We start from the raw sequence: 120,331 nt of genomic DNA on the forward strand, positions 1-120,331 counted from the left end.
TTCGAAGTGTCAACCCTACTTCGCTCAGTTTTTTTCTCAAGAACATACTCCTACTTCTTTTCCAATCCCTTTGACTCCGTCTTTCCTCTTCTTTTCTAGGAAATGGTGGGACGTCCTTTAGCAGGCTGGTCGGTGGAAAACCTGCTCAGGATAGTACTGAAGTTTGTACTAAAACACACTATTATCTCTGTCAATCTGATCGTTCTGAAGATGATTGGACCAAAGATGCAAACCGCAGTGGCAATTTTTTCCAACGGAAGTGAGCGGTTGGGACGACGGAGATGATTGAAAAGGCATCGTGAATGCTATAACTTTGTATTCGAATTTCAATTAAGTTATCCGAAGCAAAAGTGCCTGTAGCCAGTGGTTACAAGAGTCTTGGTAGCATCTGAGGTTCAGAGTTCGATTTTTCTTGGGAGCGAATATTCTGGAATTTAATGTCGTTGTGTATTCAGTAGTAGGCGACGTTCCCATCGACAGCGAGGCGTTTATGATGACTTCGTCAATCTCGAGAATTTGCCGAATGTCTGAGTTATACTGTGTAATCTCAAAAATAATTAAGTTATCCAAAATCCTCCGCTTCAATCTTCTTGACGAACAGGTCAACATGGTGAAGTCAAATTTTACATTCGCCGGCCGCTTCTTCTTCCTCCAATACTATGATTCGCAGCAAAACAAATGGTTTTACAAGCAATAGTGGGCAGTGGAATTTGTTTTTTATATCTATAAAAAGTTCTATCTATAAAAAGTTGAAGCAATTGAAATACTTTTTCACCAAAATTTGGCCCACTCAGAGACCCTACTTATCAGGCTAAAAGGTTTGACGAAAAGAAGAGAAAGATTGGTTTCATCAATATTTTCCACCAAAATTCTAATACTTTTTACATAATTTTCTATACCAATTTTTGTACCCGCGTATTATTTTTCTTTAATACACACTTTAATTTTCTTTGCACATGTATTCAGCCATAATTCGTGTCATTATTTATTTTAGAATAATAATAATTGATATTATTGTTTATGGAAGGAAAAGAAAGATATGTATTGTTTTTGGAAGAAAAATAAACGATACAGTTGCTTGATTGAAGAAAAAATAAATATATGCCATTAATCTTAGTATTGAACTGTAATTGTAAGCTAATTCCCCGGCAATTTAAATTTAAATTTTATCCGAATCGTTCACGTGTGATTAACAACAATCAACGGTCAGCATAAACAAAGCACCAGCCTTACCGATGAAGCTTCCCCGCGTGTGGCATTTAATGAAGCCCAGGTCTTCTCCGCTCCTCCCCGTTTCCGTTCCCCACCCACATGCCCCCTCGCTCTCCAAAGCCCCGACGAAACCCCACCGCCGGCGCCGACCACCGCAATGGCCGCCGGCGAGCACCCCCTGGTCGAGGAATCCACGGTCCCCATGGTCTCCGTCGACGAGCCCTCCCGCCCCTGCGTCCGACCGGCCCTCTTCCTGCGGCCCCGCGCCGGGGACGGCGCCCCTCTCCCGGCCCCGCCCGGCGACCCCGGCTCCGTCCCCGCCCGCGTCCGCGGGATCCAGGCGGAATTCAGGGGCTGGGCGTGCGTGCCCCGGCGGTGGCAGGAGTGGGTGGGCAAGCTCCGCCCGCGGCACGAGGCGCTGTGGCGGGAGCTCGGGATCTTGGGCGGCGTCCTCGCCAGCACGTGCCGGGTGCGGCGGCGCAAGCACGAGCGCGCGCTGCTCCAGCTCGCCGCCTTCTGGTCCGGCGCCACCGGCACCTTTGTCTTCCCCTGGGGCGAGGCTACGGTCACCCTCGAGGACGTCGCCGCGCTCGCGGGCCTGCCCCTGCTCGGCGGTCCCCTGCGCGCGCCCGTCGCGGGCCGGCTGGAGAAGGACGTGGGCGCCATAGAGGTCGTCCTGGCCGTGCTCAACCGGAGCAAGAAGAAGAAAGCAAGTTACGGCGGGTGGGTGAAGCACTTCCTCGAACGCGCGCCCGAGAAGGAGAAGGCGGCGTCCGCGGACGCGGGCGTCGGCGGCGCTGGTGAGGCGCGCGAGCTGGTCGAGCACGGCGCGTTCCTGGCCATGTGGCTCTCCGTCTTCGTGTTCCCGGGGCCGCCGTTCAACGTGGTTCGTCGAGAGGTGTTCCCCATTGCGGCCCGCCTCGCGCGAGGCCAGAGGGTCGCGCTCGCGCCTGCCGCGCTCGCCAGCACCTACCATGATCTCTCCGCGCTCCAACACCACATAAGCTTGGGCAAGGAAAAGGAGCTGTTTGTGGTTTCGGCACCCATGCACATCGTCCAGCTTTGGGTCTGGGAGCGTTTCCCCCAGCTTCGCCCTGAGCCGGTGAGCTCCCCTGCTCCCGGCAACCATGACACGCCAAGGGCTGCCCGGTGGCACGATGTTGCCAAAAGGTTTAGCTCCAAGCACGCACACGCAGTGTTCATGTCACCAAAGGAGTTTGAGTGGAGGCCCTATGGAAGTTGCAGTTTTTTTGCTCTGCAGCCAGAAACCGGTGGCTCTTGGGTCCGCAGCCAGGATATTGCAACAAGTGAAGCGCTCTTGTCCTTTGCACGGTGTTTGCATGCTTGTGAGCTTGTCGGCATGAACTGCATTGAGCTGTACAATCCTCATCGTGTTGCAAGGCAGCTTGGCTTCGATCAGGACATTCCCAGGATGGTTCCCTGCGCAAGCTCAGATCCGGAGAAAGCATGGGATACATACAACATAGAGGTCAAAAATCCTGCGTTTATCGTTCCAAATCATGAACCTGGTGTGACGGTTCAGTATGAACGGTGGTGGAAGCCTTACTCATCAGCATGTGGCATTGCCATTTCTAATGCAGCAAAGATGAAAGAACGCCTTGATTTTGTTGCAGCAAAGATGGAAAAACGCCGTGATTTTGTTACTCCAGTGAAAAGAAAAATGGAAGGGGTTCCTGCAGCTAATTCAGGCAAAAAGCTGCATGTGGACCCTGCCACCCGGGGCCGGCCGCCCCACATACTGACTGGTTCTAACGTCTACCCATCCCACTCCTCAGCCAGCCAGGCAGAAAGAAGGCGAGCTGCGGCAATGCCAGGGTTTGTTCTCCGTGCTTGTCCGCCCCACCTAAGACTTAGAGCAATGCCCGCCACTGGGATGCCTCAGCCAGCACCAGATGCATCCAACGATCCGCTTGATCATATTCCTTTTTCTGAAAGGCTCAATAGCATTACTAAGATGCCTAAGCAGCACGTCACAGAATGTTTGGTGAAGGGTGGTGACCTGGAGCAAAATATTGGAAGCATGCAACCAAGATCTGTAAGTGTTGGATCAAAGAAGGAAGTTTTACACAAAGATGTTGGGCAAGCTTTGGCCAATGCAGTGGCAAACACAGCTATTGTAGTTGATGGATCGTCTGATGGGCCAGTTACTAAAAAGGCACAGGGCATATGCTTCCAACAAAGTAGAGAGGAGAATCTTAATATCTCCAGTGAGGAGAATAATAATGGAATAGATTATTGTGATGTACTGCTCCCTGATATCGTCCCTGATGCAGTTAGTGCTGGAAGCAGTGAAGTTATTGGAACTGGGACTGAAGTTGATATGCTGCCAACACATGAAGACCTCTTGGTGATCAGTGATGATGAAGAGTGTGATAAATCAAATGGCAAGCAATGTCAGGTGAATGCAATGCTTGTGAAATCTGTGGGAAACAGAAACACCCAGCTTGTTGATGCAAGAAACGACATGCAGGACGGCCAAGTTTTGGAGAAAATGGCCGCACAAAGAAATCATGTTAGCATTGTGGAAATCAGTGATGATGATCTTGATGAAGAAGTGGGCAAGGAAGATATGGTATTTTATGGAGCAACGAGCAAGGAAGATGGATTGGATACCATGCATATGCATCTGAAGTCCCCCAAGATAGAAGCAACATGGTCCATCTTACAAGAACCTAATGAAGAAAATCAGCTGGTTGGTGAAACAAATGATGAGCATGACAACCTAGTAGTGAAGGAGGTTACAGTGCAAAATAGTCGTGATTGTGAACTTGCAAGTGTTCCAAATAACATAACTGTCATACAAGAGCAAGATTTGTTAACTCATGCTGCTACTATTCAAATCAATGATGGTCTCTTAGAAGGACCTACTGAAGAATTGCATACATGCACTGTCACAGGAGATATTGACAATACAGGCAAGGTGTCCAAGGAAAAAATTGGTTCTCTGGATTGCAACGAGAAAGGAAATGAAGGTAACTTAGTGTCAAATAGAGATTTAGAATCTCCTATGGAAGATTTCACAGGAGCCAACAGAAACGGATCAGGTATAAGAATTTCTGAAACAGCAGACCTACCTTCCAAATTATCTGAAATGGAAATCAAATACCACAATAAGCCCTTTCTCTCTGCCTCCTTTTCTTTTGCAGGAGACAGTGAGAGGTCCTCTAGCAGGATGTTAGATGGAAATACTGAACTTATTAGCAGTGAAGTTTTAGTTTGCACTCAAACGCTCTACTATCTTAGTCGGTTTGATCGGGTGAGAGATGCTTGGGACAAAGATGCAAATAGTACAGGCACAGATCAAGATGTTTACTTGCCAAGGAGAGCAGTTGGTACAATGGAAATGATAAAAAAGGCATCTGCTATTCGACATGCCGAAATTGCTGAGTTGAAGAAAAAGATTCATAATCTGAAGGAAGAGATTCTGGTGCTAGAGGGAGCTGAGCAAGGGAGCCCCCGAATGGTAAAACAGTGACTTGAAATATACTAGCATATTGATCTTTACAAGACACTAAACGTCTCCTGATGATTAAGTTTAGTAGTAGAATAGGCTAGCCTTGCTGGTGAAATTAGTCTCTTTTGTGGACTGTGGCTGTCAATTGTCGACTTTGTCCAAGGATCCGAGTACTGAAATAACAGCAGCGCTTCAATCCAGTTAGGCTCCTATTACTAGTTCGTAGGATGGATGAACCAGTAATCAATGACATAATCGCCATTATATATGGAATGGAAGTACTACAGTTCTTGATTTGATCTTCTCGGAAACTCTTTTGACTTTTAGAATATGCCTTTGTCATGATCCGCTGGTCTCCTGGGCAGCAAGTCTTACAATAGCTACTAACCTAATGTTAATGTTTGCCTGGAATCTGATAGATAATTACCCATGCTCATGCTTGCTTTTTCCATGCCTAGTAGTAGTAGTAGCACTAGCTTGTACTCAGTCAAGCTTGCCATTTACTCTTGGGCGGCAAAGGACTGTTGTGCATAGTAGCCGCTGCAAGTTGCAGCATGGTAGTAGTAGATGACTGTACATGTAATAGTCATGGCTGTATTGTACTGTAGAGCCATGTCTTGTAAATTCTCACTTTGACCGGTGTGTCTATAAAGAGGAGAGCAGCTGCAACTCAGAGTCTTGCAGCTCCACTTCGTGTGCTCTTCCTGAGTCCTTCCTCTCATCTTCTTCCTCCACTTGCAAGTAAGAGGGTGTTGTGTGTGTGAGGGAGTACCAACAGAATCAACACCAAATAGTATTTGATATAAGGTAGTGTTTTTGTTGCTTACTTTGGTGAAGAGCCATTAATGTGCCATTTAACTTCTGACTTACTCTCTGGTACTCGACAGTGAATAACCTTTTTGTGTAACAAAGTCAATTGGAAGGAAATGGTAGAAGGCACATGAATGGCCTCTGCTGCATAATCACCTTATACTAAGTTGATGAGAATAAAATAGCAGAAGAAACTGCCTTTGCATAAAAAGTGGCACACTTTGTTTACACAGGTGAAGATGTTTCAACAATGTTTTCCCTCAGTACTAGAGGTTCTTCTCAATGTTTTATTTTGGACTGGGACTTTAGTTCATAGCTCTGTTTCTGAACCTTGAGTCTAGGGTGGTTTGTAACTATTAAACACTTAGCATTTGATACAGGCAACTGCCAAATATCTCCCAGAAAATATGGAATTGCAGAATTTCTTTAATCACCTGAATGACTTCATGTAATCATCCATTATCTGAAATTTTAAGTTTGTTCATATTCAAGTATCAAATCTGAAATTTTAGGTTTGTCCATATTCAAGTATCGAACCCCTTTCACATTTTTGGTAACTGCCATAAGTCAGAATGCATCAGGCTGCAGCTTTTCAGTGTGGATCAGTAATCTAAGCTTAATTGTTGAGCTTTACTGGTATGTGTGCCATGGAGATTGCAATAAGCTGTTCAACTAATCTCATGCAACCTGAATCTGAGCTTGAGTTCGTAGCATAGACCCAGTGCAGGACGGTGATATCATATGGTTTCTGCCCTACAATGCAACCTGGTGACTCTTCGAGATAAAAAGTAAAAAGAAAATGCAAGTACAATGTCAAGGTATCTTTATAGTTGAGCCCTTTTACAGTGCACAATACTACTATTTGGTAGTATGTAGTATAGAGAGATCCCACCGTCCATTAGTAGAGGTAAGATAGTAATTATTAGATTAATATTAATTGAGGTTTTTTTCTTTTCCTTTCGATCTGCCCCAGCCCGTCTCCGTCACGCCCTCCAGATCTCATCTCGGCGCCGCTCGCCTCCTCCCTAGGCAGGCGCTGCCTCGTGCGCCATTCGTGGCGACGCGCCGCCGCCCTCTGACCGGCGGCCGCCTCCTCCCCATGCCCGCCTGCGTTGATCGTCCTAGGCGCTTCTCCTTGTGCCGGGCAGATGGCGGCGGTGGCGGAGGCACCGAGCGAGCGTAACTGGTGACGCGGCTATCTAGGGCGTCGAGCCCTCCCTGCCCAGTACGGCAGTACGCCAAGAACAAGGCTAGCAAATATATTCTTTTCCATCCGCCGCCCCATCCCGTTGAATTTGTCACCCTGTTCATCTCATGGGGTGCCTACCTCCTCCATCTGATTAATTTGACTTTGAAATGTACACGATGCACCTCTCAGGCATTCTCTCTAGTACTTGCAAGTTGGCTTTATTATTGGTGGCTTTGCTGATGCTTCCACAAAGGTTAAATTTACAACTTACTAGTTGATTGTTCCACAGAACATTATTTGATACTTTTGCATGACATAGCATGTTTTTCTGCTTCAGTTCAGCTGCCATGTACTAGCTAATTAGGTAGCAAGCAGTGTAAAACAAAACATATTCTGATGAAATATGTCCCATGTTTAGCGCATCAGTTTTAAGCAAGCAAGCAAATCAAATTCATTTTGGAAATGAGGTCGCATAACCCAATGTAGGCATCTAGATTTCCTTTCGTTAGTTAATAACGTTATATTTTTCAATGGTACGGTAATAGGATCACTGACTGCATCATTTAGATCATATCTTGTTGTTTAGTCCTAAGCATGTGTAAAATAAATGTAGCAGCCTCCTAATTGCACTGCTCAACTACTCATTCAGTGTAGAATTCTTTGATCCTAGCAGCTAGCACAGAGCGCTGCCAGAGGAAAACATGATCTGCTCTCCGTTGTTTTGCTGGGCCATAAGCTGCCTCAAATGTACAACTTGCAATAGAGGGCGGCTCCGATTGGAACCCTGTTGCAGCACTTGATGTGGAAGAAGCGTCAGAATCTGAGACTGCTTGCTTCGTTACTTGAAGGATGATACAAGCACACTGAGAATTCGCAAGTTAGCAAAGAAGGCAACTACTAAAGTTAGGCAGCCTGCTTGTTGTTACTCATATAGTACGGAGGAAATATCTTCCTAAATAGAATTTTCCTGATCAGAATACGTCTTACATTTCTAAACGAAGAGAGTATGGACCAAATCTCAAAGACTGGAAATAATAATGATTAATAAACGAGTGGTTTGTTGCCTTCGCCGCCTCCACCTGGTGAGGATGAAGATGGTGGCTACATCCTACATATCTTTGTGAATTTTTGGACGTTGAAATCGTGTGAATCAGGTGGCCAGTAAGATTATATAGGTCCAATGTGACTGCAATATTCCATATTTGTTTGCTTGCAAAGGCAGAATGGTTCCGTGACACAATGTGTCAATGTCCAACCCTGCGCAAGGATCTCAGTGGTAGATGACCAGTAGTTTTCACCCAAGCAAGCACTGGATGCTAACGTCGCCAGTTTTGCATCAACCTGCATGCGTGTACTTCAAAGCAGTAACATGTTTGGCCATGAATCCCAGAACTTAGTAGCAGTCTGCACCCTACTATACAAAAAATTAACATTTTATTAAACTAACTTGAACGAACCCATTTGTTATCTGTCTCATCCAGCACTTGGTGCTGTCAGCCACAACGAACATTGTAAGCTCTTTGACTGCAAAATGCAAATGAGTACACTTCGTAAGAATTATCTTTTCAAAAAATACTTCATAAGAATTTAGAATTCAGAAGGGTCTTTTCGTTGGTACTCGATCGGTAGTACTTATTTTTCAGGTATATATTTACATATCTCGCAGAGCTGCGTTTAATCAGTCGACACGGTACTACAGGGATAGCGATAGCCAGGCATTCCTTCAACAATGCCTTTGCTTGTTCATTTTTTTCAGACTTGCACAGCTCAGCAAGTTCATCCTCAAAGGCTCAAACATGGTCTCTGTTCTGTCTGTCAATGGAAAAGGAAAATCTCTATACAATTTGCTCAAATCAAGAAGGCGGGCACTCGGAAGCAGCAGTATGGACCTGCAAAGACGATCTTTGCATGTTCATCCTCGGGCACTCGGAAGCTGCTCGAGCGGGCCGCACGCGCCGTCGTTCCCGTCCGCGGCTGCTGCTCACCACAATCAGCGGGCCAACGTCCGCTCGCGGTGCCGCTTCTCGCGAGGGGCCGCGCACCACCGAGCCACGGCCCGCGCCCCGCCGCCGTCGCCGCCTGCCGATAGGTCGTGCGCCACCGTAGCCTCCCTCTCCTCCTCAACCTCCCCTTCGCCCCCGCCGTCGGTGCCGCCGAAGTTGAGCACGGAGTCGACGCAAATCTGAGGCGGCTAAGGGCGGCGAGCATCACATGCGACGACTGGGGCATGCGCCGGCGCTAATCCGCAGCCACGGAAGACTAACTGCATCTCGGGCTTTAAAAGCTTATTATAGTATTCTTCGAGGACGCTCATGGAGTTTTTCTTTCCCACATTGTAAAATTTGGTACAAAATTTGTTGATGCATTCATTGGTGCTCCGCTCACACAGATCATCCCATATCATCATCACCACAAGCAAACTATCCAAAACGCATCCTTAAATGTTTCCTTTGTAAAAGTTTGCATGATCGCACGATACTTCTGAATGGGCACTTCCAAATCACTTAAGAGTGAAGGTATGAGAATTAGACATTGAAAATATTGTTGGGCTTTAACCTACAATGCTAGAAGCTTAAATCAGATTTTGGTGTCTATTGAACAGTTATCAGATAAATGGTGATTTGATTCCCTTCAATGTTAGTTACGATAATGCTATTGCTTTTGCCTCCTGTTTTGTTGTAAGATTAGTCATTTTCCTTTCAATTAATTTGGAGTTCCTCTCCACCATAAAAGCTTAGAAAGGGGGATCCACGCACTGTTATTGACAAAACTGGAGTACCCCTTGGAGAGGAAGGCCCTGCTATCGTGGGGCAGATTAGTTCTTGTGAGGTATTGGTAGCATTTGGGTTTATCTTTTATCTGTGATTAATTTTCCAACATGGACTACTGAGCAAATTGTTTCCCATATGGCCCGCTGTTTTACCATTAGGTGCGTTGGACATATGATGAACATCAACTAGGTGATTCGCCGCGTGTTGTTGCGGGATTTGAGGAGGCTTTCCAATAAACTATGAACAAAAGATGTAATAATTTTCAGATAAATACTATGGAGAGCATGTAGTATTACAAAAAAAGTACTTCAATCAAGTTTATTGAAAAACTTGAAATGGTAGATTTTTCGAATAAAGAAAACATGTCACGGAGCTAATGAAGACACAGAGAAAATTAATACAAATAGAAATGGTATTCACATAAAATAGATAAAAATATTTACATAAAAAAGATAAATATTGCTTAGGACACATAGTGGTAGTTTTGGCTTACAAATGTAATCATAATGCTAGCTGACACACATGCATCAACATTCATATTATGGAATAAACCATTTGATAGTTAACTCAAATAAAAAAAACCAAAGTGGTTGTTTAGTTGCTCGTATAAACGATGCACTTGTAGAGATTATGTTGAAAGTCATGTGAGCGATCTCTTGGATGAAAAATAATAGAATTCTTAGTCACTCTTTGGTTAATTAATGAATGAAGATGGAAGAAACCAAAAACACCCATCTAATGGATAGAAGATGTGCACGAAGTTAATCGGATGGTTAGGATAATCAAGGTGGCGCGGCTGATTGAGAGAAGAGAGAAATAGAAATAAATACTTCTTATAGGATATATAGATAGATTCAAAAGATGTGCGCCTAGCTTTGAAATAGAAATGGAACCATCTTAGTAAATGCAATTTGGTCAGCGATTGAAACAATGAAACAACATGGTGCAAATCAAAGATTTTTAGACTTCATCATTCATCAATATCAAGATATGCAGACTCGCTCTCTAGGAGGTGCTCACAGCTAAGGATAAGTGTGCGTGCATTCACTCGAAGTTTTTACTCAAGGGCCATTTATGGACCGAAATTGTCACTTGGAACAATTCACATATACTAAGGACCCAAATACTCACTTGGAGAGTTCATGAATGAATCTAAACGAGAATCCAAAATAAGTTTGAGGACACTGGGTGCACTTTATTCTTTATTAGACATCTCCTGATCTTTAGTCAATAAATAATAGGATGGGTTAGGACTGCTTGGGAAAAGGGGTCAGTTTCTTTATGAATTGTTTGTGCCACAGGTTATCTACATAACCTATATAGATGGCACCTACTAACTATTTCTCTCTTCATACAAGGTGTTCATATCATTCCCCACTAAGTGTGCCACTAACTTGCAATCTTTTGTGCAATTTATTCATGTTTTCCTATTAATTACAAAATATCCATGTCATCTCTACTATATGCAATACTTTTAATATTTACTCTATTAATATAAGTCATAATAAAAAGATAAATGAAAGTAAAAGTAAACTAAAAGAATAAGTAGTGAGTAGGGATTATTATATGCAAAACACACCTAAACAAAATTTAAGCTGTTACCTAGACAACACTCGCTACCGGAATCGCCTTATTTGTTGTGTGTCGTTGCCCAGACTCACGGAGAATAGAAAAAGTTGCCGTTGTTGGCCGTCCCTGGGCCTGACGGCGGACGCACGTGCCGCGCATGCACGTGCAGAAGCTTCGCAGTGTGCGTGGGCCAAGGCTCACGGCGAAGTGTTTGGTTTGGTGTGTGCGCCCTCTTGGCACATGGAAAAGTCACGTTAATTTTTACCATGTGCATTGTATTTGCCGTGTTTTTTTGGGAACGTACGACAAAGCTCTTCTTTGCTGTGTGCCTGATATAATGCACATGACAAAGATTCGAGCACACAGCAAACTACGTGTTTTCGGTATTGACTGTGTGAAAGATGAATGCACACCACTGCTGCAGCTAGCAACCGAAAATGAATACAGTATTTTCACAAGTGAAGTCCTCAAGCCGGATGGAACCTGTGTAACCTGTCATGATCAGATGATCCCACTGATTTCTTTGACAATCCTCTCCACTTAGGTTATTATGCAGTTCATGAACCCAATCAAATACTTAGGTATAACAAAAATGCGCAAGAAAAAGATGTAGAAAGAAAGGGGTGAGTTTGTGAGCGATCAAGACCGTAACATGAAACAATGAGCCACCTTACACACGTCGAATGTGCATACAAGAATAAAACAATTTTGCATAGGTACTTTGTTTAAATAAATACAAGTCACACACTTTTAGACTTCTGCCGTGTCTTGCATCAGATCCCTTGAAGAGAAATCCCGTGTAATCCTGAATTTAACTAGTTCCATTTTCAATTTCTATATTGATATTGTAATTATTGCCCTCCAACTATTTGAACAATATCCTCTCTGCCAACCACACTACCTCCAAAATGTTATGAATAAATTAGTATTAGTGATCAATTTCTATAATAGTTAATTAGTTTAGTCATTAGACGGTTACCTTTCTCGAAAGGGCCAACTCACGAAGGGGCCATCCCGAAGGGGCCATTCATGAAGGGACATGTTTCTTCGAGAATAGGCACCCTTTCCCTCTTGTACATATATAAGAAGTGGTCTAAACCATCAATCAATACAATCAATCATTCCATTATACTCTAATTCTGAACACGTTATCATGCACTTTGTTCTACACTGAGCGACGGCGCTCACTGGAATCAACGAGAACTCGACGAGAACAACAGAGAGGCCTGGGCCCTCGGCGCCCGTACAGCAGCCATCAACGGCGGCGGCAGCGGAGGCACCCGCAGTGTCCTCGGTGCCCGTCCCTCCTCCACAGGGGCGGTGCAGTGCCAAGAACGGCAACACACGCCAGTGGCCGGCCCTTGGGCGGCGCACGGGGGCATGGTGCGCACGCCGCAGAGGTAGGCGGATGGCACTCTGCCACGACGGCCCTCCGCAACGGCGAACGGCGTTCGCGCGCGGACCTGGAGACGACGACGCTTGGGGCCAGCGGCGGTGACGCCCGCCGGCGATGGCCGCAGTCGATGCAGAACCACAACGGCAGCACATGCCGCCGCCGGCCGGCACCCAAAGGCAGCGCGCAGGCTGCGGCGGCATCGAACAGGGAGCGGAGGCGCTAGGCGCGGCGTGGTGGATCCCTCCCGCGCGCAGGAGGCGGCAGCCCAGAGGCAGGAGGCGGCGCCCCCAGGGGCACGCGGCGGCGGTCAAGGCAAGAGGCAGGCGGCGCAAAGGCCAAGCGGCGGCGGCGCAAGGGGCTGGAGCGGCGGCTCCTAACCGCCCTCTGCCCTTTTGTACGGGCCTTGGTTGGGCTGGTTTGGGCCACCAGTAGGCCGACCCGAGATAGGCCGCTGGAGGCCGGCCGTTGGAGGCCAACAGGCAGTCTCGGGCCACAAGCCGATCCCCTTCCTCCTCTCTTCAGATTTCTTCTATGATTTATTACATGGTAACAATCCAAATAATCAGATTACTAAGACCATGCATTTAAATGACTTATGATGCAAATTATTTATCTAGAGTAAATATATAGTTTTTGAGACCTATGAGTTTTTTTGAAATTGCAACTTAATAAATTATATTGCGGAGATTTTCACTGTTTATATATGTTTTTTGTGCCTATGTTTTTCTGTTTTAGTCATGGACTCTAACAGAATTTGTATGGTAGAATCTTTACTCCTATACATCGTTTGCTTTTGAGACCAGAAAATTGTATATCTAAACATAAATAGTTTATCGATTTTGTTGATTGGCAATTATTTTTAATTGCAACAAAATCAAAGCCTCTTAATTAATTGATAGTTAATTAAGGTTCGATAAATTTAGGCTCATGTGAGCCTAAATCCGAAAAGGTAAAAATGGCAATCGAACCATTTTTGCTAGGAGGGCTAACACAGGAAGTGGTTTTTGCTTTGATCCTGCGTGATTTTGCATAATTATGCCACTACCCAACTATAGCACTTCGTGCTTTGTTGTTGCTTGGATATTGTCATTGTAATATATTTTGTGATTTGATTGTATTATATTACAATGTCATCTTGATTCTATTATATTTTTGGAATATGTGGTGCACCCAATTCCCCTTTGCACCACATACATATTACATTTGTGACTTCAATAACTATTTTTGGTTATGTTGGCACACCCAAACCCCCTATTTTGCACCAACATATATGTTACATTTGTAGTTTTATAATAGAATCGGAGTATTTTGGTGCACCTAAAACACATTTTTGCACCATACACAAGTTAAACTGCTAGTAACTTAGTTGCAATTTAACTAAGACATAAATATCATTAAAGATTATTCATCTTTAATGGATTAAAAATTTGCAATATACATATCTTGATTATTTTGATTAATTAACACAAGGTAATGGAGAATATGGCATAGGCTGCGTTTAATTTCTTGTGAATTATTATGTCTTGAGACCGTGCCATAGCAGTGATCTAATCACCTGTTACTGAGAGGTCTACATCTTGTTTCTCTGAAACTTGATGATTACCTACAATGTGTTTTTAATCAAAATAAAGGTTTTGGATTGTTCTTTGTCATCATATTGTTTTATTTTACACAAGGTAGTAGAGTCCTAAGCAAAGGCTGCGTTTAATTCCTTGTGAATTATTCTGCCTAGAGACCATGCTTAGGCAGCAATTTACATTGCCTACTATAAAGATCTACTCTATGTTTCTGACATAGAGATTATTTGTCTTGTGTATCAATAAAATTTATGATGATTCGTTGTATGGTATACACATTTATATGGTTACCTACAATGATCCAAAACTATGATAAGATATACAATTATAAAATATTGCATTTGATATTACAACATCATCATAGTGATTTGAGTTTACCTTAGGTGTAAATTCATTAGATCAATATTTTGTCACATATTTTGGATATTGACTTCAGAGGAGTCTATTGAACTCGCTCTCGATGGCATCAATATCTCACATGGACAATGGACGTTAACTAGTTTTATCCCATAGACTAATAAAACAATTTAATGACACTTAATTAGGAGTCATTTATTATAGATCAAAGAAAATAATACCTTACTGTTGTTAAGAAGTAATATCCATAAAGATCATCGAAAAGAATATCTTATGGAAGGAAAACTGATCTATATCAAACAACAATAAGGGATAAAACAGGAGCTACGACATAAGATTTGAAGGGTTTTCAATCATGCATTTGAAGCCCTCTAGGAAATCGATCCTATTTTTCTCATAAGAGAATCTAAAATTTATGGACAACAAAATCATCGATTATAATTCGAATGACTTGATATGAGACTTGGAATAATCTCATGGTCCTTTGATATTATTTAATATTGTCCATCGAAATATGTTGTAACACTTGTTGTCAATGCATAACTATTGTGAATATCATATTGGTGAATTTGATACTCAACAATATTTATAGATTTCTATATATTTGACAAGAATTTCATTAATTTCTTGTCATATATAGATAATCCCGGATCATTCCAATGTGGAATGATATATGCCTAGTGGATATTTGTACCACACTCTATAATAACGGAAGTAAAATATTCCTGGTTCTTATAATAAGAAGAGGGAATAATTTTGTTCATCGTTGATGCAATGTATAAATTGATAGTTTGGTCAATTATTTGCCACTATGATTGTTTCTATGAATACTGAGTTAACAATTGAGGTTATTTAATTATATCTTAATTAAACTCGTATCTAAACAAGTCATAGAGATACATATATCCAAATGTGTTTCCATATGGAAACACAAGAAGACAACATTGGATATTGCATATAAGAAATGAGATAGGACTCATCTTTGTTGTATTATGCATACAATCATTCCCATACAACATGTTGCGTATAAGAATTTTTCACATTGTTGATCCATTCAAGATTTGGAATGATCAACTGGACATCCATAGGGATGCGTGAAAAATTATTGGCAATTCTTTTGGTCCTGATATCCCCAAAGTGTGGATACTGTAAGTACCACAGGGATATGGATTATAAGATCCTCTTATCTTAAAATCAGGTTGACTCTATTAGATTCTTGATCATATTCAAAAGAATATGTATGGGTCCGATACAAAGATTGTATGGACAGTTCAGGCATTTCATGGTTGTATAGATACATCTATGAGATGATCTAGAGTGTCTAAAGTTTACACACTCAGCCATGCATTTGGTAGATAATGCCTTTTGTTATGAGCATTATCCTGAACACTACTAAACCTTTGTACCTTCAATGACGATTGCTTGGTATAACATAAGTTTAGTTACATATCCAAAAAGATAAATTGGAATCTAGATGTATGACATTAAGTCATAGCAGGACCATTATTAGTAAAATGCTATTACCAACTTCGTGTTGCAGTCAGGTAGATTTACACACTCCTGACTTATAATTAACTGCATATCCCCTATATGCATTTAGTACGTGGAGATCCATGAAGATTTCCTATTTGCGTAAGATTGGTTACGTTGTATACGTACCACTCTCACCACCGCAGCATACATTGATGGGTTCACATAGGAAATTGGGGATCAAACTGAGATTTCAAATCTCTGTCGATTGTTCAGTACAGATCTCTTAGAGAGGATCTATTTACAACTTGTATGCTGGCTTATAGTATAAATGAGCTTTTTCAGGCATTAGGGGGAGATTAGAAGTACCATATATAATGCCCGGAAAACAATTGAATGCATAAAGCATTTCAAGCTCAGGATCACATACTAAATGAATTGAACTTTGAGTTCAAAGAATTATTGATTTGTATAGTATTGCAAATAAACTGCCACATGCATGAATTATTGATTTGTATAGTATTGCAAATAAACTGCCACATGCATTTACTAATCATTAATCTGATGCAAGTATGTGCCAGAAAGAGTAGTGGTACTAAGTAAAACCACTCAACTCCCATTTGTAAATAAGAGGGGGAGAAGTATGGCCATAAAGCAGGATTATTCATGCTAGCAATAGAAGACTTTTCTTCTAACGTAGTAAATGCAACTCAACCTTTGGTTGAAAGAAACCTAGAGGACATTTTATGTCCTGTGGATATTTATAATCCACAACCCAGCTTAGAGGTGCACCAAAATACTGATGCTGGGATATCGGAAAGCCCTGACACTCGTTTAAGGAAGTCACGATGAGTCATTCAGGGTTCATTTTTAAGTTTTCATAACCGGAGAATTATTTCATATAAAGACTACATGTATCGATACAAATTTCTCTGAATAAATTGTATATATTATCCCAAGTTACCCAGTTAATAAGACCATGACAGAGTGCTTTGTCACTCTTACTGGAACTTGTTGAGTAAAGTTATACATACAGAGATAGTCTTGCTCACCAGAAGAGAGGTGTTTTTTGGTAGTAAAGCCAACACCTAGATGTACCTTTACTATGGGTACAAAAGTGTTTTCATCCTAGAATGGATTGAGAACAATGAGGCGGTGAGATTAAAGCAAGACTAGTAGCACAAGGGGTTTACGCAAAGCCCGGAGCATTGATTTTCAATGCAGGTTATTCTCCATAGTAAGTTATAAATTTCCGATACTATCTTTTGACTGGCAGTACAAAAACATCTATCTTTACAGTTGATAATTGATAGATGTAGTGATCACATATGATCACTAGATATGATATATTGTGAAACTTCCAGGAAGGAGTTTACATATCCAATACTTACTTATATATAAAATCGCAACATATACCGTGTATTGCTTAAGTCAATATATGGCTTAAAGCAGTTAAGTTGATTTTGGTACAATCAACTTTGTATGTATTCCTTATATTGAAGGATACAAGATTGATTACACGTGGTGTTCATTTCAGAATCCTTAATTGGATTTTCTAGTATTATATGATGGTCAATAATCTTGACATCATTGGTAATGAACACTTGTCAAGAACACGTTGTAATCTAAAGACGGAGTTTAGAGATGGAAGATAACGGTCTAAACCAAAATTTTATTTTGTGTTTAGAATCCAAGTATCTTCTCCCAGGTTTTTATAGTAAAGCTATCTATATCCACATCATATTGAATCATTTAATATGAAAGGGAATCCTATGGTGGTTCTACCTCATGATAGAGAAACATATGAGGGGAGATTGTTTTATGCCATAGTGATTGAATTAAGATAATAGGACATGTGGTCCATTATCCCTGTGCTATTTATGCGCTAATATATATTGCAAAAGTTCCCGGCCGGATATTGTCTTTGCAATAATTTGCTATCTAATAGATGTGCTATTCTACCTAAGATTGGTATATTGAAGTTAAGAATATCTTTGATATCTTAAAATAGCACATATGGATTTGGTATAATGCGTGATCCGATTATGTGGATATCATGATTCTGGTTATCTATAAGATCCCCAATATTCCAGATCATTAAAATAAGGTTTACATGAATATGAAAAGACCAATATATAATAGTCTTTAAGTACGTAGACATTTAATGGTCAATTTCATTAATCATTCTGATATTGTATTGTATAAGGCTACACATGAATGTGTATAGCTTGACAGAATGATATGTCACATACTGAAGTTATGTGGTATTGATTCTATTGAATCAAAGGTCATTATCTATAAAGGTAATGAAGCTTGTGTTGTTTAGATGGAGACAAGTTATATTTAATACAATATTTTGCATTAAGATGGTTCTGTTTCATAGGTCATATGGACATATGAATATTTGCAAACTAAGTATTGTGATAATCTTGTTGAGATTTTCACAAAGTATACCATATTGCACATTTCATATGTGTTGAGTCATTGGTATGAAAAGTTTGCAAGTTTCAGAGGGAGAGTCTCTCGTTTCTCTAATTAGTAACTTGTTGAAAACATCATATTACACTCTTTACTTTGTATGAGTTTTTTCCCTTTGGGTTTCTCATATAAAGTTTTTAATGAGGTAATATCAACACAAGATTATGTCCTATCATCCATTTTTCCCATAGAAATTTTTGGTGGATGATATTAGAACATACGATACATTGTACTCTTTTCTTTATGTGAGTTTTTATTATTGAGGTTTCTCATATAAAGTTTTTGATGAGGCAATGTCAACATAAAGTTATATGCTATATCATCAAGTTTTCCCCACCGGGGTTTTTAGAAGATGATATTTGAAGCATATTGACCATAGGGTCAAGGTGTTATTAGACTAAGACTTTAGGTTATCTCAAGGGTTTACTAACATTAGTCATTGTATATTATGGTGTTTCTCCTTATTTTCCCACTGGGTTTGAAGGAGTTTTGCCTAGTATACTCGAATTATTTTGGTTTTTCCCACAGGGTTTTCCAAAGATTCTCCTCACATTTTTCCTGAAAGGGTTTTTGGGGGAGTTATATATATCACATCTCCTGATTTTTCCCATAGGGTTTTCAAGGAGTTATTTGATTGACTACAAGACCACAAGAAGATCAAATTGATTACAAAGAAGAAGAAAATTGATCAAGGGGGAGTGTTATGAAGGAATTAGTATTAGTGATCAATTTCTATAATAGTTAATTAGTTTAGTCATTAGGCGGTTACCTTTCTCGAAAGAGCCAACTCACGAAGGGGCCATCCCGAAGGGGCCATTCACGAAGGGGCATGTCCCTTCGAGAATAAGCACCCTTTCCCTCTCGTACATATATAAGAAGTGATCTAAATCATCAATCAATACAATCAATCATTCCATTCTACTCTAATTCTGAACACAAAGATTTGGCTATATGTAGAGGCGATTATCATCAATGTATTTAAACATACTCCCTCCGTTCCACAAAAATTGTTCGTTTAGAAAATTTCAGGCATATTACTAGTAGTGGAAGATGACCATGTTACCCCTAATTAACCATAGTAGTTGTGATTGAAAACCGCGCTATTTATTTGATTCCCTAGGTCCTCAATAAATGCAAATGCATTGGAAGTAGAAAAATAAATATTTGATTGACTTCTTGCTCTTCTCTATGCAATTATTTTTCTTGGTATTTGATATTGATTCAATTAGATGAACTTTACTACAATCTGTATGAACAATATTTGTGGGACAAAATTTGAAGATTAAACTAACAGTCTTTGTGGAACTACCTTGTTATGGAACCAGATACCATACAATGCGTTTTCACTTTTTTTTTATGTGTGTGAAATCGCATCTCAGGTCCTACAACGGTAAGGAAAAAAAAATTAAGAAAGAACAGCTCGGCCAGCTGGCAGCCTCCTGTCCAAAACACGCTCTCCGGCTGTCACTTGCCAGTGCCCTACTTAACACGAGGGCACCAAAGCTTAAAATTTCCCCATCCCCCAGAACCCCAACTCGCCTTCGCACCCGGTCTCGCTTCTCCAAGCCGCAGCCCGCAGCGCAAGGCCATGGCCGACGGCAAGGCGACTCTGGCGCGGGGATCTACCGCTGCCCCGGTCGGCCGGTCGTCGCCCCGCTTCCTGCTTCCTCGCGCGAGTGGCAGCCGTCTTCCCGACTTGCCGTCCCAGCCCAGCAGCCCCGATCTCGTTCTCGGCGGCGGGATCCGGGCGAATTTCGACGGCTGGCCGGCGGAGGAGTCCCTGGATCGCTGGGGGCAGTGGGTGGCGAAGCTCCGCGCGCTGCACGAGCCCCTGTGGCGCGAGCTCGGTATCCTGGAGGGCATCCTCGCGACCATGTACCGCGTGCAGCGCGGGGGCGAGGGCGCGCTGCTCCAGCTCGTGCCCTTCTGGTCCTCCGAGACCAACACCTTCGTCTTCCCTTGGGGCGAGGCCACGGTCACGCTGGAGGACGTGGCCGTCCTCGGGGGCCTTCCCCTCGTCGGCGAATCCGTGCGCCAGCCCCTGTCCGACCAGCTCCAGATGGACGACGAGCGCGCGCTCGGGGCCGTCCGCGATCTCCTGATGAACCGGAGCAAGGGCACCGGGTGGATCAAGTACTTCCGCATCCGCCAGCAGCGCCGGCGGCCAGAGGACCAGCTTCTCGAACACGGCGCGTTCCTCTCCATGTGGCTCTCCCGCTTCGTGCTCCCGTCGCCGCCGTTCGACGTCGCCGTTCCGGGGGAGGAGGTGATCCCCATCGCCGTCCGCCTGGCGCGCGGCCAGAGCGTGGCGCTCGCCCCCGCCGCGCTCGCCAGCATCTACAGCGACCTCTCCGCGCTCCGGTGCCACTTCGTGTGGGCAGAGCGAACGGAGGCGCCCTCGGTCTCGGCGCCGATGCACATCCTCCAGCTCTGGGTGTGGGAGCGCTTCCCCGAGCTCCGCCCATCGGCGCCGGCGTGCATCCCGGACTCCGCCGGTGGCGACGTGCCGGTGCCGAGGGCTGCCCGCTGGCACGATCTTGCTGGCAGGGCTCTGGACCCGGGCTACCTGCGCGCCGTGTTCGCGGCACCGAAGGTGTTCGAATGGCGCCCCTACGGAAGTAGGGCAATGCTGTCCTTCGCGCGGTGCTTGCACCCGTGCGAGCTCGTGGGCATGGACTCCGTCGAGCAGCACCGGCCTCACCGTGTGGCGAGGCAGCTTGGGTTCGACCAGGACGTGCCCGGGATCGTGACCCGGCTGAACTCAGATTCTTGGGAGAAAGCATGGGAAACATACGATATCGGCGCAGCAGGGGATTATGCATCTGCTGTTCCCAGTGACAAGCCAGGTGTGACGGATGAGTATGCTCAGTGGTGGAAGCAATACTCACTGTCATGTGCTGCTACCGCCGCTGCTGAGAGGGCTGTTACAGGTAAGGGTAAGACACGCAAGAAGAAGGTAACATTTTTGGATGGCCAGGGTAAAAATGGGAGAGGAAATGGAGATATCTTGGCATCAAATAAAGGGTTTGGTCCTTGCTTGAAAGGCTCTGCACAAGCCAGCAAGAAGGGATCAGCAGGTATGATAATTGTTGAAGTGGCAATTTTATGTGTACATCGAATTAGCTGAATGCATGACAATAATTGACAAATGAAACTTGACAGTATATATGGCCTTATTACTCTCTGTCGTCTCTCTTTTGTTTTCTTTTGCAGGAAACCGTGAGAGGTCGTCTAGCAGGCTGGGACAAGGAAACATTGAACTGGGTAGCAGTGAAGTTTGTACAAAAACACTCTACTATCTTAGGCTATCTGATCGGTCGAAAGAAGCTTGGGATAAAGATGCAAATAGCACAAGTGCAGATAATGGTTTTTACCACCCAAAACGAGCAGTTGGGACGGAGGAAATGATTCAAAAGGCATCTGAGATACGACAGGCTGAGATAGCTGCACTGATAAAAAATATTGCTAAACTGGCGACAGAGATTCGGGAGGAAGAGGCAGCTGAGGCACTCAAGAAGTAGAGCATCAATTCAGGTATGGTAGTAATAATTTTTTGTTTTCACAAGACATTACATATCCCAGGCCCTGATTATATCAGTTAAATAAAGAACGTACGGGTTAGCTAGGGTCGTAGCTTGAGGAAACTGGTCGGTTCCGTCATGAATTGTTGGTGTCGCTAGTCAAATGTTTTGAATACTAAATCAAGTTGTGATGAACAACTGCAGTAGCTCTATTCTATAGGCTCAAGCATCAAGTTGCAACTTTGCAACGTCGTCCATAACTCTTTAGAGTGAATCACATGCGAATGGATTGGAACACCTTGTTTTCAGTGATAAAATGGTGAAAGAAAACGTTTTTGTTTCATTCATGGATTTTGATGGATACTCTTTTGACTACTTCGAAGCAAATGAAATTAGTTCCTTCTGTCGTGTGACTACATACATCATTTTTTTTTTCTTAGGGAACCTGATCAAGTGAATATACATACAGTATTACAGGGCCAATAATAATCAGGAGCAAACAGGGTTGAACTACTACGTTAACCAATAAGCACCCTACACAATCACAAAATATATATAATAATAATATAAACCAACTGTTGTTGTTGGCAAAGGATGGTCGCATTTTTGTTTGATTCAACATTATAGCTCTTTAATTTTTCGTAAGTGTACTTCCTGATTCCATGTCAAATGTAATTTAATTACCTTTTGAGGTTTTGCTTCATATTAGGCAAAAATGAACCATTATATTGATGGCTATCTGCTCTATATGATAAGCTATATGGCTAACCATTATATATGTTTTATATGTAGACAATATTCAGCGGTGCCTACTGGTTCATGCATGTGGTCGCCATGAAGTTTTTCACCAAGAATTGAAGTGACAACTGAAGTGCCTCCCTGGTTGATATATGCCAAACCCACATGATCTACTTATTTATTCGATCCGATCTCAACCATGATCGAGCTGATGTAATAGTTTACTATGCTGCATGAACACTGTTGCAGATTGAACTTGTTTCCGTTTTACTAAAAACAAAGATGGATGAAGTTGTAACTTCGGCTTGGGCATTCATATAATATAAGGTGATGCTGAAGTGATATACGAGAATTTTGAATCACAACATCTTTTCCCTTAAAACTGAAGGCTCAAAATTCTCTTTACTATCCATTGTAGTCATGTTTCCTCACCTTTGGTGCAAGGGAACTTTATTTATTATAAATTTTCAAGCATATATACAACTTGATGCCAAACTCTTTTCTGGGAAGATAGCTGGATAATGGGAAAGCCAATTTGTATTGAACATCTTGTGCTCTATGACTTATGCGAAAATAAACTAATAACAGTACAGGAAATGTTGACTAGAAATGGCCGTTTGAACTTTAGCAGATGGCTCCCTCCCTCTTCGTTTGAGGATTGGATGAGGATTGTCGAAATGACATTTTCTTTTAACTTTGAGACACGAGATGACTTTGTTTCATGGAGTTGGAGCAGTAAAAAGATTTTCACTATGAAATCTGTATATAATCATTTGTCTAGTGCTAGTGAAAATAATAATTTCAATCACATCTGGAAGTCAAAACTACCTTACAAAATAAAGATATTTACTTGGTTGCTGGAGAAAGGCGATATACTTACAAAGGATAACATGATTAGGAGGAAGTGGATAGGGTATCCCTCCTGCAGGTTCTGTGATCAGTTAGAATCAATTGATCATCTCTTTTTTCAGTGTCCAGTAGCCAAATGTGTGTGAGCTATGATTGGACAATGCCTTGGTGCAAACAACGTTCTGAGAGATTGTCAGCAGTATAAACTGTGGATTAAGAAGTGGCTGCCCGATGGGTAAAATGTTTATCACTTCGGGTTTGCAGCTGTGTGCTGGGCCATATGGAAGTGTCGCAATGAAGCAGCTTTTTATGCCAAACTCATTCGGCATCCGGCCGAGATTTTGCTACACTCATGTCCTTTCATGAATTATTGGGCATGGCTTTACACCTCGGACTTCCAAGGGAGGCTGCTGGAAGGGGTTAAGACTCTGCTGACTTATGCCCACAAGGTGCTAGCACAACAAGCTGGGAGGCCACCTGTGAGGATGATGCTTCCGCTGCTTGACAAGATGAGCAGGAAGGCTGATGTTGCGAAAGTAAAAAGAGGGAAAGTTGTTGATAGGTCCTGTGGGTGCTGTGGTTACCTTTGGGGCTGTGTCCTTTTGGTGTTTTTTCCTCTTTTTCAAGTACTGTTTTCTGTCACTGGCTGGCCCTCATCTAGGAACTCTGGGTTTTATGGGTCTGTCTTGGCTCTCTTCTAGCTTGAAAGTCAAGGCTAGAAAACGGTTTAGGCTTTGCTCCCCCATCTTGATTCCTTCCCCCACCTGTTTCTGAACATGCATAACTTTGTAATTCAGTTTTTGGTAATGGAATTGGGATGAATCTTGTTTCGAAAAAATATATATACAACTTGATACATAGGGGAATACAAAATTATACACCCATGCATTGTGCTTATCCACTTGTTCGTGTTTACTCTTCAACAATACTTTATCCAAGAATTTGATCCTAGTTCAACGTATAATCATCTGAAATAATCTTCATGCCAACTCTTTAATAATATCATTTTCATGTTATGAACCATGCCAGTTTTATGTGTAAAATAATTCTTAAATGATATATATATATGGTTGACAATAGAGGGAGGAGCATCTTGATCTGTTCATTTTATACTAACGCAGGAAATGTGATCAATATAACTTCTTTGTTCTATGAATCCTATCAAATTGTTGAGCGGAAGCGTCATAAGTTAATTACATCTTTTGAATTACGAAAACATGAAGCCTCTTGTTACCAGGTAAAGATCCCTGTAGCAATTATATTTATGTTCATGCATATTTTCAAGTTATTAAGTAACTTATTTCGACTGCCTATTTGCTCCAGAACAAGATCTCAACTGAAGCTAGTTCAAATTAACATAGATACTTGCTACTGTATAAGACACATCTTTTATTTATAATGCATTTTTATTTCTATTTCCTGTTGTTCATCTAATTGCAAACTAATGTTCCATACAAAATATTGTTTACAGACAATATTTCTTGTCAATTGCCGATTCAATGAAGATATGAGCATCTAATTGTTTTTAAGCAGTACTATGTTTCAACTTTTTATATTTTTAGGCATTCATATTTATATGCATTACTTCAAAAAAGAAAACTTAACCGTAACCTTTTCAAAACCCCTTGGAGGCGGGTACAATTTTGAACCACCCCGGTCAATGCTTCGGACTAACTGAGGGGGTCATTTTTTTTTAACCGAGGCGGTTATAATAAACTGTCTCTTAAAATATATTAACCGAGCCGGACAATGTAATATAACCACCTCAGTTAATATCTATTAACCGAGACGGTCATCATAACAATGCACAATTAACCGAGGCTATTATATTAGCCTCCTAAAATTAGGCCCAACCCACTACTATTTCTCGGCCCAAAGGAAGTCCAATAGCCGGAGTGATATAAAAAACAGTTAGCATTTCTCAGCCTCCCTCCATTCCCGTCTTGCTCCCCCTCTCACACAGCACCTCCCTCCCTTCGCTCTCCCACACCCTCCACCCTCTCTCACGGGCCTGCTTAGGCGGCAGCCCAAGCGCGGTGGCGGCCGGGGCGGGTGGGGGCGCGGTTGAGGCAGCCAGATCCGGCGTCGGCAGATTCTGAAGGCAGCTTGGGCACGAGTGAGGCGACGGCGGATCCCTCGGCGATGGTGGATCCCTTCCCCTTTCTTCCCCACTGACGGCGGATCCGGTGGTGGGCACGGGCGAGGCCAAGGCTTGCGGCGGTGGCGGGCTTGGTGAGCCCGTGGATGGGCTTTGTGGGATCATTGGGTTTTTATTTTTTATTTTTTTTGTTTGATTAAGCATCTCAAAGAGAGTAACTATTTTTTGCTCTCTATTTGACTCTCAATTGTACTCTTCAAAAAAATTTATGTCCATAATGCATTAGTGACTCCAACAAACTCTCTATTTCTCACTCTCCAAATCACAACAGCTCTTCATCTTTCCCCTCCACACACACCCTGGCGTGTGGGTTCCATGTGTCATCTCCTACCTTTCCCCTTCATTGTCCTTTCCCGGCCTCTATTTGGAATGGGGAACGGAGCGAGGTGGCGGCTGCGACCATGGGCAACTGTGGCGGCGGGGCGGGGCGAAGCGGGGGTGGAGGTGCGAGGTGTGGCACCGGGCGAGGTGCATCGGCGGGATGGCGGGCCATGGAACCTGCATGGGAGGCTGGAAGAGGAGATGGTGAGCCGGACTGGCTCTCCTTTTTTTAACCTAGCGAGCCGGACGAAATACCATTCTAAAAGGACTTCTCCCTACTTTATATTTATTTCTATAAACTTGCACTCTGAAAAATAAATTTATGTTCCGAATTGGGAACGAAAAGTAACTAGTTATTTTGCAGTAAATTCAAAAGATATATGAATATTTATCAAAAGTTCATGATAGTGGCCGAACTGAACCGAAAGTAAGTAGTTTCTCTAGAGTAACTGCAGAAGGACACGTCCCCGTTGCTGATCAGGCCCACGCGTTAGTGGGCCTTGTTTGGTTAGGCGCGCTAGTCTCCGCATAAAAGACCAAATGACGTCTATTTGCAAAAAAATTTGAAAGATGGGTGTAATTTTTCGCGACGAATCTAATGATGATAATTAATCGATGATTTGCTATAGTAACCATTCTCTAATCGTGTAGTCAAAGACCTCATTAGATTCTTCAGGTCACTAGCGCGGAGATTTTAAAGTTAGTTTTGTAAACTGATTTTATTTGATACTGTAATTAGCGGTGAAACTGACAGTATTCACTAGCACCTGCGAACTAAACGGGCCAATAGCTGGCTCACGCTCTTCACGCAGCTCCCCGTCGTTCTCAAACAAAACCCCAACTCCCCAACCAGTACCGAACGAACCCCCACCCCACCGACCACCGCAATGGCGGACGGCGAGGAGCCCCTGGTCCAAGAATCCGCCGCGCCCGTCGTCTCCGACGCCGACCCCTCCCGCCGCTGCGTCCGATTGGCCCACACGCTCCTCCCCGGCGCGGAGCCCGGCGCCCGTCTCCCGGCCCCGCCCCGCGACCCCGGCCCCGTTCCTAGCCGCGGCGGGGCCCTGGCGGAATTCCGGGGCTGGCCGGGCTGCCCCAAGCTGTGGATGCGGTGGGTGGACAAGCTCCGGCCGCGGCACGAGCCCCTGTGGCGGGACCTCGGGATCCTGGACGCCATCCTCGCCGCCACGTACCGGGTGCGCCGCGACGAGGGCGCCCTGCTCCAGCTCGCCGCCTTCTGGTCCGCCGCCACCAGCACCTTCGTCTTCCCCTGGGGCGAGGCCACCGTCACGCTCCAGGACGTCGCCGCGCTCGCGGGCCTGCCCCTCGTCGGCGGCCCCGTGCGCGCGCCGGTGCCGGGGGACCTCGAGAAGGAGGTCGGCGCGCTCGAGGCCGTCCGGGTTGTGCTCAACCAGAGCAAGAACAGGAAGCCGTCCTACGGGGTGTGGGTGAAGTACTTTCTTGAGCGCGCGCCGCCGGACACGGGGGCATCCGCCGCCGGTGGCCGCGGCGACCTCGTCGAGCACGGCGCCTTCTTGTCCTTGTGGCTCTCTCGCTTCGTGCTCCCGTCGCCGCCGTTGGACGTCGTCCACCCGGATACATCCCCCGTCGCCGTCCGTCTGGCGCACGGCCAGAGCGTGGCTCTCGCGCCCGCCTCACTCGCCAGCATCTACAGCGATCTCTCGGCGATCAAGCGCCGCTTGGGCTTGCGCAACAACAGGGAGCCGCCGCCTTTCGGGGTTTCCGCGCCGATGCGCATCCTCCAGCTTTGGGTCTGGGAGCGCTTCCCCGAGCTGCGCTCGAAGATGGAAAAATCCCCTGCTCCTGATGTCAATGGCGTGCCAAGGGTTGCCCGGTGGCATGACGCCCGCAGTGTGCTCGACACGAGGTACGTTTTCGGAGTGCTCATGTCGCCCAAGGAGTTTGAGTGGCGACCCTATGGAAGTAGCAGTGTTGCTCTGCAGCCCGAAACCTGTGGCTGCTGGGTGCGTGGCCAGGATATCACAAGAAGCAAAGCACTGTTGTCATTTGCGCGATGTTTGCGAGCTTGTGAGCTTGTAGGCATGAAGTGCATTGAGAAGTATCGTCCTCATCGTGTTGCGAGGCAGCTGGGCTTTGATCAGGATGTGCCAGGAGTTGTGGTCCGTGCAAACTCAAGATGGGAGGAAGCATGGGATACATACAACATTGAAGCCAAAAATCTTGCATTCATCGTTCCGGATCACAAGCCGGGCATGACGGTTAAGTATGCTCAATGGTGGGAGCCTTACTCATTGGCATGTGCTACTGCAGTTGCTAATTCTGTGAAGACTAAAGGACTATGTGTTTTGGTTAGTCCAGTAAAAAGAAAAATGGAAGGGCTTCCTGCTGCTAATTCTGGCAAAAAGATGTGTGTTGACACATCCATCAGGATCCATCGGACAGCACCAGATGCAGCTGAGGAGCTGGAAGATGAAATTCCTCTTGTGGAGAGGCTCAATAGCATTATCAAGATGACGCGTAAGCAGCATACCACGGAATTTGCGGTGAAAGGTGCTGAACAGGAGCTAATTGCTGAAAGTCCATACAGTTTTAGATCAATATCTGCAAGTGTTGGAGCTAAGAAGGCAACTCTACACAAAGATTTTGAGCAAGCCGTAGCTGATGAATTCACCGGCTCTTTAAGTATGGTTGATGGATTATCTTGTGGTTCTCTTACAAAAATGACACTAAACAAATGTCTCCAACAAACTGAAGAGGAAGACCTTGTTATCTCTAATGAGGAAAAGAATAGCATACCAGAATATGGTGATTTATTCCCCAACGTCATCCAGAGTGCAGCGAGTAGTGAAAGCGATGAAGCCGTTGTTGGAGCTGCATCTGAAGTTGATATGTTCCCTTCATCTGAAGACATCTTGAAGATCAGGGATTCCGAGGTTGAATCTTCTCTGAGTGACAGAACTCTCAGACAAGAACCAGATGTATTAGCTCATACTGCACCTATCCAAACTTATGTTGGTCACTCAGAAGGTTCAACTAAAGAAATGCAGAAATGCATTGTCGCAGGAGACAAGGTGCACAAGGACAAAGATGTCTTAGTATCAAATGAAGAGTTAGAATCTGTGATTGAAAACCTCGCTGAAGCCTATAGAAAGAAATCAGGTATCATAATTGAAGTGACTGCCCTATCCTTCAAACTGAAATGCAAATCAAACTTCAAAGTAAACCTTTTCCTTGTCTCCTTTTCTTTTGCAGGAAACAGTGAGAGGCCCGCGTCGAGGAGGCAGGTTGATGGAATCACCAAACAGGTTGGCAGGGAAGTGTGTACAAAAACTATCTACTACCTTAGTCGATTTGATCGGACGAAAGATGCCTGGGACAAAGATGCAAATACCATGGGCGGAAATCAAGATGTTAAAATGCCAAGACGCGCAGTTGGAACGATGGAAATGATTAAAATGGCATCTGCACTTCGAAAGGCCGAAATTATTGCTGGGTTGAAGAAAAATATAGACAGACTGAAGGAAGAGATCCTTGCGCTAGAGGCAGCAGATAACCTCAAAAAGTAAAGTATAAATATAACCTAAGATATGAGATACAAGTAGTATTTATTTCTTCACATGACATTAGACATCTCCTAACTTCCTAAGGTTTATGATATGCAGACTAGCTAATGAAACTTGTTGTATTGTTAATTTTCGTGTTTGTGTTAATGTCTTGAAGGAACCTAGTAGACAATATATAGTGAAGAAACTGTGATACAGAGACACACAAAATATAGTTTTACCTCCCGTGGCCCTCTGTTCTAAGCTCGGCAGCTTCTCACCTGGCAGCCCCTCTCGGATGTGCAAACTTTTCATGCATTTGATAAAATAATAGGAGGTGCATATCAAATCGCCCAAATTTCAATCAGTAAAGATAAAATTTACTGGAACAACTGAACAAAAATAGAAAAGTATCCATTACAAAATTTCAGAGGGCTTTTCTCACGTTCATCTCTCCATCTCTCACCCAAAGAGTAAAAGGGAAATTAATCAGCGAGTTAGGCCGACGCCGGAGCACAAGCCTCAGCTTGGGCCGGCGCAGCAGATCGAGCCGGGCTGGCTACACGCAGCGCAGGGAACTTGGACACATGTCCTCGACGTTCAGGACCGGCGAAGAATCGCGGTGCTCCCGGTAGTACCTGTCATTGGCTGCGCGCCTCTGTTGCTGCCCGCCATGCCGCAGGTAGTAGCCATCATTGCCAGGGCGCTCCCGTTGGAATCTACCAACATTGTCGCCCTGCTGCTGTCGTTGCCGGTACTCACCATTGCCATGATACCGGCCGTTGCCCCTGCCGTAGCCGTATCCGCCATTGCCCCTGCTGTACCCATCGCGGCGGCCAGGGCCATTGTAGCCGACCCTAGGAGCGTCGTTGCCTCCGCCATTGTAGCCACCCGTTGGTGCACCACCATTGCCGTTTTGGACGGCAGCTTTCTGATAATAAGAGACACGCCTTGGCGGCCTAAACCCAAGGTTTTTGATGGGGGACGCGGTAACCTGAAAACAGTTGTAAAGATTAGATTCCATAACGCACATCAAGTTAGCATCGAACTACATTATTTTAAGGAAATCCTTAATTCCTTATACCTTCTTATTAGGTTTGGTATCCTTTGCAGCAGCCTCCTTTCCTTCTGCCTCAACTGTTTCTTCGTTTTCTTACTAGCCTCGGGCTTGTCGTGGGCGGCCAGCTCGGCGGGGTCGGTGGCATCAGCGAGCTTGGCGGCGGCGGCAGCCTCGACTTCCTGTTGCCGACGACGGCGGAGACCGCGGCCTCCCCGCACTAGCCGTCCGCGAGCTCCAGCAGTTCGAAGTTGTAGGTGGCGATGGGCCCATGGCGCGGCGAGCCCGGCCGGCCTAGCCGACTCGGGAAGGCGGCGCTGCTTCTGCCTGCTGGATCGATCGGGTGGGAGCTGGCTTGTTCGTTCGCCGACGATGGTGGAGAGACGGCGTGTGGCGCTGCTGCGTTTTGTAGGTTCAACAGACATTCCTGGCATACTAGAATGAGATTGGCCCTGTTTGGTTATCTTTCTTTCCTAGCGTGCACGTTTTTCAAGAAGAAAATCTTGCATGCATGTTGGCTTAAATGAAATCTATTTGTAAAACTTTTCAGAGATGGGTGTAATTTTTCGCGACAAATTTAATGACGGTAATTAATCGATGATTTGCTATAGTAACTGTCCTCTAATCGCGCGGTCAAAAGTCTCATTAGATTCTTCAGGGTTCCTAGCGCGGGGGTTCTGAAGTTGCTTTTGTAAGATAACTTTGTTTGGCACCATAATTAGCGGTCAAAGTACATGCTAGCCCATTCTAGAAAAGAACCAAACAAGGCTATTACAGAGGATGCGAAAAGAGGGAGACTTTAGAGGTTAACAATAAGAGAAAAAATAGTCGTGCCAAGCCAGAATTTGATGAGGTGTTCGTCTGTACCGGAAGCACCAGACATCCAAGTCTTGCGCGGCTCTGCGAATTACTTCTCGAGGTGGTAAGACTAACTGCTCAAAGATCTTCGCGTTCCTTGCCTTCCAAAGATGCCAAAGGAGGATGGGAGTGGCATCGGTTCGGGTCTGATGGCAGCCGATTAGCCAAGGGGTTTTGTGTGCACCAGGCGTTGTTATTACCCCAGCCTAGAGAAGACTTCGTGCGCACGGCTGCAATGGATGAAGATGTGTTCGTCGGTTTCAAGAACACTCTGGCAGAACTCACAGTTTGCTTCGTCACGCAGACGGATGTGTTTATGGAAGTGGTTTGCCCTGGTGTTGAGACGCCCATGGTAGAGTAACCAACCGAAAACTTCACCGCAACAGCCTGGAAACGGAATCGAATACTCTAGAAAGGTGGACGGAACCCAACACAGCAGCAACAATGCAATAAATTTCTATTGAATGTCTCGTTAATAGTGGTTACACAGGTTATTTATAGGTGCTGATTAATACGAATAATTTTTACCTATGAAAATTCATGACAACTATATTTTTCTTTTTGTCCATTCAGGAGGTACCTACAGAGTATAAATGGACTTGAAACAAAAAGTGCTGACAAATATAGGTATGAACTACATTTTCATCAGATAACATTTGGAAATTTACATAAATGGCTTTGAATTTTCTTTTTGGCTTTCTCAGTATTGATGATTGGGTTTTTTGACAGTCAATATGCACCAAACGACGACCAAATTGTGGTGTCTGTCCATTTACTACAGAGTGCAAGTACTGAGTCAAGTTTCAATGTCAGCTTCGATATAAAGTCTAATAACTACAGTTGTGGTGATATATTGTTGCATTTATCTTTTTTTAATAGCTTGAGAAGTTAAACAAATGAAGGTTTCAACTATAGAAATTAAAATTATAGTTCTCTAGCCGTGCTTCTTAGTATAATTTTAATTATATTTTCTTAAATGTCCATGAACTACATTTTATTCTGATAAATAAATTATGCAATGTCATGTTTCTTAATAGAGCCACGCGTGCACTCCCAGAATATAGTCAGCAGCATGAAAGAGAGCGAACAAATATGGGCGAAAGCAGAAGATATACCAAATTGAAATGGAAAAAAATACAGAAATGCATTGCAAGGAGCCTATTATCGAGATACCACCAACTCCACCATATGAAGACCCAGCACCACAAAGTGACGAAGAATTTGAACAGGAGTTTCATGACGATAATATAGAAGATATTGGTTATGATGCAGTCATAACGCCAGCGCATGAAAAGGAGATTATTCCAATCCAACCGCGAGCCACCCCAACTCCAATGATTAAGAGATACCATCTATGAACAAAATATACTGCATATGACAGAATTTCTACCTTATGCAAAATAAAAAAAATTATGTAAATGTGGCATGTCTATATTCTGACATTCATGTTTTGCATTGTTATATTGCAGGTACGAGATCCCAGATGGGCATGAAATTTTGGACAAAGTTAGTAGTTGATGATTTCATTCTTCATGAATTGATTTTACAAACTGTAACTATGTTCGCCTAACTATCAAGGAATCCCAACTCCTTGGATCCGTTTAATGGAACTGCAACTACTCAAAGCCTCAGTTTTACATTCTTCCTGCAACATTTTGCAAGGCCTCACATGTCAGCCACACAAGTTATGTGTAGACAGATGGGTTCACATATAATGTTGTAGGTTTTAACTAATGGCAGGATTAGTTAGTTTGAACTGATGGCAGAATTAGTTAAGTTATGTGAAACTTAACCTAGAAGTTAGTTGTATCTTTTTGTTAGTCAAATGCAAATAGTTGTACTTCTGTAATATTAACTCTTACATTGTTAATTTGGTTCTAAACTATCCATTACTTTTTTATTTGAGTAACCAACCCTGAATGATGAATTATTTCTTGACATACTAGTTTGACCCGAGGGTTCCTTGTGATTGTAATGTATACCTCTTAATAATTCGTTGTCGTTTGGATGAACATACTGTGACCGCTACAATTCTGGTGAGTAAATTAAATTATGCTTCAGTTTCCTTTGTCACTCATAATCATAGATTTAAAAATATTATAAGAATGACCCCAATTTCTCTTGAGAAGTTCCAAGATTAAAAGAATAATTCTGAAGTAATTTATTTCGTAATAATAGATACCTTGCCGGACGGCAAATAGAGGAGTACTAGAAGGCGGTTTGACACGTTTCCATGTTTAGAGATGGCGGGAACCAACCTCAAGCACTATAAAAGGGACCTCCCACCACTCCACTCAACACACATCACTTAGAAGTCTCTTTCACATTATCATTGTGACTTGTACTCCTTAGGGTAGAGGAGCTAGGCTAGTACTTCATTTTCTTAGCGAATCCAGTCGTCTCGGGGTCGGTGAGTAATTCTCGACCTCTGGTATGGCTTTGTATTCCGACTATCGTTATGCTATTCATTCAGAGTTCGTTCATGGTTATCTTGATATGTTCTTAGCTTGCTTCGTTATGATCAGTTCTTCATCAAGTTGTGCTAGTTGCTTGCATAGACCAGATAATCTGGGTAAGGATATCGGTTCATTGTGCTTTCGGGCATGAATTAGCATCTTACCTATCCATCCGAATGGTAGGGCACCCGGGTGCGCTGCGGTAGTGACCTCATATGCGGGCATGGTGCCCGGGTATGCAGGATCCCTTCGGATATGATGGTGCTCCACGGTTTGACTGGGGTAGACCGCGGGTGGTGACAGCCCCGTCGGTCCATCGGGAAGTTGCTTCTCGGTTAGTGTACTCCCCGACGTTCGGGTATCGTGTAGAAGTTCATGCGAATATGAAACGGGACTGGATGTTCTCCAGCGCGGGTCATTCTCCCTGATGTCTCTAATTTTCCGGCACCTGCAGCTCTAAGCCTGTGACTAACATAACTCTTTGTTTACATGAATAGTATACTAGATCTTTGTTTGCCTATGCTCCCACTGACCTTAGGTGTATTTGTTTATTCTTTATTTATGAGAGTTGGTTGATATGTGTTGATGCTCCTTAGCGCCCCAATTTATGTACCGCAAGCGCACGGATCGTGGTAGCTTTTCCCTTAGAGTACTCCCCCAAGGTTTATCAATCCGTGGATCGACAAAAAACTACCTAAGGTTTTTCATCTAATCTAACGGATCTATCCTAACATGAAGCATGAATTGCACATATAGAGTAAACCTTTTATAGATATGAGTGTTGTGTAAAGGTTGATCTCATCCATGAACATAGGCATAACCATAGCAAAACCAAAGACATGACTAGGCCTATCGTCATCTAGTTGTAGTTCAAGCTAACGAGCAAATAAATCATGCATCTCAATCAATAGCATCCTTAAATCAAAACCTCCAATCCAACCCCTCGGGAACCCCTCTACTCAGGCCATGCCCTGTCACGACGCTCCCTTTGGACAAAAGTACCCCAAAGCACGCTAGACGTGTCGAACCCCCTTGGGTAGATCCGGTATGAACTCCTAGCTACCATAACTACAAGAACACCCCATGTAATCTATCTCGAGAATAGATCTAGGAATAAGCGCACCTAAGGCAAGAACGAAATAAAAAAGGAGACATGATCGCTAATAGATTCGGAAGACATGATTATCATTACTCACATAATAGATGTGTTTGGATCATCACCACCGTGTGCACACCATCGATGAATCCAACTAGCTCATGAACTCCGCCATGGCACAACCACGCACGGAGGCCATGGCGGCTAGGGGCGGCCTAAGCCATCTCCTAGACAACTTCGAAGACTTGTGGCGGCCGTCGTCTCCCTCCGGTCTTGGCCCTAGGTTTTCGTCGAGTTCTGGGTGGATGGATGCCCCGAGTTGAATAAGGTGCGAGCTATTTATGAGCTGAGGAAGCCACCGGTCGAAGGGGAGGCAGAACCGCCTCGGAAACGGGCTAGGCCGGCCAGCCTACCCTCTTTCGGGACCGCCTCGGTCTCATCTTTCGCGTGTAGACTCCTCGCGTCTTCTAGAGTTTATGTCCTTCACGATTGCACCCCTTTGGACGTCGTTATCTTGGAGATATCTTCGAGGAAAGGATAGGATAGGGAATCCTTCCTTAAATCTTCATTTGCTTTGCTTAATCCCGAAGTATCTTGATCTCATCTTCGTGGGCTTGGTCCTTTGGCTCTCTTGGAGGATGGATGTGCATGAATGGGCTTCGAATCAACATGGGCTTTGGTCCTTCCTTTGGGCTTTGGCCTTCGTCTTTCTCCGTGTTAGCGCTCGATTACGGGCCTCGTCATTTCATGCTCCAAAATAGGCCAAAAACCAGCAAAAACGAAGTTCCTCCAAAATATATGTGCAAATGTGAAAATGACCAATAATTAGGCTGGGGTTAGGACGGTTAGTGATTTTGATATTAAATTCATGCCATTATCAAGGATAAACAAGGGATAAAATGGGTACTTAAGGAGCACCAACAATATGTATGTGTCACATTACCCTCGATTATCTTTTATTATCACTTACTCCTGTATAATCAGCAGTCTGCACCTTATCTCATACTATTATGATTATGTATCTAGTAAACATCTTTACACACCACGCCATCCCTTGGGAAAATATAAATAACGATACCTTGAATACTTCCAGGTGAAATGCTACAACAGTATATCCGTGCGCTTGCGGATCCTTCTATAATCGTTAAGACATACCGCACGATATTTCATGGCGTCAATGCTATGGACCTAACCCATTCATAGTGATTATGCTATGGAATACCCACCAGTATTTCTGGCGCTGTTGCTGGGAACTAACCCCTCCTAGTAGCGATGTTAAGAAATGTCAACAAGCATTTCTGGCGACATTGGCGGGGATGACACTGGTGTAAAGGTTTTACTAATGCATAAACATGGCAATGTGAATAAGAGGTAGCTACTGATTATACAGGCTAATGTTTCTTTTTATTTTCTCCTAATTGCATGAAAACAGGGTAGTGTATGTCTGGTTTCTACTTGCCGACCAACTTCGTTGAAAATCCCGAGAAGCTCGTGAGAAGGGTCCGACCTCGCATTGTCCCTCCTTAGGTCTCGTTGTCGACAAGCGAACCAGCTCTTCAAACACCATCAACAACAACCGAACCCATGGTTGAGAAGACTCTCAACTTCTCCGTCCCCCTCCCACCGCCAATGTGGCGACTGGACCCAACGTTGATGTTGGAGACGTGAACATCGAGCTGAAGTCCAACCTGATCAACATGGTGTAGGCTAGCCCATTTTGTGGCAAGCCAAACGAGGATGCTAACGCCCACCTTCAGAACTTTCCGGAGCTCTGCAAGACCGTAACCATACAGGGGCGTTACGGCTGACGCTATTAGTTTCCGTCTGTTTCCTTTCTCCCTACTAGGGAAGGCGAACAGTGGTTTTATCAGAACAAGGGAGCCATTAGTATGTGGGACAAGTGTTTCATGGCGTTTCTCGCCAAGTTCTTCCCGCTGGACAAAACAAATGCCCTGCACAGAAGAATTTCAAGCTTCCAGCAGGCAGAGATGGAATCCATCCCAGAAGGTTGGGAGAGACTCCAAGAGTACATACTCACCTATCCTCATCATGGGATGGACGAGTGGCTCGTGCTCCAAAGCTTCTACAACGGGCTAACAACAACATCTAGAGCCCACTTGGACACTGCTTCTGGAGGAGTCTATCTAGACCTTGCGATTGCCAAGGCTACGGTCTTAATCGAAAAGATGGTCTCCAACCAGGGCTGGAACAAGGAGCGTTCCCAGCCAGAACCAAGGGCGGAATGCATACTGTCAAGGAGACGGATATGCTCGCCGCTAAGTTGGACCTCCTATTGAAGAAACTCAACGAAGGGAACAAACAGCAAACCAATATGCGAAGTTTGCAGTGACGGTGGACACTCGAGGAATGACTGCCTCGAGACTCGTGAAGAAGTGGCGTACATGAACAACAGCAACAACAACGGGTTTCGTCCACAAGGAAGCCAAGGGTGGGGTCAAGCACGTCCGCCATTCCGAGGAGGTAATGATTTCAACTCAAATTTCAATTCGAACCAACCCTCCTTGAGAGATCTTGTCTTTGGGCAAGCTAAAATTAATGAATCTTTAAATAAAAAGCTTGCTGCCAATGATAAAATTTTGGAAAATATGAATGCAAAAGTTGAAACTCTTTCTTCTGCTCTTAAAAATCAATTGAATTTCAACAAAATGATCGAAACACAATTGGATCAAATCACTGTTGCGATTCCTGCATCTGAGTCATGAAAGATTCTGAGGCAACCCGAATCTCCCGTCGAAACTGCAAACATGGTGTCTACCGGATGGGGTAGTTCCTTCCGGCGTGCACCACATACTAATCATGCAGGAAGAACCACGCACCCAAGGATGAATGCGTGGGGAGGACTGACAGCGAAGCTACATGGAGATCCAGGGGTGCCCATGATCAGCTGCTCCATCTTAGATCAATTCTACAAACGGGCCCTCTGCGACCTTGGGTCAAGCATAAACATCATGCCCAAGGTGATCTTTGAACAATTACAATATCCTGCTCTCTCCTAGACCAGTATGCTCGTATAACTTACAGATTCCGCAGTTCGACATCCCGAGGGGGTAGTCGAAAACATATATGTATGAATCAAGAACTGCTTCGTCCTCGTCAATTTCGTGTCCTCGACATGGAGGGGGACCTGGGCATAGATCTCATTCTTGGACGACCCTTTCTAAACGACTTCAGGGCAAGGATCGATGTTGGAGCTGGAGAAATCTAGTTCCGCATCGGGGTTGACAATATATTCTTCAAAATTCTTTTCAGGAAGGAGCAACGATTTGTGATCCAGCAGGCTCACGATGGGAGCCCGCTCCGGGGTTCACCCGAACCCAAGTCTGAAGAACCTACGACCACACGATCTAAAAGAAGGAGATCAAAGGAAGTGTGGCGTAAAGTTGAGAGTTCGTCTTCATCTACTTCTCCAAGACGAAACAAACAATGGTAAGTGAAGCAGGAGAAAGGTCCCACTCGTCAGACTCAAAATGCCGAGCCCTGGCCGAAGGTAAATAGGTACTTATCTCATATTTAAATTTCCGCCATTTTGCTTTTCTCAGTTTTTGATTTTTCCCACTGCATGTTTAAATTTTCAAAACACCTTTGCATGCTAGAATTTCTCTAGCACTTTTTTTTGTTTTTATGAAAACCCAAAAATATTTTTTGAACATCAAAATCCTTTATAAATAATTTTTGAAAATCTTTCGAAGCAAAGTTGGTTAGGCACTTGAGTACAAATAGCATATGACTGTTATGAGGGCAGTGGAGCCCGGCTGTCAGCAGGGGGGACCACCCAGGGTTCGGCAGAACCCAAGGGTCGGCTGACCCCCTGCCAACGGCTAGTGGGCTCACCTTCCTCCAATGGTCACTAGCCGTTGAGGCTTGTCTCCTCCAACGGTACCCGGCCATTTTTTCTATAAATAGAGGCCGAGGGGTGAGTGTTGAGCTCTCACACTCAACTCTCATTCACTCACTCCCTCTCAAACTCTCTCAAATTTTGCTCTTGGGTTTTTATTGGATTTTTGCTCAAATTTGATTTCAGGAAACCTCTCTTTCTCAATTTTTTGCTGCAAGAAAAGTTCACATTCAAAGACTACAACTCACGGGTAAGAATTTTCATTCCGCTTTTACTAACGTAACTCGTTTCGAATTGTACGTGTTTTTGTCCAATCATGAAGGGCATAGGGTGGAAGTCTCCCGCGCATTCAAGAAGATGACGGCTGGAAGCCCATCCCGTTCTCGGGGTGGCTCAAGCTCGCACACCCCCGAATCTACGCCAACCCAGAGCATGATGGACTATGAAGAAGAAGAACAAAACAAAGAAGTGCAAGCCGATCCGCAAGCCGAGGCCATGGAAATTGATGAAGATGGTGCTCCTTACCTCGACTTGCGCGACGCTCGTGAACGACAAGTCTACGCCATCCTCAAGAACCGAAGCTTCGTCCACACCCGAGCCTTCGATCCGGAACTCCTCATCAAAACAGGTATGTACAAAGACTTCGCTAATTTTGGCATGCAATTTGATGGGACAACTTCGTTCCTATTGAGGGGTACGGTTCCAGCCACACAGCCCATGATGGATGGTGTTCAGATTATTGTATGTTTAAGGTGATCCTTACGAACCAAAATGACCTCCGATTTTATTTGGGCCCTTGAACTGATCAGGCCTCTTCGTCACTTGAATTTCGCAGGTTGGCCTTTTTCCTCCGCAGGCTGCTGGCCCATTTTGACCCTGGGTGCATTTCGCAGACGGATCGATCAACAAAATGTTCCAGCCTTCCAGGTACCAAAACGGGCCTGGCTAATTTGCGGGCGACCGTTCTGAGAGCCTCCGTGCGGTCGATTTGAGACAAGCAGCAACCATGTGGTTCCTAGTGTTCTGATTTCTTTTGCTGCTACAGAGGCGCAGCCCAGCAATATATATAAGATTTTATTTGCAAATTTATATAATAAATTATATAAACAAATTTTTTAATTATAGATAAAAAATTTATATACAGAATTATTATATAAAGAACATGGATAAATTTTTACATACAAAATTTTTAATCAAACAAATTTTGCAAAACAAAATATTCCAAACAGTGTGGAAAAATTTGGAGACCAAAATTTAAAGAAATACAATTTTGGAAAAAAATGTTATGAACACAAAATTTTGAAAACAAATTTTAAAGAGAAAAATCAACAACAACAAAATTATTAGAATCCAAAATATATAAAAAAATAGACACACGTTGAGGCTCCGCCGAGGAGCACCGAGCCTGCCTGCCGATGCTATCTCCGCTGCGCTGCCAGGCCTCGGTGTGCGGCCCTAGATAAGTAGATAAGGATGGGTCGACCGGAAGATGCATATTGAGCGGTCACCCATAAAATTAGTTTTGCGTACCAAAACATTTCTCACATCGAAAAGAAATAGTTCCATGGATCACCTAATTGTATTCACGAATTAGTGACCAGTGGATTAGCTGGTAGTTCAAGTTACTCGATCAAATCTTCCTTCCCTTTCATCATTGCTTTAATTATTAGGAGTAAAAGTTTATGTGGAACGGAGCAGAGCGTTGGTGTTGAAAAATAATTTGTAGTCTTGGACTCTTGGAGACATATGGTCAGCACGCATGGCTGGGAAAGGCAGGGCGAGGCAATCACAATTCACATACCACTCACGATTTACGAGCATTGTTAAGATGAAGAAAGTATAACTTCTGGTATGTTGTATATATGCATTTATGCATTTTGCTCATACAGAACGAAATAGATGGCCACCATGATTTACGCGCTCACTTCTGAGTTGCCTTGTGATCCAAATGGATTTCTAGTTACTTTGACCAAATTCATAAAAAAATAACAATATTTACATATCAAATTTGTTTTGTTGAATCCATCATAATCAAGTATAATTTTATGTGTTGCTCGATTTCATTATGTTATCACCGAGTACCACTGGCAATTCACGATGGAAATAACAATGCATGGTATATCAGAAAGTTTGGTCAGATAACTTTGAATTATATGTTTACAGAGCATTGCATCTTGTTGTCTTTATCTCCTAAGAAAAATAATATATATCATTTCACAGTACTAACAGGATCCCATACATTGCGAGGTAACAGCATCTTATACCAGTATAGCTGACATGCACATATATGCAAGGAATCTTTTAAAAATATAATGGCAAGGAACATTTCAGATGGGAATTAGAATTCATAATCACCGAATGAACAGCTTCAGTGTTGTAGCCCATAACGAACATAAACTGAGCGAGGTTATTGTGATGCTCTCAGTCTCGGCCAAGTCTAGATGCCCTGCATAAGCATGTGCGTGTGCGTGTCTATATTATTATTATTACTATTACTCTAAGAATGTAAAGACAGCAAGAGAAGAGGCAATAGTCTACAACCATACCATTTCACAGTACCAGGATGACTGAGTGATAAAGTATGTATGTACAGATACCTGAAGGAACATGGAACATTTTAGTTATGCTTCCAGGTAAGCATGTTAAAGAGTAACAAAAAGTAACAATGTAACTTTTTTGGACAAAATTAACTTCCATAGCATTTCATTGTGCATTAAGAAACATCTTTTGCTCTTCTAACATACTTACCGTCAACGAGCCATAGAACTCCAACTCTTACATCCCATAATAAGAGGTCCAATAGGTACTTTCTGTCCAGGCAGGAAAAATTTGCACAATAAGCTGAAATGATGCAAATGCGGATAGCGATCCTAAACTCAGAAAATGGTTACAAAAATAAACTTTTGTGGACATCATTTGCAGAACAGATATAAAAGAAGACAAATACCAGAATCTTATGGTAGTGGTATCAATAGTCACGAATAATATGGTAGTATCAAATTAAAGTTGTTATATGTCCGGCAGCTTCCTTTTTTATTGGTGCCACTTTATTTGTGATTATCAGATGGCACAACAAATAGGTTAATGTGCTTGGAGTTTGTGATCACAGGTCCTATATTAAAGAAAGTGTCAGTGCCCCAAGCTTGTGCCTGTACATTCTTATTGTCCCAAAAAAATCACAATATGAATGCATAGGCTTTGAATTGGTAAGCTTTCAGTCCTGTAAACTAATCTTAACGCTAACTTTGGTGCCACAGAATAGGACTACGGGAGTATTAGGATTGTGAAGCTCTCTGTGCTTGGACATGCGCATTTTGTCGAATACCTTGCAGACAGTGGAGTCAATGGCTGAGCTGCACATGTAAAGGCCATGGCTGGAGTTGCTACTCGCGTTGGCATTGCGTCGACCTGCAGTCATGCGAGCTGCTCTCTAGGTCACCTCTGTTGCTGCACTCCAGGAGCTTCGGCAGTCTGCAATGGGCGGGCCCAGCAGAGGGAGGCCTAGAGGAGCTCTTAATCGCACCGCCGTCGCGTCGTTTAGCCGCTCACGCGAGCTGCAGATGGACGACAGCTCCGTGCCAATGGTGATGGAGGGGCAGAAAAGCTCTTGGAGGGGGAGTGGTGTACCTGGCGCTGCCCACGTCGAAATAGAGGGGGTGGGACTGAGAGTGGAGAAGAGAGGAGGTAGGTGGCTGGAGACGATGGCGGTGGGTGATGACGCGGCAGCTGTGGCAAGGCCGCAAGGGGAAGAGCCTCGGGAATGGAAAGACGATGTCGGTGCGTTGCTTTGGCAGGCGGACATCGGACGATGTGGGTGCGTTGTTTTGGCAGGCGGACATCGGCGGGTAGTGCTGCAAGTGGAGGATGGAGGTGGAGGCAACGCGGTAGGCGAAGGGCGGCCGGCTGTGGGGCAGACGGAGCGGTGGACGGAGGCGGCTGAGTGGGTTCGCGACTATTCGTGAGAAGTGTGGATAGTTGGCTTAACGGGTGTGAGACCCGCACAGGTCCATATCGAACGGTTAGAATCGACAGCTGGTTGGATTGTACGGCTGGACGACTAACGGGTGACGTGGCTTTATCGGGCGCCCGTGGTTTGGCCCAGGATTCGTATATAGAGATTCCCATTGGATGTACATACTATCAACATAATGAGGTAAACATCCATGTTTTCTTGTTAAAACATGCTATGTAGGAGTATATGTCTACATACATGAAACTAAATTGCATGATGCTGACTAACTAAATATACCATTCACTTTTGCAGGTATTTGCAGACCATTCGTCTAGCCGCTCACCTATAGAAATAAGAACAACGAGTATTTAGGCTTTTAAGCAGTGTACCGTGTATTTTGGTACCTCAATAAATTTCGTCACCAAAGGTATCTTATGATCATCTTTAGATAAGAATGTGACGAACTGTCCAAATAAAAAGCACTACTCGCATTGCATCATTTGTTCAGGTCAAACGCTACAAGCAATTCAACATTTCTATTATGAAGGTAACATGGTTATGCTCTGTTTATTTTATCTCTAAGTAAAATCAATCAAAAGGAAAAAAAATACAAAGTCAACACTCCTATATAGGAAGCGATGAACATAACACACTACGTGCTCGCTATAACTATAGCTCAATCCAGTTAGATGTTGCCAGTGTGATGAATGTGCCATTGGAGAACTGAGCAAGTAGGAATATTAGTTTAATTTTATTTTTAATTTAGGACTTGTAATCCAAGATGGCATGGCTGCAATTGCAAGCGCTCCAATGGAATTGCATCTTTTCCTAGCTAGTAGTAGGAGCTGTAAAATCTTCAAAAAAAAAACTGAAATGGAATTATGCACACACAACTCCATACACACTCCCATCCTTGTCATGAGCTACACCCTATCCCCTTGCCCACTTCTCTTACTCCCTGCTCGCCAGCAGTGGCGAACTGGCGAGCCTCCAGCTCCCCTGCAACTACACCCGCTCTTCTCCTCAGCTCCGCCCAACAATCCCGTCGCTGTGTTCTCCTCAGCGGCGCGGCGCGGCGCGGCGAGGCTTTCGCGTCGCCTGGGCACCGCCGGGCCTCCGGCTTCACCGTCCCTCGCCGCCGCTCGAGGCGCGCGCCAGATGCTCGCCGTATTGCCACAATGACCTACGCGTCGTACCTATCCTCCTGCTCCCGCTCCTCGCCAGCGCCGGCAGCGGCGGCGGCGGCGGCGTGCCCGTGCCATGCGCAACCGCGGCCACGGCGGCGTCGGGCCCGTCCGGCGCAACTCCGGGCGTACGCTGCCTCCGACCACCAGGAGCGGCTCCTCACCGCCCTGCGCGAGCAGGCGGACCCCGAGGCGGCGCTCCGGATGCTGAACTCGGCGCTCGCGCGGGAGGACTTCGCCCCGAGCGGCGCCGTCTACGAGGAGATCATCCGGAAGCTCGGGTCCGCCGGCGCGTTCGACCTGATGAAGGGGCTTGTCCGGGAGATGCGGCGGGAAGGGCACGAGGTCAAGGTTGGCGTCGTGCACTCGTTCGTGGAGGGCTACGCGCGGCTGCGGCGGTTCGACGACGCCGTCGACCTGGTTCTGAACCAGCTCGATCTCTTCGGCGTCCAGGCGGACACCGTGGTGTACAACCACCTCCTCAATGTTCTCGTGGAGGGGAGCAAGATGAAGCTCCTGGAGTCGGTCTACAACGAGATGGCCGGTCGGGGCATCCAACCTGACGTTGTGACATTCAATACCCTGATCAAGGGGCTGTGCCGGGCACATCAGGTCAGGACTGCGGTCTTGATGGTGGAGGAGATGCCGAGCCATGGTGTGGCGCCTGATGAGACCACATTCACCACCTTGATGCAAGGCTTTGTTGAGGAGGGAAGCATTGAGGCGGCTTTGAGGGTGAAGACAAAGATGTTGGAGACGGGATGCTCTCCAACAACGGTAACAGTTAATGTTCTGATTAATGGGTACTGCAAGCTGGGGAGAGTGGAAGATGCTCTTGGATACATACAGCAAGAGATTGCCGATGGGTTTGAACCTGATCAGGTCACATACAATACTTTTGTTCATGGGCTGTGCCAAAACGGACATGTCAGTCATGCCTTGAAAATCATCGACCTTATGATTAAGGAGGGCCATGATCCTGATGTTTTCACCTACAATACTGTTATTAATTGCCTCTGTAAAAATGGAGAGCTTGATGGGGCTAAAGGAATTGTAAATGAGATGGTGGACAGGGGCTGCTTGCCTGACACTGCCACATTCAACACTCTCATTGTTGCTCTATGCTCACAAAATCGACTTGAGGAAGCATTGGACCTTGCTCGTGAGCTAACTGTGAAGGGACTTTCTCCGGATGTTTATACTTTCAATATTCTGATCAATGCCCTTTGCAAGGTAGGAGATCCTCAGCTTGGTATGCGACTGTTCGAGGAGATGAAGAGCAGTGGATGCACCCCTGATGAATTTACATACAACATATTGATTGATCATCTTTGCTCACTGGGGAAGCTTGGAAATGCTTTGGATTTGTTGAAGGAGATGGAATCCAGTGGTTGCCCTCGGAGTGCAGTGACATATAACACAATAATTGATGGGTTATGCAAGAAAATGAGAATAGAGGAAGCTGAGGAGGTTTTTGATCAAATGGATCTGCAGGGTATTTCAAGGAATGCCGTCACATTTAATACGCTTATTGATGGCTTGTGCAAGGCCAAAAGGATTGATGATGCAACGGAACTTATTGAACAAATGGTAAAGGAAGGATTGCAACCTGATAATATCACTTATAATTCTATTCTAACACATTATTGCAAGCAAGGGAACATCAAGAAAGCAGCTGATGTTTTAGAAACTATGACAGCAAATGGATCTGAAGTTGATGTTGTCACGTACGGAACACTCATTAATGGTCTATGCAAGGCTGGTAGGACTCAGGTTGCTTTGAAGCTTTTAAGGGGCATGCGATTTAAAGGGATGAGGCCTACTCCAAAAGCTTACAACCCTGTGATACAGTCTTTGTTTAAACGGAATAATTTAAGAGATGCCCTTAATCTTTTCAGGGAGATGACTGAAGTGGCTGAGCCTCCTGATGCCCTCACATATAAGATTGTATTCCGTGGTCTCTGTCGTGGTGGAGGTCCTATCAAAGAAGCTTTTGATTTCTTAGTGGAGATGGTGAATAAGGGTTTCATGCCTGAATTTTCATCCTTCCGTATGCTAGCTGAAGGTCTATTAAATCTGGGCATGGATGATTATCTAATTAGTGCAATTGAACTAGTTATAGAAAAGGCAGACTTTAGAGAGTCTGATGTTTCTGCAATAAGGGGGTATCTCAAGATCCGCAAATATTATGATGCACTGGCAACTTTTGGCCGTCTCCTAGAGATCAACAACCCTCAATGGGCTTACCGATGATGCAGCATGCCTGAGAAACTGTACCATACTGAGTAGATTACAAATTTGCCAGTTGCTAGATTGGTCTGAACTTTTTAAGCAGTGGTGTAATAGATGTCTATGCCAGCGAATATTGGATGCTATCTTGCTTCTGGAACTCATGGAGAGCTGCTTACCTTCTTTTCCATCATGATCCCTTCTTTTGAGGCTCCTGTATTTTTTTGGGAAGCTAATGATCACATGAGGGCTGTGATCACATGTTTTTGCTGCTCTGTCAAATGACACTTAAGTATTTAAGGGTTTTTTTTGTCACGTCTTGAAATTTTATGGAAACATTATAATTTAGCATTTGTGAGTAACTTCGTTTTAAGCATTTGCAGTTCAGGCATGTTGCAACTTGCAAGGGGTCATTCTGCTTCCATGAGCTGAGAATCCAACATGCACTGAATACATGATGCCGGCGGCTAGTTTCGATGGTAGTAGCCCGTGCATGTTGACCTTCTTCATTTGATCTGACAATTGCCATTTAACTAGTGTACAATGCTGCATAGTCAGCACGGGAGGCAAATGCATTTTTTTTAAGTCTTAAAGCCTTGGGCCCTTGGCCCATCGAGCATCCACAAATGGCTGGCGGTTTTTTTATTTCTATATTTTTTATTTCCATTTTTTACAAAAATATATTTTCGATTTGGAAATTTACAGAAATATACCCCGGCCGCCCGGCGGCCGGGACCTGGCCGTCCGGCAGCCAGGCGGCAGGGGCTTATCCTCAAAAAAAAAAAGAAAAAAATTCCAGATAGGTCCCTGGGGCCGGTTGCCCGGCTGCGGGGCGGCCGGCCCCCACCCCTATATAAGGTGTTGGCTGCCCCTCACCCCCATTTGGCTCACTAAAAATCCAGAAAAAAAGAAAAGAGAGGGAGGGAGGGAGAGGAGGGGTGAGGGTTAGGCAAAGCGGCGAAGCTCTGTCAGATTTTTAAGCCGGCGACTTTAGGTAAATAAAATTTTCTACATTTTATAAATAGATTATGTTGTAATTATTTTTTTGAAATAGTAGATTAGCAATCAGTTCAATTATTGTTAGGAGTGATTAGTGCTACATTTAGGTGCAGTTACTTGTAGTGATTAGCGTTGATATAGTACATTTAGTGTTAGATTTAGTATTAGAAAATACTAGAAAATTGTTAGAGAAGTATTAGAAAATCAAAAAAAATGCAAGATAATATTAGAAAGTTATAGAAAATGTTAGAAAATTGTAGAAAATGTTAGAAATTTTTTTAGAAAATGTTAGAAAATAGTTTAACAATTAGTTTAATTATTATTAGGAGTGATTAGTGGTACATTTATGTGTAGTTACTGATAATGATTAGCGTTGATATAGTATATTAGCAATCTGATTGCTCACTTGTGATTGCCAGGGCTCAACACCATGGCATCCTCAGGATCCACCTACATTCCATGGAATAAGGTGACGGAAATAGTCCCCCAAGGAGTCCAGGTGCCTATGTGTTTTTGCGGATCCTTATGCAAACTAATGAAATCAAGGGTTTTGGGGAACGACTTTGGCAAGAGATTCTTCATGTGCGAGAATTACGAGTACGACCCGCCCAAGCATTACGGCAAGGACCGAGCAAAGGTACTACAAATCACTATCAGAATTTGTCACTTTCAAATCTAGTAATGACTTCTAACATGATTTGGGGAAAGACTCCACCGCCTCTATGTGATTTCGTGCAGTGGTTAGACACCGAGCAATCTCAGCAGGATAAGGACCACGTGGAGCGTCAAGCAAGGTGGGCTGCACAAAGGTGGCAACGAATGCTGCATGAAGAACAGATGGAGGAGAAGCGCAAGAAAAACCAGGAAGAGATTCAGAAGAGGATTGCAGAAGTAGAACGTCAGAAGGCAGAGGAACGTGAAGCTGATAGGGAGAGGAAGCGAGAGAGTGCTCGCCGTGCTAAGGAAGCAGGGTCTGAAGCTATTAGGAAGGGAAAATATCCCCGGTGCACTCCGTAAAGCACCACCATGTAATCCCGGCATTTTACATTTCCTAAGGCATGTTAGGTTTACTCACAACACGAGGTTATCGTGTTGCACATGCCATGGTTTTCATTGTTCAAGTATCTAGTAGTACGAACGCCTTAGGCCTCTGCTTTGTAATCGTAGCATTGTTTACAAAACTGTATTGCAAACCGTGTAGCGAAAATGGCCTCTCGTGCCATATTTCAATATAATGTTTTGGCGATTGATGACACACACAACACTTGGACTAATATGATTGTTAAAGATGACCATTCTCAGGCTTTTAGGTTCAAGTGATGACAAAGAGAAGATAGGCGTAGCTAGGCCCAAAGGGCCGCCCCTACGGGGGTTCCGGTGGTAGTCGGAAGAACCGACGCCATAATACCTTGGTGCAGAAGGGAATCGAAGCCAAGTCAGCCTATAGGCACCGGTTGAACCGACGGTCCAAAATAGGGCATCGGTGCATTGGGCGTCCTATGTACCAGAGACGATGTCAAGCACCCAGGAGAAGTTTCTTCAGCACCGGTTCAACCGACGGTGCATCGGAGCATACCGTCGGTGCATTGACCGTCCTTTGTACCAGAGACGATGTCAAGTGCCCAGGAGAAGTGTCTTCAGCACCGGTTCAACCGATGGGGCATCGGTGCATACCACCGGTGTAATGACGTCAGCGTCCAGGAGAAGATTCTTTCAGCACCGGTTGAACCGGTGAGGCATCGGTGCATTGCATCGGTTCAACCGGTGGTCTCTGCGTCTGCTGTCAGGACTTCAACGGCTACTTCATGTTGTGAGTGACCGGATGAACCGACGCTACCCCACCAAGAGGCATCGGTTCTTCCGGTGATACGCAGTTTTTCAGCTGACCGTTGGAGCAACGGCTACAAGACTTGGTGGCCTATATATACGCCTCACCCCGTCCATTTGAAGTGTGCTGGAGTTGCTGAACATCCCAAACACACCCAAGAACATCTCCAACCACCATAGAGCTTCATTGTACATCATATAGGCTTAAGCACACTTGTGAGAGTGCTTAGTGCTTGTAATAGGGATTAGTTCTTGCGAGAGCTCCCTTGAGAGAAGTCTTGCTGCGGCAAGCAACTTGTGATCCGTCGTGTGACCCTCCGTCTTGGTGTGGAGTGGCAACGACACTTTGTGCGGGGGAAGAGGAGGCCCCCTCCTTGGTGGAGAAGCTCCGTAGTGGATTTCGGCCGGGTGACCGAGAGAGACGGTGGCGGTGCACGAGACTCGGTGTCTTGTGGGCACTTGCCTTTGCTTGCCGGCATCGCCATTGGTGGCGTAGTGCAAGACGGTGATCGGAAGAGCCTCGGTGTCCCGTGGACGTAGGCGTTTATGCCGAACCACGTTACATGACCGTGTCTACTCGGGAGTTTGCATTCCTCTTGCACTTACCTCTTTACTTATCGCATTACGTTTCCGCACTTACTCTACCTTGCATACCTTTACTTTCCTAGTTAGTTTGATTAGGATTAGCTAGGTTGCAAGTCTTTTTAGGGGTTAGTAGAGAGTAGCATAGATAAACCTTAGTCATAACTAGCATGCGTAGGACGTGTTAGGTTTATCTTATGCAAGTAGTTTGAGCCCTAGGTTAAAAAGCGATTAGCGACCCTATTCACCCCCTCCCCCTCTAGGGTCGGACACCCCGGTGATCCTTACAAACCAAAAATTTATGATTCGTAACTACCCATCTATTTTCTGTACACTTTCCAGTTTTTCCAGTGAGATATGAATTTTGAGTTACCACTCTCTTCTGTGTTCTTGGATTGTCCTTCCAGCCATCATATATATAATCAGGGAGCGTACAGTGGAAACTCTATTAAATGCATGCACACTTCTCATCTTGTACGAGCGGAGTCTTTGATTTTTCTTTTCATAATTCTTCAAGGAGGATTGAAAAGTACAGAACAACTCTAAGTAATATTAATTACAGAAACTTTTCCTTTTGCTACCGAAGGAACTTGCCTCCAGATGATGATGCCTTTCTCCTTTACGGATGCTATTATCTTGATTTTCTTTTCTGCAATCCCATCTGGTCAACCAGTAACAGACCATCAAGCAAAACACAGAACAATTCAAATAAAGCTTTGAAAATATTGATAGACATATAGATAGGCCCGGTGGCTGGCCCAAGCGAGCAATATAATTGAACCAACCTACACATTTAGAACTACAACCAAGAAATGTTACTACACAAATACATTTGTAATATTACATGCTACAATCTGGTGCAAATACATATCCATACATACCGAAATGTAATTATCACATACAGGTCGGAATACATATACATACATCTGGTTCAAATACATATGCACACATAACGAAATCTAGACGCGACGGGCTCCAAAATCCGGAGGCAATCCATCGGTGGGATTTCCAGAAGGTCCAACCTCAGCACCAGCATTATCTTCTTGCATTTTAGGGCACTTCTTGTAAGTGTGACCATCTGCTCCACACAGGTTGCATCTTTTTTTCTTCTTTCCTGCCTCAGACTTATCCATTCCGTTACGGATACGAAGTGTCTGCCGTCGACCTACCCCTCTCCTAGCATCTGGATTGTGAATGTACATTGGAGAGATATTTAGTGTAGTGAATGATCCCAGACTGCCTATGCCATATATCTCATGGCCCCAAGTGTGCACAGCGGTTTCTTTTCTGTAATATTGTGAAACAAAAACCCCAGGATCCAACCCAGATTCTGAACATGCCGCAATGACATGGGAGCATGGTAAGTGAAGAAGTTGTGGCTTCTTGCATCTGCAAAAAACCTTGCCTTCCAGCGTTTATCAAGCAATCCTGAACGACTCTTTGCTGCGGACACCCTGCCCTGTCCTGTCCTTGCATGAAACCTCAAACCTTTGATCATTTGTGCCCATGGAGACCACTCTATGATATTGATTCTTTTCAATCTTTTCTTTCATGTAGTTAGTGACCCTATTATAAAAAATTACACCTGGATCATTAAGTAAGATAGTAGCTGCCTGGTACCGCTATCTGAAGTACCTTGTGCATCCGTATATGATGAATTCAACTGTGCCAACAAGAGGAAATCCACGAACATGACGCATTACCATATTGTAACACTCTGCGTGGTTGGTTGTCTCGATCCCATATCGACGACCACCAGTGTCGTATAGAATTGACCACTTCTCCTTAGGTGCATCCTTAATCCACTGTGTGAAAGTTTCGCCGCCGGAACGTCTCCGGCTGGAGGTTGAGGCCTGTTCATTTAGCAGCTCGGCGCACGTGTTATCTAGCACCTGCCACAATACATCAAACTTCCGCTGCTGATTCTGAGTGCACAATCTCTTGAACAAATTCATAAGTTCCTTATTCTTGAAGCGCTCATAAAAGTTTGCACCCATATGCCTTATGCACCACCTACTCACAACATCTGGCCATAGAGGAGGCTGTCCTCGACTTCCTTCATGTAGTTGGCTTATTGCTGCTAGAAGACCAGCATGTCTGTCACTGATGAGGCAAACATCAGGTCTTCCAGCAACAACGTGAATCTTCACACGTTCAAGGAACCAGTACCAGCTCTCTGTGTTCTCATTCTCAACAAAAGCAAAGGCGATGGGAATCACCTACTTGTTGCAATCAACTCCAATCGTTGTCAGTATTGTCCCCTTATATCTTCCTGTCAAGAATGTGCCATCAATACATAGAACAGTAAGACAATACATAAATGTCCTCACACATGCACCAAGGCAGAAGAAAGCACGAAGTAGAAACCCAGGTCCCCCATCTAAACTCGGTACAATGTAGGTATCAGCCGCGCTTCCAGGATTTCTCTGCACAATTGCTGACAGCATGTGAGGCAAGTTATCATATGATGCCTCATATGTGCCAAATCTCATCTCAAACACCTTTTGTTTTGCCCGCCAAGCCTTTGCATAGCTGATTTTGTATTGAAAACGGTCGTCGATGTCCCTAATTATCAATTTTGGCTCATAATCAATTTTGTCCAGAATCACCCCATACATCTTCTTGGCAATGAAAGTGGATGTGATGTTAGGTGAGTTTGAGCAACAGCAGTTAATCTACATATATGTGGTGTAACAATTGAACACTCCCAGAGTGTCTTGTATTTGCCCTTGTAGGCATGTACTCGCCATGTACAATCGCCATTGACACACTTCACCTCATATTCTTTGCTGCTAGACTTCACAACTCTGAATTCCTTCCTCAACGATATAGCCCAAAGCTTCACAACATCTTTCACAGCTTCAATGCTAGGATACTTTGCCCCCCTGCACAATCTCATTCTCTCTGTATTCGTACTCATTACTCATAATATCCTGTATCACTGGATTTCCAAAACCCTTGCCTCTCCATTCACCTAGCAACGGGTAGTCCTCATCGTCTGATGAGTCCCCACATTCTTCCATCATTCGAGCCTCTTGGTCTTCATTCTGTACAGCTTCCACAATTCCAGGTATCCGCTCACCCTCATCAGCTAAACCTTGCGGCTCAGGTTGAATGACATGCACGTTCTGATCTTCTTTTTCTCCTACCTGATCAGATATACCTTGCGGCTCAGGTTCTATGACATGCATGTTCTGATCTTCATTTTCTTGTTCCACTGCTTGGTTCATATGAGATGATGTACTTGTTGATCCTTCACCGAAATGGGCTGCCTTCTGGTGAATCTGAATTAGCATTGCAAGAGGCCACCCGCGGTCAAGAGCTGCTTGCATGTAAGTCCGCCATTCTTCGGTGTTTGCTATAAGCATCAACTCCCAGAAATCCCCTTCAGTTCTCCAATTTGTCACAGTCTGAACGGTTAGGAAATGAGTCTTTGGATTCATATTGAATATCTCGTGAAGCCATTTGCGTATGGAACCAAAATTCCTCTCTAAGGGTTTATCTATTCCGCACTCTCTTCGTTCAAAAACTGATAGATCTACTCCATACGCATCATGAGAAATATATCCGTCACCGTAATGAACTTGAAAACGAAGCTTGCTCGACATATCTGGACACAGAATCATGATATTAAATTGATTGCTAATCTACTGTTTCAACAAAAATAATTGCTCGTCATATCTGGACACACAATCATGTTATTTGTAAAGCGTAGAAGAATTTTGGTTACCTGCAGTCGCCGGCTCGAAAATCCGGCAGGGCTTCGCCTCTCTCCCTCCCTCCCTATCTTTTCTTTTTTCTGGAATTGTAGTGATGCAAATGAGGGGTGGGGGGACCAGCTAACTCTTATATAGGGTGGGAGAGCTGGCCGCCCAGCAGCCGGGCGGCCAGTGGGGGCCGGCCGCCCCGCAGCCGGGCGACCGGCCCCAGGGACCTATCTGTAATTTTTTTTCTTCTTTTTTTTGCGGATAAAACCAGCCGGGCGGCCGGGGTATATTTCTGTAAATTTCCAAATCGAAAATATATTTTTTTGTAAAAAACGGAAATAAAAAAATATAGAAATAAAAAAACCGCCAAATGGCTGAACTCATGGGCCTATGACTGTCAGTTTTCCTTTGGGCCTCGCCTTACGTTCTCATCCCCCAGATGGCCAGGCCCATTACACCTCATCTTCTCCCCCTCAGAAGTCGGTCTTCCCCGTGGGGTCAGTCTCCTCTCCTCTCCCAGATCTGTCTATCCTGCCGTCCCCGGCGGAGGATCCACCATGGCGCCTCCACCGCACGGCCGCCTGCTCCTCCGCCCTCTCCTGCTCCTCGCCGCGGCGGCCGCCGCCTCCACGGCCCGTGCCGACGACCTAGTCGCGGAGCTCCAGTCCCTCCGCGCGCGGTCCCCGTCGGGCGTGATCCACCTCACCGACACCTCCGTCACCCGCTTCCTCTCCGGCACCGCCGCGCGCCGCCCCTACTCCGTGCTCGTCTTCTTTGACGCCGCCTCGCTCCACTCCAAGCCCGACCTCCACCTGCCCCAGCTCCGCACCGAGTTCGCGCTCCTCTCCGCCTCCTTCCTCGCCCACAACCCCGGCTCCGGCGACCTCTTCTTCGCCGACATCGAGTTCGCCGAGTCGCAGCACTCCTTCCACCAGTTCGGCGTCAACTCGCTGCCCCACGTCCGCCTCGTCCGCCCCGAGCACGCCACCCTCGGCGGATCCGAGCAGATGGACCAGTCCCACTTCTCCCGCCTCGCCGACTCCATGGCCGAGTTCGTCGAGTCCCGCACGGGCCTCGAGGTCGGCCCCATCGTCCGCCCGCCGCTCCTCTCCCGCAACCAGATCATCCTGCTCGGCATCCTCTTCCTCATCTCCATCCCATTCATGATCAAGAGGATCATCGAGGGGGAGACCCTGCTCCACGACCGCCGGGTCTGGATGGCCGGGGCGCTCTTCGTCTACTTCTTCAGCGTGTCTGGGGGCATGTACGGGGTCATCAGACACACGCCCATGTTCCTCACCGACCGCTCCGATCCCAACAAGCTCGTGTTCTTCTACCAGGGGTCGGGGATGCAGCTGGGGGCTGAGGGGTTTGCCGTAGGGTTCTTGTACACGCTCGTGGGTCTCATGATTGCTGTGGTGACACACTTGTTGGTGAGGGTGGAGAGCCTGCAGACGCAGCGCTTTGTGATGCTGGCTGTCATGGTCATTGGATGGTGGGCTGTTCGGAAGGTGATCTACCTGGATAACTGGAAGACTGGTTATAGCATTCATACCTTCTGGCCGAGCAGCTGGAGGTAAAATCCTGGCCTGGAGGCGATAAATGCCTCCTTCCTTTGGTTTCAGAGGTATGGAATAATATCCCTCCTTTTCCAATTCTGTAATCGGCATATTGGTCAGGATAGTTGGATTAACATTGGGGCATCCCTGAATATAAATGTTGTTGTCTTGGTCTCTTGGATGCATAATTCAGCTGTTCGCAAATGTGTTTTTAAGCAGAAGATGCCTGACTTGAAATTTCCAAAAATGACATTCATGAATCTTGATGATAATGCAGCATTGAAATAACATATTGGCATGACACATCTTGTCATCTTCATAAGAAACTGCTTGCTTTATCTCCCAATTACTGTGCTGCTGGAATGCATTTATTAAGTAATCTCAGTATTCTGAAAAACAAATTGTGTTAGTAGTCACTATGAGCATTGTTATATTTAACAATCAATAATCTGGTAGCGTAACAAAAAAAATCCTTGGGCATAACTTATTCTCTAATGTTTCATTGGGCTACTGTTCCTGTTAGCACTCAAGCGAACTTGACACTGGGCAAATAAGTGGTTTTAGATTGGAATTTCATAGTCTCTGTTTCATAACCTTGGTTTGCCCTTTCCATTTCTTCCTACTCTCTCCTAACCATGTCGATAATTTCTCTTCGAACCCATGTATTTGTATACTTTATACTTTACTGGTCCTCTAGTTTGATATTCACATCCACTGAATATCTGCTTCTGCAATTTACATGTCCATTTGTGTGTACTATGCTTTTCTGTGTTTTATTTTTGAGAATTCTGTTTGTTTGTAGCATTGCTCTTGTGCTGGTAGTTTGATCCTTGTTGAGCCATGTGCACGCGCACACAAGTGAGTAATTGTATCATCTTTCTTGTGCTGGTAGTTGTATTGTATATTTCTAAAGTTGTAGTTCTGTTTGTTTAAGGTTATTACTGCATCATGTAGAAGATTGTTGTGTGTCACATGCACTCCATGGCTCTATGCATTGGTTCCACTTGTATGGCGTACAATACTTGTCATGCATGAACAAGTAGTGTTACAAGCTACAATGTATCTTTAGGATTTGTTATGCATGATTCTTCTGTAAACATCTGAAGATTAGATGTGCTATATTTTGGTCAGATGGCTTCCTTTTGACACAAAAGTTATGAATAACAAATAACTTAACCTGTCTTGACATACAGTGCCATTTTCTGCAGCATGATAGCATTTATTGTCAAAATTTTATGTTTTCATAACTAAAACCGCTGTTTATATTCAAGAAAAATAACATATTTCAATTAAGTTAATCATGTTTGACATATTTCAATTAAGTTAATCATATTTGAATCCTAGTTCTGCATAGTTTTAACTATCTGCTGGCCAATGATCAGAGGTTCCAAATTGAAGCTCGCATTCTCCCATCCAATTGTGAGGTTCCAATGGACATTTCCTTATGTTGGTCTTATAAACAAACTTAGCAAATTAATTTTCTGGGAGTTCTTTCATATTACTCTAGTTTTGTTATGTTTACCACAATATAAATTTCTGGAAGTACAACAACATGGGGACTTGATGATATACTCTTACTGGATATATGGTGTTTGCACAAGTGCAATTATTTATTCGATCACTTATAAGTTGGAGACTTTTGTGTAATCTGTGGTTCATGCGGAGTCTGTTTGATGAAGTGTCTTGTATATTTCCTCATATCACTTCTGGTCTCAAATTTTGAAGTTGTACCTGTGGTTCAGCACTCTAGGTGGAACATGTCTACAGAGTCCATACTCTTTCAAGATATGATCTTTCTTGAGGCAGTGAGATGCCACTTTGACAACTGAATTTCATATTATATATTCAGGAAAATGTTGTAAAGTATAGTTTATAAGAAACTCATACCATTTTGATATGTGATGTTTTCTAGAAAATTTATTTGCAATATTAATCTAGTTTCACTGTAAGCATTCTTAGCATAACTCTAATTTTGTTTGGAGGGAAGGTTTTAACTTGTTATTTTCACCCCTTGTGTGAGGTGAAGGTAAAGTAAGCTACAAAGCTATCATGTATGGAGGATTTTACCCCCTGAAAGTATTTAACTAATGGGAATGTATTAGGTGCAAACTAACCTCTCCGTGCAAATCGTGAAACTCCAATCTGGGCCACCGGATCAACATCCAAGGGGCATGGGGGGATTGGGTAATTTTACAATTAACTGCCTGGCCTTAGATTGGGTAATCACACTTTTGCAGACTCACCCTCTGCGGCCCCTCTGGACGTTGATATGGTGGCCCATATTAGAGTTTGCACGGTTTGCACAGAGAGGTCGGTTTGCACCTGATATGTTCCCCTAACTAATATATAACATGGTCTAAAAGTAAATAGAATGCTACCACATAGAAACTGATTATCTGGGGTTTGAAGTAACAAGCAGTGAAATAGTTAGTGTGTGCAGTATATCCGACTTGTCCTCTTTTAATTATGTTACAGCAGACAAATATTTTATGGTTTGCTTGTTTCAATTTCAGGTCATGGACTCATCCAAATTGACATTGCTGAAATAGAGCATCGCTTGGATTGTGATGACATGCCACAAGTTTGAGGTTGCAGTTAGGCTGCTGTAGTATGAAATAGAGAAAGAACCCAAGTCATTTTAGCTGAATTTGCGTCTCTGTCACGCAAACAGAGAGGGCCTGATTTTGAACTCCGATATAATATATGGTACTTTTATATGGTTTAGCAAGACAATGGTAAATCTTAGTTGATGATGCCCTCCTTACATCTTTTGGATGATTTCTTGATAAAAGTCATCTGCATTGACGGTTTTGGTTTAGAATTTCTGTGGTGAAATTCTGTTGTTTTTGATGTTCGTCAGTTTCATTTCAATGTCAATTTGAATGGTTAGGCTTTGTAGCAAAGTTGAATTGGCGTGGTTTATAGAAATGTAGGTTCTGCTGCTCTTTTATGTGATGTGCATAAGTGATAAGTCTCGTTTAGATGTCAATGTGAGTTGTGAGGCGTAGCCGCGTAGCCACTAGCCAGAGAGTTAAATTTGCTCCCTTACTGGAATTTGGGGAAATTATCTGCTATTATTCTTGCATCCGTCTTATTTAAGTGTAATGGATGCCAAACGGGCACGTTAACAATCATATTGTGTCGTGAGGCCCAATCGTTTGCATAATGCTAGTCTGCCCTGGCATTCGCCGTGGATCATGGTGACTTGGATGAGCGGTATGGAAAAGTATTGTTTGCTATTGCATTTGCAAAAGCTATAGTACGTGTCCTGGTTATATGGGTCTCACCATTGCAAGCGCGAACTGTACATCATCTTACCAGGCCCGTTATGTGATCCCTTTAGCAGCTGCTGTTTAGTGACACGACGACGTGAAAAGTTCAGAGGACAAGTTGCCAAGTTGTGAACTTGTGATATAAATAAAAATATAATGATGCAACATGTGAACGAAAATGGTGTATATTTGTGTACAAAAGTATTCAACCAGCATTTATTATTTGCACGAGCTTAGATGGTGCATGGGAAGACCAGAACGATGAAAAGGTCTACTTTTGTGTGCAGGGAATGTTGCAGTTGCATAACCCGAGAAGCTTGGGACGTGCTAGATGAAAATTGCGACTCGTCCTATATGACCCCCTAAGATTACAAGTTGGCTACTTTCAAAAAAATTGTCCAACGGGAAAATAATGCATGGAGTACATGTAATGGAAATTGCAGGAACTCACCATCAACATTGGAATTTGGCTAGAATGAAATCCCATGTAAATTGTTCTTTTTTCTATCCGCGAATCTTTTTTTTTTGTACTTGAAGTAAGGCCTCGAGGAGATACATATAACACACACCATCTTACGAGTGGCCCAAACGAAACACCTTACAAAACAATGATTTCTCTCTAGCAAGTTAAATGTAGCATTTCTTGGTCAGCGTCGCGAAGAAGGGCCATCAGTACAGCACAACTCGTGCGATGATGCATTTAGTCGCCGGCCGGCACATATGAACAGAACAGCCATCAGCAGCAGTACTGGACTGCCTCGGATCAGGTGTGCCGACCAAACATTCCTCGGTCAGGTGATCAGACGGAGTAGATGGCTTTGTAATAAACTACTCTTAGCGATAACCTAAATCTGCTTCCAACCTCTATCGTCGGATTAATAATTACTTGATGAAACAGTGAAAACGGCAGCGTATTGAGGATGGCAAACATTTGTTTTTAATTTTGCGTGTTCTTCCGGTTGAATCTAGAAGTATGAAAATAATACTGCCAAACTGCATTCATGCGCTTGTTCTTCCTAACTGCAAGTAGCAACCACCAAGCGTTGCCTGCTCCTTCACTAATACTACGCATTTCCAATATCATCTCGTGCAATACACATTCCAGTATCAAGCGCGGCGGCCGCGTGTCCTGTCCTCTTTGCTGCACGGAAAAATCATCGTCAACAACCTGCCCACGCCGTGCGTACGTAGCATCTGGTAACGCTGACCTGTGCCGCGCGCCTTTTCTTTATCATCCGAGGATCAGGTATCATCCGAGTGATGAAAAGAAGAAGAAGAAAAAAAAGCATCATCCGAGACATTAGTGGATGGAACATGGATCACGGCCGGCGGTCCATGCCCCCAGTTGCAACCTTCTCCGATCCCCGGGGCCACCGGCGGCAGCCAGCAGGTGAGGCGTCACCGTGCCTTGACCTCCGCCGCTGCGGCGGGGCAAAGTGCCAAGTGCCAACGTGGCTCCGATGAGCCAAATTTCCGTTGCCGTGTGAGCAAGATTACTAGTACAACCGGCTACTAGCTGTAAGATCTTTGTAGTCTGTTTTTTTATAAAAAAATCATTTACTAGTTACCTTTTCATTATTAATATATGATCCACTTATTATTTTTATAATTTTTTTATATCAAAACGAGATGTAAGCATACATCCATTTCTTCTCTCTCCATCTCAACATTCATGGGAAGAGATCGAGAGATCCAAAGTTGGGTCGATCATATGAGCCGAGTTGGCAAAATTGAGTGTATAGAGCTAGTCGTAGCTATAGTTTTTTATTTTATTTTGCAGAACGGCTACAATGAAATCCTCGTTCGCTTAAATTTCTCTATCTTTTTATTTATCAACGACGTACCTAATTTATTAAGAAGAGAAAAGAGAATTTACATGACCAAATAAATGCCCACCTACAGAGCTAGCTGTAGCTTTTGGTTGGGATTTGTTTTGGAGTACATACATCAGGACACTTGGTTGGGATGACTGATTCCTTCGATGGCCATACCATACCCCCGGTTTTGGCATGAAAGCAGCAAGTGAGGCGTCACCGCGTTTGACCTCGGCGGCCCCTGCCTGGTTATCCGGTGAAGTTTCCGAAACAAGCGTAAACAAATGTCCAAGTTGAGTGCGCCACGGCAACATTTTCTTTATTTATTTATTTATTGGAACAGAACAGAGGTTGGTACCAACATACTTTACTTGCTGACAAAGCGTAGTATTATTGTATTCCCTTGCATGTCAGGATTTGCCTGTGTTCTTGCACACCTGTGTTTAGATCTTTTTGCCGTAAATTTTTAAAAGAGAATCTTACTATTTCGGAGCACTAAATAAGATCTGATCTATTTATACAACTTTTTGCATGGATGGATTATAAATCGCGAGACGAACCTAATGACCCTAATTAATCTATAGTTACTGTAGCATCACTGTTGTAAATCATGAATTAAGTAGGCTCATTAGATTCATCTCGCGATTTACAACTCATCCGTGCAAAAAGTTTTGCAAATAGATTTTATTTAGTACTCCATGCATGTGTCCAAACATTCGATGTGATGTTTTCTGGTGTAAAATTTTGGGATCTAAACAAGAATATTTCGCAAGAAAAGAACTCCCATTCAAGAAATTTTCTAGATTTTACTTTCTTTTCTAGCATCTCCCTGTTTGCATTGTTTTTGTTCTTGGGGGCAACAATAAGCAAGGAAGCCTCACTCATTTGAAACAATCACAGTTATTATCTATTACATCAAAAGAACTCATTTGAAATAAAAGAATACTCCACAGGTTGATTTATACCCCCGATGAATTAAAGGCCTAACAGATCAAGAAAAAAAAGAATATCACGATTATCATCCCGTATTTCCATTTTGTCCATATTAAAAACAGATGATTAGACTCATTATTGCAGCTATTAATCTATAATATCCTGAAAATCTTGCTCATAAAAGGGAAATGAATACATTGATTGATCTACATTGTGAAGATCGCACTTACATAAATAATAAGGACCATAAAAACAATATCCATCAACTGACAGTGTCCCTGAATTTTACCGCTAAGAAAATCGCCAGTGCCTCGTCCTCACACCAACTGCTTCTCGGACAGTTACTGTTTGTGTCGCTCCAGGAACCACGTGCTAAAAAAATATATTCCCTACTGTCACCAGTCATAAAAAAAAATCCCAGAAAGGCAACGTGACGGTAACAGATGCTCGTGTCGCACACCCACGGAGTCACAGGTCAGCGTTGGTTGCCTTTGCCTGCCACCCTCCCCCCCGGCGCGACCGTGTCCAGCCCGAGCCAGCCAGCAACCCGCGAGCTCATCGGCCGCGGCGAGCACGACCTCGTCCAGGAGGCACCGGGCCCTGTTCCTCCTCCGTCTCCGGTCCAACCCCAACAACTCCTCGACACGACCGTCCCGTTCCTCTCTTTATAAGAGGCGGCCACCGTCACTCGGATGCTCTACGACCCTCGGCTCCCAGCTCCGCATCCTGGACCTGAATCCATCGTTTTCAGTTCCAGCCGCCACCGCAGCGCAGCGCCATGGCTCCTCAAGCCGCATTCCTCCTCGTGCTTCTTGCAGCTTCTTCGGCCGCCGGATCCTCCCCCACCTCCTCCTCGGCGACGGACGCGCCCGCCGCGTCGTGCTCCGGCGCGGGCAGCTTCGCCGCCGACGGCGCGTTCGCGGCGAACCTCCGCCGCCTCATGTCCCTCCTCGAGACCAAGGCCCCCGCCGTCGGGTTCGACATCGCCACGGTCGGCGGCGGCGGCGGCGGCGAGCGCGTGCACGGCCTCGCGCTCTGCCGCGGCGACGTGGCGCGGGCGGCGTGCGCCGAGTGCGTCCGCGCCGCGGCGGCGCACGCGCGGCGCCTGTGCGCGTCCAAGACGGACGCCGTCGTGTGGCTCGACGCCTGCACGCTCCGCTACGCCGCGGGCCGCCCCTTCTTCGGCGAGGTGGACCGCGACCACCGCGCCTTCGCGCCCGCCGTCGCGCTCCGGACCACGCCGTCGTCGAGGTCGGCGTCGGCCGAGCTCGACCGGGAGGTCGCCGGCATGCTGCGGCGGCTGACGAGGACGGCGTACCTCTCCCCGCTGCTGTTCGCCGCCGGGGAGGCCCGGACGACGGCGGCCGGCGCCGGCGGGCACCAGAGGCTGCGCGCGATGGCGCAGTGCACCAAGGACCTCTCCGGCGGGGACTGCAAGGCGTGCCTGGAGGCCGCCATTGGGCAGCTGGTGGCGAGGGGGTGCGCGCCGGAGGGCGGCCGGGTGCTCGGCGGAAGCTGCAGCCTCAGATACGAGCTGTCCCCGTTCTTCGATTCCTAAGATAGCTACTGCTACTAACCAACCTGCATCCGGTGGTTGGCACTTGTAAATTGTAAGGGGTCAGATTGTTGTGACGCTGTGCTGTGCATAGTCAAGATTCCAAGGGAATCAAATACAGACATAAGTGATTGTTGTTCCTTCCTCGTTCTCCATAACACTCTGGTTACAGATCATTGCAGCTTTCGTTCATGCTTCCTACGCTTAGGGATGACAATTTTACCGGTCAATTCGACCAGTTTTTCGAGATCAGACGGATGAGATTGATCGTCCTAAAAAGGAAAATTTCCATTCATGAATGACTTTCTGAAACAGTCATTCATGGGAAATGAATGTTCTTTCCAAATCAACGTCTGCTTAGAGATATGTCGGATTAGAGAAGGTTCTAACAGCAGTCTAGTGAGTGCTGTATATACTCTATCTGTCCTGAAATGTAAATCATTCTAGCATTTTACCAGATTCATTAAACATTCTCTAAATCTAGACAAACTGTATGTTCAGATTCATTGAATATTCTATGAATCTGGACACAGTAAAACACTCCCAGGATGACTTACATTTTAGGACGGAGGGAGTATTTCTCAAGTCATGCTTCTTCTTGCGCCCCTAACTTAGTGATTTTTTCCTTCCAAAACATCGCATGTTGGACTCTTCATTGATTATACATCAAGAAAATAAACGAAATTCATTTTTTTTCTCTCAACTAGCAAATTCAATTTTGTCATAAATTATTTGCAATGTTTGCCATATATAGCCGCATCGGGAAAAAAAATTTACATTCAAAGTACCCGTTTTATTTTGTCACGCCGCTAAGATGCATGCAGTGGCGATTAAATTAAAAAAACGCCGTACCGTACCCATGTCAAAGCCATATTTAGCACCTGATGTGTTCAAATAGTTAGGCATGTAGAATCGTATACCAATATAGTACCACATGCACAAATGGTAGTTTGAAATAGATTATATCATTCTTTTGAGGAAATTTTCCAAACAGAAACGTACTAAAAGTCTATTCAATATGGGCGACCTTCAGGATGTAGCTTAAGTCTCTAGTTGGATCTGAAGTTGCCCGTGTATAGATTGAGAATCTGCAAGTAATTCATTCAGGCACATCAAAACATTGGCCAATTGCGAGCAAAGATCAATTTACTAACACATTAATAGACCTTTTTTCCCCTCTACGACTGAAAGCAACACTGATTCAAATAGAGCATCTTCCATTGAGAAAATAACCCATCAGATAATCCCTTCTTGTCAGGAGAGCATTTTGTGACTTTTCTAGCTTATGCTTGGCAGATAGAGTAACATGTCACCAGTGATGAGGGCATGACACCTTTGGATACGATCATTAATTATAAGGTGAGCTCGTTCCAAATAATTTTATCATCTGGGTTTGAGAATAAATTACTACCTAATGATTTAATTATTGTTAGAAACCGTGGAGATGATGAGGAGAACGTTGGAGAGGAGTTTGGAGGCGTGGTGGACCAGCAAGGTCAGCCAATCCGAGTTGGAGGCCCAATCCAACTCGAGTTCAAGTCTGCTTCGGAGTCCAGGAGCAGCGTGCAGTAAAAACAACGCCACGGTCACATATGGGGTCCGTTTTGGACGTTCTTTATATGGATGGAAAGATAATTTCAAGGAGCTTCCAATGGCACCGGTTTCAGGCCCAAATTTGCTAGGAGTCGACAGGAATCATCGAAACAAGGTGACGTTCAGAATCTGCAATAGTGCTGCGACACCATCTTTTGGGCTGTTGGCCCGTGTATCGTGTTGGGGTCCATGATGGACGTGGCTAGGGGGTTATGCACGCCCCAACACTCATATAATATGTAGCCGCCACATTAGGGTTTGGGTTTTGTTTAGTGCTTGTTTTCCATTGAGAAACAATCATCTTCATTGTAACTGTGACGTCGAGTCCTTTTGCTGTGAATTCAGGACCCCCATTCTGGTTCTTCACCATTGTGGCGATTAGTCCTTTTGTGATCAGAGCTTGAACCCCATCTTGATTTTTGCCTCACACACATCTGCAATTTCAGATTGCGTGTTTACCCTTTCTTGCTTGTGTTCTTTGATTCGCTTGTAGAAAAAGCTTTCTCGGCGAGGTCAATCAAGTTGTGCTTGGTTGATAACCAACGAAGCAGCAGTGTAACGATTGCAGGACTTCAAATCGTGTCTGATTAGAAGCCAGATCGCCAACGTCGAGTCTCCACCAATCGAATTTACTCCTACCTCTCGAAAGATCGGGCCAGTCTTACATCAACCAGTTTCCTATGTAGTTCAACTCCACAACCCTCACAAGCTGAAGTTTTTGGCAAGTTCATCAGCAGGAATGCTGTAAGATCCAACAAATTCAACATTCACAAAACTCGCACCTTCATCATGATCCAATCTGTGGCTTTCCAGAATCTGCCAGGGAAACATGGAGATCTCTGTTGGAGAAATCATTTCAATTTGGTATTGGGCGGCCACCATTTTTTTAAAAACATGTGCCAAATTAATAGATGGACAATAAGAAAACTATGGACAGTTATGCACCTTCTACTAGCACAGCCTGTGAATGTGCAGAACCTGGTGTTTGGAAAAGCTGGTGGAAAACAAATTCTGCTTATTCAGTTTATTCTTCAATTGTGCTTATTGGTAAGCTGCTGCAATCCTGCCACTTTGAACAGATTCTGCACAATATGTTAAGCCAAACAGGGCCTAGGCTATCCTTAGTCTAAAAACAACCATTTTTTAGCGTTACTTATTCGCGGATTAATCTTCCTCCTTGCTTACTTAGAATTGGCCTGCCGATTTATTCTATTGCTCCCTTATTTGGGCCTTGGGGTAGCCATCAAGCACCTTGTTTAATGATTGTGACAGGATCCAAATTCTATAAATGAAATCCTTTGCTCCCTTGGAAATTAAAAACTAAGCAACATACTTATAAGCTGCAGTATAACCAATAAGAAATATGCAAAATGTTTTCAATTTTGAAGTCAGATATGAAAAAATGCTCTGAAAAATATTGTACGTTTAAGATTGGAACTCTTCTTATTGTAATTTAATTTCAAATCTTTAGCAAAGACGGAGCAGATATCAAGCGGCAGCCTGCAGTCAAATTGACTAGCCTCAGGTGAAGCGAGCAAATTGCAGACAAGATCTGAGACAAGCCAGTAAGGTTGGGGCAAAACATAATTCTAGCACAATTCTGTGGCGAGGACAAATAGCTTGAACCACAGTTATTGTAAAAGCAGACCATACCTAATGGCTAATTATATGAAATAATTAGACCCTGTTTATTTATGAAATAATAGCATGTTAGCACTGACACACATAGAAGCAATCAAACTAGTGTAAAACTAATACACATAAACTAATCAAAGAAGTGAGCATAATAGCATGTTTATTTATGAAATGATGACAGAGTGGTGCACTCATTCCATGCATTAACAATTTCAGTTCATGTATATAATTATTCCAAGTAAGATGAATATACCAGTACAAGTTGACTTGAATGTCTATGACAGACTTGTTGCAATAATATTGTGCAAAGCTCATCCAATCACATGTGAACTTATACACAACCATCTTTTCAAAATAAGGGTGCTATATCTTGAAAAAAAAATGCAATGATATTTGTAGAGTTCATCTGTGATATCTGTAGCCTGACACTACCTAATTTTTTTAAAGTTCTGCGCTCGCGTTATCCACTACTACCGTACATGTTTTTTTTCAAACCTATAAACAGAACTATTCATGGAAATGCTTAATTTAAGCACAAAACTATAGCCTGTATAAATATCTGCTTGGGCTAAGATGCAGCTTAAGAGGGATAGAAACAGGAATATCAACATACAAATCCCCCACAACAATAAGAGCACTATTAGCCAACGGAAGGAGGCAGTCTGGACTCTAGAGCACCCAGAGCTTGGCAAGGTAATTCTGAATTCTGGATGCGCTCATGAGATGCTTGGCGTTTTAATCAATTGGTCATGTTGATATTAGATGGCCTGGCATGACAAGTTGACAACCAATGGAGGCAAAATAGGAACACAGGAGTGATTTCAAAAAGGATGCACATGGATACGAAATGTTGGAGCAGGCTTCACTGAGATAGCGATGGATGAGAAAAAATAGGGTTGATCATGGAGAGGAAGAGTCGGGAGTGACTTGTGACAAAATTCTTGAGAATGAGAACGACATAAAACTTAAAAGGAAAGACAAGACCATAGAGTAATCATGTTTCAGGACGAACAGCTAGATGGATTTAGACAAGCCATCAGTTCCACGACTTCGAAGTTGCAGGGATTTTACAATTTACGTTTCATAGATGAATTTTGTGTTGTTAGAATATACGAACATCCAAAAAGTACAATTGAATGTGTGTATCAAATATTAGTGCCTGGAGACAAATGATTAAGGAGATTTAGGACCACAGGGATCCATGACATTTCAAAGTTCATATTTACTATGTCTAGTACTCTAGTGTACTCATCATGATTTGTTTACACGTATAGTGCACTATGATATGCGGATACTTCGCAAAACTCACGTACCGGTATCGGATACCCGTACTTCACGGATACTCTCGGATACATATCCCGTAAGTATCGGACTATTTAGGTATTTTCAAATAATAAAAATAAATCGGATACTCGTGGGACACCTGTGGATACCTGTCCGATACCTTCAAACCCTAACAACACCACTCAATCGCTTCGTATAAAGGTCCTCCGTTCAGCTGTGCCACCCTCTCATCCACACTCGCGCAGCCGCAGGCCCGCAGCAGCCTCGCACGGCTCCCTTGCTGTCACCGCCGCTCGGCCACCGGCCCACGCCTCCTGCTCCTTCCCCGCTGCTCATCGCTCCCTTGCCGTCACCGCCGCCCGGCCACCCGCCCGTGCCTCCTCCTGCTCCTTCCCCATCGCTCGTCGCTCCCTTGCCGTCACCTCCGCCCGCCCACCCGTCCGTGCCTCCTACTGCTCCAGCGGCTGCGCGGCCTGTCCAGACAGAGGCCCGTACATCTGTTAAAGCACTATTTAGGGTGGTGCTGCGCTGCTGGAGCTCGCCGCTGGCGGGCCGCCACGGCCGCCGGAGCGCGCCTCTGGACGGCCCGCGCGGCCGCTAGAGAGGGAGAGGATGAGCCGCGGCCTCCGGAGAGGGAGAGGAGGAGCCGCGGCCGCTAGAGTTGGCCGCTACAGAGAGAGAGAGTGCCGGAGGTTGAGAAAGAAGACGACCGACATCCATTCGTGGAACAGACGAACAAGTAAGATAAGATTGGTTCTTTTTTCCTTTGCCCCTTCCCTTTTCTAATAATTATAGAACATATGAATATATGAGTCTATGACGCATTATAGTCCTTGGAACTTCTATTTTCTCACATTCTAGTTCCTGAAACTTTTATTTTTTTTATTTTTTTATATATATTGGCGTATCCCCGTATCCTTGTTTTTGAAAAAATGACGTATCGGAGTATCCCCGTATCACGTACCGGTATCCGTATCCACGTATCCGGGCAACATAGATAGTGCATCATCCTTGGATCGGACAAAGTTTACAAGAAGACACAGTGTCTTATTTTCTTTAGCATAATGTCCCAACTGGATATGAGTTGATGACATAAATTTCTGGACAGTTCTGAACTTCCCATGGCCATATTTAAATTTTTCACCAGGAAGACCATATGGATTACTGGACTTTGATGACACTGTATGCTACAATTTGCCATTTCTTATATGTGCCTTCTGGATGTATAACTCACATGGAAATTGCTAAAGAAGCCGAACTCTACAAATCAGCATGGGAGATTACTTCCGTCAAGTAGGCTGCAGGTAAAATCATCGTTCTCAAGCTCTATTTTGTCCGCCTTGACAACAGCATCTAGTTTAAGAGGTACAAAGCTTCGACCAGGACCATAAAAATGAGGAAAGTACTTATTATCATCACTTTCCTCATAAATTATCCCATCTGCAAGCTAATATCAACAAGAAAAAAGGAAGAATATGAATGTGAAATTCATTACATAATATATAATATGTTTTTATCTAAACACATTTATTGGTGCATTACTTAAAAATGACAATAAATTATAAGAAGCCAACGTCACATTAGAAGATACCAACATCATTTTTTGATAGTTTATGCATGTAGATAAACAAATTATTAACTTATGTATAGGTGATGTGTATACCCAACCTCCCTTAAAAGGAAGTCATAAACATCAGCAATGAATCATTCTCGATCCATATTTTACAAAAAGGGATACTAAAGCTTTGCAAATACTAGAATTGTTGAAAATTAACAAACTAACATGAGATAGGATTTAAATATAATTACCTTGGAGGTGTCGATTTGTAGTAGGTATAGATCATTCCTTCCAAGAAAGAAGTTCTTTAAAGTCATCTTCACCTTCACCAGGTTCAAGGATTAAACAATCTTCAGTTCTCGAGAAAAGTTATACAAGAGTGAAAAAATGAAAAATGAATGGCATTCATATGGAAACCACCTGTAGGTTGAATCACAGTCACAGGATAAGTTCTCCACTTTTTATTAAAAATATATGACTGGAATAATTATCAACAATAGAAATGACGCTAATTTGAGTGGAGTAAACATACTGGAATTCACACATCTCGCAGTTGCGTAAAAGACTAACATTTTAACAATGTTGCCAATATACAAATAAGTTAACAATGTCCTTCTGAAGGAGTAAAGATAATAAAACACTTAAAAAAATTCATTCCACAATTGTAGAGATTTCAGATAATATCAAGAGATTATCTTTTTACCCCTTTCCTCAAATACAGAGGGAATAATGCACATCTATCAGCAGAACATTTTAAGCTAATAAACTCTAGAATTTAATAGTTCTGATAAATTATACTTTAATGTTGATTGTTTTTTTGGAACAGCACCGAATATGCATCTCGTTATCACAAAGAACTTATTGTAAATGGGAAAATAACATTTCAAGGAAGTAAACAAATGCAGGCAGAATTGGCAGACATATTTATTTGCATGATTGCATCCATACACAAGAAATGTCTTATTGCAATTGGTGGCTCCACCAGGCTTACAAGCTGATTTTCTCAATTGCTAGTAATATCATGTGGCCAGTAGTTACAATCATCTAAAATAAGCTGACCGATTCACTCGCCAGTACCATCTACCATGGATAATTGGGTAGAGAGAAGGCAACCTCTACCCAGCGTACTGCCACAAGAAGTCCAATTCAAGACCAAATATCATAAAATGGATTAGAATTCTGAAATAACATAGCGCATCTATGAGTGCAGTGAACGAAGGGCATCTCCAGACAACATTGACTTGCTCCAAGCCATAGATTTGAAAGAACTGGATGACCATGTTATCTAGTCGTCCGACTAATCGCGATTAGTCGCGATTAGTCGGGCTTATTGGTCCATGGACCTCGATAATGGGCACCGATTAGGTTGGAGCGACTAGTTTTCTAGTCGTCCGACTAGTCGTCGCCTAATCGCGATTAGTCGCGCCGATCAGCTAGAAAAACGATCAGACATGGAATTTTCCTAGGCTGTTTTGCGTTGTGGGCTTGGGCCGGTGGTGGGATGGAGAGGTGGCCCATTAGGTTTTAGGTATATAGAGGTATATCAGCTGCCCAGCGGTCCACCGTCCTCCACCAGTCCAGCCGCCCGCCGCCCCGCCCAAATCGTGCTGCTGCCGGCGGCTCCGGCTCTGCTCCGCCTCCCGACCCGCCCAAATCGCGCTGCTGCCTGCGGCTCCGGCTCTGCTCTGCCTCCGCCCCGCCTCTGCTCCGCCTCCACCTCCGGCTCCGCCAGGCCTTGGGCGCCGGCGTTACTCTGCTCCGCCTCCGGTTCCGGCTCCCCCAAGGCTGCCACCACCAGCAGCACCTAAAGATGAGCTCCTCTTCCTCCGACGGCAAGTGTTCTCCCCTCCCCTGCTCTGATCTGTGCTCTATTGTCTACTCATGCTTCTGCTCCAGGGGCAGACCCAGCCAAGCCCCATGCCCCCTGGATTCGCCACTGCTCTGCTCTGTGCTTCTGCTCTGTGGTCTCCCCTCCCCTGCTCTGCTGTCTACTCATGCTCAAGCTCTGCTTCCCCTCTTGCTCTAGCTTCTTTCTCTCCTCTGCTAAGTATTATGGGACAGGGATACATAGTTTTGGACATTTCACAAATCATATCTCACAAGTAAGTGAAAAATTGACCATCATTGTTGTCTCCATACTTGCTTTATATTAAGTACTATATAGCATATATATCATATTGGTCCTGGTATACATAGGACGACTATACAGACGACTAGGACCGACTAGGCTCGATTAATCGGCTTGATCGACGACTAATCGCGACTAGTCGTCTGATCGGTCCCATGGTGACTAGGTCCGACTAGAGGATTTGAAAACATGGCTGGATGACCTTTCCCGATTTCATACCACACCTCAAGCAACACAATAGCAGCGCAGATCTAGCCAAGCAATTCAATAGCTCTCTACAGATCTAGGGAAATTTAGGGAGCGCGTAGGCGGGAAGAAATCGAGAGGTGTTAAGTTTGGCGGGGGGGGGGGATACCTGGCCTAGGTCGCTGAGATGGATGCAGCCGGTGGAGCGGTCAAGGTCGCCGCCGAGGGTGGCGCCCGTGCGCTGGAGCTCCGCCCACTCGTCGGCCGTGCTGATCCGGTAAACGAACGCCGGCAGCGTTGGCTTCTCCATTGCGGCTGCACTCCAGCAGGGGTCCTCTTGTTTTTCCCGGAGAGGTGGCCCGGATCACCCCTGCTGTTTGTCCCATTTTTTCTACCCCGTCCATTTTTTTTTGGTACTTCTACATTGGAGTTGGCAATATTGGAATTCTGTTCATATTAAAGACATTTTTCAATAAAGTCCACATAAAAGGGGCATACGAAGAGAATATGGTGAATACTTTTTCCTTGTTTACACAATTTGTAGTGTATTTATCCTCTCCACTGTCTCTTTTTTTATTGTGCTACTGACAAGATCTTGTGTGAAAGGCCATCCATAATTTTCACTTTTGAGTTGGATCTTACTTCCAAATGTCTACAGTGCTCTGACCAATTGCCCCACCAAGTCTGAGTAGGAAACCACCCTGATTTCTCCAAGCACCAAGTCACAATATCCATCCCATCAGCCAAAGTCCTTCTGAATTGCAAAGCTGAAGAGTCAAAGCTAGTCATCTGCTTGTGTCCACAATATGGAACATGTTATCACATTCCACCAAAGTTACAGTCACAACTTACAAATGACATCAACCCAAACGTTCACAATCATCATAGAACCTAAACAATCATCCCTAAATCTGTATAAAACGGAAGATTTTCGAAACTACAAAACACCAACACACAGGCAAATTAACGACACCGCGGCATGCAACTAGCTTAGTAGCTTAACTAGGTAGCTAGTTGACGAAGGCGCATCTCTTCCTGATCTCCCCCTGGCTGCCGGCGAGCACGGCCACCCTGCCCATGTTCACCATGGACTCCCCGAAGTCCCTGAGGAAGGCCTTCTCCGAGTCCCTGTACCGGAGCACGAGCCCCCGGGTGACGTCGTTCCTGAGCAGGGCCTCGTCGGAGTGGAAGAGGCCCCGCCGCTTGGCGACCAGGCCGTAGTACGCCGCGTCGAAGGTCTCCGAGCTCCCCGGCACCATCTCCAGCTCCGTCGTCCTGTCCCCGGGGCTCCGGCACCGCCGCCGCAGCCGGTCGGCGTACGCCCCGTCCAGGGTCGGGTCGCTGTCGTGGTGCGCCGTGAAGTTGCGCAGCCGCTTGGCGATCGACGGGCAGTGCGACTTGCCGATCGCGTGGGCACCTGTTAGTATGGAAGAGCTCGATCAGAAAGAAATCTCTGAAGTCGAACGTGAAATTCAGATACTAACTGAGTTCCTTTAATTTCGCCTCCATTTGACTCTATCCTGTTTGAAAATTTCGATGTTTCATATGTATTTTTTAATATCCTCATGATTGTTTCTTGGATTGTGCAAAGCAGTGAGTGCTACCTCTTTCAACTTTCAAGAAATCATAATTCTACAGGCCACGTGCCAGGACCCAGTATCAATTCCCAGGTACAAGAGCACTAGTCAAACCGAATTGAAACCAGCTTTATTGGCTTTTTTTTTTAAAGAAGGCTTTCTATCATTTCAAAACTTATTATGGAGTAGTAATATGTCGTGAGATCATCACTGTATTCAATGTCCCTTAAATGGTGTGCCCTTAACTTTTAAGGAAAAAAAAAGAAAAATTACTCCATTCCAGGAAAATAAAACAAAATCTAGCTACTACCTAAAAACTAAACACCATCAAGGCATGGGTGGACTTTAGTAAGGTTAAGGATAAAATTAGATAGCAATTGGTGTTATGGGTTGTCTCGAAAATAGATGATGAATAATAAGCATTATTAGTATTACTTGCAAAAAAAATTCAACCTTTGTCCTGATACAAAATTTGAGCCATTTATATTCGTCAAAAATTAATAACCTAGATCTTCTATATGCTATCAATTTCTAGTTTTAACTAGTTAATCTGATTTCCTATTTTGTTGAACTTAAGGTATATAGTATTTCCTAATATACCAAGTTCACATTCAGTAAGCAGTAGTGCATCACTACTAGTGCAGGCCCCTTTAGTCTTTGGGCATCCGTAATGTTGAAAAACAGAAGGTCCTAAGAATCTTAAGACCGACCTCATACATAAGAGACCGCTTCTAAGAGGGGGTCGTAAGCGCAAAATGCAAAGACCCAGCCTCAAGCTAAAGATCGGGTCATAAGGAATAAAAAAATAACCACAGGACAAGATGAGGGCCACTGCATCTGTATGGCAGGTGGACGATGACGGACCTCCCTTCTTGGCATGCCTGCAAGCTGCCATTTTTTTTATTTAGAGTGGGCCCTATCTCTTAAGACCTGGTCGGTCTCATACACAAGAGAAGCTCGGCTTAGGCCAATCTCTGTGAGAGGATCAGGAGAGTGTCATGAGTATTAAATTTGCTGATGTGACAGAAGAGAGAAGGGGGAGTATCATGAGATGTGAGAGGAATGTCATCACCATGTCACTCCTCCAGGTCGATTACTTAGTTCACAATTTAGATAATTGTGTGATAACACTCACCACTGAGACTGGTCTTAGAGTCCAAAGGCCCCAGCTTAAGATCGGACTGGCTGTAAGCACTACTGATGCCCTTACAAACCCACCAGCCAAAAAGAAATTACTTTCACTTAGCAAAAAAGCAGACACCTTGAAAATACCTTTTTTTTACACCTGTACACATACTACGAGATAAAAAACTAAAAAATTAAGCCATTCAAATTAATGAGGCAGTTTGTGTAGATCACTACCTGACAGAACGGCCAGATCCTTGAGGCTGAGGTTCTTGGATGCAAACCGCTTGATGAGCTTCCGGATTCCATCGAAGGAGTCGGGCAAGTTCTTGACGGCCTCCTTGGCGCTGGAGACGCGGCCGTCCTGCCTGCCGGTCTCCACCTCGTACAGGTTGCCGTCCTTGCTCCACTCCCCCTTGGTCACCACCTTCGTAGCCTGCTCCATTCCATTCAACGCGACAGCAGTCAGGCTCGATGCGGCCATTGCCAGTTCAGAGAACAAGGAAGGAAGCAGGCAGCCAAGGATGGAATGGAACTGAAGAGGCAAGCTGTTGTGGGCAATGACCAGCGAGACGGCGTCCCTGGCGGCGATGGCGAGGATGTCGGCGCAGGAAACTTTGCCGGGGCACTCCTTCTCCAGCGCCGCCTTGATGTCGTCGATGACGTCGAAAGCGTCCAGCGTGTGGTTGGGCTTGGCGTCCTTCTCCGCCGCGTTCCCCTTGGTGGAGTTGAGGAGCACCGACCCCTCGCAGCCCTGCATCAGTAGTCAGTGGGGGAGAAAATTAACACTGGCTGACACAGCTTGACTCTGAACTTCGAGGTCCAAACATGAAACGTCCATGGCGGATGTAGGTTCTGCGAGGTAGAAACAAGTTAAAAAGGACATGGAAAAGATGATCTTGAGACATCCGCGTGGGGAATCTTATCATCCCGTACTCCGGATAAAGTTTCAGAGTCACTTTTTTCCTGTCTCACTTCGTGTCTACTGAATCTCTATGATGAGCCGGCATGGGATGTCATTGCATCCCTAAAAGAGACGAATCAAAGAAAGGGACATGCAGTTCTGAAAGAACCTGCAGTGCTAGCTACTTTGTATCCTCATTTCCTTCCTTCACCAACAGAACAAGCTGCAAGCAAAGACACGGTCAGGATTCAGGAAAAGGAGACCACTCTGCGTACCCTGACGAAGCAGTCGTGGAAGTGGAGCCTCAGCAGCGGCGCGTTGGCCGTGGGATCCTTGCGGACGGCCTTGGCGACGATCCTGCGGACGATCGCCTCGGCGTCCGGGCACGAATCCTTGTAGAACCCAACCTTGAGCTTGCCGTCGCCGCCATGGGCGACCGAAGCAACCAGCGCCAGCAGCAGAGCTAGCAGGAGCACTGGAGGAGGAAGCACTCGCACTGCCATGGTAGCGCAGAGCTGCTAGCTGCCAATGCAAGCTACCCGGGAGTACAAGCTTGGTAGGAAAAAAAAAATCTATCTGTTGCTTGGCCTGGGCTATCTTTTTGGGCTGCTCGAGCCTCGCGCCGCGCAGATGAGCAGGCGGCGGTGCGTGATCGGCCGGCCGGCCGGTGTCCGCGGGGTATATAGAAAGCGGGCGGGGTGGGGACTGGGGGAGTGGATGCCATCGGTCGGCGAGATCTCGGGCAGCGTTGTGAGAGCGTCGTTTTTCCCGGCTGTCAGGGGCATGATGCCATGTGATTGGCCACGGGTTTCCGGGTTCTTAGGGCCGTGCACAGGCCATGTCTGCAAATACTCCGCCTAAGTTTGTGGTAACTTTGCTCAGGTAGTCAGGGTGCCTTGGTTTCATTTAGTAGTTGCTTGTTGCTTACGGTGTCAATTAGTACAATGTACTCCATCGTCTTTTACCACTGTACAATGTCTGGTGCATCGTTAAAAAAGAAGAAGCGTTTTTCTCGTTTCAAAAAAAAAGAAGCGTTTTTACAAGAGGTTATACGATGACATCACTGAAATGTGGCTATCAAATTTTCAGGATGTTTACTAAGTCTACTAAGTGTTTTTTTAAGAAAAACAAGAAATAAACACTGTAAACCTTATGGGACGATATTATTATTATTATTATTATTATTATTATTATTATTATTTTGAAGAGAAGAGGCATAGCTCTTAGATCCTATCGAAGCCGACATCTGTTTTATTTACACCCAAGGTATGAACACAAGATGTGATGCAATCAGATCAGTGAGTGTATCTGTATGAGACAGAAGCGGCTTCATTGAACACGAAGTTTAACAGGTGTCATTTACCAGTGATTTACTACTTGGGAATGGTTGGGAGATGTCCCTGACAAAGGAGTAGTTGAACAGATCAGCCCAGTCAGAGCAGTGCTTAGAATTCTGACGGGATCGGGCTTCAAGGCCCCAAGTGCGGCTCACGTGGTCGGATCGGATGGGGATTTGTTTGCTGGAGCCCTATTATTGGCGACGTGATTGCTCTTGTGAGATCTTATCCGGTGCGCTTTGTTTAGGGCGCGTTTGACGGCCAGTTCTTACTGCTGTTCATGCTCAGATGAGGGAAAGTGGTTTATGGTCTGTTTTTTCTCCCAGCAGATTCTAAAGTGCTTTCCAAGTAGAACAGGTTGCATCTGCCCTTGTTCACAACATGTACGAGCAATCTTTTCATTGATAGTGCTGTGTGTGTTGTGTTCAGCTTGCTAGAAGAGGTACATAGGATTGAGTATTTACTAGTCACTAACTCAATGAGCACAATGTGAATACAGCTAGTTAGTCGTATTCCCTTCAGAGGTTAAGCATATTGTCCAGCTTCTTGTTTGATGCAGACAGAGTGAAATCAAAATGAATCCAGAACATAGGGCATCTTTTATGGAGACGGACGCCATCTTGTGCTAATTATAGCATTGTGTGTGATTGTCTCTAAGTGGCATCCGATCCTAAAGGAAGTAATAATCAAGGTCTAGCTAGCTTGTTTGATTCAGGAACAAGTGTTTTTTTCTTCTTCTTTTGCAGGTATTCAGGGGTAAGTGTGTACTCTATAGGATTTGACAGCAAGCAAAGACAAACGTTTCCAGATCTTCTATGAACAGGAATCAGGGAAGAAGCCATAAAAGTAGGAGCAAACAGAGAGTGTAGCATGCTGGCTATGAATAATGCCAGGACCAGGACCAGGATCCACTCGTTAAAGTTTACGGCACAGTTCAGACAGTGTTTGAGTGATTGGTGGAGCGGATAAGCTCTCCCACAAGAAAGCTGAGTTTTGCTGTTAAAAGTCGGCCTTCTTTTCACTTTCTCACAGCTTTCCTACAGTTGCCAAACAAGTCATCATGGTCTTGTCTCACAGGAAACAGTTAGCGTTTTTCTTTTTGAGCTTACATACACTCCCATTAACGGTGTACTATATGTTGTAATATACTTAAAAGCATCTTCATTTGTGAAAGGAAAAATGTTTGTAGGACATTGGATCAAATATATATCAGTTAAAATGGTTTAAATTATTTATGGTGAAGTTGTGTCGGCTAGGTCTGGAGGAAGAAAAATTAAAGAATATGACAGATTCATACTTATGGTTTAAATTATTTTAGCACGAAACCTTCAAACTTTAGTATATCATAAAGTAGTGTTTGTCTCATTGGTACTTACCCTATTTGTGGTAATGCATGACAATCCTTTTTGCGTTAATACATACAGTGCTCAAACCTGCAAACTCACTTTGCATGTTGCCTCACTATCTCGCAGATCCTTGATTTCCTATTGCAATGTCTTCTTTCCTTTTAACCCTTGTTGCTCAAAATTTGGAAGATTATTTGGGATTGTAAATGATTGTAGGTGAAAAATTGACAGCTAGAAAGTTATAGATCTCATCGATGGATACATTGTTAGGTAAGCTTTTTTTTTGTCAGGTCACGTATTAATATTTTATAATTTTTTTAAAGTCTCACTATACATACAAAAAGATACTTATTTTTAAGGGAATAAATAACACTTATTATTCCTGGGATAAACATAAATTGTTTTGGGACTTATACTTTAGTGTTACTATTTAAATACTACCATTAGTTGTGATGATTTATGTTTTTGTACTATTTCGTATCCTCATATCAAAATGGTCACAAACAAATTTAGTTAGGAGGTGCTGTAAGCCTAATGAACTCACAAAACTACATACTTACTTTTACAAACTAGCAAACAAATATGATGTGGCACTGACATGGAAACTACACTATCCCCCAACCGTGACTTGTGTATCACAGAAAAATAAGACAAATTTGGTTGGAAAAGGCTCTTAAAAAAGATCAAGGGCTCATTACGCTACAACCTTACTCTGATAAACTTTCGAACCATTTTGATGATGTGGCATCGACATGGAAAGTAAAGTAATCACATCCCCCTTACCCATGTATCAGAAGGAACCACTAAACCCAACATTTTAGAAAGTATTTAGTGCGTGTCATTATGGAACCTATCATTCTCTTTCAAGAAAAAAAATAGCTGTCCTACTTCCATATTGACCAAATGCCATGTCATGTCATTCTTATCTAAATACAACTTTCTGTTTCACAAAGGCCAAATACCTTCCTTGAGTGCAAGAACTTCGTAGCATGGATTCCTCTATAAATAGGACCTAATAGATCCTCACTAATCCCCATTCATCATAGCCAAACATATCAAAAACATCATCATATAATCTAGTCATTATAGTAATTGGACACCATGGCCTCATCTAGCGTATTTGCCTTGTTCGCCCTCCTAGCTCTCTATGCTGCTGGTGCTAGTGCAACCAGTTTCCTTTGGTACACACCACCAACGATGCAACCATACTCACTAGCCATGTTGCAACAACAGCGTTGCATGACTCTAATGATGCAGGGCATCATGTCACCAGAATGCCAGCAGTTTCGTGCCATGTACCCGATCACACATCAGATGCAGCAACAACGTTGCATGGCTCTAATGATGCAGGACATCATTTCACCAGAATGCCAGCAGTTTGGTGCCATGTACCCGATCACGCATCAGATGCAGCAACAACGTTGCATGGCTCTAATGATGCAGGGCATCATGTCACCAGAATGCCAGCAATTTGGTGCCATGTCCCCAATCACACATCAGATGCAGCAACAACGTTGCATGCCTCTAAAGATGCAGGGCATCATATCACCAGAATGCCAGCAGTTTGATGCCATGTACCCGATTCCTCCAGTGATGCAAGCCATGACGGCACCCTGGTGCCAGTGTGGTTCCATGTGCAACACAGCAGCCATGATGAACAACCCACTGGCATATCCTCAGCAGTGTGTTGCTGGTTGTTCGTGTTAGATAGATATCAGTGTCATATGTAATACCGGTGAATAAAGTTCACATGCCATCGCGTGTGACTTGGCGGGAAGAAAGTATGGAATAAGATGATTATCCTATGATTAATCAATATTTAGATTGATGTGCTGCCTCATAATGTCTATGTGTTTAAACAATAAAAAATCAGCATGCTATATAAATATATGATATTTGCTTGCTACCTTGTCAGAAGATTCTGATGATGGCGGTGTTACTGAAATTCATTCCATTTCTAGCTAGTGTGCATGCACAACAACACCCTTGATGGCTTCAAATGTGTCGGTTCCGGAAATGGCCGACTACTAATCTACTCACCTGCGTGTTATCGTGCATCGGATCGGAGATGGTCTAGCACACAATGACTCAAGGTTTGTACTGGTTCAGGCTTGAATGTTGTACGTCCAGTGCTAGGTGGTGTCTCGTGTTGCTCGAGCCCGGGTGCTCAAAGGTTTGGAGGAGTGCAAACTTGCATGTACGCAGGAGTTCTCTATCTGTTCTTGCTGTGCTGTTCGAAATTGAATCCTCTCTATCTAAGCTGAGTTTTGCTGTTAAAAGGCAGTCTTCTTTTCACTTTCTCACAGCTTTCCTTCAGTTGCCAAACAAGTCATCATGGTCTTGTCTCACAAGAAACAGTTAGTGTTTTTCTTTTTGAGCTTACATACACTTCCGTTAACGGTGTACTATATGTTGTACTATACTTAAAAGCATCTTCATTTGTGAAAGGAAAAATGTTTGTAGGACATTGGATCAAATATGTGATATATCAGTTCAAATGGTTTAAATTATTTATGGTGAAGTTGTGTTGGCCAGGTCTGGAGGAAGAAAATAAAGAATATGACAGATTCATACTTATGGGTCACGGCCAAGTATATTGTTGGTATGAGAAATAGCCCCACACCGATCATGGCGTGGAGCTATCACTTACTGCTTGTGTTGTGACCCGTGGCCTCTTTCCATGTCGCTATCTATACAGTAGGCCGAAATGAACGTAAATAGTACATAGCCGACTAATTAAAACATAAAAATAAGTTGGTGTCACAGTTCAGTAACTTTGGTAATTAACCTCTAACCTACCCTTGTAAAAATAAACTTTGTCGACCTGCCTTCCATCCAACGTCTTCCTTAGCGTAAAACCCTCAAGCTTTAGTATATCACTAGAGAAGATGTACGTGCCACAGGCATGTATATAATTTTTCTTCCATCAAGTAATGATATTATTTATTTTCTTTCTAAAAATAATATTGACGGTGGATGAGTACCGCTAGCAGGGATTCGTGGGAACCCCCGTTTAGAGATTCGGCTATGGGTGTAACACGCACTAGATCTCCCTCGCGGAAGGGTTACGACGGTGGTTCTTAGACAGGTTTTGGCTGCCCTGGGGCGTAATGCCCTACGTCCTGTGAGTTGTCTTTGGTTTTCTTATCGGAGATCTGGGATCCGTTCCCCTTACATGTCCTGGGATCTTTCTATTTATAGACTACAAATCTCTTCTCTGCTGCTCTCTAACTGTGTGAATGCTCTTTTTGCATGATGAGCATCGTCTTTCTGATCACCTTGTCTCTTGTCAGTCGAGCAGGCGGCTTGTCTAGCCCGCCCTGCTATGCTCAGAGCGGCCCGGCGAGCGGCCCTGCAGTGTCTCGGGGTGGCCTCGGGTGTGCCCTGTGGGCCTTTATGACCCGGGGCGGCCTCGTGGGCACACCCCAGGGTGTCCCTGGGTGGTTTCGAAGCGGCCTCGGATGCGTCCCGGGGGCCCCATGGTCCGGGGTGATCTCTGGTCGACCCCGTGGTGGCAACTCGGGCTACCCCGGGTTTTACCTTGACGGGATGCGCAGTAAATGGTGGTGGGTCCCGACCACCGCTCATTTACAGCTTGACGGGACGTAGCTCAGGGATAAGCTGTCTAGCCGTCTATCTCCTTATCGTCTGAGCGCACGGCTCCCCCGTAATCATGATGTCCTTATGGTGAAGCCGCCTACTCCTTGAGCTCCGTACCGAGCTCGGCAGCGCGCGCCGTAATCTCCTGGAGTTCCTACCCAGTAAAAGTCATTTTACTGGGCAGGACTCCCCCGGGCTTCATGTGGCGGGCCGTGCTCCAGCCCGCTCTTGTGGGCGCCCACTCCCATGGGTGGATAATCTAGGCTTGGGCCTCCCAGACCCGCTTCGGCTGACGTCGCTGGCTGGTGGGCCATCTTCCCTTAATCGTACTCTTGTCTGGGGTTATGGGTACCCCTGTTCATGTTACGCTGACAAATACACATCTTTCTTTTTCTTCTATAAAACAATGATGTCAATTAATATCCTTCCAAAACCATCAAGCAACAATGCCATTTATTTTTCTTCTAAAAATAATACACGTCTTTCTTTTCCTTCCATAAACAATGATGTCAATTATTATCCTTTCAAAATAAAAAATGATGTGAATTGTGGGTTAACGTATATGCAAAGGAAAGTATGTGTATACTAAAGGAAAGTAATACATTAATACACGTCTTTTTTTTCCTTCCATAAACAATGATGTCAATTATTATCATTCCAAAAGAAAAAATAACGTGAATTATGAGTCGATGTATGTGCAAAGGAAAGTATGTGTATGCTAAAAAAAAGTAATATGTGAGTACAAGAGATGGGTATAGAAAATTGCTGGTGTAAAAATTAATAGGATTTTGGTGGAAAACATTAACGAAACCAATCTCTCCCTCCCTTTCGTCAAATCTTTTGGCCTGACAAGTGGGGCCTCCGTGAGGGGTACGGTGGGACTAATCTTGGCAAGAAAGATTTTCAATTGTTTCAACTTTTTATAGATAGATTTATAGATAGATAAAGTAGTGTTTGTCTCATTGGTAATTACCCTGTTTGTGGTAATGTATGACAATCCTTTTTACGTTAATATGTACAGTGCTCAAACCTGCAAAAACTCACTCTGCATGTTGCCTCACTATCTCGCAGATCCTTGATTTCTTATTGCAATGACTTCTTTCCTTTTGACCCTTGTTGCTCAAAATTTGGAAGATTATTTGGGATTCTAAATGATTTTAGGTGAAAAATTGAAAACTAGAAAGTTATAGATCTCATCGATGGATACATTGTTAGGTAAGTATTTTTTTTATCAGGTCACGTATTAATGTTTTATAATTTTTTGAAAGTATGCAAAAAAAATACTTATTTTAAGGGAATAAATAACTCTTATTATTCTAGGATAAACATCAATCGTTTTGAACATTACTTATACTTTAGTGCTACTATTTAAATACTACCATTAGCTGTGATGATTTATGTTTTTGTACTATTTCATATCGTCATATCAAAATGGTCACAAAAAAATTTAGTTAGGAGGTGCCGTAAGCCTAATGAACTCACAAAACTACATACTTACTTTTACAAACTAGCAAACAAATATGATGTGGCAGTGACATGGAAACTACACTATCTCCCAACCATTTGTGACTTGTGTGTAACAGAAAAATAAGACAAATTTGGTTGGAAAAGGCTCTTAGAAAAGATCAGGGGCTCATTACGCTACAACCTTACTCTGATAAACTTTCGAACCATTTTGATGATGTGGCATCGACATGGAAAGTAAAGTAATCACATCCCCCTTACCCATGTATCAGAAGGAACCACTAAACCCAACATTTTAGAAAGTATTTAGTGCGTGTCATTATGGAACCTATCATTCTCTTTCAAGAAAAAAAATAGCTGTCCTACTTCCATATTGACCAAATGCCATGTCATGTCATTCTTATCTAAATACAACTTTCTGTTTCACAAAGGCCAAATACCTTCCTTGAGTGCAAGAACTTCGTAGCATGGATTCCTCTATAAATAGGACCTAATAGATCCTCACTAATCCCCATTCATCATAGCCAAACATATCAAAAACATCATCATATAATCTAGTCATTATAGTAATTGGACACCATGGCCTCATCTAGCGTATTTGCCTTGTTCGCCCTCCTAGCTCTCTATGCTGCTGGTGCTAGTGCAACCAGTTTCCTTTGGTACACACCACCAACGATGCAACCATACTCACTAGCCATGTTGCAACAACAGCGTTGCATGACTCTAATGATGCAGGGCATCATGTCACCAGAATGCCAGCAGTTTCGTGCCATGTACCCGATCACACATCAGATGCAGCAACAACGTTGCATGGCTCTAATGATGCAGGACATCATTTCACCAGAATGCCAGCAGTTTGGTGCCATGTACCCGATCACGCATCAGATGCAGCAACAACGTTGCATGGCTCTAATGATGCAGGGCATCATGTCACCAGAATGCCAGCAATTTGGTGCCATGTCCCCAATCACACATCAGATGCAGCAACAACGTTGCATGCCTCTAAAGATGCAGGGCATCATGTCACCAGAATGCCAGCAGTTTGATGCCATGTACCCGATTCCTCCAGTGATGCAAGCCATGACGGCACCCTGGTGCCAGTGTGGTTCCATGTGCAACACAGCAGCCATGATGAACAACCCACTGGCATATCCTCAGCAGTGTGTTGCTGGTTGTTCGTGTTAGATAGATATCAGTGTCATATGTAATACCGGTGAATAAAGTTCACATGCCATCGCGTGTGACTTGGCGGGAAGAAAGTATGGAATAAGATGATTATCCTATGATTAATCAATATTTAGATTGATGTGCTGCCTCATAATGTCTATGTGTTTAAACAATAAAAAATCAGCATGCTATATAAATATATGATATTTGCTTGCTACCTTGTCAGAAGATTCTGATGATGGCGGTGTTACTGAAATTCATTCCATTTCTAGCTAGTGTGCATGCACAACAACACCCTTGATGGCTTCAAATGTGTCGGTTCCGGAAATGGCCGACTACTAATCTACTCACCTGCGTGTTATCGTGCATCGGATCGGAGATGGTCTAGCACACAATGACTCAAGGTTTGTACTGGTTCAGGCTTGAATGTTGTACGTCCAGTGCTAGGTGGTGTCTCGTGTTGCTCGAGCCCGGGTGCTCAAAGGTTTGGGGGAGTACAAGTTTGCGAGGACACAAGAGTTCTCTATCTGTTCTTGCTGTGTTGTTCGAAATCAAATCATCTCTATCTACGCTGGGGGGCCTCCTCTTTTATAGTTCAAGGGGTCCCCACTTTATAGAGTTGCTACTGTGGTGCCTGAGGATGGCCTTTGGTCAACCCTCCCATCGGGGCTTCCTGTTCCTTCAGTTGGGGTCGTCGCCCTTGTTAGTCGGGCGAATGGTTGTCCTCTGGTTGGTCCTTTCCTAATAAGCTTCTGTCCCTATCCGTCCTTGACTAGCTTCTGTCCCCATCCGCCTTCTTCTTCAGTCGAGGGGGCGGGAGGGACGAGTGACCTCCGGCTGGCCCGATCTAGCCAGTCGGGGTGGGTTTCATGTTGTTGAGCGCACATTGCCTCATAAGGACCTTGCCCCGTGACAGCGTGACGCAAGGTGGAGTGGTCATGATGATGTCGTGCGAGAGGGTAGGAACTGACGGCCTCTCCCGTCACCCATCCCCGAGGATGGGCAGGTGATATAGTGTTGCCTGTAAGATGTCAGTAAACACTATTTCACGCATGGGAGGAGTGGTTGGCTCGTACGTTGCCTTTAACCCCCAGCGCTAACATCACTGTCGTCCGTGTCCTCCCCCACGTGGGTTCGTTAGAGGGAGGCGGGAGGTCGATTGGCGGACGCAGCCGTTCCAGTTGGGAGAGCTCATCCCTCCGACTGGTCGGCTAAGATGTGTGGGCTTGGGCATGACCGGGGCCCATGAGAGGGGTGAGAGATCTTAGTTTGAGATCTGCCGTGGGCTGGCTAAGCTGCCAGCGGAAGCGGGCCCACTGGAGATCCAGGGTCACTGGACTCGTCAGAATGCCACAATATGTTTGTTGCGTCATTTATACTCTTACCTTTATTAAACATAAACTATAATTTAAGACCACTAAACCTATTTTAAGCACTTTAATGTAGATCCAAACACCCTTTGGTTTACTTGTTGACCTCTAATAATGAATGGTTGTGTCTAGCTAGCTCAGGCTGGAATGAACCTTGCTTAGTTCTATTGTTATTGAGCATATATAAAATTTACGAAATTATAAACATAGTGGATGTTAAGGGAAACAAATAGATATTAGGCTTAATTGGTTAGCATCCTTATATCTAGGTGGGCTCGCAAGCCCACCTACATGATGTTTTGGACTCTTTTTGAGTGCTTGGCTACCATAAGCCCATTAGCAATTGCTCAAAACTTACTTTTGTTCTATCTTCTAAGCCATACTTTAATTAGCTTTGCCTAGCTTTATAGCGAAACAAATTCACATCTATACTAAAGAAAAATGCTTATCTTGACATGTTTCATGGTGAATTGGAACAAAGGATCGGAGTTGGAGATAATGGGAGAAATTTAGCAGTTGAGAACTGCTTCCGCTCATCATAATTATAGGCCCATTATGACGATACATTTTAATTCAACCTATCTTTAACAAATTCTTTTACATGCAAGAAATACATTGGTTCCCCTGCAATAGGAGAAACAAACTTTCATACTCCATTCATATTGTTCACAAAAAAATTTTAAAAAAGTTTGTCGATAATCATCTCATGTCTAGGAAGAAAACTATTAAAAAATCATGAATAGTTGACTCCATTGTTTTGCTCCCCCCAACATTTGCATCCTGCACAGTTTAACTCTGCGCAAGAACAACACAAGAATAGCCAACTCCCATTGTTACATTATGTTGATACTATGTATAGATATGAATAGAGAACAATAGAATAGTTTATATTGTCTACTCTCTGCATTGCCACTAAACTCGTGAGGTTATGCAATTGGATTTCTCAATCAACATGATTGACCTTCCATTAGCTGTTGAACTGCCAATACTTGAGCCTAACCTCCTCTTGCATCCCCCTTACCCATTTTGATGATGTGGTATTGACATGGAAAGTAAAGTAATCACATTCCCCTTAAATATTTATCTGAGAATCACTAAATCCAACATTCAGCAGCATTTAGCACATGTCATCAGGGAACGTATCGTTCTCTTCCAAGAAAAAGAGTTGTCCTACTTCCAGATTGACCAAATGCCATGTCATGTCATTCTTATTTGAATACAACTTTCTATTTCACAAAGGCCAAATACCTTCCTTGATTGCATGGACTTTGTATCATGGATTCCTCTATAAATAGAACCTAATAGATCCTCACTAATCCCCACTCACCACAGCCAAACATATCAAAAAAATCATCCTATAATCTAGTCACTATAGTAATTGGATACCATGGCATCATACAAGGTATTTGCCTTGTTCGCCCTCCTAGCTCTTTATGCTGCTGGTGCTAGTGCAACCAGTTTCCTTTGGTACACACCACCAATGATGCAACCATATCCACTAGCCATGTTGCAACAACAGCATTGTATGACTCTAATGATGCAAGGCATCATGTCACCAGAATGCCAGCAGTTTGGTGCCATGTACCCGATCACACATCAGATGCAGCAACAACGTTGCATGGCTCTAATGATGTAGGGCATCATGTCACCAGAATGCCAGCAGTTTGGTGCAGTGTACCCGATCACGCATCAGATGCAGCAACAACGTTGCATGGCTCTAAAGATGCAGGGCATCATGTCACCGGAATGCCAGTAGTTTGGTGCCATGTCCCCGATCACACATTAGATGCAGCAACAATGTTGCTTGGCTCTAACGATGCAGGGCATCATGTCACCAGAATGCCAGCAGTTTGGTGCCATGTACCCGATCACACAGATGCAGACGCAATCATATTACATTCCTCCAGTGATGCAAGGTTTGACGGTACCTCGGTGCTAGTGTGGTTCCATGTGCCAGACGTCAATGCAGCTTCCATGCATGCGCAACACAGCTGCCATAATGAACAACCCACTGGCATATCCTATGCAGTGTGTTGCTGGTTGTTCGTGTTAGATAGGTATCAGTGTCATATGTGATACCGGTGAATAAAGTTCACATGCCATTGCATGAGACTTGGCAGAAAGAAAGTATGGAATAAGATGATTATCCTATGATTAATCAATATTTAGATTGATGTGCTGCCTCATAATGTCTTTGTGTTTGAACAATAAAAAAATCGGCATGCTAGATAAATATATGATATTTGCTTGCTACCTTGTCAGAAGATTGTGATGATGGCGGTGAAACTGAAATTCATTCCATTTCTAGCTAGTGTGCATGTACAATAGCACCCTCGATCGCTTAGAATGTGTCGGTTCCGAAAATGGTCAACTACTCATCTACTCGCTTGTGTGTTATCGTGCGTCGGATCCGAGATGGTCTAGCACACATGACTCAAGGTTTGTACTGGTTCAGGCTCTAATGTTGTACGTCTAGTGTGGGGCGGTGTCTCGTGTTGCTCAAGAGCCCGGGTGCTCAAAGGTTTGGGGGAGTACAAGCTTGCAACAACGCAAGAGTTCTCTATCTGTTCTTGTTGTGTTGTTCGAAATCAAATCCTCTCTATCTACGATGGGGCCTCCTCTTTTATAGTTCAAGGGGCCCACTTTATAGAGTTGCTACTGTGGTGCCTAAGGAGGGCCTTTGGTCGACCCTCCCGGCCAGGGCTTCCTGTTCCTTAAGTCGAGACGTCGCCCTTGCAAAAAAAAGAGAGATTAAAATTGGCTAAATAGGCCGTGAATCGGAGCAATGGGCCGTTGGCCCGTGCATATGTGCTGGTGCTCAGTGCGTGGGCAACAAAAGGTATTTTGTCGCGCAATTCTATGCATCGCCACGCGGATTCAAAGCCCCTTCAGTTTAGTTGTTAACCTGTAATAATAAATGGTTGTGTCTAGCTAGCTCAGGCTGGTTGAACATCTGCTTAGTTGGATTATTATTGAGCATATACAAAATTTAAGAAATTAGAAACATAGTAGATGCATGTCAAGGGAAAAGAAATAGATATTAAGCTTAATGGGCTGGCATCCTTATATTTAGATGGGCTCGCAAGCCGACCTACATGATGTTTTGGACTCTTTTTGAGTGCTTGGCTAAAGTAGCCCATTAGCAATTACTCGAAAGTTACTTTTGTTCTGAGCCATGCTTTTATTAGCTTTGCCTAGCTTACTTTATAGCAAAACATATTCACATCTATAGTTCTATACTAAAGAAAAATGTTCTATCTTGACATGTTTCCTGGTGGGTTGGAACAAAAGATCGGAGTTGGATATAATGGGAGAAATTTAGCTGTTGAGAACTATTTGCGCTCAGCATAATTATTAGCCCATTATGATTCTGACGCTTTATCTTCAAGCAATTCTTTTACATGCAAGAAAGGTTCCCTTGCAATAGGAGAAACAAACTTTCATACTCCATTAATATCGTTCAAAAAAATTTAAAAGAGTTTTTCCATAACCATCTCATGTCTAGGAAGAAAATCACAAAAAAAAATCGTGAATTATTGACTCGATTGTTCTGCTTCCTCCACATTTGTCATCCTGCACATTTAACTCTGCACAAGAGCAACACAAGAACAATCAACCAACATCGTTACATTATATTGGTACTACTATGTATATGTATGAATAGAGAACAACATAACAGTCTACTATCTACTCTCTGCATTGACACTGAGTTCGTGAAGTTGTGCCATCGGATTTCTGAGTCTACACGATCCACCATCCATCAGCTGTTGAACCGTCGGCAGTTGAGCCTGACCTCCCCTTGCCTCCCCGTCAGGACGTTCACGCCCCCCAGCTTCACCATGGACTTGGCGAACTGCAGCCGGAAGTTCCCCGGCCGCGACGCGAACATGGCCGCGATCCGGCGTGCGGCGCCAGAGGACGCGAGCTCCTGGTCAATCTGCAGGACGGCTCTCCCGGCGAGCACGCTCGGGTAGGAGTTGTCGAGGCCTAACGGGCCGAGCGGCGCGTCGAAGTTCATCGGCACGATCGCGTCGCGGGACAGGTTCTGCGGCGTCGTCACCACGTGCGGCGGGCACCGGCTCCGGAGCACGGCGAGCAGGCCGGCGTCCATGGTCGGGTCGAACGGGATGGTGCTGTTGTAGTTGTAGAGCCTGTTCACGATGAGCCCGCAGTGGCAGAATCCCATGGTATGTGAACCTAGCAAGGTGGTGAGGTCGACGACGCCGAGGCCGATGGAGCGGAAGGTGGACAGGGCCTCGGCGAACGACACGGATGGGCTCGGCAGGTTCACCTCGGCCGCGCTGGACACGGTGCCGTCCCTCCTCCCCGTGGGCAGGTCGTAGCGCACCCGCCCCGCCATGGCCGCGGCGTCCCTGGCGGCTAGCGCGATGATGTCGGCGCACGACACGACCCCCGGGCACGCCTCCTCGACGGCCGTCTTGACGTTGTTAACCACGTCGAGCATGTCAGCCCAAAACCAAAAGAGTTGGCCCAACCGGGCGCACACCTGGAGAAAGTCCTGCTATACCCCAAAAGCTAGCCCAAGAGATGAGAGACTCCCCCCACTTTTATGTTAGTTCAACTCTCCCCCCACAATCAATGTGGGACTAATCCCAACAATCTCCCCCTCACACATTGGTGCCCTTTAGCACTGACTGGGCCCACACCACAGTCCACCAGTGACCGGCTCCACACACGAGCACATATGGGCCTCACACCCACAGGTCCACCACTGACCGGCCCAACACACGAGCACACACGGGCCTCACACCCACGGTCCCCTAGGCTTCGGGCCTACACACCCAAGTGTGCACGGGCACAGGAGATTGCGGACCCAGCTCTGATACCAATTGTTGGAAATGCCCGGAACACGTGTTTCGCAAGCTCGCTCTCACCCTCGCTCTCCCTAGATCTCACACTCGTCGACAGACGGAGGTGGAAGATGAACAGTAGGATTTTCGGCCACGAACGCTGCTCCTGTATCTTAGCCCTTTGATTGATGAAAGGGACTCGGCGGCTTACAAATGAGGAGCGCAGGGGCTACTTGTATGCCGGGGCACCGTGGAGCCAACTCTCCATGCCCGGGACTAGCGCCACAATCCGCTGGAACCGCTCGACGACGCCGTGAGCTGCGCGCTCGCTCGGACATCGCGGCCTCATCCCAGAATCGCGTGCCACGCACACCACTCCTCTAACTACCTAGGACTTGACGCGAACTCGGCGGAGCCAGACTCCCGCACACGCCTCTTGTCGCCGTCGCCCGCCATCTTCGTCTCCGTCGAACCCCTGCGTGGGATCACGCGCTTCTTCAACGGTGGTTGTCGGGGGTGGACTGATCGAGCCACCGTAGAACATGTACTAGCTCTTGATACCAATTGTCAGCCCAAAACCAGGAGAGTTGGTCCAACCAGGCGCACACCCGGAGGAAGTCCTGCTACACCCCAAAAGTTAGCCCAAGAGGTGAGAGACTCCCCCCACTTTTATGTTAGTTCAACTCTCCCCCCACAACCAATGTGGGACTAATCTCAACAGAGCATCCGCAGCGTTAGGTTCGGCGGGGCCTCCTTCTCGGCCGGGTGGCTGGGCATGCTGTCGATGAGCACCGAGCCGTCGCATCCCTGTGCATTGGAGCCAACCAAACACTAGGCATCAGAGGCGGAGAAAATAATCTTGGACATGGCATGACGGGCTAGGACTGTCTAGATGGTCTCCGACGAGTGACGACGACGGCCGGCGCACGCATACCCTGACGAAGCAGTCGTGGAAGTGCAGGCGGATGAGCACGGGGAGGACGGAGCGGTCCCGTGCGGAGTGGCGGCGGACGACGTGGCGGACGATGGCCTCGGCGCGTGGGCACGACCGTGCGTAGAAGCCGACCTGCAGCTGCGGCGGCGGCACGGCGGCTTGCACCGCGGCGAGCGCCAACAGCAGCAGCAGTGAATGACGCGGCAGCTGCTGCTTCAGGGCCATGATGACGATGAGCAGTCGGTGGCCGGCCGTGGAGCGAGGTGGAGAGATCTATCGATGTGAAGGCGCTTGCGCTTGGCCTCGGGATCGGGCGAGCAGCTCCTGTTTTAGAGATGGGTCACCGGTGGACGGTGGTGGAGTTGGGAGCACTCAGAGCAAGTTTTATAATCCCAGCCGGCAGCCGGCTGGGAGCACGCCGCTCCCCAGGTCGCAGCGCGCGCATTAATGTGTTGCAGTGAGAGCGGGAGAGTTTTCGCCGGCTCCCAGCGGGCGATTCGCAGGCCGCCCGCTCTGGCTCTCTCTCCTCCCCACGTCGGATTCCAACCGGCTCTCGGTCGCTTATAATACCTGCTCTCAAGGGCGCCCTCTCGCTTCGTTAATGCACCTCAGAATGCTAGTGACAGTTCACTCCGCATGTGGCAGACCACATGCATGCCGCTGCAGAGTGGTCTCTGCTGTGCCACCGTGTGTGGATCGGAGGTGAAGCTCAATTGCTCAAACTCCTCACGGCCGCGGGCAGCAAGGCCAGAAACACAGCAAGGGCGGCACAAGATAAACTCCTCTACTACTACTACAACTGGATCATTACTTACAGTATCTGTAGGAGGAAGCAAAGCATGTTTTTAGAGTCTTGCTTTTTGAGGCTAGAGTAACTTTTCCATGCGTACCAAACACATGTTTTTAGAAGTTGTAAAGTGGCCGTCATATTAACAAAGTAGAAAACAAAATACTACTTCAACATCAGCATTTTTTTAGATTATAGAAAGTTCCAGCCTTGACCAGTCACAGTTGAATGACTTCAACATCAACATATAGAAGACGATATACAAATAGAAGACCATGGTAATTCTGCATATTTCTGCTCCCGTTTTCCAACTTAAGAGTACATGAATTTCATCTGTTGCTCATGATGCATTAATTGTGACTGCTCACACGGCTAGCTGGCCTCATCCGTTGCTAGAAGTGGCTTCGTGTGCGTTACAACCGGCTAGTACTTTGAGAAAGTGTGATTTGTGTATGCAGCTCGCGCCTCAGCAACTTGCCAGATGGCAACCGTGGTATTGAATCAACAAAAACAACTTTGCGTATCTTCTTGTAAGGGGCAACCTAATAAAACTTAATCCAATTAGCATATGTAAATATATCGTATGCAAGTTTGGCAGACAATACAATACGTGATGACATTTGTAGGCTGCCAAAGTATGTGTAACGTCCCGCCTCCCCGAGACCGGGCCCGCTTATATCTGGCTGCTTTCTAGGACATAGATTGTCCTCACAGACCAACACCAGTCTTTTATGCACACTTTGTCGAAAAAAAGTTGCAACTTATTGGTATGAGTATCCTATTAATCCTATTAAGCCCTGGGCCGTGGTGTCACAGTATGCACCTGCTTTGCAATGAAATCGATTATTTGGTCTTCTGTGAGGTTATTGCTCCCATTTTGTCTTACGACAAATGCCATTGGCAATTGTCCTACTTCATCCGGGTATCTATATGCAAGTACATGGAGTAAATTTGAACCTCACAAACATGTAATGTTCGAAATAACAAACAATTGGTAACCCTTGGACAACCAACATTCTTAAATAACCCTATCCTATTTGAATAGTATATACGTATTGAGTACATAGACGCCTCGATATGATTGGATATATGTGTTCACTTAGTGTGAAATTATGTTGAATTGTTATGAAGCTATCTTATATATCTCACTGTAACTATAAATAATCAGATTAGACCAGAAATATAACTTATCTATTTAAAATAATACAAATAAATAAACATTTTATTTTGTTCTAAAGGATGATGTAGTATAGATTTTTTGTCCAATAGAACATTTTTAGTGTCAATGTAATCATCATTGGTGAATGGTTATCTTAATTTTCAATGAAAATGTTGAAACATTATAAGATAACTTACCATGGAAGTAAAATATTGTTCAAATGGATCATAAAATATAAACATTGTGCAGATCATTTGTTTAGTTATATACTTATATATAAGAAAACGTACGGGATAACTGCAGCATCACATATCCCTGGAATCAAATGTAGCACATCCTCTAACTCTGCTGGTGCAACCTAAGTACAAAACGCACAGTATTTCATATTAGGGCACAAAAATGTGTCAACGGTATTAGTGCAACTAAATCATGACAAAAAAGAAACATGTTAAATATCTGATATGCTTTGTACTTAATGATATCCTTTAGTCTATCAACTACGTAAAGGAAGCCATCTTCATCAAAATAGCATAGGTCACCAGTTTTAAGCCAGCCATCAGAGTCAAATGCAGATATTCTTGTCTCGTTACCTCCAACATATCCTATATGATTAATATAGAATGAACAATTCAATCAAGTTGTTGGTAATAAGTAATCATTACTTTGAAAATTATGATAAAAAATAACTTGCTTATAATTATTTGCCTCATTATATTTAAATTACCATGATGTTTTCTATTGATTATTCATAAAGTGCAATGAATTGGGTAATAACCTGATTTTTTTTGTTTTATGATACTATTTTTTCTATGTAGCCATGTTTGTTTATTGCCTATGTTGTATGATGTTATAATGGACCATTATGTGGATACCATATCATACTTTAAATTGCATTTTAAATTTAGGTGAAAAACTTTTGCAATTGATGATCATTTGATAAAGGTGTGTCGTGATTAAACAAACATTAGAATTGTATTCATAAAACAAGAGAAAAATGTGTGACCATGATTACTCAACAACTAACTATAATACTATGAAAATATAAGGAAACATAATAAATACTATCATCTGATATATGTAAATATAAAATTCATAAAAAGAATAAAATTAGTGCAGAAATTTTATTATAAGTAAATTTTTAGCATTCTTGTACACCATTCTTATATTAGCATTGAAACTGGACAGTGTTGTGATAGATGTATTTGTTTCCTTAGTTTGGAGATATATTAATTTCTATAAATAAACATTTCAATAAATTATGTAATTAATAAAAATTATTTTTGTGTGATATACCTGAAACAATCATCGTTTTTAATATTCCTTAGAGTACCTTATCATAGTTGAGTGCCTTCTCTTTAACAACTTTTTTTTTTATTTGGACTCTTGATTGCACTAGGAACATAATTAATGCTGTGATGTGGAACCTTGCCGTTCCATCTTTATACTCAAAATGTAAAAGATAAACAGATATATGATGCAAATATAAGTAGATAAAATAGTGATGTAGTTACCTAGCATGACACTAGGGCTTCGAATGCATAATTCCCCTTGCTTATAGATTGATAACAGTGCACCACTAATAATGTCAACAACTTTGGCTTCAACGCCACTACATAGTCGCCCTGTTGATTTTATCCGACGACATTCCTGATGACCAACCATTTTTGATGTCACGCCACCCTCAGTTGATCCTAATGCCTGTGGTTAATTTGTACACCACATCAAAGGATTATTATTATACACAGTAAAGTGAGAGTGTGCCAGCCATGGTTCATAACCCCTCAGCTAGCCCTCAAACGCCAATGTGCATGTTCGCTTCATCGCTTGGTGTCTATGTTCTTTTCTAGTACTTATCTAGACATTAAGAGAAGATATCCCGTACAAACCTATGGTCCATATTCATTTTGCTGATATTATGTGCCAACATTGTAAATATTATATCCCCCTAAAAAATAATAGTTACAATTATATTACGATGAGTGATGGCAATTACAAATTTGATAACTTTTTTAAAGGACAAATCACAGTAACTATTTTTGAAAGGATGATCTTTCAAAAAAATACTATTTTTGAAAGGGGATAAATCCAGCAACTTCACATGCTGGCCACTCCCACACCAGAGGTGTCCTAGGTCGGTCGCCACGTGAATGTTGCTGCCTGTGCCTGGCGCCAAACATCAAAAGTTACGTGAGAACGGGAACTTCCACCCACCCACTAATATCAGTGGAAGTGTAATGAGAGTGACATAAATATTAAATTTGCTGACATGGCACATGAGAAAATGTTGAGTGTGAGAAAAGTGTTATTATCATGACACTTCTCCAATTCGGTTACTTAATTTACAGTTTTGATATTCGTGCGATGACACTCCCCGCTGAAACTGCACTGAGAAAAACGCCAGAGAGATTTCCATCGCGATCCTCGTGCGCAAGGTGGAAATTAAAGAAGCGAGCATGATGTGTTGCCTTCTGACGCGGAGTGCTAATCTCTATGCAAAATTATCCGTCCAAGTGGGGCAACACTTACCAACGACAGCTCGACGCCGGGGAACCTCTCCTGGAACGCCGACGCCGCGGCGCTGCTCAGCGGCGCGCCGCCGCAGTCGACCCGGACGAGGTCCGGGAACCCCTCCGGGCCGCCGCCGCCTCCCCGCGCCATGGCCACCACCACCGGCGGCGCCACGAACATCTGCGTGGCCCGGCACCTCGCGCCCGCGGCCAGCACGGCCGCCGCGCCGCCCCGGGGCGCGGTGACCACGACCGTCGTCTCGGCCGCCGCGACCCCGCGCATCAGCATGTGGAAGCCGTACGAATGGAACATGGGCACGCCCAGGAGCGTCACCACGGGCCCGCCGGGCGCCCGCGGCCGCGCCGAGGGGACCTGCAGCGACGACGCGATGAGGCGCCGGTGGGACTGCGCCACCGCCTTCGTCCGCCCCGTCGTCCCCGACGAGTAGCAGATCGCCGCCACGTCGGACTGCCGCATCTGGACCGGCGGTGGCCCGTCCGCCTCCGCCGGCTCGTGTTCGTGGAGGAAGGACTCGAACTGCGGCGAGTCGAGCAGAACGACGGTCAGCAGCTTCGTCCGGCCCACGGGGACCTTGCTTACGGTGGCGGCGGTGGCGAAGAGGACGGACGGGCTGCACAGGCCGACGGCGCGGGCGACGTCGGCGGCCGTGGATAGCGGGCTGAGCGTCGAGACGATGGCGCCGAGGGACAGCACAGCGAGGTACACCACGGGGACGTCCAGGCTGGGAGGCGCGAGGACGAGAGCGACGTCGCCCCTGGCGACGCCGAGCGCGCCGCGCATCGCGGCGGCGAGGGAGCGGACGCGGGCGAGCAGCGCCGCGAACGAGAGCGCGGCGCCGGTGGACGCGTCGACCATGGCCGGGTGCGCCGGGAGCGGGGAGGGGAGGCGGGACAGGGCGAAGGACGGGAAGGAGACGGGCGCGTCCTCCGGCGGGAGCGCGATCGGCAGGCGCAGGCTCCGGAACGTCCTCGTCGCCGGGCAGAAGCCGCTCCGCGGGTCCATGGGCACGGGCAGCGAGCGAGAGCCGAGAGCGCACTCGTTCCAGCCGCGGGGGAGACGACGGCGACCAAGTTCGTGGGAGATGGAGGGGACGTGGCTTTAGTCTCGTGGAGACACGATGCAGTTTTCACTACCTTTACATGGTAGCATCAAGGAAAAGTGATAGAAAAAAAAACAATATTCCTAAAAGCGAAAAAACAAGTTGTAATTCGCTTGATGCCGCCGCTCGCCGGAGCACCGCCGCGCCGCGGCTATCCCTGGCGACCCTCCCCACGATCCTGACAGCTTCGCGCCGCTGCATCTTGCACGCAACAAGGGTGGTCAAACAACGGCGACGACAGCGGGGGTCGCGGGAAAATCGATGGCCTCCTCAGCTTCATGCCCCGCACGCCGTGGCTGGCCGGGGCGCCGCCGCGTTTCGGCCATATCCTGCGTCTCTCTTCGTCGCTCTTTTCCATCGAGCACGACCACGCAGACGCAGTCACGCGCCTTCCTTTTGGCTTGTGGCGACTGTCACACCGGAACGGCCGCTGATCCGCCGACCACGACCTTCTCGCAGGAGCCGTGCCCGCGTTGCGGACAGGCTCGTGGCTGCTGCCGCTTCCGCGCGCGCGGGCAGCTTCCGGTTGCCTCCAGTTCAGGCGGCGCGTCCAGTTCGCGCGCCGCGCGACACCGGGACAAACAAGCACCAGGCCTCGCTGGGTACCAGTGCGTCATTCCAACGAACATGTCTGGCCGCGCTTGCACCACCACGCCGGCCGCCGTCGCCACTGCCCAGCCGAAGCGGAAGCAGCTGCTTCTCCTGTGCAGCCGCTCCTCCGCGGCCACCGACCAGCTACCGCACGTCCCTGGCGAGGAAGACGCCCCCGCGATGCTTCCAATCTCGACCGCAAACGTCAAATCGGGCGGACGGTATGTGTCCAGGGGTGGACGGTATTTGAAATACCGTCCACCCGGTCGGTATCTCAGATACCGTCCACCCTTTGGGCGTCCTCCGGCGGCTCGCCGGAGCGCCGCCGCACTCAAGGCGTCCCTAGCTGCCGTCTCCTTCCCCTTAAGCACCTCGGAGCATCGCCCTCTTGCATCTCGCCACCGCTGCGCTCCTGCGCCTGGTTTGTGGAGTGTGGCTGCTAGAGGGCGGACGAGGGCGACCGCGAGACCCGGTGCTCAGCGTGGCGCGGCGCGGCGCGACGGACGGCATGGCGCACGCCCAAGGCTCTCCCGCCGACTCGTCTGCTCCTATTCGTCACTCCATCCAATCCCCATGTCCCGCCGGAGATGCGCTGCCTCTGGTCCCGGACGTCAGCAGCCGTCTTTCTGAATTCTGAACGACGTTCCCCGTGCTCATCGCTCTCGCTGGCCTCGCGCGCGTGCGCAACCACCAGAGGCCATGCGTAGCCGCGCCCTGTGTTGACTGTTGAAGACGGCAAGACGTAGGCACCCGCAAGGAACATCGCGTTGCCTCCTCGAATGGTGGCACGGCCTGAACGATAATGGCGGAAGGTCCGTGCGCCTTGTTGGCTTGTTGCCGTGCATCTCTAATCTCTTGGCACGACGCTCTGATAGAACAGGCTAGGAAAGTGATGACACCCTGAATTGGTGAAGCTCAGTGATCCTCTTGACCCCGAGTTTACAAATTCGTGCTCATAGAGACCACACTAGGAATTTGTTGATTAACATTTCCTCGTGTGGTTTTATCGAACATTTAATTTTAAGAAAAAGGAAGTGTTCATCTGTCACTCTCGAGTGAAATCTTAGCTCTCGAGTTATTTTTTGGACCGCTGAATCAAAATCCAACAATTCTCCTTCATCGTCTACCCCCAGACACCTTATCTCTTCTACATCCTTCTTCCTCTTCCCCTCCCCCACCTTCTTCCCTGCGCCAGCCCAAACACGCCGCTAGTCCCGCCGCCACCCCTCCGGTGCAGCCCCTGCTCGCCCACGCCGGTTGCCGCGCCGGCCCCTCCCTCCACCCCTCCTGCCTCGGTCGCCCCCACCCTGGCACCAGCCCGACTACCTTCCTCCACCGTCCAGGCCGATGGTGCCACCTCCGTCGCCCTCGCCGCCTCCGCGCTCACTACCACCTCCGAGCCGGCCTGCTGCCGACCACCCTCCTTCTAAGGCCAGGTGAGAGCACCAGGGCTCTAGCAATCCTGAAACTCTAACCGAACTCTAACCTCGTGGGAATCTCACTGGAGTTGGAGAAGAAAGGGAGAATTTGGTGAAATAAAAAATTGATTGAGGAACTGAGGGATGCCTCGAATCACTCTGAGAGCAAGTATTATGGTGGGCTATAAGCAAGCTAAATGCTGAGGTGGAGGAAAGAGAAGAGGAGAGAGAAGAGAAATGGGTTGTTAGCTTACAGTCAGTTTCGACACAAGAACTAAGATATTTTGTGAGATAGATAAGTGGGCCATGTATTAATGGTGGAGAGCTAAACTACTATACAAGTAGGCTGAGATGTGAGCTGGAAAGATTGTTGCAGCCAGCAGCAGGCTAAATCATTAGCCTTGCTCTGAGTGATAGCTTTCCCCTAAAAAAATCAAGCACCAAAGAATAACTAGATACAAGGAACGCATTCAGCCCGCATGGAAATAATTGTCTATGTTTGGTTTGTGTTAGGAAAATCTTAAAACACACTTTGACCGCCCATTAGAGGTGTCAAACAAAGCCAGTTTACAATACCAACTTCAGAACTCCCGCGCTAGGAACCCTTAAGAATCTAATAAAGACTTTAACCGCGTGATTAGAGGACGATTACTGTAGTATCACTGTAGCCAATCATCATTTAATTATCGTCATTAGCTTCATTGTGAAAAATTATACCATCGCTAAAAAAAGTTTTGCAAATAAATTTCATTTGGTACTTCACACGGCTAAAATTCTCTTTTCAGAATGCGTGCGCTAAGGATTTCCTAGCGGGAACCAAACGAGGCCAATCTCTCGTGTGCCGCACCTCAGCCCTCGATCAATTTGGTCTTCTTTGTCACCGGCGTGACGCTGTCCGCGTCGTCTGCAGCATTGCTGTCCACTACAGCAACGGCGCCAGAGCCACGAAGGACTGCGTTCCTATCATCCAGCCAGCCTTCCAAGAACTCCTTGATCTCCTTGAACTCCTGGGCGTCCTCCGAGGCCAGGTCGAACACCCGGCGCCCCAGCTCCTCCATCTCGTGGAGCCGCTCGAACTTGACGTCGCCTCGCCGCCGCATCCGCCGCAGCGCGCAGCAGTTCGGTATCAGCGACGAGTCGTTGTGGCGCATCGCGCACAGGATGTGCCGGCATGGGAGGCCCTCGCGCTCCATCTTCCGGCAGCTGCACCTGATGACCTCGCCGACGCCGTAGCCGGAGCACTCCACGTGGAAGAGCACGCCCCGGCGCTGCCTGAACACCACCATGTAGACCTTCTTCCCGAACGTCGGGTGGCCTCTGGCCGTCGCCTCCACGACCTCGAAGCTGTCGATCATCTTGATCTCCTCGCGCAGGAGGTAGAAGTTGGCCGGCGTGAACCAGCGCGCGGCGCTCTCCTCCAGGTGCCGGTGCCCGGTAGTGAGCTCCACCCGGGACCTGTTGGCCTCGGCGTCGAGCGCGGCGCATGCCGTGGGCGCAGGCGTCGGCGTGCCGCAGCAGGTCGGGCAGCGACATGCCCCCGTGGAGGCCCGTGTGCAGGCGCGTGGCGAGGCACTCCGTCCTCTGGTCGCCCGCCATGCCGAGGAAGAACTTGTCGTGGACGAACGCGGCGGCCCATAATTCCCTCTTGCCGTACATGTCGTCCAGCCAGCGCCGGTTCCCGGCGGTCCGGTGCTTCGCCATGAAGCCGTACCACCGCTCCTCGAACGCCTCCGGGGAGCACGCGTCGCACACCAGGGACCTGAACTCGTTCCGGGTCGACGCGCCGTGGAGGTGCTCCTCGATGGCCTGCTCCACGTGCCACGAGCAGATCCGGTGGTTGGAGTCCGGGAACACGATCTTGACGGCCGCGACCACCGCGTCGCCGCCGTCGGTGATCACCGACTTGGGCCTCCTCTGGGCGACGGACAGCAGGAAGGTGCGCAGCAGCCAGACGTACGAGTCGAGGGACTGGTCGGAGATGATGCCGCAGCCGAACAACGTGGGCGTGCGGTGGTGGCTCAGCCCGACGAAGGGGACGAACGGCATGGCGTACTTGTTGGTCCGGTACGTGGTATCGAAGACGACGACGTCGCCATGGGAGAAGTAGTCGAGTCGGGAGTCGCAGTCGGCCCAGAAGAGATTCTTGAGGCGGTGCTCGGCGTCCAACTCGTAGTGGTGGAAGTTGTCGCAGTCGTCCTCCTCCCGGCGGCGCAGTTCCTGCAGGACGGCGTCCGCTTCGGCCCTGTCGATCCGCGGCCGCGCCATGTGTCGTGCTTACGCAAAGAATCGAAGATAAGAGGAACTCTTTAGTCAAGATGGAAAATGCATGCAAACGAGTTGGAAATAGAGAAATGTAGCTGCGACGGCCGGTGAAACAGCGGAGGCGGCGCGCACCTCTAGATAGCGGCGGCGGAAGAAAGTCCGGCGAGATTCCGGACGGGTAGAAAGGGAGAAGTGGGCGGTCAATTAGTTTAGAGGAATACGGAATACGCGCAGAGGCATTCCTTAAATCACTCCTTCCAAAGAAAAACCGTTAACCTTGGAAAGGTTTACCATGGATATAGCAACAAATCGGCTGCCACTAAACAGATCAGTAACAAACATTCCTGTACGTCCCATTCATTATAGGGCGCATTTAGTTTCATAAATTTTTTACTGCGCTATAATAATTTCGAACGTTTGAATACTAATTAGAAATATTAAATATGAATAATTGACAAAATCTATTCCATAACATCGGGTGAAATTGCGAGACGAATCTAATGAACCTAATTATGCAGTGATTAGACAATGTCGTGTTATATTAAACAACCTCTAATGACGTATTAATTAGACTTAATAGATTCTCCTCGCGATTTCCCGTCCATCCATGTAATTAGTTTTATAATTAATTTATATTTAATACTTCTGATTAGTGTTGTAAAAGTTGCCATAAATTTTTGCCCAAATTTTTTGCCAACTAAACAGGCCCATAGTTTATCTTAAGTTAAACTTCAACAGACCAGGTTTATAAATTTGCAAAAAGAAAAAAGAAAAAGAAAAACTTAGTCAAGGCCGCAAATGTCCTTTTGCCAGGCTCGGATTGGCACTGCCACATCGGGCTGCTTCTGCGAGCACTGCCATGCCAGGCTGCTCGTGCCGACGGGCCAGTACGGCACAACTAAATCCTACTTGTGTTATGTCGCATGCCATGCCGAACCGTGTCGTGCCAAGCCGTGCTAGTGCTGTATAACGTGGTTCAATCTATTTGGCCAACTATAAATAAGAATACAATACTGCAAATGGTTGGGAAAGAAGCAACACAAATCTTACGCTAAGCACGCCGCAAATCAGTGGCGGATCCAGCATAATTATTAGGAGGGGCTTTCTTCTATCTTTAAACAATTTTAGTCTCTCCTTACAATGTATTCATGCCAAAAAAATTAAGAGGGGGGGAGGGCTTAGAAGGGCTCCATGAATCTAACGACGGTAGGAGGGTCTGGAGCCGCTCCAGACCCCAAACTGGATCCGCCCTGCCGCAAATTGAAAGCCCTGATCCACATCCAAACCGTTATGTTGGACAACAAATATTTATTTCTCCCTCGCCCGGCCTTGTTGTTCCTGGTGAAAATTATGAAGGCTTCACCAAGCTTGGAAACGCCGTGACTCGTTGAGTCCGGCTCAACCCCACGTCTCCCTCTATACATGGCCAAATGGGCCGGCGCAGCACGACCCGACCCGACCCTAACCCTAGTCGGCACGGCACGAAGCAGGCATGACACGACTGGGCACGATTAACTAATTGTGCCGTGTCATGCCGGCACTGCGTGACTGGCCGCGGACCCAGGCACGACCAACCCATAGGGTTAGTGCCGACCCAGACACTACAGTCTCCAACCAGCAAGCCACAACTTCATCAGTTCACAAAAACAAGCTAAGTTCAAATTTTCCATACATAACAGGATTACAGAATAACATAACTCAAAACATAGCTAAGAATTTATCTTTCCACACATAACAGGATGACAGCAACTCAGAACATAGCTAAGTTCTAATTTTCCACACAGTCACACAGAGCACACAGAACACATTTTCAAAGTTTGAGCTAGTGCAATGGCTGCCTCATTAAAAACCTATCTAGATAAAACTCACACCTTGTGAGAAACCCTAGATAGAAAAAGCTCAATCAAATTTAATTATTACATAGTTCAAATGTTCCAAGGTCCAAGTACATGAATACATAATCAGGTAAACATCAAGATAAAGATCATCAAAAGCGGCTTCAAGTTCCTTGTCCTCCACAAAATGTTGTGCTCTTGCATCACCAGCCTCCAAGTCTTTGATGCAGGAGAGCATCTCCACCGTTTCTAGAGCCAGGCGGCGGCGACGCTCCTCGATGATCCTGCCAGTAAGACTAAATGTAGATTCTAAAGATATAGTAGACATAGGCACAGATAAAACATCTTTAGCTAAGATTGAAAGAATTGGTAGGTGTGTTTATGCTCTTGCCACCAATTCAAGATATTGAAATCATGCATCAAACTGATTGACAGTGTCACTGTCCAAGTAGAAGATAGTTCAAAAGTAATACCAAGAGAAGCACCACTTGTTGCTGCTTGCAACAATGTACGACCAGAAGTTCTTCTAGATAGAGAGGATGGAGTGGCTGTAGAGTTACCAAAACTGGATGAACCAGCACCAGCAGAACCATGATCATCACCACCAAAAATCTTAACCCAGGCAGATTTTTTCTTACCAGAGCTCACTGGTTGTGAAGGCCTCTGCAATCTCACTGTACCAAACTTCTCATCATATTTGTTAAACATGGTAGAACGTTCAGCTCTTACCTCAGTTAAATAAGGAGAATAATCAGTACCAGTGAGGTTAGACAGTACAACTAGAGCTTTGTTAAAACGCCTTAGCTTAGTTCTAGGATCCATGATGAATGCAATTGAGTAAAGCATAGGTATGTCCCTCCAATACTTAAGAAATTTATCTTTCATAGGAACTGTCACCGATGTAAGCATTGCATCATTTTCATAATTATTTAGGTGTGCAGCAATCTCAATTATGTGATGCAATATTAATGAAGAAGTAGGATCATATACAGCAGACAGTGCACAAGTTGAATCATAGAAAAGCTCAAGAAATGTCAAGATGTGTTCAGCAATATACCAGTGGGTCTCTGTCAATAGCATAGGCTCACCTGATGCCCTAGGGTAGTGTGTCTGGATAAACACACTAAAGCTCTGCTTATGAGGCATAAGATGCTTAAGCATGAGGTAGGTAGAGTACCACCTCACATCCATGTCTACAGTAAATTTTTTTTGGACGCTCATTAACAGCAATGCAATATGTTTTGTATGCTGCAATGCGCTGGTTAGAAGAATTCAAGAAAGAGATTGCTGTTCTAAATGATTCTAGGTAAGCAGATATCCTCTTCAAGCCAGACTTTACAATAAAATTAATTATATGGCAAGCACATCTCTGATGCAAGAACAGAGTACCAACATAACTAGAAATTTTAGGAGATAAAATATTAATAGCAGAAGTATTAGCAAATGCATTGTCCAAAGTAACAGAAACTACTTTTTTCAGTCAAACTAAACTCATCCAACACAGCAAGCACACGCTCAATAATGTTTTCACCATTGTGGGAAACATCAATGAACCTCAGCCCTAAGATCTGCTTCTCTAATTGCCTGTCACTACCAACAAAATGAGCAACCACACTAAGGTAATCTTTCTTAGCATTACCTGACCAAATGTCATATGTGAAAGCAACAGATGAAGCACTAGCTAAAGTCTCAATAATTTTACTATGCCGATCAGCATAATACTTGACAAGATCTCTAGTGGTGGTTTGCCGTGAGATAATAGCAAACCGAGGGTTATGTGCAATTTTAATGTAATCTTCAAATGCTTTAGAATCACCAAAGCCTAGAGGAAGATCAAGTCTAGCAATCAAATGGCAAAGCTGTGTACGTGCAACCTCAGGACTGTAGTCCCAGTGACCTACACTACCATCGGCGTTGAACTGAAGCAAGGATTGCGATGAACGAGACTTTTGCTTCCTAACAAAGCATGATTTAATATGACGCTTCAGAGTTCCAGTGCCAAAAGTAGACAGAGTAGCATAGATCTTACCACAATGAAGACACTTAGCTTGGAATCGGATTCTCTTACCATCCACCACCTTGTAGATCTTCTCATACTCATCCCAGACATTAGAGGTGCATGGCCGGTTCCTTTTGCCAGTGGCAGTGGCAGTGCTCTCGGTTTTGTGCTCAGCACTAGCACTGCCACCAGCACCGTCACCGTCACCGTCACCATCACCAGCAAGGTCGATAGGTGCAGTGGCACTGCGGCCAAAGAGCTCATCCTACCCCGTGGGGAGGTCTTCTTCATCATCTCCGACCCCCCCATCAACCGAATCTCATCGTTGATGGTCATAGAGTGGCCGTCATCGGCCATCGCCAGTGTCTGGTTCCTCAACGGCACTGAGGAAAGAAATCAAGAACAATCAGAAAAGAAATCAAGAAAAATCAGAAAGAAATCAACAAAGAAACGAAAGAAAGAACAAGAAGAGGAGGAGGGTGATCAAACCTGCATGTCCGGAGCACCAGAGTCGCCGACGAGGTCCAAGAAGTGCAAGCCCGGAGCACCAGATCAGCCGGTGATCTCTGGTTCCTCAACGGGCTGGGGTTAGGGTTTCGGGATAGAGGGCCGAGCCGGAGATGGACAGGACACAGGAGCACAAGACTAGAAGAGGAAGAGTCATGAGTCGTGCCGTGCCGGGGAGCCAGCGGCGGCGGAGGACTGCCGGCCGGACAGGGAGAAGACGAAGAGCTCTAGATCTAGAAGAATGGAGGGGACGAGGTGGAGAGGAGGTGCGCGAGTGTAGGGTCGAGATGGCGGACTAGAGGGGGGGGTGAATAGTCCTTTCTAAAACTAATTGCCCCGGCTAACCGAAACTTATGCAGAATTGATACTATTCGCTTAGTCAAGACTTCACCCATCTAACTATGACTCTAAGGCACCTCCAAAAAGATCCTACACAAAACAAATGGAGTGCCAAGCTAGCAAGAGCTCTCCTAACAATTCTAATGCCAAGCCACACAAGCCTAAGCACTAGTACTTCACAAACAAGGGGAGCTCCTACACAATTCTAATGAGCAAAAGCACAAAACCAAACCTAAGCTCACTAGATGCTCAAGGACAAGGATACACAATCCAAACCCAAGAGCTCAACTTGCTTAGCTACACAATCTAAGCAAGAGCAACTAATTAAACTACACAAGCTAACTAGTTACACTAGGATCTCTATTTCTAGCTACACAAGCAAGAAGATGATTAGCAAGCTACACAAGTTAACTAATCACAAGAGAGCAACTACACAAGCACAAGGTATATATGAATGTAAATACAAGGCTTGTGATTTGGAGAATGCAAACCACCGAGAAGAGTAGACAAAATTGACACGGTGATTTTTATCCCGAGGTTCACTTGGTTGCCACCAAGCTAATCCCCGTTGAGACAAGCTCCAAGGTTGCCGCCGATCCTCTTGCTAGTGGTGACTCTCAAGTCACGCTCTCCCACGTGGAGTGCTCACACTGAGCTCTAGCACATGATCTGGCCGAACCACTTGTTGCTCTTCACATCTCGCTCAACTAGAGTTGCTCTTCGCGGCTCCCGCGGGGTGAGCACAATACCCCTCACAATCTCTTCTCCGGAGCACCGCACAATCTTCTTGCGGGCTTCAACAGAGCCTCTTGCCACTAAGCCATATAGGAGGTGGCAACCTCCAAGAGTAACAAGCACACCGGCTTGCAACACGATCACCTAGTGCCACTCAATGCAATCTCTCAAAGCAATCGCACTAGAAACGCTCTCTCACTCGATCGGATGATTACTATCAAGTTAGAGTGAGTAGAGGGCTCTCAAGCACTCTCACACAAGGACACCAACTCCCCAAAGTGCTCAGCCACCACAAATGGCCGGCCACACCTTCTATTTATAGAGGGAGGCCCCAAACTAGTCGTTATACTCAAAACCCGTGAAAACAGAGTTTTCGCGGACTGTCCGTCTCACAAAAACCGGACTGTCCGCCATTCAAACCCAACGGCTAGATCTGCAATGATTATGTGTCAGAGTCGACCGTTAGAGCCCTTCGCGGACTGTCCGCTCCCTATTGGCGGACCGTCCGCCGTTCAGACACTCCGAACACTCAGAGAGACAGCGTCTCTGGACAAACTTAAAGTTTGAGGGGTGGACCGTCTACACCCCTTGGGCGGACCGTCCGCCCTTCATATCGTGCAACCCACCAGAAGTGAAATCGTCTCTGGACAATTTCTCAACTGACCTGCGGACCGTCCGCACCCCAGGGGCGGACCGTCCGCGCTTCACTCTCAAAAATCCCACCAGAGATCCAACACGTCTCTGGTCAATTTGTTAAGTGACCTGCGGACCGTCCGCTCCCTTTGGCCGGACAGTCCGCAGTCCAACCTTTCAGCCCAATCCAGAGAAACAACCTCTCTGGATGATTTCTTTAAAACACCTGCAGACTGTCCGCACCCTAGGGGCGGACCGTCCGCAGTACGGCCTTCAAGCCCAAACACTGCTGCAACCTCTCTGGACAAAAATGAATTATGCTTGCGGACTGTCCGCCTTACCGGGCCGGACCGTCCGCCCGTAACTTCTTTTTCCCACAAGTTGATCAACATCAACTCCAACACCTTCTCCTTTGCAAATGTGCCAACACCACCACGTGAACAACACCATGTGCATGTGTGTTAGCATGTCACAAACATTTTGAAAGGATTTTCACTTGATCTCACCACGTCACTCGATCCTAGCAACATCGCAATGTTAGATCGCTCAAGTGGCACTAGATGACTGATATGCAAACAAGTTTGCCCCTCTTGATAGTACGGCCATCTATCCTAAGTCCGGTCATGCACTTCTATACACAACCTTTGACCAGTGAAATGAAATGCCCTACAAGTCATACCTTTGCCTTGCACATTCCATTTCATCTTCCCAAATATTGATGCCACACAAGCACCAAACTCCATCAAGCCTTTTGATCATTATCATGAGTCAACACTTGACTTGATCTTTCTTGAATGATATGATCCACTCCATATCAAGCTTCACCGCATCGCGGTCCCTTGTTTCAAAGCCTTGACTTGCCCTTCTCCATTGCAACCGGTCCATCAAGCCAAGCCTTGTCTTGATCTTCTCCACTTTGGTCACATAACTCCATGTCATGTCTCATATGCAATGAGCTCCTCCATCACACTATATGAGCATAGCATCAACCCTTAGTCATTTCTCCTCCCTGGCACATGTTGCTCATACTAGTGTCTTTGTGTGGACTAATCTCCTGTGTATCTCAACATAAACACTTATTAGTCCATCTAAGTTTTCACTCAATTACCAAAACCAAACAAGGGCCTTTCAATCTCCCCCATTTTGGTAATTGATGACAACTCTACAAAGATATGGAAATTAAGCATATTCCAAGCTAGCACTTCACACACGTGTAAATATCTAACTTGGTTTGGATTTTATATTTCTTATCCACCATTAAGACTACTTGTAAAAGATTGGATAAGCACCATAAAAATCCGACTTGGTAGTGATAACTCCCCCTACATGTGTGCTCAAGAGATTTGGTTTTAAACTCACACACATGCATAAATATGAAATTTGTGGGATTGTTATCATTACTAAGTGATGCTAAGGTATATAGGATAAACCTTTGAAGCGTGATACCAATTGGAGTTGCATCCTTGAAGTTCATTTCTTAGCATCAATGGGTAACTAGACATGCATCAAAAACTCAAGATACCTCATGAGATCAATATTATTAGCAAGGCTCTTGATTTACATGTAAAAATAACATGTCTAGCTACAATCTATGCATGCTATTTATCAAATCATTAATCAAGTCTATGATTAGCATACATCACACATAAGCATTGCATATATAAATTTTAGAACTTATGCAAATGCAAGCAAGCACATGAATATGCACATATCAAATGCAAACAACAAAGTTCATGAGCTTGCTCCCCCTACTTGTGTGCTCCTCTTGTCCAAGAATATTGATCCTCCTCAATATTGCTCCTCATGATCCATGTCCATGCTCGCACTCTCATCTCATCTCCCCCTTTGTCATCCAAGGATAATTCAAATCTTTGTTCATTCGTCTCCCCCTTTGTCATCAATGACCATAAAAAGGACCGAAACCACATGAAATTTGCCATGTGAAGATCAATGGCAACAACTTGAAGTTGTACCTCTTGTACTTGTAGGGTTACCACTTGAATACCCCTTGTAGGCAATCATATGAAGCGCTTGTGGTTTGATACAAAGAGTTGGACTTGGGTAGATGGTTGAGTCTTGAATCTTCATTTTTGATGGACACTTTCAATTTGATTGGAATTGACACCACTTGTAACAACAACATGTGGAAGCATGAAGACCACCTTAAAATGCCACATGTAGGACACTAGTAGGATCCTTGACCTTGATACCTTGTAGTGGGGCTCCTCCCCCTATGTCAAAGTGTTTGTCAATCTACTTGAATCTTGAGCTCTTCTTGATGTGGGTAGCTTTCTTGATTTGAATTGATCACTTAAAATTGAGGATCACTTGTGGAACCACCATTGTTGCACTAGATCTACTTGAATGAATACCACTTGTATGACCATGTATATCACTTGTAGAGATACAATGATATACCTTTTGTTGAATCTAGTATCACTTGTAAAATCATGATGGACCACTTTGTTGAATTTGACATTGATAATCAATTCTTGAACTAGATTATTTCCATGAGCTTCTTTCTCTTTGACTTGATCTCGGCTACTTGCCCAAATAATTCAACTCGGTTTGAACCAATGACAAGCTTCTTCACACCTCATTCTAAGGGTTATCTTGACAATGTTGAGTTAAACACTTGAAAGCTCATTTTCTAGATCAACTATTTGGGTTTACTAGCTCATGAACATGTTATATATTACAACTAGATCATATCAAGCATAGAAGCAATAGTGAAATCATAAAACATTTAAAATTATTTTATTTTTCATGAATGATCACTATATATGACTATATGCACTAATCATGTTCTTAGCATAGTATGAATGCATATGTCAAGCAATTTCACCTTGCTATGTTGGAGTAGAGAATAGTCATTAGATTCTAATTTAGCTCTCCAACTAGCATCATGGAGTCCAATTATAATAGCTTGGTGAAGACAATGAATACCAATATGAAAACCATTCTTCACCCTTATGAATTGAGAATTATTTATGATCAAGTGCGCTATCTTGTTTGGGGTTTGGCTTGTTTCTTCTTTTTGATCTTTGCTTGCTTGAGAGAATACCACTTGAATATACTTGAACTATCATGAATCTCTCTTATGTTAGGTGTTGCTTGCTTTTCTTGATCAATCCATTTGATAGCTTCAACTAAGCATCTCCAATGACTCTAGATTACCACTTCCATGTCGGCCTTCCAAGCACCTTGCTTGTCCATCCCACTCTTGGGCGGCCTGGCCCCTCTCCAGGGAGAAGTGATCTCTCCAAGAACCATTCTTGACACTCACTTGAATGACTTTGATTGATTGATCAAACTATGGACTTGTCATGATGAAAAAATTTCACATCTTTCTTTAAGTCATTTTCTTTCTTCTTGAGCTTGCTCTTGATCTTTCAATTGAGAGTCAAATGTGTGCCAAGTACACACCACAATCAAATGGCCTTATACCTAATACTAGTTATGCTTCTTGCTCCTCTCAAATCCAAACCTAGTTTCCTCAACCATTTGTAAAGATGATTCCAACTTGAGGACCTTTCAATTTAAGTGACTCAAGATCAATCCAATATTTGTCACTTTTCTGGCAGATTTTGTACCTCTCAAAGAATATATCATATCTCTTAGAGTACAAGTTGAATTACCATAAAATTTTGTGGAGATGTGTGACACTAAGTCATATAGCAGCCATAAAAATTTGAGCTTCCAAACATTTCTAGATTGCTACCAGATTTTGACAGAGCTAAGATTGTTTCTGGGCAGATTCAACTTATCTCAGGCGGACCGTCCGCGGTATACTGGCGGACCGTCCGCACCTGCTTCACTTATCATCCAATTACTCCGATGCACAAGCGTCGGACTGACTGAAGCCTACCGGACCGTCCGCGGATACTTGGCGGACTGTCCACGCTTGCTTAGTGGATACATCATCGGTGTAACAGAAACTTATCGGTGCATCTGGCGGACCACCCGCGGTACATGGCGGACTGTCCGCGCTGCAATTTTCTGCTGATCAGAGCCTCTGGTGAAAAACTTCATGAATGGCGGACCGTCCGCCTCTTACACGCGGACCGTCCGCGCTACCAAATTTCAGACAGCCTAGAATTTTGCCAACTTTCACAATTTCAACTTTGAATTGGGATTATTGCTCAAATAAAATTCCAAAAATCTCAAAACTAGCATGAACACCATCCAAAAACTCATAGGACTGAGTAAGAATGAGAAATCAAAAATATATCAAGTAAAATCAAGGAAACTCATAAATAGCCCATAAAAACTTTGAAAAATCAAAAATTTGAAGCAAAGAGTGCACATAAGAACCAAATGTCATATGTACTAGTTTTCAAGCCACATTTGAGAAGTAAATAACATTTAGCTCATTTTTCAATTTGCAAAATGATTTTTCATTCAAAAGCAAGGTTTAACACAAATAAGTTTGCATGCCATCAAATATTTCCAATGAATTTCTCACAACTAGAATAAGATACTTGTATGTTGTAGCACTTGGACTTCATTGTTTTGACTTGGCATTGGGTTGTATATATGCAAAGAAAACTTCAATTCCTTGAATCAATCATAAGATCAAAAATATGAATTTTATTTGAATCAAGCCTCCAATGCCCTTTGGTACCTACACACATTCATCCACATTTTGATGGTACCCAAACTAGGTTGGGTCCTCTCAAGTTAGGAGCAACATACTTTGGCAATGCCTTAGTATGAATAGCGGAATGTTTTGCAATAGTAATAAATGAGGTACCATTACCATCTTTTCTAAGCATAATATTTGCATCAATTGAAATAGGCTTAGAATTGTTACCTAAGGGACATGAATAAGCCATGTGTCCCCTTTCCCGGCATAAGTAGCATATTCTCTTTTGTTGAGCCTTTTCTTCCTTATTCATTTGATACTTCTCATTGCCTTGCTTCTAATTGTTTGCTTGAGCCTTCTTCTCAAGCTTGTTTGGGCAACCCGAAGCTAGGTGACCCAATATTGCACAACTATAGCACTTGATGTGAGCATGTTGATTCTTCTCTTGAATCTTGTTCTTGCTCAACATCTTGGCATTTTGAATATGAGTTGGATGCCTTGATCTTGCCTTGCCACTCCTTCTTGTTCTCTTTTTCATCATCTTCAAGTCATCAACTTGATCATCATGATTGATCTTGACTTGAGGTTGGGGTGTCTTCTCTTGCTCAACTTGTGGCTTTGATTGAGGTTCTTGTTGCTTCACCAATTGCTTGGTTGGGCACATTGAGGTGAGGTGACCCCAAGTGCGGCACTTGAATCATTTGACATGTATAAGCTTCTCTTCTTCCTTCTTCAACTTGAGCTTTTCTTTGTTGGGACAACCAATTGCAAAATGTCCCATCTCATGGCATTGAAAGCACATGAAATGAGATAGCTTCATTTCTTCTTACTTCTTCATCTTCCTATTATATTTATTCTTACCCCATTTCTTGCCTTTGGCTTTGCTCTTGTTGGAACCAATGCCACTCATGTCACCGAAGCTTCTTTGATTTTTTATTATGCTTTCAAGGGTGACTGTTGATTTTGTCCACCTCTATATCTTGTTGCTCAAATACTTCACTTTATTTTTAAGTTCATTGTACTCCTTCAAGAATTTAGTCTCACAAAACATAGAAGTAGTACAAGCATATAATTGTGAAAAACATGGCATAGATAATAGATCATCACATGAGGTGGATACATGCTTCTTGCCTACATCACAAGGGTTAGCAATATTTTCAATTGACCCTTTGACCCATGTGATGAGCTTTCACTAGTTTTAATTCTTTTACTAGAAAATTTGTTAGTGAGTAAAGCATGGTCTAGTACAAAATTCTCATGAGCAACACTAAGCTCCTCATGAGTCAATTTTAGCACCTCATGTGAACAACTCATGACATAAAGTAGATTCTTTTTTTGTCCACATGTGTCTTTGAGAAAGGAATTTTCTTTTTCCAATTTGGTTGTTTTGGCTAATACTTTCTCAAATAATTTGGTCATGCTACCATGTCTACTCAAGAGCTCATCATATGAATTAAGATCAATCACATTGCAATTTGATATCTTTGTGTCACCTTGTGACATGAAGCAATGTGGCGATGGAGATGAGCTTGACATAACAATATCATCCGTGCATGAGCCAACTTGATCATCAAGTGTGCTTGGAGTAGAATCATAATTTGCAACACTTGAATTATCATCATCAATCATGTCAAGTGAACTTGTTGTAGATTGATTATCATCATCATCACTTGACCATGAGGTGGAGCAATCTCCCACAACCACCATGTCATGGATGTGCTCACCATCCTCATGCACTTCCTCCTTGGTCTTATAATCATCATGATCATCGGAGGCCGCCCCATATATCTCATTTAGATAACTCCAAATCTCATGGGCGGTTTCCTTGTTCATGATCTCACCAAGAATGCAATTATGCAAAGATCTAAACAAGATGTTAGTAGCTTGTATGTCTAGATCTAGACATTTCTCTTGTGTTGGAGTTAGATTTTCTTCATCTAACACATGAGAAAAACCTACATCCACCATCCACCACATTTGAGGGCAAATAAATTTAAAATTGCATATCATCCAATTTTTCCACCGTACAAAGTGTGTGCCATCAAAAATATGTGGACACTCAACATCTAGCCCATAAGTCGCTATCCTCTCGGGTCGGTAAGGACCACAAATGAGAGACCTCAACTCTGATACCATTTGTAGGGTCGAGATGACGGATTAGAGGGGGGGGTGAATAGTCATTTCTAAAACTAATTGCGCCGGCTAACCGAAACTTATGCGGAATTGATATTATTCGCTTAGCCAAGACTTCACCCATCTAACTATGACTCTAAGGTACCTCCAAAAAGATCCTACACAAAACAAATGGAGTGCCAAGCTAGCAAGAGCTCTCTTTTCAATTCTAATGCCAAGCCACACAAGCCTAAGCACTAGTACTTCACAAACAAGGGGAGCTCCTACACAATTCTAATGAGCAAAAGCAAAAAACCAAACCTAAGCTCACTAGATGCTCAAGGACAAGGATACACAATCCAAACCCAAGAGCTCAACTTGCTTAGCTACACAATCTAAGCAAGAGCAACTAATTAAACTACATGTTGACACTCCTTAGCGCCCCGATTTGTATACCGCAAGCGCACGGTTCGTGTAGCTTTTCCCTTAGAGTATTCCCCCAAGGTTTATCAATCCGTGGATTGACAAAGAACTACCTAAGTTTTTCCATCTAATCTAACGGATCTATCCTAACATGAGGCATTGATTGCATATAAAGGGTAAACCTTTGAAAGATATGAATGATGTGTAAAGGTTGATCTCATCCATGAATATAGGCTTAATCATAGCAAAACCAAAGACATGACTAGGCCTATCGTCATCTAGTTGTAGTTCAAGCTAACGAGCAAATAAATCATGCATCTCAATCAAAAGCATCTTTAAACTCAAAATCTCCAATCCGATCCCTCGATACTCCGCATACTCTGTGGAGACGGCCTGTCACGACGCCCCCCTTTTGAACGAAATACCCTAAAGCAAGTTGAACCCCCTTTGGTAGTTCCGCCATGAACCTCTAGCCACCATGACTACAAGATCATGCTAAGCGATCTATCTCGATAATAGATCTAGGATGAAGCAAACCCAAAGAAAAGAACGAAATCGAAAGAGAGAACATGATCGCTAATAGATTCGAAAGACATGATTATCATTACTCACATAATAGATTCATTTGGATCGTCACCACCGAGTACATACCATTGACGACTCCAACATGCTCATGAACTCCACCATGGCAAAACCTCGCAGGGAGGCCATGGCGGCTAGGGGTGGCCTAAGCCATCTCCTAGACAACTTCGAAGACTTGCGGCGGCTGTCGTCTCCCTCCGGTCTTGGCCCTAGGTTTTCGTCGAGTTCTGGGTGGATAGATGCTTCGAGTTGAATAAGGTGTGAGCTATTTATAAGCCGAGGAAGCCACCGGTCGAAGGGGAGGCCAAACTGCCGCGAAAACGGGCTGGGCCGGCCGGCCTACCCTGTTTCGGGCTCGCCCCGGTCTCATTTTTCGCGTGCAGACTCCTCGCATCTTCTAGAGTTTATGTCCTTCACGATTGCACCCCTTTGGACGTCGTTATCTTGGAGATATCTTCGAGGAAAGGATAGGATAGGGAATCCTTCCTTAAATCTTCATTTGCTTTGCTTAATCCCGAAGTATCTTGATCTCATCTTCGTGGGCTTGGTCCTTTGGGCTCTCTTGGAGGATGGATGTGCATGAATGGGCTTCGAATCAACATGGGCTTTGGTCCTTCCTTTGGGCTTTGGCCTTCGTCTTTCTCCGTGTTAGCGCTCGATCACGGGCCTCGTCATTTCATGCTCCAAAATAGGCCAAAAACCTGCAAAAATGAAGTTCCTCCATAATATATGTGCATATGTGAAAATGACCAATAATTAGGCCGGGGTTAGGACGGTTAGTGATTTTGATATTGAATTCATGCCATTATCAAGGATAAACAAGGGATAAAACGGATACTTAAGGAGCGCCAACACTACACAAGCTAACTAGTTACACTAGGATCTCTACTTCTAGCTACACAAGCAAGAAGATGATTAGCAAGCTACACAAGCTAACTAATCACTAGAGAGCAACTACACAAGCACAAGATATATATGAATGTAAATACAAGGCTTGTGATTTGGAGAATGCAAACCACCGAGAAGAGTAGACAAAATTGACACGGTGATTTTTATCCCGAGATTCACTTGGTTGCCACCAAGCTAATCCCCGTTGAGACAAGCTCCAAGGTTACCGCCGATCCCCTTGCTAGTGGTGACTCTCAAGTCACGCTCTCCCACGTGGAGTGCTCACACCGAGCTCTAGCACATGATCTGGCCGAACCACTTGTTGCTCTTCACATCTCGCTCAACTAGACTTTCTCTTCGCGGCTCCCGTGGGGTGAGCACAATACCCCTCACAATCTCTTCTCCGGAGCACCGCCCAATCTTCTTGCGGGCTTCAACGGAGCCTCTTGCCACCAAGCCATCTAGGAGGTGGCAACCTCCAAGAGTAACAAGCACACCGGCTTGCAACACGATAACCTAGTGCCACTCGATGCAATCTCTCAAAGCAATCGCACTAGAAACATTCTCTCACTCGATCGGATGATTACTATCAAGTTAGAGTGAGTAGAGGGCTCTCAAGCACTGTCACACAAGGACACCAAGTCCCCAAAGTGCTCAGCCTCCACAAATGGCCGGCCAAACCCTCTATTTATAGAGGGAGGCCCCAAACTAGCCGTTATACTCAAAACCCGTGAAAACAGAGTTTTCGCGGACTGTCCGTCTCACAAAAACCGGACTGTCCGCCATTCAAACCCAACGGCTAGATCTGCAATGATTATGTGTCAGAGTCGACCGTTAGAGCCCTTCGCGGACTGTGCGCTCCCTATTGGCGGACCGTCCGCCGTTCAGACACTCCGAACACTCAGAGAGACAGCTTCTCTGGACAAACTTAAAGTTTGAGGGGCGGACCGTCCGCACCCCTTGGGCGGACCGTCCGCCCTTCATATTGTGCAACCCACCAGAAATGAAATCGTCTCTGGACAATTTCTCAACTGACCTGCGGACCGTCCGCACCCCAGGGGCGGACCGTCTGCCCTTCACTCTCAAATCCCACCAGAGACCCAACACGTCTCTGGTCAATTTGTTAAGTGACCTGCGGACTGTCTGCTCCCCTTGGCCGGACAGTCCGCAGTCCAACCTTTCAGCCCAAGCCAGAGAAACAACCTCTCTGGATGATTTCTTTAAAACACCTGCGGACTGTCTGCACCCCAGGGGCGGACCGTCCACAGTACGGCCTTCAAGCCCAAACACAGCTGCAACCTCTCTGGACAAAAAATGAATTATGCTTGCGGACTGTCCGCCTTACCGGGCCGGACCGTCCGCCCGTAACTTCTTTTTCCCACAAGTTGATCAACATCAACTCCAACACCTTCTCCTTTGCAAATGTGCCAACACCACCACGTAAACAACACAATGTGCATGTGCGTTAGCATTTCACAAACATTTTCAAAGGATTTTCACTTGATCTCACCACGCCACTCGATCCTAGCAACATCGCAATGTTAGATCGCTCAAGTAACACTAGATGACCGATATGTAAATAAGTTTGCCCCTCATGATAGTACGACCATCTATCCTAAATCCGGTCATGCACTTCTCTACACAAACTTTGACCGGTGAAATAAAATGCCCTACAAGTCATACCTTTGCCTTGCGCATTCCATTTCATCTTCCCAAATATTGATGCCACACAAGCACCAAACTCCATCAAGCTTTTTGATCATCATCATGAGTCAACACTTGGCTTGATCTTTCTTGAATGATATGATCCACTCCATATCATCATATGACCTCTTTGGTCCATCGATCTTGACCTTGCTCGCTCTTCACCGTTGCCTCGGTCCATCGATGCCAAATCTTACCCAAGCTTCACCGCATCGCGGTCCCTTGTTTCAAAGCCTTGACTTGCCCTTATCCATTGCAACCGGTCCATCAAGCCAAGCCTTGTCTTGATCTTCTCCACTTTGGTCACATAACTCCATGTCATGTCTCATATGCAATGAGCTCCTCCATCACACTATATGAGCATAGCATCAACCCTTAGTCATTTCTCCTCCCTGGCACATGTTGCTCATACTAGTGTCTTTGTGTGGACTAATCTCCTATGTATCTCAACATAAACACTTATTAGTCCATCTAAGTTGTCACTCAATTACCAAAACAAAACAAGGGCCTTTCAGCGAGGGGGAAGGAAACAAGATGGTTGTGGTTGTAGGCCATCAGCGGCGGCGGCCGGTGTCGGCGGCTAGCGGAGAGGAGGAGGCAAGGCGAGGGAGAAGATGCGGAAGGCGAGGAGGAAGAGGTGGCAGGCGAGGAGGCGCGGGGTTGGGAGCGGTGGGGCTGGGGGGCAGGGTTTGCCCCGGGGAGAGGCGCGGACAGGTTATATACCTGGGGCGCTGGGCCGCTGGGGTAGCCCAACGGCTAGTGGGCTATGGGCCACCGGTGCAACGCCTAGTGGGCCCAAAATTAGTCGGGTTGCATAGAGTCAAGCCCATTAGTCGTGTCGGGTCAGGGTCAACACTATGGGTCGATGTCCTGGCCCAGGCACTACCCTATGCATCGTGTCGGGTTGACCCTGACCCTATAGGTCATGGGTTGGGTCGGGTATCTAGACGCAACGGGCTCCAAAATCCGGAGGCAATCCATCGGTGGGATTTCCAGAAGGTCCAACCTCAGCACCAGCATTATCTTCTTGCATTTTAGGGCACTTCTTGTAAGTATGACCATCTGCTCCACACAGGTTGCATCGTTTTTTCTTCTTTCCTGCCTCAGACTCATCCATTCCGTTATGGATACGAAGTGTCTGCCGTCGACCTACCCCTCTCCTAGCATCTGGATTGGGAATGTACATTGGAGAGATATTTGGTGTAGTGAATGATCCCAGACTGCCTACGCCATATATCTCATGGCCCCAAGTGTGAACAACGGTTTCTTTTCTGTAATATTGTGAAACAAAAACCCCAGGATCCAACCCAGATTCTGAACATGCCGCAATGACATGGGAGCATGGCAAGTGAAGAAGTTGTGGCTTCTTGCATCTGCAAAAAACCTTGCCTTTCGGCGTTATCAAGCAATCCTGAACGACCCTTTGTCTGCGGACACCCTGCCCTGTACTGTCCTTGCATGAAACCTAAAACCTTTGATCCTAGGTGCCCATGGAGACCACTCTGTGATATTGAGCCCTTTCAATCTTTTCTATCATGTAGTTAGTGACCCTATTATAAAAAATCACTCCTGGATCATTAAGTAAAACAGCAGCTGCCTGGTACCGCTCTCTGAAGTACCTTGTGCATCCGTACAAGATGAACTCAACTATGCCAACAAGAGGAAATCCACGAACATGACGCATTACCATATTGTAACACTCTGCGTGGTTGGTTGTCTCGATCCCATATCGACGACTACCAGTGTCGTATAGAATTGATCACTTCTCCTTAGGTGCATCCTTAATCCACTGTGTGAAAGGTCCACCGCCGGAACGTCTCCGGCTGGAGGTTGAGGCCTGTTCTTTTAGCAGCTCGGCGCACATGTTATCTAGCATCTGCCACAATGCATCAAACTTCCGCTGCTGATTCTGAGTGCACAACCTCTTGAACAAATTCATAAGTTCCTTATTCTTGAAGCGCTCATAAAAGTTTGCACCCATATGTCTTATGCACCACCTACTCACAACATCTGGCCATAGTAGAGGTTGTCCTCGACTTCCTTCTTGTAGTTGTCTTATTGCTGCTAGAATACCTGCATGTCTGTCACTGATGAGGCAAACATCAGGCCTTCTAGCAACAACGTGAATCTTCACACGTTCAAGGAACCAGTACCAGCTTTCTGTGTTCTCATTCTCAACAAAAGCAAATGCGATGGGAACCACCTGCTTATTGCAATCAACTCCAATCGCTGTCAGTATTGTCCCCTTATATCTTCCTGTCAAGAATGTTCCGTCAATACATAGAACAGGAAGACAATACATAAATGCCCCCACACATGCACCAAGACAGAAGAAAGCACGAAGCAGAAACCCAGGTCCCCCATCTAAACTCGGTACAATGTAGGTATCAGCCGCGCTTCCAGGATTTCTCTGCACAATTGCTGACAGCATGTGAGGCAGGTTATCATATGATGCCTCATATGTGCTGAATCTCATCTCAAACACCTTTTGTTTTGCCCGCCAAACCTTTGCATAGCTGATTTTGTATTGAAAACGGTCGTCGATGTCCCTAATTATCAATTTTGGCTCATAATCAATTTTGTCCAGAATCACCCCATACATCTTCTTGGCCACGAAAGTGGATGTGATGTAACGGTGAGTTTGCGCAATAGCAGTTAATCTACATGTATGTGGTGTAACAATTGAACACTCCCAGTGTGTCTTGTACTTGCCCTTGTAGGCATGTACTCGCCATGTACAATCGCCATTGACACAATTCACCTCATATTCTTTGCTGCTAGACTTCACAACTCTGAATTCCTTCCTCAACGATATAGCCCAAAGCTTCACAACATCTTTCACAGCTTCAATGCTAGGATACTTTGCCCCCCTGCACAACCTCATTCTCTCTGTATTCGTACTCATTACTCATAATATCATGTATCACTGGATTTCCAAAACCCTTGTCTCGCCATTCACCTAGCAACGGGTAGTCCTCATCGTCTGATGAGTCCCCACATTCTTCCATCATTCGAGCCTCCTAGTCTTCATTCTGTACAACTTCCACTATAAAAGGTATCCGCTCCCCCTCATCAGCTAAACCTTGCAGCTCAGGTTGAATGACATGCACGTTTTGATCTTTTTTCTCCTATCTGATCAGCTATACCTTGCGGCTCAGGTTCTGTGACATGCATGTTCTGATCTTCATTTTTTTGTTCCACTGCTTGGTTCATATGAGATGATGTACTTGTTGACCCTTCACCGAAATGGGCTACCTTCTGGTGAATCTGAATTAGCATTGCAAGAGGCCACCCGCGGTCAAGAGCTGCTTGCATATAAGTCCGTCATTCTTTGGTGTTTGCTATAAGCATCAACTCCCAGAAATCCCCTTCAGTTCCCCAATTCGTCACAGTCTGAAAGGATAGGGAATGAGTCTTTGGATTCACATTGAATATCTCGTGAAGCCATTTGCGTATAGAACCAAAACTCCTCTCTAAGGGTTTATCTATTCCGCACTCTCTTTGTTCAAAACCTGATAGATCTACTCCATACGCATCATGAGAAATATAGTAGTCACCATAACGAACTTGAAAACGAAACTTGCTCGACATATCTGGACACACAATCATGATATTAAATTGATTGTTAATCTACTGTTTCAACAAAAATAATTACAACATAATCTATTTGTAAAGCGTAGAAGAATTTTGGTTACCTGCAGTCGCCGGCTCGAAAATCCGGCAGGACTTCGCCTCTCCCCCTCCCCCCCCCCCCTCTTTTTTCTAGGTTTCTGG

General features: G+C 45.1%; 11 protein-coding genes, 2 long non-coding RNA genes and 1 other non-coding gene across 15 annotated transcripts; 7 read left to right on the top strand and 7 right to left on the bottom strand.

Annotated features, from left to right (window-relative positions):
- Nucleotides 1-1,280: 1,280 nt before the first annotated feature.
- On the top strand, nt 1,281-4,984 carry LOC120691322. Its single transcript, XM_039974363.1, has 2 exons — nt 1,281-4,277; nt 4,380-4,984. The coding sequence occupies exons 1-2, from the start codon at nt 1,370-1,372 to the stop codon at nt 4,706-4,708; spliced, it is 3,237 nt and encodes a 1,078-aa protein (XP_039830297.1). The 5' UTR covers nt 1,281-1,369; the 3' UTR covers nt 4,709-4,984.
- Nucleotides 4,985-6,484: 1,500 nt separating this feature from the next.
- LOC120691523 lies at nt 6,485-7,753 on the top strand. The gene is made up of 2 exons (XR_005682272.1): nt 6,485-6,939; nt 7,360-7,753. It is a non-coding gene; the product is annotated as an uncharacterized LOC120691523 (long non-coding RNA).
- Nucleotides 7,754-19,892: 12,139 nt separating this feature from the next.
- Nucleotides 19,893-21,825, top strand: LOC120688817. The gene is made up of 2 exons (XM_039971187.1): nt 19,893-21,381; nt 21,518-21,825. Exons 1-2 carry the CDS (start codon nt 19,893-19,895, stop codon nt 21,823-21,825), a joined length of 1,797 nt encoding a protein of 598 aa, XP_039827121.1.
- A 4,880-nt stretch (nt 21,826-26,705) lies between these two features.
- LOC120693463 lies at nt 26,706-29,646 on the top strand. Its single transcript, XM_039976909.1, has 2 exons — nt 26,706-29,032; nt 29,126-29,646. Exons 1-2 carry the CDS (start codon nt 26,779-26,781, stop codon nt 29,437-29,439), a joined length of 2,568 nt encoding a protein of 855 aa, XP_039832843.1. The 5' UTR covers nt 26,706-26,778; the 3' UTR covers nt 29,440-29,646.
- A 7,185-nt stretch (nt 29,647-36,831) lies between these two features.
- On the bottom strand, nt 36,832-36,938 carry LOC120693602. Its single transcript, XR_005683061.1, has one exon. It is a non-coding gene; the product is annotated as a small nucleolar RNA R71 (small nucleolar RNA).
- Nucleotides 36,939-40,867: 3,929 nt separating this feature from the next.
- LOC120687642 lies at nt 40,868-42,679 on the bottom strand. Its single transcript, XR_005680794.1, has 4 exons — nt 42,064-42,679; nt 41,487-41,548; nt 41,285-41,335; nt 40,868-41,184 (listed from the first exon to the last, which is right to left on the bottom strand). It is a non-coding gene; the product is annotated as an uncharacterized LOC120687642 (long non-coding RNA).
- Nucleotides 42,680-43,604: 925 nt separating this feature from the next.
- Nucleotides 43,605-46,428, top strand: LOC120689715 (pentatricopeptide repeat-containing protein At3g53700, chloroplastic-like). Its single transcript, XM_039972099.1, has one exon. It carries the CDS (start codon nt 43,869-43,871, stop codon nt 46,125-46,127), a length of 2,259 nt encoding a protein of 752 aa, XP_039828033.1. The 5' UTR covers nt 43,605-43,868; the 3' UTR covers nt 46,128-46,428.
- A 7,262-nt stretch (nt 46,429-53,690) lies between these two features.
- On the top strand, nt 53,691-57,598 carry LOC120689529 (probable dolichyl-diphosphooligosaccharide--protein glycosyltransferase subunit 3). 2 transcript variants are annotated; one of them, XR_005681308.1, is made up of 3 exons: nt 53,691-54,845; nt 55,580-55,635; nt 57,291-57,598. XR_005681308.1 is itself a non-coding variant. In XM_039971816.1 (2 exons), exon 1 carries the CDS (start codon nt 53,776-53,778, stop codon nt 54,796-54,798), a length of 1,023 nt encoding a protein of 340 aa, XP_039827750.1. In that variant the 5' UTR covers nt 53,695-53,775; the 3' UTR covers nt 54,799-54,845; nt 57,291-57,598. The 2 variants fall into 2 exon arrangements, 1 of the variants encoding a protein (XP_039827750.1); XM_039971816.1 differs by lacking the exon at nt 55,580-55,635 and having other exon boundaries at nt 53,695-54,845.
- A 3,916-nt stretch (nt 57,599-61,514) lies between these two features.
- LOC120693137 (cysteine-rich repeat secretory protein 38-like) lies at nt 61,515-62,490 on the top strand. The gene has a single exon (XM_039976546.1). It carries the CDS (start codon nt 61,575-61,577, stop codon nt 62,352-62,354), a length of 780 nt encoding a protein of 259 aa, XP_039832480.1. The 5' UTR covers nt 61,515-61,574; the 3' UTR covers nt 62,355-62,490.
- Nucleotides 62,491-67,889: 5,399 nt separating this feature from the next.
- LOC120692940 lies at nt 67,890-71,127 on the bottom strand. The gene is made up of 3 exons (XM_039976328.1): nt 70,905-71,127; nt 68,673-68,744; nt 67,890-68,310 (listed from the first exon to the last, which is right to left on the bottom strand). Exons 1-3 carry the CDS (start codon nt 71,043-71,045, stop codon nt 68,131-68,133), a joined length of 393 nt encoding a protein of 130 aa, XP_039832262.1. The 5' UTR covers nt 71,046-71,127; the 3' UTR covers nt 67,890-68,130.
- Nucleotides 71,128-71,494: 367 nt separating this feature from the next.
- On the bottom strand, nt 71,495-74,999 carry LOC120692722 (peroxidase 27-like). Its single transcript, XM_039976106.1, has 4 exons — nt 74,617-74,999; nt 74,003-74,191; nt 73,675-73,873; nt 71,495-72,152 (listed from the first exon to the last, which is right to left on the bottom strand). Exons 1-4 carry the CDS (start codon nt 74,842-74,844, stop codon nt 71,746-71,748), a joined length of 1,023 nt encoding a protein of 340 aa, XP_039832040.1. The 5' UTR covers nt 74,845-74,999; the 3' UTR covers nt 71,495-71,745.
- A 13,386-nt stretch (nt 75,000-88,385) lies between these two features.
- On the bottom strand, nt 88,386-89,090 carry LOC120688818 (probable peroxidase 61). Its single transcript, XM_039971188.1, has one exon. The coding sequence runs from the start codon at nt 89,088-89,090 to the stop codon at nt 88,386-88,388; it is 705 nt and encodes a 234-aa protein (XP_039827122.1).
- Nucleotides 89,091-90,274: 1,184 nt separating this feature from the next.
- Nucleotides 90,275-95,847, bottom strand: LOC120688820 (4-coumarate--CoA ligase-like 7). Its single transcript, XM_039971189.1, has 7 exons — nt 94,843-95,847; nt 93,828-94,014; nt 92,775-92,918; nt 92,607-92,676; nt 91,981-92,083; nt 91,614-91,699; nt 90,275-90,320 (listed from the first exon to the last, which is right to left on the bottom strand). The coding sequence occupies exons 1-7, from the start codon at nt 95,845-95,847 to the stop codon at nt 90,275-90,277; spliced, it is 1,641 nt and encodes a 546-aa protein (XP_039827123.1).
- A 2,954-nt stretch (nt 95,848-98,801) lies between these two features.
- Nucleotides 98,802-100,218, bottom strand: LOC120688821 (protein FAR-RED IMPAIRED RESPONSE 1-like). Its single transcript, XM_039971190.1, has 2 exons — nt 99,409-100,218; nt 98,802-99,365 (listed from the first exon to the last, which is right to left on the bottom strand). The coding sequence occupies exons 1-2, from the start codon at nt 100,216-100,218 to the stop codon at nt 98,802-98,804; spliced, it is 1,374 nt and encodes a 457-aa protein (XP_039827124.1).
- Between the last annotated feature and the right edge of the window lie 20,113 nt (nt 100,219-120,331).

The sequence above is a fragment of the Panicum virgatum genome, chromosome 9N, assembly GCF_016808335.1.
Source record: "Panicum virgatum strain AP13 chromosome 9N, P.virgatum_v5, whole genome shotgun sequence".
NCBI classification, from domain to species: Eukaryota; Viridiplantae; Streptophyta; class Magnoliopsida; order Poales; family Poaceae; genus Panicum; species Panicum virgatum.

Bases quoted from the DNA above. Each gene is read 5' to 3' on its own strand.
- LOC120691322 (XM_039974363.1), top strand. From the start codon at position 1,370: ATGGCCGCCGGCGAGCACCCCCTGGTCGAGGAATCCACGGTCCCCATG. The intron at 4,278-4,379 runs GTATAAGAATTT...TTTCTTTTGCAG, and splicing joins AGCCAACAGAAACGGATCAG to GAGACAGTGAGAGGTCCTCT.
- LOC120689715 (XM_039972099.1), top strand. From the start codon at position 43,869: ATGACCTACGCGTCGTACCTATCCTCCTGCTCCCGCTCCTCGCCAGCG.
- LOC120688817 (XM_039971187.1), top strand. From the start codon at position 19,893: ATGGCCGACGGCAAGGCGACTCTGGCGCGGGGATCTACCGCTGCCCCG. The intron at 21,382-21,517 runs GTATGATAATTG...TTTCTTTTGCAG, and splicing joins CAGCAAGAAGGGATCAGCAG to GAAACCGTGAGAGGTCGTCT.
- LOC120693137 (XM_039976546.1), top strand. From the start codon at position 61,575: ATGGCTCCTCAAGCCGCATTCCTCCTCGTGCTTCTTGCAGCTTCTTCG.
- LOC120692722 (XM_039976106.1), bottom strand. From the start codon at position 74,844: ATGGCAGTGCGAGTGCTTCCTCCTCCAGTGCTCCTGCTAGCTCTGCTG. The intron at 74,192-74,616 runs GTACGCAGAGTG...CTACTGATGCAG, and splicing joins TCCACGACTGCTTCGTCAGG to GGCTGCGAGGGGTCGGTGCT. The intron at 73,874-74,002 runs GTCATTGCCCAC...GGAATGGAGCAG, and splicing joins CCAGGGACGCCGTCTCGCTG to GCTACGAAGGTGGTGACCAA.
- LOC120688820 (XM_039971189.1), bottom strand. From the start codon at position 95,847: ATGGACCCGCGGAGCGGCTTCTGCCCGGCGACGAGGACGTTCCGGAGC. The intron at 92,919-93,827 runs GTAACTACATCA...TTAATCATATAG, and splicing joins AAGCCCTAGTGTCATGCTAG to GATATGTTGGAGGTAACGAG. The intron at 90,321-91,613 runs GCATACACAAAT...CCATCTAGACAG, and splicing joins AAGTTGCTGAGGCGCGAGCT to TCCTAGCCCGTCATGCCATG.
- LOC120688821 (XM_039971190.1), bottom strand. From the start codon at position 100,218: ATGGCGCGGCCGCGGATCGACAGGGCCGAAGCGGACGCCGTCCTGCAG. The intron at 99,366-99,408 runs GTCCCGGGTGGA...CACCTGGAGGAG, and splicing joins CTCGACGCCGAGGCCAACAG to AGCGCCGCGCGCTGGTTCAC.
- LOC120689529 (XM_039971816.1), top strand. From the start codon at position 53,776: ATGGCGCCTCCACCGCACGGCCGCCTGCTCCTCCGCCCTCTCCTGCTC.
- LOC120693463 (XM_039976909.1), top strand. From the start codon at position 26,779: ATGGCGGACGGCGAGGAGCCCCTGGTCCAAGAATCCGCCGCGCCCGTC. The intron at 29,033-29,125 runs GTATCATAATTG...TTTCTTTTGCAG, and splicing joins AGCCTATAGAAAGAAATCAG to GAAACAGTGAGAGGCCCGCG.
- LOC120692940 (XM_039976328.1), bottom strand. From the start codon at position 71,045: ATGGAGAAGCCAACGCTGCCGGCGTTCGTTTACCGGATCAGCACGGCC. The intron at 68,745-70,904 runs GTATCCCCCCCC...AACCTGGTGAAG, and splicing joins ATCTCAGCGACCTAGGCCAG to GTGAAGATGACTTTAAAGAA. The intron at 68,311-68,672 runs GTAATTATATTT...TGTTGATATTAG, and splicing joins TACAAATCGACACCTCCAAG to CTTGCAGATGGGATAATTTA.
- LOC120688818 (XM_039971188.1), bottom strand. From the start codon at position 89,090: ATGCTCGACGTGGTTAACAACGTCAAGACGGCCGTCGAGGAGGCGTGC.